The sequence below is a fragment of the Thermobia domestica genome, chromosome 4, assembly GCF_964235325.1.
Source record: "Thermobia domestica chromosome 4, izTheDome1.hap1.1, whole genome shotgun sequence".
NCBI lineage: Eukaryota > Metazoa > Arthropoda > Insecta > Zygentoma > Lepismatidae > Thermobia > Thermobia domestica.
The window spans coordinates 170,887,109-171,031,287 of NC_137457.1; positions in this window are offsets into that span (position 1 = coordinate 170,887,109).

The following is a 144,179-nucleotide window of genomic DNA, read 5'->3' on the forward strand; positions in this document are numbered from 1 at the left end:
GGCTGGTATTGTGCTGAGCGGGAGCGTGATCACCGACCTCTTTTCCATTTCTACTATCGTTGTTTGGCTGATGCTAAAAGTGCTGTTCTACATAACCTTTCTGCGTTACCTCTCATGAAGCAGTATCAAGCTAAATTGTTGTGTCTGACCCGCCGTCACATGGAAGGAAATCCGCAGCAAATCTACAGTCATCGACCCTCAAGAAGAACCGTCGCTCTACAATGTCTTGGCAGAATATAAACGAGGTACACGCAAATATATTGAGAACATCAAGGATGACGAAGGCAGCATCCACCATACTTTTGCAGGTATTAATCGGACTTTTTACACCTATTACTCCATTTTATATGGCACATAGGACACCGTTGACATACCATCTTTCTTCTTAGATCGCCTCCCATGTGTGCTCGATCAACGTGAAGCGCAATCACTGGAAACTCCATTCACCAAATAGGAGGTGCAAACCGCGATTATGAGTGCTTCGTCTGGAAAATCTCCTGGAATTGATGCCCTTCCAGCTGAGTGGTACAAACGTTTCTTTCCACTTATTGCCGATACCTTAACTGCTATAGTGAACGAACATTTTGCTCCTGGGACCCCGTATAAAGCGGCTGTCGTGACTATCATTTTACCGAAGGAATCACATCCTACTACCGTTTCCCATTACAGGCCAGTCACCTTGTTGAACTTTGACTACAAGATTCTCGCTCGCTGCTTGAACAACCGCTTACGCTCCTATTAAGCCAAGTTAGTTGGTCCTCACCAATATGCGTGTGTTGAAAACAAGATGTTCTACCATCTTTTACAGTGCATTCGAGACGTTATTGCTACTCTTGAAGACTCTTCTGCCTGTCATGCTCCCTGTCACTTGATTTCCACCAAGCCTTTGACCGCGTCCGTCATGATTACTTGTGGCGTATACTCTCTACCTTAAGTCTCGGAGAGCAGTTCATTCGCTGGGTTCGTATATTGTACGTCAATGCTCAAAGTAAACTTAAAACCAATGGATTTCTCACTGAGCCCGTGCGTATCAAACGAAGTGTGTGTCAAGGGTGCCCATTGAGTATGAGCTTGTTTGCCATTTCTCTTTGCCCTCTTGTTTATAGTATTCATGCTCGTCTCTCCGGCCTTTCCCTTCATGGTCATACCTTACGAGTCTGCAGTTATGCTGATGATGTGACAGTTTTCATCCACGATTGCAGTGATATTCGCACCCTTGATACCTGTTTGGTGGAATACACCACCTTATCTGGCGCTCATATCATTCAGTCGAAAACTAAGCTTTTGGTTCTTGGCACACAAGCTTCTTCTGAGTATCCACCTATCACTAACGTAGTGCCTCAGTTAAATATTTTGGGCATCACATTTTCCTCTACCATTTCTGAAACAGTCCATGTGAACTATAAGATACTCGTAAACAGCATCCGGCATATTCTCCAGTCTCATCGTTCACGCCAGCTGTGCTTAATGTCTCGGAAAAACTTTCTGAATACTTATGCTATATCCAAATTGTGGTAGTATGTCAGCTGCTTCCTATGCCAAGTGATATTGCTCAACGCATTACGAGTGTTGTTAATTGGTTCCTTTGGCATGATCACGTATTTAGAGTTAAGTATCCTTCCACATGCCTCTCACCAAAAGCTGGAGGTCTCAACCTTATCCTCGTCGGTCTAAAAGGTCGGGCTTTTTTCTGCTCCGAGGTTTCCAGAGCCTTACAAACAGCCTTACGGGAATCAGCCATGCCCTTTCTTTCTTACTCTCATGGTACTGTCTCATATACATTTCCATTAATGTCTGCCATATTCCTAATGTTTATTGTTATTATAGTGATGTTATTTATTCCTATGCTTATATAACTGCCGGTCTGACGGCTGCGTTGCCTAGTTCAGTGAAAGGCTTGTATCAGTATTTACTTCGTCAACTTTCTCTCTCTCCTCATCGCCTCTACGAAAAGCACCCCGCACGACAATGGACGAGAGTATGGAGTAATATCTTTGCCTCTCACCTTTCTGCACCGACAATCTCGAGCTGGTACGCTGTAGTGAACGACCTTGTGGGCACTCGTGCTAAACGACATCGCTTACATTTCAGTGACAGTGCCCTTTGTACCAAGTGTGGTCGTGTCGATGATTTGGAACATCGATTAACAATTTGTTGTAATGCAGTTCATATTTGGGCAAAGTTTCAACAGATGATCAGTACTATTTGCCGTGGAGTGCCAGCTTCTGTTACCAGTGCTCTCAACTTATTTCCTGATTTCCGTCTCTTTCCCAGCGCTCAACACAACTCAGTGCTGTGGTTAATATGGAGTACTGTTCATTATGTCCCTAGTCCTGAGTTACGCCGAATCCAGGATTACTTGTATACCAGATATAGACATTTTCCACCGACCAGAAGAAAAAGACAATTTGCACATTTCCTCGATGTAGCTCTAGTTCAAGTTTATAACTAACGCCCTCACCTTAGACGTTCTACCACTATGTAATCGTGCATTTTGATCTGTCACTCTACCAATAGAAAAAATGAACTGTTCTCTGATACCCATTTAACATCTGATTGTACTTTATGATTTATTTGTAACGCTACTGTAATAAAGAAAATGAACAAAGTGGCGAGCACGAGCGACTTTGGTGCATGGTGTCCCGGGTTCGATTCCCGGGGGGAGAGCATTTATGATTTTTAACTGTCCTCGATGTTTCTGTGTTCGTGTTCCTGTCGTTATAAGTTATTAGAAAAAGCAAGTTAAACGAGTGAAGCAAGGAAAATTAGCAATAAGTAAGTTACCGAAACACGTTCGGTGAGGCAGTTAAAAAAATAAAGTGGACAAAGCACTAGTTTTTCGCGCAATGCATGTGAGTTCGAATCTATCTCGGCTTGATTTTATATCAATTTGAGACAAAGTATTGTTTCTTTCTTTTTTTACGGGTAGTCACTCTTTTCTTATTTTTCGCCGTCCTTCACAGTTCAAGTAACTGGCTATTCTTATTCTTTCTACGAATGATAAATCTTCTCTTTGGTTTCATGTCAAACATGCACACATAATGAAAACACGATGTTGATAATAATAATAATAATAATAATAATAATAATAATAAATAATCCTAGCTAACTCGTGTGTGTATTTCGACATTATAATTTTATATTATTATGTGCAAATATATAAGGCTGGCTGGCTCCCCCTCTCTAATTTTTTTCGATGCGCCTTATGGGTCCACGGTGTCCAACGTTGGTCCCATCCCACTATAACCTCCTGTTCTCTTGATATAAGTTATCGACATTTTGCCTAAAGAGGGCTCTACCGTGGCCGCATGACTCCTCACGACAATGGCTCTTCATTCATTTTACATTGAAATCGATGATGTTTCTGAGTACTATGAGTGCATACTGTCCAATGTTACTCCAATCACTCTACATTTCCCGTTCTCTCGATATAAATTGCTATTATTTTGTTTGTAAGGGAGATATGGCGTTACAAGCATTACGTTTGAAGAAGGATTGAGGAAGATATTGCCTTGCCACAAACAACACCTATTATTATTATTATTATTATTATTATTATTATTATTATTATTACTATTATTATTATTATTATTGTGGTTTTACTTACCACTAATATTGCCTACCTTTATTTGCAATGTGTTACTAAAATCAAATGAAATAACACTTCTCCCCATTTACGCTCCCGGACTCGAAATACATGATTTACAGTTCTCTGTTTAGGGGGAACCACATTTGTTATATTATTCTTTCAAATAACACGTTTCATTAGTTACTTCACTTTCAATGTGTGATTTTATACCATCACTAATAATCATCTTGTTCCGATAGGAAAATAACCCCCACCTGCAATAAAAATTCCTGACGTGAACGTTCTTTAGGCGATTAATCGGGTCCAATATTTCAATAAAAGAGAATGACTCCCTGCACAGAAATATTTCAGTAAAAGAGGAAAAGTTATTCAAACTTTCTGAATACGTATTTATGGGCGAAATTTGGTTCCTTTGGAACTTTTTTAAGAGTTTGTTGAAGGGCCCTCAGTTTGAACATTTTCATCTGATTATTCTGGTTAACGAGCTCATCAAGATATTTCAAGAATTAATGTTTGTGCGAAGTTTCGTCTCAATCCGCTGAAAATGAGTGTGGCTACGCCATTCTCAAATAGATAAATATATATATACAGATAGATAAATAGATACACAGAGGAAGGGAGAAATAGCGTTTTGCTCCCTTCTCCCGTTAGAGGTAAACCGGGCCTCTTTGCAAAACGTATTGACCAGCCTAACCTAAAAACAAGCCTGTAATTTGTTAACGTTGAAACATGGTCGAGAGGTGTAAGGAATGTAGAGATTGTAATTTTAATAACCAAGAGAATGGGTTCGAACCCCTCCACTTCCATGTTTTTTTTTACTTTTCGCAGCAACGTCGGAACGTTCAATTTTTATTTTTTACTAATTGCAAATGGCGTTTACGTTCAAAATAAGAGGAATTTTGTGCCATTTGTTCCGATATTCTGTGACGATGTGCAGTCTCTTTCTGTTTACTCAGCTCGTTTTATTCCACCATAATGCTGATATCTGCTCACGCTAATTCTGTAGCGGATGTCAGAAAGACAATATAATCAAAGTACACCATAATTTTCATGGAAAAAGTGGTTTAATCGAGGGGAATGATAACCAATTTCAACATATTAGTGCGGTGTCACGTTGCCAAAATCATGATTATGTATCCTGTAGGATGACTATGAGTAATCTTCGACAAGTAAACTTCCTACAAAATTGCGCAGCAATAGCAACATCAGTCACCTTCAGAAAATTTTACGTATTTCCTTTCTCTCTTACTAGCCTGCAGCAAGGCAAGATAGAAAAATGTCTTTTAAAATGTATATTAATTCAAAATGATCTTTTTCAATTCCTCCAATAAAGAGCAATATAACCATATTTTTGAACTCAGCATCACATTCCCACTGCTTCATAATTTTCGACCTCGAAAATCATCAAGAAGCTGGAACACAGATATCCTTAGGTTCCGAGTGACCCTCGTAAAAAATTGTTTGAAAATGTTTTTGCAAAGTGAATAAAGCGTAGGTCATTTATACTTATGAGTCTGTTGTCAGCATAGTCGCATTTCATCTTTTCTTATCAATAATACCGAGAACGTTTATAACAAAATGGCGTCTGTGTTCCTTCACATAACACAGCTAAATGGAGATACAGGTGATTATGAATGAGTAACTTCAGCTAACAAGAATATTTTATATATCATATAACTAATGTACTATAACAAAGTTAAAGATGAACAACGTTTCAATGTGCTAAAATTTGCAAGAAGTCACTCGAATGAAATACTACACTAAGGTTGAAAAGTCAATGACATACTGAACATGCTACATTAAGATAAGAAGTCAATTTTCTCAATTGTCACAAATGCTAAGATTGCAAGAATGTAACATTAGAACAACCTACATGTTCATTAACAATTAACAGTCCTCAGTTCTAAGGATTCATTACTAAAGGAGTCTTGCATAAAAACCTTAAAGACAAGCATCCACATTTTATTTGGATTGCAATATATGCAAAAGGACAGAGAGTGAATTAGACTACTGGACAATCACAGGAAAACCGTTCGGTTTATCATTCTAACGGTGATTTGTTATGTTCAGCAAACTATCTTAGATTCAATTCAGTTTCTTTAGTGCAGTATATTCACTAATGGCAAATTCTGAACTTTAATAATACGATTACGTACGTTAAATACTACAATCTAGTGAGATGTGTACCATCTCATATTCAACGAAATATGGTCCCATTAGAAATTTAACACTACACAAATAAGAAGTAGTATTGCTATAATTAGCAACAATGTAATATACTCAGGAGCACAATAGTTTGCATTATTTCATTACATTATACACATATTTTAATTTCAATATTGTGCTTATGAAGTGATTGAATGAAATAAAAGAACATCAATCATTGATTAAGAGATTGGTACATTTGTGGCATCTAATTGAATAATATTAGCAAATTGAAGAGCAAAATTCTAAAATGAATGGAAAAGAAGATATGGCAATACATAAATTGTGGTAATTACATAGCAAGAGAGCTTTGTTTCGATGTTTACAAGAATAAACGTTGATTACAATTTTAGTCACCCCAAGTAATTAGTAACGTCAACTATTGATGGGGTTTAAATAGAGATCTCTACAGTTACATAGCTCGTAGAGATTTGATTATATAAGGATTCGAGATATCAACAAGGGTTGAATTACTATGTTTGACTACCATTGATTTGTTAATTTATTATAATGAATTTCCAATATTTAAGTTCATGTAGATTCAAGGGGAAACTATAGTCAAACTGTTGATACTATGATCTTAAATTTTAATTTATCTCTTTACTATAGGTTATGTTATTTTAAGCTTGACAAAACAAAACAAACGAATAATAGTTCAACATTGAGTTCACTCGTAGCCGTTGCCTTAAGTCTACATGTCATGAATTTAAAATTTATTGGAACCCTTTTCCGTTTTAAGTAATCCTCCAAAGTAATGAATAATCCTCTCACCTTTCTATATTATGTACTTTGAGTAGCCAACGGAGCGAAGAAAGAGGATTTCAGATTGTCGGTCTGTAATGAAGGGGGATCGAACCGATGATTACTTGCATTCGAGAAGTAAACCGTATCGTTTATACTGAGTTAAATCAACGTATCCAGGGGGCTATTCCACTATGGCCATGATGATTGAACAGGCACATGCAAAAACATATATTGTTTTTGAAAAAGAAAACATGCAATTTTAATGGTGATTTTCAGGCATAGTCGGTTAATAGCAGAGATAAAATTATTTTAACAAATATTCTGCAAGGAAATCGCGTCTAGAATAGACCACAGTCCTGATATGAACTTCCTGTTTACGCATTGAACTTATATTACAGGAACTTATGTGAATGCAGCGAAGAAAGTTAAAACTGTTATTTTGTTTTATTTTAACCTTGATCTAGTAATTCAGTCACATTCAGTCACTGAACAACAAGGGATCCTTTTCCTTCCTCGCTCCTTTTGAACACACCTGTAAACTTTTAAAACTCACAAAAGAGGAGAAAGGAAAGGCAGGAACTCACCCTTTATATTGGGTATAAAAAGAGAGCATTCATAACGAAACAGGGTCTCATGCCATGTAGACTCAAGGCGTACCTAGGGGCCAACTCCATTTTAAGTCTCTTTTTGTCTTGTCTATTTTGTTACTTTTTCAAAATTGTAATGTAAATACCTTACAAAATCTACTGCCCATAGTCCCCCTTCATTCTACATGTTAAGCCAATAATAATAACTCTCTCACGTCCCTCTTGAATAACTCAAGTCTGTAAATTTTTTATTACAATCTACTTATGAAAGTTGACTTCTAAATTGTTATATTCCTAGTTATTCACCTTCAATTGGAGTGACTATATTGTCAATATTCACTCATCTTTGTAAGCAAGTAAATAAGATTGATTGCCATGAAAGGCAAAACAAAAATGTTATTTATATATTACAAATTGTTAATGTCATTTAAATTACTATTGTAATCTATCTCTTAGCCATCAATCTCTAATGAATTGTTAATTCTTTTTAAACCACTTCATAAGCATGATGTTGATACTAACATCTATGAAAACAATGGAATAGTATTAGAATAACATTAACTAGTTGTGTTCCTGAGTAGACAATATTCGATAGTAATTATAACAATATTAATTCTTCTTTATTGGTGTGTCGTTCAATCCTAATGGGACCCTATTTCGTTTAATTTGAACTGACACACATCTTATTAAGTTATACACATTTAACGTACATAAAACCGTATATCAGTATTTATTTATTTATTTATTTGCTAAGCTTTCAGACGCAACAGTCCTAACAGAACTGAGTTCCAATCTAAGATAGCGTTAGAACTTTATCGTTAGGACGATAGCTCTAACAGTTCTTTGTTACTACTAATTAGTATAAGTTATTAATTGTCATTACTTTTGCTGTATGCCCTCTCCCTGCACAGAACAATTCAAATAAAAATGTGGATGTTTATCGATTCATTGTTTTATGCTCAAATCGGTTGTAATGAATTTAGAAAGACATGAAACCTGTTAACTATACTGAACTTCCAGGGCATTAATATATTGTTCTAATATTAACTTTTGCTAGTTACGCATGATTCAAAATGTTATTGACTTTCAATATATGTAGTAATTCAGTTACGTAATTTCTTGCATGGTTGCATATTCGACCTTTTATTAACCTTTCAACTTCAATGTGGTAATTAATTCAGTAACTTATGCGAATGTAGCAAGCAAGTTAAAACTGTTATTTTGTTTTATTTTAACCTTAATGTAGTAATTCAGTCACATTCAGGCACTGTAGCATGTTCAAATTATTATCAGCTCTTTGTTATTTATGTAGTATTTTGTTCAGAAAATTAATTGCAGTTGTAGCAATTCAGAATGTTTCAACACAATGTCCCAAAAGTTGTTAACCTTTATCTTTAATATCGTACTTCCTTAACTTAATACAACAGCAATAGGCTATATTAATATGCTAATTCAATATACTATGTGTTATACCAACTTCGCTTCTTATTCACTTGCTGTTTCTCATACTGAAGTGTCCTTCTATTTTATAATGTTAATGATGAGACGGAAAATATCATTTTGTATTGCAAATGTTCTTTCTTTTATTGTATAGAAAAGGTGAATTATGACTATGCAGACAACAAACTCATATTATGTGCATGACATACAATTTATTTCTCTAATTTACAATTTACTTCTCTACTTATGCAAAATCTTCATTCAATGCGAGGGCCATTCGGAAAGTAAGGTTACCCTGTTCCGGCTTCAGCGCTTGCTTCTTGATGATTTTTGAGGACGAAAATTATGAAGCAGTGGGAATGTCACTATGGATTCAAATTATGGGTACATTGCTCTTTATTGAAGAAATTGAAAAAGGCTATTTAGGATTAATGTGCATTTACAGGACAGTTTTCTCTTTTAGCTTGTCACAAGCTAGTAACCGAAGCAGGAAATACGCAAAACCTCGAAGGTGACTGTGGTTGTTTTACTGCGCAAAATTCGTAGGATGTTTACTTGTTGAAGGTTATGCTTGGTTACTAACAGGATAACCCATCACGATTTTGTCAACGTGACCCCGCATCTGCGGAATTTTTGGTTAATACTTAAGAATCTATGGACAAGTCATAGATAGCTGTGTATAAGTCTAGAAATCCTGTTATTGACATCTTCCGGCGGTAACAGTCACGCCATCCGCGTGTGTGCTGAATCACGCCATATAAGTTGGGTGCGGTTCCTTGCTAATAGCCAATCAGAATGCAAAGAGCAACAAGTTTCCATATTTGTGAATCTGACGAATAGGATATGATGACTGATGTGAGGCCTGGGTGTGGCCCTTGTAAAATAATGAAAAGGGATCTCAAGGTCTAAATAATTAATTCCAACGACCAACGAAGTAGTGATTAGGAGTATCGTAACTCAGACATTCAGGACGCCAAGATGCAAGGTGTTAGAAAACTTCTATACAAGGTATGTACATGCACAAATGCAATATTAATTTCAAGTAATGATATGTCATACAGCACTACAAAACGTTTCATCAGCCTATAGTAAAACTCTCAAGACTCAGAACTAAAAAAGTCGCATAATCGCAATTCATCTTCCGTCTTTAATAATTTAAATGTTTAAATGTCCAATCAGTTAAACAATATATACTACTGTACTTAATTATCAATGAAGACGCAGACATCAAATCATTTTTGTAGAATAATTCAACTAAATGTCTTGTACATTAAAATTAATGTAATAAACTAAATATCTTAAATTTATGTTATTTCCCCTAGGTTAATCACTTTTCCCATGAAAATCATGGTATAATTTATTTATAATACTTATGTGACACCCGCTAACTTATAGCGCGAACAGTTCTCAATAAAATGGTGAAATAAAATTAGCTAAATAATTAAAAAGAGTCTGCACATCGTCACAATTCTTCTCTTTCGAAATCAAGACAAGAATAAAAGCAATACGCAAAGACAAAAAGTATTATCAGTACTAAACATTACCAATAATAATTGCTACGAAAGACTAAATACGACCTCTTTTACCATCTCACATGAGCTGTATGTATTATTAACAAAAAATTTTAAAAATGTCCTTGCCGGGGATTCGAACTGGCGTCCAATGCATTTGTAAGCCAGCACCTTAACCACTACACCAAAATCATGGCGTGGTAAAGGTTAAATTGTCGGCGTATTTGTTGTATTTCTGCTTTATGTTCCCACTTCGACAACTTTTACTCTTTTTTCGTTTTGCAGCTGTTTCTGGCTTTCTCTTTGGGTGTCGTCCTTTATTTACACTATGCACTATTCGTATTGACAGGTTGTGCCCCTCTGCAGCATCTTATTCAGATTAGACTTTTCTTCTTGACCCTCAGTATTGATTTAATTCTCATACTCTCAACGGATGGAGCTCAGAAATGCCAGACTCGAAAAATAGGTGTACATTTACTTTTCTGACAGATAATACATGATTGCCAGAGTAGAAGTAGTAATAGATTTCTTTCTAATAAATTGTGTGTTTGCTGTTCAAAGTTAAATGGAAGAAATAATACCGGTTGAATTGAAGTATGTATTGGTAACAGGTGTCCGCACTAAAGGGAAGTGATTTCCTCAAGGAATAGTTTTCTAGAACTTGACACTACATAGCAAAGCTGTGATCGGGGGTCTGGGGACGGAGCCCAAGCGAGCTTTAGCGAGTATATATATATTGTCTGACATCTACACATCCCAGCTTTAGCGAGTTACACCTCTAAACTCGGAATAGTAATCATGTTATATATGCGTTTTTAGTATCATTAAGGAAATGATGTTTTGTTATTTGATTGTAATAAGAAATGAAAAGACACCATTCTAATACACCGTTCTACTACAATGCAGAAAGTTGTGTTGTTTAAGATGCTATCAAGGAATTTTTGAAAAAGCCTCCTTAATACTCATATTCTAAATTACCTAGTAAATAGACGTCTTCACTGAAAATGTAAGAGTAAAGGTACAGGAAGACTGTATGTAATTGCCAAGTATAATATAAACATTTCAAGAAATCTTGCTGCCCAATAAGTACATTTGTACCAAAGGACACCATTATAATACAGTGTACTACTTTACTGTGAAAAGACAAGTGTTCAATCAAATGTTATGAACTAATGTTTAAAAAGCCTTAACAAAATTCATATTTGTAAATTACCTACTAATTGTAGTCTTCCTTAAAAATACAAGAATCAATATACAGTGAGACTGCAAGATTTTGTGCAGTATATATGAAACTTTTCAAGAAGTCTTGTTGCAGGTAATATGTACAACTATGCCCAACGTTTCTATTATAATCCACTGTACTACATTATAGTACAAAAGTAGTGTTCACTCAAATGCTCTGAAAAAAATTTAAACAATCTCCAACAATATTCACATTTGTAAATTACCTAGTAAATTGTATGTAGTCTTCATTGTAAATACAAGAATAAATGTGCAGGAAGCCTAAAATATTTTCCCACTCATATATCACAGATTTGAACTACTTTCCCTGCAGCTAATATGTACAATTAACCACAACGACACTATTATAATACATTGTTTTAAATTATACTGCAAGACATTATATAAAAAACATTACAAATACATATTTAAACGTCTGCAAAAATTCACATTTGTAAACAGTGAGTGTTTTCAGAAAATGCAAGGTTTAATAGGTAGGATATGCAACAGAGAGCCCGCTGTTTATGTTTCAGAAAATAAATACTATTATTGTCTCTAGCATATATAGATATGCGTAAAGTGTACATAATAAGCCATGTACATGATTGACAGAGTAGAGGTAGTAATATAGTTCTTTCTAATAAATTGTGTGTATGCTGTTCAAAGTTAAATGGAAGAAATAATACCGTTTGAAATGAAGTATGTGTTGGTAACAGGTGTCTGCACTAAAGGGAAGTGAATTCCTCAAGGACTACTTTTCTAGAACTTGACACTTCATGGCAAAGCTGTGACCGGGTGTCTGGGGGGCGAGCTTTAGCGAGTTACACCTCCAAAATCGGAACTGTAATCACGTTATAAATGCGTTTTTTAATATCATTAAGGAAATGATGTCTTGTCATTTGATTGTAATAAGAAATGACAAAGACACCATTCTAATACAATGTTCTACTACAATGCAGAAAGTTGTGATGTTTAAGATGCTATAATTTTTTTGAAAAGCCTCCTTAATATTCATATTCTAAATTACCTAGTGAATAATCGTCTTCATTGAAAATGTATGAGTAAAGATACAGGAAGACTGTATGTAATTGCCAAGTATATATAAACATTTCAAGAAGTCTTGCTGCCCAATAAGTACATTTGTACCAAAGGACACCATTATAATACAGTGTACTACGTTACTGTGCCAAGACTACAGTGCCCGAGAGTTATCCTGGCAGTGATGTAGACTTCGCTCTTGCTCAAATGCCATCCCACTGGTTATAGCAGACGCCTCGTTCAATTCAACGTCCAATCCCAGGAAAGAGAAAATGCGCGAACACAAATACCAACTTAAAAGCAGGCTCCGTTTTCTACAACAGGAAAGCGAAAGGAAATGAACCAAATTGGGAGACTCGTTTTTGATAAATATACTTGTCCTCTTTGTATAACGATAACTGGAGTTCGAGGAGGCAAAAATGCTGTATTTTTTGCTTTTATATTTATATAACTTTCATGAAGAATATGGTTTATTTTATATTTGAATTTTATATTATAAGTATGTGGAAAATAATTTTAAATGATAGCCATTTATGTTTATTCTGTTCTAACAACAGTCAGATTTCAACATGCTACAAACTTTCGTTCTATTGAAGATAGACACAAATATGCAGTGGACGAAATGAGAAGGGAAGTCCAAAGTTTATTTTAAAGAAACCCCCATGTCTTTACCTATCACGGCTCTTGAGTTAGAGGATGATAAGTGAATGTGTTTTCTGGTCGCGGAAACAGAGCGTGGGGGTTAGTGAATGTAGCTTCGAAAAATATAACATTTACCAATAGGACATAAGAATAGCACTCCCAGGAAAAACAAACAAGTTAAAACACAAAAGCGAAATGAAACGAATTGAAAAGTGCGTGTTTTCTTTCTGTAGGGCTGTACAGTCTATGCTGACTGGTGAAAGTTGTCAATCCTTTGTTTTATTCTCGTTCTCGAAATTTTGTGTATAAGAATGGGTGATAGTACCTTAAAGAATGGCAAGCCGTTGCATTGTGATGCAGGAGACATTGTTTTTAATGTTTACAACTTTTCTTGCAGCAAACAGTTATAAATCTGACAGTGTTCATGAAACCTCTCTAGGAACATTTGTCAGTGAGAGATCCGTGTGGCAAATTTTGAAAGAGAAGGGATAAAGTCTGGACAACCCGTCGTAACACTCTCTAAAGCAAGTCCAAATATACAAAAAAAAACAAACAAATTTAGATTCTTTCGATGAAGTAGTAGTTCGTAGAATAATTCACAATCTCTATGCTAAAGGCATTGTCGCCACCTTATTGTGTGAACTTAAAAAAAGCATTGACTTCAAAGGTTCTGAGTGTGCATTATAACATATACTGCACAAGTTTGGATTTAGTTTTAAAAAAATCTGTTGGAAATAAAAAACTGCTTTTTGAAAGGAAATATGTTGTCTTTTGACGACATAAATATAGGGTCCAATCTTATTTTTTCTTTCTTTGTCGTAACAATGCACATATATATGCTAGTATTATTCAAATAAATTATCTAAATTATCTCTAGTTCGCTACCAGCATTATTTTAAACTGTAGTTACGAACGTTACATGCAAAGCGTTCAGTGTGCCATCTAAGCACTGTTTGTAAATAGCGTAAGTTGGTAGCCTTGCAACTCAGAGCGTTGACGTCAGAGCCAACATAGTTCTCGTCGACTGTAGTGTTCAATCAAATGTTATGAACTAATGTTTAAAAAGCCTTAACAAAATTCATATTTGTAAATTACCTACTAATTGTAGTCTTCGTTGAAAATAGAAGACGAGAGATGCAGTTAGACTGCAAGAAATTGCCCAGTAAATTTGAAATATTTCAAAAATTCTTGCTGCAGGTAATATGTACTACTATGCCGAAGGATTCCATTATAAGGGACTTTTCTACATTACAGTGCAAAAGTTGTGTTCTCTCAAATGTTACGAACAAATGTTTAAAAAGCCTCCAACAATATTCATATTTGTAAATCACCTACAAATTTTAGTCTTCATTGAAAATACAAGAATCAATATACAGTGAGACTGCAAGATTTTGTGCAGTATATATGAAACTTTTCAAGAAGTCTTGTTGCAGGTAATATGTACAACTAAGCCCAACGTTTCTATTATAATCCACTGTACTACATTATAGTACAAAAGTAGTGTTCAATCAAATGCTATGAAAAAAATTTAAACAATCTCCAACAACATTCACATTTGTAAATTACCTAGTAAATTGTAGTCTTCATTGTAAATACAAGAATAAATGTGCAGGAAGCCTGAAATATTTTCCCATTCATATATCACAGATTTGAACTACTTTCCCTGCAGGTAATATGTACAATTAACCACAACGACACTATTATAATACATTGTTTTAAAATATACTGCAAAGCATCATATAAAAAACATTACAAATACATATTTAAACGGCTGCAAAAAATCACATTTGTAAACAGTGAGTGTTTTCAGAAAATGCAAGGTTTAATAGCTAGGATATTGCAACAAAGTGTCCGCTGTTTATGTTTCAGAAAATAAATTCTGTTATTGTCTCTAACATATATATATATATATATATTTAGAACTCTATCAATTTGACGTCCGTACATTGCGTTTCTGCATAACATTTGACGTCCGCGATCTTTTGACGTCCGTATACCGGACGTCAAATTGTAAGCCATTGGAAATCGACTTTGTGTTTTTATTTTTCTATGTTTGATGCATGAGTCTGTTAGATTCATTCATATATAGGGTAACTGGAGCTAAAGATTTATTATTAGTATTAATTTAAAACTTTTAGAACGAAGTGAAGAAATGGAAGAGGACGTTAAAATGATAGAAAGTTGTAAAATAATATACTTTTGGTAGTTCCAACTTTTCCCGCTAGGCGTACCATAGTCGGTTTTGTATATACATTTAGGAGTATATTCTATACATCTTGCCGATCATTTGACGTCCTCAAGCTGGCAACGTCGCAGTTGATCTTAAATGAGTATATTCAAAGTTCTTCTGTACATACTGACAATTTGGCGTCCTTAAATTGGAAGCGCGGAAATTTCTGCTGTTATTACTTTATGTAAAATGCATTTTCTGTCCATTGATTTCTGTTTGAAGAAATATTTCTCTGAAACGATAGAAGTGGGAAACATAAAATTCTGTAGCCAAATACCCTTTAACTCAGAACACAACGTGAGTGCTTCTTCATCAAAAAAACACTCAACGCTGGACCAAAAGCTTAATGTTTTAAAGCAGCTAAACGAAACACAGCTACCCTCGAAAGGGAAAGAATTTGCAGCAGAATTTTTCGGACAGATACTCTTTAGTTCTAACAATACATTTGCATTAAGGTTTCGTAATCAGCTGTTCTCAACAGAAATCCCCTCACCACTCATACCGATGAGAAATGAAATTGGGGTAATCTTAAAGAGATTATCACTATGCATCTCAGACGATCAATTATCCATTGATCAAAAGCTAATATCGGTCGTTTTATAATATTACATGACTCATGTATAGAATAATGTTAGTTATGACTAAATTCCGAAAATTCTTAAGTGATTCAAGAAAGTAACTACCTAACTAAAATTAGCAACGTCGATTTATAAATAATCATTTAAAATTTCTAAATAAGCAGAAAACTCGTATGTAGACCACTGTTATTATTATTATTATTATTATTATTATTATTATTATTATTATTATTATTATTATTATTAGGTGCTATCATGTGTATCACTGGCAAAAACAGCATCCCATAAGTCCTCTACCAACAGTGACACAATCTAGGCTGCTTTCTGTTGTTTTCCTTCACTTTCTTTTTCTAAAACGGCAAATAACTTCGGGGACCAAATATTTCCTAAAAAGATTTTCAAAACAATGTATGTGGTCTTTTACTAGAATGAGACTAGGAATTACATTTCTGAATCCAAGATGACTCCGAGTCCAAGACGACCCCTATTCTTTAACAAAGGTTTACAAGAAATCAATTACGTCATTTTAAGTTTTGCCAGGTAGAGCAAGATTGTAAAATGACATGAGTCTCACATGCTTCATTAGGATATTAGTATACCTGGTATACAATGTATACTAAAGCATGTGTTATTCAAATTCAATGGGAAGTAATTGTCCCATACCCTCTCCAAATGACATTCTTGCAGAAAAGATACATTCACAGTATATACTGCTTATGTTTTCTGAACTTTAAAACTATACTAATAATCATATCAGATACAGGCTTCCCTTACTCTTCCTTACTGGAATGGTCCACGCGATATCCTAACGTTCAATGTGGTAGGCGAGGAGGTGGGTAAAGTTGTAGCTTAATTGAAGGTCGTGGTCCTGTTGAGAGAAATTTTGTTGTTTCAACGAAACCAAGACGACCATACATTTCTGAGCACGAAATTTCGGCAAAAAGCTCGTCTTGAATGCACAAGTATACAGTAATTGTTCAAACTACCATTTTCAATAGTTTCAAAGTTGATGATTCTGATTCAGAATCATATTTTGATAATATCTTGCACACTGTATTAAAACCAAAAGAACACGTTTTATTAAATAGTGGAAAACAGTTCTCAATTATAAATAAAATGAATCTGACGTGTACGTACCGTAAAATGAAAATTCCAATGTTACTAAAGATTGATTTAGAATAAGTATTCGTACTTTGCTAGATTTCGGAAAATTTCAGAATATACGATTGATAAGCAGAAAATCACTTGCTTAGTTTACTTATACAGTTGCAGGTTATCACAAGCATACGTCAAGAATTAACAACTTATTTACCGAGATACTGTCAGATGTAATTCCCGCTGATCCAATGGCCAATGCGCACGCTTTCCGTACACTAGATCTCGAGTCTCATTCCCGGTAAGAAGACATTTGTGCAGTACGGTAGTTTGGTTTCCGCTTTAAACTGTAGGTCTGTATCTCCATATGAATACATCAGTATATAGCAATATTTTAGAACATCCATTATTAATTGGTTGATTATAGCCTCTTTGTCAGCAGGAAGGTCTTCACTGAATTGAGCTTCCCTATTTAATAACGTTAAAACTTTTCGGCCATTTTTAAAGTTAGGAATGAACAAAGAGTTACAAAAAATCTCATAGAGTTCAGTCCATAACCAAGGTCTGAACACATGGATTTAGAATTTTACAAGCATTAATTAAGTTCTCTATTTGTCCCATTTTCTAATGTGAAGATTACCAATAGCGCATTTATTACGCTTCGTTCTCTCTCTCTCTCTCTTAGTAGGCTGCGCTGAGTAACCTGTGCGAGCTTTGAGCTCCGTCCACACTTGTGGGATGGTCATTTTCAACAATGCCATATGACATTTTTGTGAAGTGGCTTTCGAACCCAAGGATGCGTTAGTTTCCCTGCTGAAAGCAGCAAGAAAGCGAGAACAACTTCAGTTTTCTTTTATATCAGTTTATCCCGTCATGTATGTACATTTGTTAGAAATTAGACACAAATTGTCTTTTCCTAATAAAGATATTTTTTCTGTGGGTGAAAGCGAAAGCACTTTATTATTCTAACTTCCTTCTTTCCCCAAATATTATTACATACAAATTTCTAATTCCAGAGAACAGTTCCCTCCCTCGTAACTATTATTGGTAAACGTATATATCTTTGGCACGGTAGACATGTTTTCGTTTCCGTTCGGGCCCACTCGTGTGTCGAATCACACGTTAAACAATAAGTCCAAACCTCGAAAGGGTGGGTTTATTGCCTTCTTGGTGAAAGGGATGCAAAGACCTAATCCAACAGCAACAGTAATCCAAGAAATAGCCTGAGAAGACATTATAACTTAGTCATTCTGTATACTATATGATTAATAAACTTCTAAAACAATAAAAGCAATATGATTTCTGTGAATACGACTTATCGTTTCGGGAAAGTTATTTATATATTTCTCAATTTAGAACAAACTAGAATTGATTACCCTCTTAGCTGGGTTAAAATAAAAATTCTCCTTATCTTATGTATTTGATACCAGTGAAATATGCTGCTTATGTTTTTAGTGTCATGAATTTAAACAGTATCTAAAGTATCACTGTTCATCTGCGCGATCTAGAAAGCTATAGATTCAACATTAATATCGGACATTTTTATCATTTATATGCATCTCCTCCTCACCAACCCCAATTTTCATGGCTGTTTGGATGTAAACAGGATCGGGAATTTCACTGTTCAACTCAGCGAACCAGCAACTACGGATTTGACACTAATAATGGTCATTTTTATATATCCCCTCCTCCCTCTTCGTTCAGTTACAGGGCTGAATTTGGATTATGATGATGATTTTGAGTTTAACGTCCTTTTCCAGCAGCGAGGCTATATCAGATGGGACCTACTGATTAACGGGAAATACGAAACACATGAGCTCCCGCCAGGAATCGAACCTGGGTCTTCCACGCCAAAGGCGCGCACGCTAACCGCTTAGCCACGGAGGAGCTCAGGGCTTGATTTGGATTGAACAAGGTATCATTGTTCTTCACAGCCACCAAGAAGACTATAGTTTCGACATTAATATGAATCATCTTCAATCTTTTCAATATCTCGCGTTGTCCCCTTCCCCTAAGTTGCATCGTCAAAGTGATATGATAAAATTCATCCCTGGTCCGAACCTCATCTATGTTAAAAACTAGATGCAGATCGGGGTGGTGGTTCAAGATTTATTAAAGCATAAAAACAGTCACTTTCATTTTCACTTTTATTATGTCTCCTCTCTGCCTTCCCTACGATCCACAATCAAAGTGAAATTATGAGAACAATCCCAGGTCCGCTGCTCATCTATGTTGAAAGTTTGATCGAGATCGGTAGAATGGTCAAAGAGTAATTAATGTTTATTTATTTTTATATACCTCCCTCTTTCCTTCCCTTCTCTATTGTAACAAATGAAATAATAATAAGCTTCCCGGAACCTCATTTATATTGGAAAAATAATTCAAATTGTTTGGATTGTTCGAAAGTTATTAAGTTTTATTTATATCTCCTTCTCCCCTTCCCTAAGTTTTACCGTCAAAGTAAACAAATAAAAACACTCCCAGACCAGAATCTAACCTACGTTCAAAATTAGATCGAAATCGGTTTGGTAGTTCAAGATGTTAAGTGCAACAAATATCGTGTCTTTCAATTTCATAATATAGACTAGCTTTTGGCTAGATGGAGGCTTCATCCCCAGACCCTGGTATTTGCTGGGCCTACGGTCTTGCATCTTTTATGTATCAGCTTTTTCCATGAAAAATGAATTTCGTGCATTTGTCCTTAATATTTCCGAAATTTGGCCTGTAGTCAGATTTACCTCCAAACCCCCACGTTTGCTCGACCTACGGCCCAGCACTTCTTAAACCCACAATTCTACCGAATTTCAAGTTTCTTTGCCTATTTCAACTACCTAAAAGATAGGATTTTGTATCCCAGAAAAACGTTCTTAAAAGTAAGATGGGAACTTCTACATCCACTCTTTAGACAACTTGGAAACTGAAAATATTCACTTTAGGCAATTTTCCTGTAGGTGAGTCCCGGAAGGCTACAATTATGCTCAATTTCATCATAAAATCCTGACGGAAGTGCCTCAATATGTTCGGGTGAAATATGTCCCATGCAAACATAACACAGAAACCATTTTTCAGTTTCTCGTAAGACCACTCTAAATTTGGAAAATTTCATATTTGGTGATATAGTTCGGTAACGCTGAAAAAACATACATACATACTGAATTTCAAGTTTTTATTCCAATTCCAAGTACCTAAAGTAAAGATTATAGCTCAAAAACATTCCACTTAAATAACATGGAGAATTTCTTCATCCCCCTTTTAGGCCACGTAAGAATGAAAAATATTTACTTTTGGCAATTTTTCTGTAAATTAGTCTCGATAAGCTACAATCATGTCAAATTTAATCATTGTAGCCCTCAGGACGTGCCAATAATTCTGAGGTGTAAAATATGTCCCATGTAAATAACATAGGGAAGATTTTTAATTACCCATAAATTCCCATTAAAGTTAGAATTTTTTATTTAGTTATTTTGATAAATAATCCTATAGAAAACATAAGCACATCGAATTTCAAGTTTTTATTGCAATTCCAAGTAACTAAAATATGAGATTATAAGTCCAAATAAAAAGGCTATTGAAAAAACATGGAGAATTTCTTCTTTCGTTTAGATCCCTAAAAATTAAAAATATCAACTTTTGGCAATTTTCCTGTGGTTTAGTTTCAAAAAGCTACAATCATGTCAAATTTCAACTTTCCCTATTAACCGGGAAGTACCCGTTATTTTATGTCAGTGAGTCAGTTCTAATTTTACATATTTATTATACGGTTTGGATTATTAATATTTTACCACTTTAGTAACGAATGTTGTTGAAAATAGAACAAAAAATTACCAGTCAAGTTTAGTTCAAGATCAAGGATTTATTTCTTTAAGCTGTTTAGGTAAGACTTCTCCTTATACAAAGTGTAAATTTTCATTATGCCTTCAACATTAGTCTCGATTCCAACAACTGAGAAAATAGCTACGGTTCCTTCAAACTCAAAGAGACAAGAGGATTTTCAGAACACTGAAACTCTTTATGCCGTGGAACAAATCGCACATTCCCTTCAGTTCACCGCACTCTGGCTGTTGTTTCTTCCAATTTCTAAACTCGATCTTCACTTACAGGAAAGATGTAAACAGCAATTACATTTTCATCAATTTTATTTGATGTTAGATGAATTCTTAATAACTAACTAACTAACTCTATGGCCTATGGAACCCGGAGGTTCAGTGCCGCGTTCACAAAAGCTCTCCACTGACTTCTATCCTTAGCTAATTGGATCCAGTTTCTACTTTGTATTCCTATCTCTGCGAGATCCATCTTAATATTACCCTCCCATCTGCGCCTAGGTCTTCCTAATGGTCGTTTTCCTATGGGTCTACCAGTCAAGACTTTGACAGCGTTTCTACTTTCTTCCATTCTAGCTACATGACCTGCCCACCTAAGCCTCCTAGACTTGACGACCCTAACAATGTTGGGTAAACCGTATAAACTATGTAGTTCCTCGTTATGAAGCTTCCGCCATTCCCCATTCTCGTTCCTCTTGGGTCCGAATATTCTTCTCAGGATCCTGTTCTCAAATACTTTCAGTCTATGTTCTTCTCTCAGAGTAAGCGACCATGTTTCGCAACCATACAGAACAACAGGCATGATTATCGTTTTATATATTTTAAGCTTCAAATTCCTCGACAGAATTCGCGACGACAAGAGATTTTGAACCGAATAGTAACACGAATTCCCTGCTTTTAGTCGACATTTAATTTCTTCGTGAATATGATTTTCGTCTGTTAATATTGATCCTAAATATTTGAAAGTATCCACTTTATCAAAAGTATTATTTAATATTTCAACGCCTCCACAATTTGCCGTATTACGGTCCCGACGCACTTCCATGTATTTAGTTTTCTCTGCATTTACTTCTAAACCCATGTCCCTGCAAGCGTTTAATAATATCTCTGCATTTATTTCTACTGTTCTCCTATCATCCCCTATTAAATTTACATCATCAGCATATGCCATAACCTGGTGAATGCCGTTCAACTCTAGGCCCTGGTTGCTATCTTTGATTTTCCTTATGGCGTATTCCAGCACAAAGTTAAATAATAATGGCGACAACGCATCTCCTTGTTTCAGGCCATTTTCGACGTGGAAGCTCGTGGACAAAAATTTTCCTACCCGGACTTTACTTTGGGATTCACTTAAACATATCTTAATTAATCTAATTAGCTTTCTCGGTATTCCAAGCTCTGTAAGAACGTTGTATAATGTTTCTCTCCTAACCGAGTCGTAAGCCTTTCTAAAATCAATAAATAGTTGATGTACCGGGGTATTGTATTCCCACTTCTTTTCGAGTATTTGGCGAATGGTAAATATTTGGTCGATAGTTGATCGATTTCGTCTAAATCCGCACTGATAATCTCCAATAATTTCATCTGCGTATGGGGTCAATCTTGCTAACAGAATATTTGAAAGGATTTTATAGGATGTTGACAGAAGAGAAATGCCTCGATAATTATTACAGTCAGTTTTGTCGCCTTTCTTGTGAATTGGAACAATGATTGACTCTTTCCACTCTTGTGGCAATTCTTCCTTGTTCCAGATAAGGAGAATGAGTTTGTGTATCTTGTTCCACAATTTTTCGCCTCCAGATGAATTCTTAATATATAGTCGAAATACTTTGTCTTCCATTCAAGAGTGGGGTCACCGTGGCTCAGTGGTAGAGTGCTTAACTCTGGTGCATTGGTTTCTTGGTTCGACACCTGGCCAAGTGAGTTGGGGTGAACAACATCGTGTCCACAGATTTTCTTTGGGTACTCCCGTTTCCTCCAACTTTGTCATTCCACTTATCCTCCCATCATCATTCACTTCCCTTAATCATCGTTTCCCTTAAACTAAAGGGCATAATCGTGGGGCGTGAATAAAGGTGGGGCGTGAATGTATCAGTTCATTTTAATTTTCCATTCAAGAAATCTCGCAGAGTTAGACAACTTAAGAAATACATGAAAGCTAGAAAAGAGTTACAAACTAGTCGGTATTTTAAATATATATATAAAAAACGAAATGATATATGCAGTCTAAAAATTATAAACTATGGGTGGCGGACTCGCAGTGTTAAGGATACGTACGGGAAAAAACGAGTTAGAGGAAATGTCCTGTCTTCGTATAAGACAAAAATTGTTCTAGGTAAATTACGTAATACATATATTTTTTGAAAATTTGCAACATTTTGATCAGTCACGTTACATGAATTTATGTGAGAAGGGTCCAAAGCTTTTGGAGGAATCAAATTCATTATGAGGAAAAATTTCTTAAATTTGTAAACTCACCCGTAAAGAAAACAAAATTTATAGAAAAATTAGAATTTTGGAATGATATGAATATCAGGACTCCATTCACTGCTTACGTCCCAGATTTTGATCACTATTTAACGTCCCCACAACTTGTTAGGAAAGAACTGACCTACAAACACTATAACGACGACGAATTTGACGAACGATTCAACATTTTTCTGCCGTTTTGACTGTTCGAATTTGAGATCATCATCTTTTTCTTTCTTTTATTTTATTGTAAAATTTTGTTTCTTGATTACTTTTCTTTTTAGACTATATTTGTACTGGTTTGAATTGGAACTGTTTTTGAATCTTCCTTTACTCACTCATGGAGTCTACTCAAGAGTTTTTTTAAGATTCGTAAATAGTGGTGATAATTCGGTTAACTTTTAGTATGTTTTAATTTATTTTATTTTCTTATGAAATATGTGTGTTTACAGAATTTAGACATTTGGTCTTTCAATATATAGCACAATATAACAGAAATTTAGCTTCTGTGGTGTTCGGTTTAACAAAATTCCGTTATAAATATACATTTTCCGTCCGTCCGGGAAATAAAAGTCTCAAGAACGAATTGATCAATCATCACCAAATTTAGTCAAACTTTAGAAGGTAAAAGATAGGAAAGGAGTTCGTTTTTCGACCCGATAATCAAGTCTGTAGCGGTACAAATTATTCATCTCCGTTTTTGATTGATCATTATAGGGTGAAAAGGGGTAACAGATAGAGAGAAGCAGTTTCCTGCAATCGATTAAAAGTCTCAGAAATTCATACCATGTCTAGTGTAATATCACTATTAAAACCTAAAGTAAAAAAATACTTTCGGTTTAATCTTTGATAGTTATATAGTGAAAATAGTAACACATACCGGGAAGACGTTTTCTGTAATTCATTAAGCGGTGCAGGTATATATTCCACCTCCGCTGTATTTTCTCTATTAAAGGAAGTTAGAGAAAATCACCCACCTTTAATTTTAACGGTGATAGCTATAGAGTAGAAAACGGTCATAGATAGAGGAAACCAGTTTTCTGTAATCAAATAAGCATTCAAAAGTATATTTCACTTCCATTTTTAAGTAACCACAAAAATCAAAACTAGTAGAATCGCACAACGATTTTCGGTTTTAATATTCATCTCCATAGAGAAACGTTCTAAGAATAGGTTCTGTCTTCTCTCTGAAACTACTATTGAAACCGTAAGTTGTAAATGTCAACCTCTTTAGGTATAAAGTTAATCGTTATAGAGTTTAAACGGTAACGGATAGAAATAAGTGTTTTTCTGCAATCGATTAAGCGTTCCAAGAATATATTCTATCTACACTCTACTAAAACTGGAAGTGATACAAATCTACTACCTCTTTCAGTCTCTAATTGGGGAAAATGTTGGTCAGTCCATTCTGTAGTTATTCTCACGCTCCAGTCTCGTCAAGGTTGGTGGTTCTGAGTTTACTTGTCCTGACGTCCATGAACAACACGTCTGGCCCATTACACTACGGAAAGCATGCACATCTCCTGTCAGAATGTTACGATATCATTCAATGGTATCGGATACTTCTTCAAAGTTGCAGCGATATTCATCTATTTTTCATGATACCCAAACATAGCATAACATAAGATTGACCATACCTTATGAATGCTATAAAGGTATTTTGTGAATGCTATGGTATTCCTTGTTCTTGCAACTCCAAATGATAACCGTAGCTGTAATCACTGGATACACAGAAATGTAACTCACTTAAGAACATGACATTGGGCCAGTTCCCATCGTCCCAGTTATTGGTTCGGTAGACATTGTGAGAAAAGGACGAACACTATTGGACATCTTTGCAGTTGGATCTGTTACCGGTGTTGTAGCAAGATCATAAGATGATACATGTGTTTTTTCGTAGTACAGCGTGTCCCAGTGGCGCATTTTGTGGGCTACCGGTGGTAGCCCTTGAATATTACGAAATAAAGGTATTATAATAAAAAGGAATATATATTGATAATTTTATATTTTGGTATCTTCTTTCAATAATGCAACTTTCTGAGAACAATATGAATTTAAAAACATCCGGTAGTTTCTTAGCACGGAGTGTGTTTCGCTACTTAAATGATCTTCGACTCGGCAACACAGCAGGAACCCACCTTTTCTTTCAGCAATAATCGTGTAGTTATGAGCAAATTCTTTGCTCCACCTCCAACCGCGCCTTACGAACGGGCTGCCATGTAGCACAAGCTGCCTACAGAGAAATCGGTTTCTTGGGCGTGCGTGAAGGGTAAAGGGAAGTTATACGAGTAACGACAACGCATTTTGGGAATTTCAGTCGCTTGAAATTGTCTCGGGCATCGTCAATTTCATTATGTAGCGGTTTGCGTTAACGCAAAACAAATTTTGTTTTACAGTATTTTGCAATAGTGGGCATACCTGTTATAATTACCTTTGCTTATTTGCGCTACGTTGAGAGGCTTTTACAAACTGAGGCTCCTTCTTCGTTGGCTAATCAGCTATTTCAGCGTTCTTTTGCAAACTTTCATTTACTCTAAGGGGTAGAGTTACCACTTATCCAAAGCAAAATATACGGGCATTTCACGCAGCACATGAAGCTAGAAATGTACGATCCTTTTTCTGTAAAAACTAGTAAATAAAGAAGTCTTTCTAATAAGCAAATCGTATTTATCTACTTGATAACATATAAGTATGCTCTAAGGCTTACTGTTGTTTTTAAGACTGTATAATAACGTGGAAATATTATTATTATTATTATTATTATTATTATTATTATTATTATTAATAATAATAATAATAATAATAATAATAATAATAATAATAATAATAATGTACGAGTGTTACAAAGTAGTGGTAGCCCAAGCCATCAAACCGATAGACGCCGACCTGGTTTTTATGGACGACAATCACAGAGCTGCTCAAATTGGAAACATCCAAACTGTGGGAGAACCTACCAAATAGACTGGTCACCATATTACCTAACCTGAAATACATTGAGAATGTTCGGGATGCTCTTGGACAATGGGTTGCACAGCGGAATTCTCCATCTTTGACACTCGAGGACCTGAAAACTACCTTCAGCGGAGAATGGAACAACTTACTCCTGAAATTCACGAACTCTATAGTGGATATCATAGCAGCTATATGGAACATCCCTTACTGCTCTGCTCAGAACCAGTCGGTATTAATGACAACTAACATTTCATGTTATTAGTCCATTTTAAAAGGTTATGTCTTTCCACAATGACGAATTCTTACCATATTTGATCGATCAATAAGACTAACATAATATCGGCACTGATATTTAGGCCACTTACTGTGCTGTGACTGTGTTATGGAAATAGTTAAAAATGAATTTGATGCCCAAAAATTACCAACCAGTGTGTATCCCTAATCATACTTTGAAAAACAGCCATAATAATAAGGAAGTTACATTTGTATGTATCTTTTTAGTAAAAGTATAAGTGCATATGTCCTTTTGTGTAGAAGAATGCATGATATTACAGTTCAATTTCTCCTAGATATTGGGCGATCTGTGACCAGCACTTCAGCTCCCCTTACCAGTTCCCAATTGTCTCACAATGCTTGATCAATAACGAAAAATCTAGCACATGAAATAGAATCCGACAGTACGTACAGCCAATAGCAACACATTTGTGCAACAAGATGATTTTATTTTAAATTTCCCATATATATAAAGAATACTTTTTAACAATTAAAAATTGCCAAAGTGAAAATTGAATTCTATTATTAGAATATAATATCTGCACCGGTATACTGGGAAGTAAAACATCATTTAAACTGGTCAGCACTATCTCTTGAATGACCAAGATGGCATCGGTAGTGGCGTTTAAACAAAATCGTAAAGGAAATAAGATAAACCTTTAAAGAAATCAAGCATTTAGGGATGGGAACTAGCGAGTTTTCTCTGAAATTGGACTTGACTCGAAAGAGACATCTTTGAGCTCGACTCGAGAACTCGACTCGAAACTCGACACGAATTTATGTCGAGTTTCGAGTCAAGTCGAGCCAAAACGAGCAAAATCGAGCTGAATCCTGTTTGTAGTTTTAAGTACTCTCTTGAAGCATCCTACATAGACAATATAATTACCAATGATACTACTACCACTACTACTACTACAGATTATTATTATTATTATTATTATTATTATTATTATTATTATTATTATTATTATTATTATTATTATTATTATTATTATTATTATTATTATTACAACACGGTGTTTAACCATGAAAGATAGGCGGTTTGTTTCTGAATACTAAAAGTTAGTTGACTGCCGACCTCGGTTGTGGAAAAGTCTAAATCTTCAAGAGGCAAGGACATCGTTCACGAGGTTCTGGTTTTGAGTTTCGGAGGAGGAAGTATTTGGGCTCAAGTCAAAAATTGCTAAAAGTTATAGAGAGCTGTCCAAACATGTTCAAAACTGCTCGGCCCGGGTTCATGGTTCTTAACGTCTCGGCACTCAGCTCATTCACTATCGATCGGAACCGAAAAGTGAGCCGAACCAACAGTTCACGTAGCCGAGTCGGCTCGAGCCGATTGCTCACTCGAGCCAGCGGCTCAGTTGAGCAGAGTCGAACCGAGCCGATGGACTCGTTTAAACGAAGCTGGCTCGAGCCGATGGCTCATCTGAGTCGAGTTTGTGGCTCATCCCAACTGAGCCAGCTAGAGACTGTGGCTCATTTGAACCGAGTCGATGGCTCGTCTCAAGCGTGCCGGCTTAAGCATCGCCTCAATTGAGGCGAGCCGATGGCTTATCTCAACCGAGCCGAATGACATCACTACCCGGATGGGCTTTTGCTTGGGTTCAAAACTTCGATCGTACAAGTCTAAGTCTTGATGGTAAGAAATACAGTATATTCTTATATTGGTGCTCACGACATTTGAGGCTGTCTTGTTATAAAAATATATTGTCCCGTTATTGAAACGAGACGAGACGCGAATAGTGTCCCTGTCGTGAGCAACTCTAGAAATATTCCACATTACTGCTTACATTTATCATTGCTTTCGCTTTCGAGACTAATCAGGCCATGATTTCAAAACGAGTTAAAACAAGCTGAACGAGCAAGCCATTTATCAAACTCGACTCCACTCGAAACTCGACCTCGGAAACAGTAACTCGGCTCGGAACTTGACTCGATAAAATTACCTTTGACTCAACTGTAAACTCAGGTCGAGTTTTAGCTCGACTCGTACCCATCCCAGCAAGCATTACTAGCGAAGGAGAGCTGATGTGGTGACCACGTACTTCCCCTATTCGAATGTCAAAGCATAATGATAGGGCCTGGCCTTATTTACTCCTGTGCCACAGATTTCACATTATTATTATTATTATTATTATTATTATTATTATTATTATTATTATTATTATTATTATTATTATTATTATTATTATTATTATTATTATTATTATTAATAATAATAATAATAATAATAATAATAATAATAATAATAATAATAATAATAATATTTCACACAGGAAATTTATCTAATTTATCTGTTACGTGTGCTTTATCTGTTACGTGTCACTCAGAATTTCAATATTGTCAAAATGTAATTTATAATTGTATAACCCATCACCAAATAAGACCTTGAAGTAGTTGAGATGCAAAGGGCCCTTTCTAGGTTTGAAACCGAGCACAAACCTTTTCTAAGGTGGTAGTGAGTTAGGTGGGAACTGAATGAATACACTAAACAGTGAGGTAGCAGCAGAAACAGCATATGCACCAACTTCTTGCCAGTGTCACAATTATCCTTCATTCATTTGTTCTTTTTGAAGAAGACGAGAACAATGTCTATTGTACAGCTGTGATGTAGACAGGGCTTAAAACCTGTTTTAAGTGACTCGCACCAATTCCTCGCACACCGCTGAAAAGGATATAAATAGAGACTGCGGTGTTGCAAATCCTCACGTGAAAAAAAGGAGGAAATTTGACAACTAAAATGAAGGCTTGTAGTAAAATTACAAATGCATGTGTCCAGTACTTTACTATGAACATAACTCCCTGAAAAATTTTGTGAAGATCTGTTCATTACTTAAGTGAAAAACAGTTGAAAATAATTCCAATGTTATTAGATAGGGAAAAACCCGACTCAGAGTAGCAGGAGGAAAGAGGTAACAACTGCGGTAAAGTATAATCTGATCTCCCACTGGGGCTTGAATCTTGAACCTTGTATATCAAAGGAATACGTGCTAGTCATTATATAACAGAGTACTACTTTCACTATTTATTTTGCCCCACCATATAATATAATATTTATAAAATACTAGTAGTAGCTCAGTCTTCAAGGAAGTCAGCCAAAAACAAAAGTGGTCAATGTGTAAAGGGCAATGTGGCAAGGACAAGAGACATTTCTTGAAGTTATGAGCCAACACATAAAGACATCTGTGAATTAAACTTCTTCCAAATTCACAATGGTGGAGATATCACGTTAAATCTATATCTGAATTTATATTTTAAATCTATATCTAAAAAAAATACAGCGGAACCTATTCTTAGAACGCTGAATGGATTGCAAAAAAAAAAAAAAAATCTTAAAATTTATTACCATGCGGACAGACTTCGTGGATTTTATGTACTGTATTGGTTGGTTTTGTCGGGAATTTTCCATTTTCTTCCACTTTACTCATTCCACCATTTTATTCGTTACCATCATCTTTTCGTTTAGCCTCGGTGTATGATCGTGGCAAATTAAACTAAAAGAAACATTTTCATTTTATCGAAATAGTCAAATTGTGACGGAGGCGTAGGCAGATTTCTTTTTTAAAATAGGAGGGAGATACAGTCTCCCAGGTGAAGTAGTTTCCTATAGTTCTTGCAGGAGAGGGATTTTAAATTTGGAGCGTTTGCGTCCCAGCACTTGGGCAAATGGTACTGCTGAAGTAGAATACGAAAATTATCATAAGTAAATGTATTATGACAAGTAATAAGACACTTGTAAAGCGTATAGCATATATGAATTATTGTGCGTGTTTTCCTTCTTCAATTAAAAATAAATAACTCACTTCTCGCTCTATCTGAAAGCACTAAGCTTAGTATCAAAACCAAAGTTATATTTAAGCAAGCACTGGACTTGCTTGAGTGAGGCATCTCCTTACAGATTTCGCATGAAGGCAGCGAAGTTAAATCACGTGAACATGATTGGAAATATTTTCTCTTTCTACTGTAGGTTTCACGACCGATTCCTTTATTTCGTGACTTGTACCATCCAGGCATTTTCCTGATGTGAATGAGGAAAAATCTGAAAAAGCTTTTACGCTTTCGGTACTAAATATGTCCATCGGAAATCGAATCTTATACCAAAGCGAGAGCGTTAGCGACTACGCTACGTGGGACCATTTTCTTGATGAAGTGACTAGTTTTCTTTCTTCTATCTAATTTAAATACCAAACAAAATGGGTAGTTCTGTGCTAAACCAGACATAATTCATTCTTCTTCGTCTTTTTTTTTAACAAAATTGATCGTTGAATTTTTCTTTAGCTGAGGAGAGTAAAGTCACTCCTCTTTTTTCTTACTTTGGGAATTTTAACCACAATCAATGAGGACTACTGCGAATCTGAAAGGAAATGTGACATTAACATCAAAGCCAAAAGGCTGGCTGTTTTAAGGAATGATAGAGGCCTATTTGAATTTTTTAACGAAATAAATTCACTTCCTCTCTCCTAACTGATTTCAACCCTGAAGAATAGGACCAAGCCTTAAGTTAAAAAAAAACGCTATATTCTACAAGATCAAAAAACTTTTAGGAAATCTATATTTTTTCTAAAAAAAAGAAAAAGAAAAAAATTATTAGAATTTTCTGAATATGGAAATATAATTTCAGTTTTCACGTGATATAATGTATATTATATTTTGTTCACCTTTTCCAATTCTCCCCTCTACTTGTGTTTCTATTTAGTTAAAAACAATGGGCAAATTTGTTCCACCCACAAGCTGATTTTACCGTATCTAAAAGAAAGTACATTTAATTATAATCGTCCTAATATTATCAGGCTTTTACAAATTATACTCTATGCTTTCTACTGCACTTCCTAATGGAACGTATTACTCAGGACTGAGGTTAGTCTAGAGTAAGGAAATGAGTTGAGTTGAGTTGATTTTAGTTTAGCATCCCTTTCAGCAACTAAAATTGGCATTGCAGTTACCCCGCGTAGCGTAGTCGCTAACGTTCTCACCTTCGTTGTGAGCGGTCTCGGATTTGATTCCCAGTGGGGGCACTAGGTCGAAAAATTGTTAAAAAGCTTTTTGAGACCATCCATCCTGAATGAGGTTTTCCTGGGTTTTCTTTATTCACACCAAGCAAATGCCAGGTAATACCTAACATATAAATCCCAGGCCGCTTCCTTCTTTTCTGAACCCTTTCTTCCTCCTCTTTCCCCGGATAGTGTGCTCGCCGAGGAAGGTCATCCCTCAAACGTGACGGGCTAACATGGCCAGAAATTCCGTAAGCCCAGAAATGTAAATCCTAAATTGACAGTTCAAAGTAAAGGATACAGAGTGAAATCCTATTCAGAAGAATATTGAGAACTAATCGTATGTATTGATCGCGATTTTTGGTACCATTGCTATTGAAGTGGAGTTCTCTCTACTATAATTCGTATGAAAAGAGGGATAAGTAATAAGGGCGCTTATGACATTCATATTTCATCACTTTTGTCCCAGAAACTGGCATACAGCTTTTGTTTCCTTCTACTATCATTTTTCTTCTTTGTACTGAGCCCAGTTGTTCTCCACCCACAGGAGCCCCAACTCATGTATTTCTACCTCAATTCTTAAGTGCTATCGAAAAAAAAAAAGTGTACGTCTTCGGAGAAACAATTCTTAACGCAGCATGCAGGATATTAGTGTTGAATTGAGACCTTCTTGTAAAGGTGTGTCAAGAAAATTTACGGGTTTCGGCGTTAACAAAGTTCACTCTTACAAAAATTATGATGATCAAAATTGTCATTTTTCCAGAAAGGAAAAATCACACAAAGTCAACAAGAGTATCAAATTTATTAAAAGAGCATGAAAGAAATCTCTTATTCGTTATTAAATCGTTCTTACATGAAGAACCAACAAATGCTTAATTTAGACAACTTTCACTGTTAGAATTGTGTATGTTGCACTTTCAGTTTTGGCTTTAGAATTGCTTTTGCTAATCACTTTTACGTAAATTAAAAATATATATGTAAAAATATATGTAAAAATTTATCTGGTCAAGAAACAAAGAACCTACGGCAATAAGACGACATAGGCTACCCTCGCTCCACCCAAACAAAAACCGTTCTTAGCGGGCGTAGCCCTTCGAAGTTGAAGTTCAACTGAAGTAGGGATGTAAGCAGGGGGAGGGTGATGAGGGTCCGGACTCCCCGAACTTCCGACTTTTCTGCAAATTTAGTCTACTTTTAAGGACAATTTTATAAATTTTAATATAATTCATCCTGATACTGAATTTGGACTCCCCAAATGCAATGGACCCGTCCAGAAATAAATGTCTGCATACTTCAGGTACTTAAAAACTATCGAATTAATGGACATTTATTTTTTGACAAAGTAACACCTCTTTTCTTCAGTTGGTAGATTACAACATTCAATATTTGTTAGTGTCCGTTTTGGTGCCATATAACTTCCATATAACATTTTTCTATGGGTAAAGCAGTTTCAGAATGAAGACAGCCTACACAAGAAAGTTTATGATGGTTCATTTGTCGAGAACGATACTTTTCATCTACAACCTAAAACATTTGAATATACTTCAACGTCTTTAGCAGTATCTACTTACATCACTACACTTCAAAGATATTATTTGTAAGTTTAGAGGTCGTGAAGAAATCAAACATTATTTTGCCCCCTCTTGAAAGTGTTTGAATTCAAGACTGTAGCAGATAAGAGTATGAAGCCAGAATTACAAATATCGGAAATTATTGCAATCGTAAGATAAAAGAGAGACGGGTAGCGTATGGTTGAAAATTTAGAGGTGATTCTCAGTTTAAACAGAAAATTAGAATGTGTGTTCAACTTCAACCATGTAGTCAGGTATTTCTTTTAGCCTATACTGTCTTTGTTGTTGTTAAGTACAGCTGCTCTGATGTTAATTATAAATTTACCATATGAAATGCAAAACCTAAAAATCAGACTTTCTTTTTTTTAAAATTTTGCTATTTGGCTGCACAACATTCCTGTGCATAGACTGCTTCTCCGTGGCTAAGCGGTTAGCGTACGCACCTTTGGCGTAGGAGACTCGGGTCGATTCCCGGCGGGAGCTCATGTGGTTTGGATTCCACGTTAATCAGTAGCTTCCGTCTCATACAGCTAGCTGTTGAAAAAGACGTTAAACTCAAAATCACCACATTCCTATGCATAGAATGGGACTTCCTATAATCATATTATTATTTGTGGGTTCGGGTACTACCAAATCCAGTATACATTTTAAATGTTAGATGATGCATTATTATTATTATTATTATTATTATTATTATTATTATTATTATTATTATTATTATTATTATTATTATTATTATTATTATTATTATTATTGGTTTCGATAACCTTCAGCACTATTGAAAACTGTAGTGAAGTTAACTTCATATAACATGTTACTGGTTTCAGCATGATACATGGACAAAGTAAGCAGTTATGTACAGGGTGACTGCAAAACAAACAGAAAAATTTTGAGAGGTGATTCAACTTACAAAAATAAGATTAAAACATTCTTCAACATTTTCTCCTCTCAGGTTTGATTTTCAAATAATAGATCTTTGAAAAACTTTCCACGAGGTTTTTAACAAACTGTACCTTTTGAAACCAGAAGAGATACAAGCACATGTAAACACAATACTGAAGACTCAATGGTTTAGAAAATAACAACAATACTAGAAATCATTCAACTTGAATCAGTGGTAGAACGCTCACCTCTGACGTATGAGATCCGTGGTTCGATTCCAGCTCCCAATAAGGGACTTTGTCATGAACAGCCACCATGAACATGTTTTTTCAGACTTTACCGTTTCCATTCACTTTCATCTTTCCATCATTATCATCCATCTCCTTTATCCTTCGTGAGTTCTCTAAATGTTATGTGGATAGCGTACGTACCTTTCGAGCGGGATATCTGTGTTAAATTCCCGCCGAGAGTTCACATGGACTAGATCCTACGTTAAGCTGTAGGTCCACATTTCACATAGCCTAGTTGCTGAAAGCACTGGCGGATCCAGTGGGGGCGATCGGGGCAATTGCCCTCCCTCAGAAGAGGAAACTTTTTTATTTTATATATATAAATAAAACCCTCCCAGAGTTAAAAATAGTTTTCAGTAACAGTATGACAACCCACCGCTCCCCTAGAAGTCGGTCCTGGATCCGCCCCTGGCTGAAAGGGACGATAAACTCAACAGAATCAATCAAAATCTTAGCCCTCATGCATAATCAGTTCTGTTGACCACTTCTGACACTATAGGCAATAACTACAATACTGATTTACTATGACTTCGACATTTCCTTGGTTTTCTCACTAGGTAGTCTAGGTAGCAAGGGCGCCGATTTCTCTGTAAATTTGGGGGGCCCATTCATATGCAGACGGCATATATTTGAGGATTTTAAGACAAATTGTATCCAAATTATGCCAAATATTAAATATTCACAAACAGAATGAAAGGGCCCATATGAGCTTTGGGAGGAAGGACGCGGTTCCCCTCCCCAAGGATCGGCGCCCTCGCTAGGTATTTTTTCTTTATCATTTTCAACAGTAAGAATAACTTGCGGCTGACCTAATATTGCTAATACAATGCTAGAAGATGCTTCCTTTGTAATTTCAGTCGATTTAATGTTCGTTTTACAATAAAAATATACAGCAAATTTGCCAGTCGTATCTTATCTAAAGTGCTTGAAAATTACACTTTTCTTCATAGTAAAATACAACCGCACTGTGCACTCTTGAACAGTGACGAAGCTAAAGAAGAAAGGGTCGAACGCCATCAGTGGTTTCGTTCGCCCCCGACTGCTCCCCCCACGTATTATAATGTATTGTAGGTCAAGTAGTATAAACTTAATATCTTCGGCATACACACACACACACACACACAAAAAAAAAATAGGTACTTCCTCTAAATGTCTACCCCTCCGCTCTCCCAAGAAATTAAAGCTGGCGTCATTGCTGCTCACCAACGGTAACAAACGATTTATGAAGATGTTTATTTGTACTACATTAATTAGGTTTACATATAGTTTGTACAGTGGGTCCGCCGTTTTTTTTTTTTTCCTCAAGTTACTGTCAACAGAGTCCAATGAATTTCACTGTGTGCTATGATCTTTTGTTAGCTAAAAGCCGACGTCAAATCAAACATTTATTTTTGCAACAAATCGGAATAATAAGGAATTTTTTGAAGGCAGATGTTTTTCCTGCCCTTCCAATTCTTTTGTGGAAACACTCCGCTTTCTACCTAGGTAGACCCCCAACAGCGAACGCAAGGCAAGTGACCTTGTCAATATCCTAACTGTGTATTTTTTTCTTTCTCTCTCTTTCGTTCATGTCAAACAACTTCACATTGCCACGTTTTCTTATAGGATTACAAATTAGTTACCTATTTATCAGCAGCACATATTAATTTGTGATGCATTAAAAATATTATGTAAAAGAGTGTAGAATATGAATCTATCTATCAATCTGACTCTGTTTCGCCACGCATACACACAAAAAAATAATAAATAAAATAAAATAAAATAAAATAAAATAAAATAAAATAAAATAAAATAAAAAGAAAAAATGTAAATCAACCTACTGAAGAGAAAAGTGTCTGATAGTCAACTAAAAGTAATTTTGAATCCTCTTAGTACCAACATTAATTTTAAAATGTAAGACTTCTATTGAATTCCATTACTATGAATACTTAATATAGGCTACCGATGTAGTTTGTGGCTGGATCTGAAAAATGAATACTCGAATCCAGAACCTAGAATCGGATATTCGGTTCCAGAACCTAGAATCGAGAACACGGTTCTAACACTTTGGATCGCGTATCAAGTTCCAGAACCGTAAATCGGAAATGAAAAATGAAATCTTTGAGTTTTACGTCCCACGGTTATGCCGGGTAGGCTAAAGGAGACGGTGATTATGAGAAATGAATGAAATGGTGGAATGAAGAAAGTGGGAGGAAACGGGAGAACCCCGAGAAAACCCACGCACACGGTGTTTGTCCACCACAAAGTTCACTTGGAACCGTAAATCGGGTACCCGGATCTGGAACAGGCCCGTAGCCAGCCCAAAAAGGTAGGTGGGCGGTAGAAGTTAGGGGAGCCAGACGCAACCATATTATAGTTCATTTGATAACCTAGTGTGAAAATTTTAAGGGAACAAGTAAAAATTTGGAAGGGCCCGTTCCCCTAGACCCCCGTGAATACGAGCTTGATCTGGAATCGAGAATCGTGTACCCGGTTCCAGAACCGAGAATCAGATACACAGATTTGGAACCAAGAATAAAGTACCCGATTACAATACCTAAAATCGGGAACCCAAATATCGAGTACCCTGATCCATTATTACCCGCGATGCAAATAAATCAGGAACCGGTTCTTTATACCCACATTGTATATTAATCTTGTATGCGTTCTCAACTACAAGTTTTGAATGGAGAGGAACATTATTTTACTTGGAAGACTTCTCGATATAACACCTAATAAAATTTGTATTTACATAGCAACAAATGAGTTCCATTTCACAGTGTGAAACTACGGTAGACTTCCAAAATGTATGAATTAAAGGATAAGGGGAAAATGGAACCTTTTCTTGGGACATTGTATCGACTTATAAAAAAAAAAATCCTTCCCGATATCTCTCATGATTTTGCTATTTGGAAATCAGATTTAAAACTTGAAATACTAGAAAATTTCAAATACATTTTGTTAACGTATTATAAGCTACTATTATATACTGCATATACCTTTGAGAGAGTGTATCCATTGCAGAAAACATTTGCCACTGTTTATTACCATTTCTGTTCTATAGCTGTAAATGCTGAGAAACCAAAAGGTTGATTTGAACGATTTCCGGCTTGTATGGATGATTAACGGAAGATGTAGAACCTATTTATGGCACTCTGCGTTGTTTGCAAAAAATCGCATGTCGATCTCTCATTGTTTTGCTCTATGGAAATCAGAATTGAAGCCGGAACTGGAAGTAAATTTGAACCACTTTCGGTTGCAGTAGAGTGTTGTAGATAACGATACGTTATCTTGAGACACTGAATCGTTCGCAAAAAAAAAAAAAAAAAATCTATCTGTTACTGTTCTCGTTCTATTGTGATAAACGCTGAAACTGGAAATTACTAATTAGAATCACTTTCGGTTTGAATAGAGAGTTTACGGAGGAAATGGCACCTACCCTTGCGATGCTGAATTGATTGTAAAATATCGCATCTCGATAGCTCTTACCATTTTTGCTTTGACACCTGTAGATAGACGGAAGGACAAAGCCGTTCTATGACTTCCGACACTTATGCATAACATAGTTTGGAAGTCGAATAGTAACCAGTTCATGCTTCTGCTGCAAATAGCATGCTGTTAAAAATATTTACTAGTGTGCTAGTGTGCTCAAATTTCGTTAAACAAATCTAATAAAGTGTACAATCTTATTGCAAATTCATATAAATCTCTTATTTTGATGTTAAGCGCTTAAGAACATCAATAAGATTTCAATAACACACTTGAAGATTTACTTTGAAAATTAAACTGACAGTTTCAAGTACTTTCAGGTTCGAATAGTATACATTAAAATTTTATATAATATACTCAAATTATTCACGGGTAACCTGTATCTCCACTGAAAGTTTCGGTCAAAATTAAAAATGTAGTTTACTAAACATTTTATTTCTTAGAATAAATGAAATGAACCCAAATTTATTTTATAAACCTATGTATTCACTGCAATCGTATCGACTTTTGAAAATAGGTCGTGTGGCTCACTAGTAGAGCGTTCACCTCTAGTGATTGAGGTCTCTGGTTAGATCCCAGTCCGCTAACTGAATTTTGTGGTGAACAAACACCGATTGCCAGGGTTGTTTGCTGTCAATTACCTCATTCAACCGTTATCATCTACCTCATCATCATCGTCTCATTCAAGATCGGAGCAAAATCACGGGACATTGGAGTAAAAATAATAATAATAATAATAATTTTATTTTGTTTTCTAATTTTGTTTTTCATCAGAATGATAATAGAATACTTAATGCAGTAAGCAAAGGATTTACCCGTTTTATTTTATAATACTGTATAAAGCTTGCTAAGCCCCCCATTTGTATCTAATAAAAATAAAAGACTTAGCAAAATCTGAACAGTGGTAAATTGCTAGTATTTACATGAAGTGCTTTTGCTAACTGAGTATATTTTCTTTCTTTTGTTTTTTATTACTATTTTTAAGTTTGTTCCATGTTGAAACAGAAAAATTCGTTACCTTAATATAAGCAAGAACAAGGAAACAATGATGACTTAACGTCAATGCTAGAACTTAGAAATCTAGGCCGCAAAAGATTAAATGGAAGCAAGTAAATCAGCGCCTAAAAGTCTTGAAGGATAGGCTCCTTAATAATCATCTTGATTTGAACCGTTATACTGATACTTTCAGCATGAATTAGTCCTAGAAGCGACAGTCCTATTGGCAATAGGAACTGTTATCTATCCTATGAGCGACCGATTCATTTACATTGAGATAATAGATGATGATATCATTCCTTCTCCTAAAGTATGTTGGCCTCTGGCGTTATTAGCGTCCGAACAACCTTGCTATGAAAAATGTAATTGCCAGTGATACTATTCGTCATATATGTTTTCCATCTACTGTGAGTGCAAATAAAAATTATCTTAATTTTGAGTTAGATTTGACATAAAACATAAAATAACGAGTAAACATGAATATTTTAATGAAAGTGTATTCCTATGTAATTAATTATTGAAAATCCAACTGTTATATTCCCTTTCTTCAAAAGCTCTACTTTCTGTACTTAATTTAATTACTCACTAAGCAAAGCAATATATTTTATTTTGGAAACCTTAAACGCGTAACAGTTTCGCCAATTATCTACTTTTTTTTAGACTTCCTAAGACTCTATGAATAAAATGAGAAAAACATTTTAATATTAAAAAAGATTCCTTACATCTAATTGGACATTCCCAACCAATCCCACCATTTACAATGCAGTGCACTCTACACAACCCAAAAGGTAAACTCTTTAAATTGCCTTCCCCCTGTTATAAGCTACCGAAACATAATAATTCGTCTTCTCCCTTTGTTTTGACTTATACGTAAAAGCTTGTCGCATAGCAATCTGATATAATCCCTTGTACCTAGATGAACTCTTAAGTTCTGCGAGAGATTTGTAGCTTGAGTAATAATTTCTTCAGCTTTATCCCTGTAGTGTATACTCTTTTACCCAACAGGAGGAAAGAAACTTACAGCAAACTGTTTGAGCATCTGGGTAATTCTCTATCTTTGTGGAAACAGAAATACGTGATAATAGACTTCGAAGCAGGAGCTGTTTCAAGCTTGAGGACAGTATTTCCTGCAGTGCATGTTAATAGTTGCAATTATCATTTTAGTCAATGCATTTGGGGGAAAGTGCAGGATATCGGTTTGGTAAGGGAGTACAAGAAGAACGCAGAAGTAAGACTTCATATAAGAAAGTGTGCTGCTTTGGCATATTTATCACCTAATAATTGCTCTGAAGAATGAAACTCAGCCAAACAATCTTTTGTATGACAGCAAGGTTCTGAATTTGGAGGGAAAAAGAAGGAAAATGATATGTAATGTTAGACCACAGGATATCTTTCACCTTGATGAACACGAAGGTACACTTAATGTGAAGAAATGTTTGTGATCACTTGCGTATGTGCAAAAGCTCCAGTAATATTTTGTCCTTGTATATGTGAAAATTTTGACAGAACTGTCAGTATATGTTAAAGAGTGTAACTGGAAAAACTGTATTCTATAACTTTGACAAAGACTGCTTACCGTAGGTTTCGAAGCGTGATAAGGAGCGTAGTTGACTGTACCTTCTGTACAGTGTACAGTATGTGCTAGATGCAGTTTCAGAAAAAAACTGCATACTATAAGTTGATAATTTTGACAAGGAAAGGAGGTGGCATATATGTATGTAGAAGTGATGAAATGAAATGAAATCTTTAAGTTTTACGTTCCACAGTCATGCCGGCTAAGTTAAAGGAGACGGTGATGATGAGAAATGAATGAAATGGTGAAATGAAGAAAGCGGGAGGAAACGGGAGAAGCCCGAGGAAACCCACCCACACGGTGTTTATCCACAACTTGGCCGGAGCAGGGTTTGAAGCCAGGACTCATGCACCAGACGTGAACGCTCTACCACTGATGTAGAAGTGATTTTGACAGAAGATTGCTTTGTATAAGTTTTTAAGTATGATAAAGTCAGTTGCTCATGTGTGTGTATATTAGAGATTATTTATTCTGAAATCCTACTTTCCGCAACTTTTAAATACGCCAACGCTATGACCAATACGTTGTCAGTCCCAAGCATGGATAAAGTATGAAGGGTAGTTAAGGAAAAATATACATTGTATTATTTAATAGTTTATTATTACTACCTGCATGCAATGCTTATTAACAGGCGCTTTATACTTATGAATGTAAGGGTAAGGTTACATCTGAAATTTATGATTAAGCAAGAATATTAGGAAAAAATTTACGATCCTTGTAATTGTAAAACAGCTAGAAGAAATGAGATCTCTAGGAACGTAAATTTTTCATAGTGCATTTTGTTAGGTTCTAAATCACACTAGCGTGAAACAAGTTAACGAAGGCGGAGCCTTATCTTCTAACATTATCTTAGCATGAACGAATAGATGACTCATAGGCCAGTTAAAAGTTCGAATCGGCCACTCATAGGCCAGTTAACAGTTCCTATCTCACATAAGACTATCGCAAGTAGGATGACACTTTCAGCATATAGTTAGAGGATTGGTTAATGTAAACGTTGACCATTTAACCATTCTGAACTTAGTTTGCATATGCATTTTTTTAGTGTTCAATTTTATTTGTTAAAATCAGTTTTACAGATAAATGCGTATAATATCCTCATAGTTATAAAAGTTGTTTCTTAAGTTTAGACAGCACGATCTTTTAACCACTGTAATAGAAAAGGCTCCTTTTTGCAAGCTGCATATAATAATTTTAAGTTTGATTAAACTGCTAATTGAAGAATCACATTACTTATCTATAATGTACTCATACTTGTAGATTGTCTTTCTGAAGTTCACGTAAGATAGTCTTTTGATTACCGCAGAAAAAGCTTTCTTTCTGGAAGCCACACTTAGTGATTTGCCTGGCGTGACTGTTTGTTTACTGGCATTACGCTTTTCAAATGATTTGGTGTGTAAATACGAGACGTTCCTATTTTGAGAATCGGAATTGAACAAAGTGGTGTAAGCGATTATCCACAATATCGTATATGAGAACGGAGTGAAAGTCCCATGACCGGGAGTCCTGACACACTATTCTGCGCAGTCGGTAGCTTACCTCAACATGCCACTCAACGATCAGCATAGCGTTTCATGAAAATTAGCTCCGTAGTGGTCAATTTGCCTCTACATTTTATGTTAATCTTTTGCTCATTGTATACGTTTGAAATATCGTAAACAGCTATTTTACTTTTGTCATTTTATTATGTATACATGCAGTATTTTATATCTTGAATTCAATTTGCTTGCTGAAGTAAGTGCTCACATTTGTGGATTTTTTTTTAATTTACATAAACGGCCTTTTGACTACCATAACAAATAGGTTCTATTTTCTTTTCTTTTTTTCCAACACTATGTAATCCGTTGCATTTTGCATAGGCTTTGAGGATTATTACCGTAATCACAAGGGGCGGTATTCAGAGAGAATTCGTTAATGAAGGTTTAGTCACAGACTAGTTAGTGAAATACTAACTTTTTACTAAGGAAAATGTACTTTTTGGTATTCAGAGTCTACTTTGAATAGAACTAAAAAGTTGATTTGGGTATGATTAACTAATATAATCCCAATGCATCGGGTGAGAAAAATAAATGTGGCAACTACGGAATGTAGATGTGCGCATGTGTAGTCTGTAAAAATGAGAATACATGAAATCCGAATCCGAAATGTGTCGCACAAGCTAAACCGTGGCTAAAATGGTATCCTCTTCTCTAGATTAATTGGTCACATGTGATTAATTTCGTTAACTACTACGTCCTAATCAGAGACTCTGAATACACTTTTGATAACCATTCGTTAGTCAAACTACTAGTAAGGGTTAATTAGGTGTCAAAACGACTCTGGATAAGGCCCCAGGAGTCTACTTCACGTTTATTAGCTTAGTCTGCATATATGAACATTTTTTATGTATTCAGTTTGATTATACTTATTAAATTAAGTTACTATTAGTGATGAACGTATATAATAAGTCACCTGACGTGACTGTTTGTGATTGTCTAAAGACCGATTTCCACCAATTATGTATTCTTTTTAGATTGGTTAGTCTATCAAGTAGAAGTTGGAGTTTCATTCAACAATATTATATAGAATTTGGGGCCGCGGTGGCTCAGCGATAGAGCGCTTAGTTCTGGTGCATGGGGTCTTGGGTTCAAACCATGCTCACGCCAAGTGAACTTTGTGGTGGACAAACACCGTATGCGTGGGTTTTCTCGGGGTTCTCCCGTTTCCTCCCACTTTCTTCATTCCACTATCTCATTCATTATTCATTATCACCGTCTCCTTTAGCCTAGCAGGCAGAACCATGGAACGCAAAATTCAAAAAAATTCATTTCATTTCATTTTTATATAGGATGTGGACTTGCAGCTTGACGTAGGATCTGAACTAAATAAGCTTTCACCACAAATCTAACCAGATTTCCGTTGTCAAAGATGCCTACACTAACCATATAACAACGAGAATGTGGATGGAATTGACAAAAAAAAAAAAAAAAAAAAAAAAGATTGATTTGAGAAGTTTTAAAGTGAGAAGATTAAAATGAAATGAAATCTTTGAGTTTTACGTCCCACAGTTATGCCGGTTAGGCTAAAGGAGACGGTGATTATGAGAAATGAATGAAATGAAGAAAGTGGGAGGAAACGTGAGAAGCCCGAGAAAACCCACGCACACGGTGTTTGTCCACCAGAAAGTTCACTTGGCGGGAACAGGGTTTGAACCCGGGACCCCATGCACCAGAGGTGAACGCTCTACCACTGAGCCACCGCGTTCCCACATTCTTGAAGATTAACCATATGTAGTGTGGTAGAGTGGACTATTCGAAACCTTGAACACTCGAAACCCATGGCGGGTGGTGTTGTCCACAAGACAAAGTTTCGGGATGCTTATTCTTGGAATAGTGTCGCGAAAGTGCTGTTTCGTCACTAAAATTATGTCTCGTCTCATCTTGTCTCGTCTCGTAAGCAACAATAGTAACCGTCAATCATAAGAATTTTTCACCACATAATGCCTTTATCTTATCAAGGCAATACCGGAATTATATCATATAATAAGGTCATTATGGCTTTCTCTTCATCTCTGGCCGTCTTTAAGAGAAAAAATTAATTACTCTAATTAGTTGTCGATGAAAATTTTTCAAGACTAAGACGCTGAAAACAGGAACTTCAATAAAATATTTCGCTCTCATCTACAGTGGTACCATACTAATTTTATTATTATTATTTATTGAGGTTTTTTCTTTATTCTAGGTAAGTGCAAAACTAAATCCAAATTCCTTGTATTGATAATGGAAAAGGCAGCTACATGTCCCCTACTTAAGATTTCAATACATCTTCCCTTATGTATCGTCTCTAAAGAAACGTTATTCTTTATTGTGAAACTTAGGTTGCCAACCTCAGAGACGTAAGAATATTAACAACTTTAGTTAATTTCAGAGAAAAAATAATTGACCTACTTTCTCTCCATAATCTTAGAAAACAAGGAAAGGAAGTTGTTTCTTGCTAGAAATGGTGATTACTCGTTCCACTTCCAAGTTAGCAGATAAGACATAGGGCAAATTTTATTCCGTTAGAGCAGGGGTTCTTAACCTATAGTAAGCGTACCACTGGTGGTACGCGAGTCGATGTTGAGGGTACGTACGACATATGGTAGTATTGAGTAATGATGTGCTTTGGTGGTACGCCGATGGAAAAGGTTGAGAAGCTCTGCGTTAGAAGATTTAGCAACAAGCTTTATGATTTGAAGAACCTACGGCTTCAAAGAAGCAGAAACAAAAGACCACCTCTGTTTTCTATTCAGTACTATGTCTTTGTTATCTTTCATTCGATATAAATATGGTAAATGTGTAATGGACACCTTTAAATCGACAGATATAAGATAAATATTTTACTAAATAGTACTATGGTACTTTTCTCAAACATGATACTAGATAAAAAATACTCCATACACTATTCCATAAATTGAAATTTTACTTACGATTAGTATGGTGAACAAGGGCGTCCCTAGAGATCCTTTGTAGCTATATGGTTAGCTTACGCATCATTGCCACTATTACTAAGCTAACCAAACTATGATTATTACTATATTACAGTATGGCAATATTTTTAAGCAAAATCGTATGTGAACAGATCATTTCATATTTTTTGATCAGATTACCATGAGGCATACAGGGACAATTAATTCGGAAACGATAACTGATAGGTATATGGCATATATGTAAAAAAAAAAAAAAAAAGTTTACGTTAAGAAGACGTTCTTAGAAACTGCTCTAATCAAAGATATAAGATTTTAAGTACTGCAGGATATTTTTTTTAAATACTACACGCAATGACTTATTAGCAATGTGTGATTACCAAGTTTCGAAAAAAAAAAGTTGTAAATAGAAATGTACGAAGATTAAGAAGAGTGCCAGACCTGGTTCTGTATTAGATATCACAACCTTTTAAGGAAAAGGAATTTAGACACTAGGACTTGTTTTGTAAATTGTATGTTTCTAATGGGATGTATTGTTCTGTGAACACAATATCCTTATGTTCTTTTAAATTTCGATTAATTTCAAACTTTTATTGGGTTTTAGGAACTGACAGCCAATTTAAACATTTCAATGACAATATCCCATTCCATGCAATGAGTGGGGGGGCGCGCTGGCTCAGTGGTAGAGCGTTCACCTCTGGTGCTTGGGGTCCCGGGTTCGATCCCAGCCTCCGCCAAGTGAACTTTGTGGTGGACAAACAACGTGCTCGTGGGTTTTCTCGGGGTTCTCCCGTTTCCTCCCACTTTCTTCATTCCACAATTTCCCTCATCTCTTATTATCACCGTCTCCTTTAGCGTAACCGGCATAACCGTGGGACGTAACACTTAAAAAAGATTTTCTATGCAATGAGTGTTCCTCTTATCTCAAAATTAAGAAGCGAGGGAGGAGATATGCCACGAAGCACCTTAGGCTAAGAAAGAAGATTTCTTCTGTAAGATAATGGTGAACAGTATCGCAAATCGTGTTAAGCTAAGAATCACTTCTTGCTAGGAACCAAGTATCAAATACTATGAGTTACAAAGAACATCATTAACTAGACAACCGACTAAGCAAGTGTTTAGTATATGTCCCCCAGTTGTTTGACATCATGTTTTATTTATATTGAACATATTTTTTTCCTTAAAATATATAATAATACAGTAGTAGCAAGCTCACCTGAAATCTTAATCTGAAGTGTGTTTCAAACTTCTGTCATATCATCTTAATCTTTGTCCACCTCTATTTGCTAAGAACGTTCGTATCATTAAATAAATATATTTTCTATTAATTTTCAGTTCTCGAAAGTTCAGTTTTCGAAATTAGAACGATATTAGAACAGAACTGCCGTTATTGTAACTATATACAGAGGTGACCATCAAACATGCCAGCAGAATATTTTCCAGGGAATTGTGAAAAACCTATGGTGAATGCATAGGCCAAACGTACGACAAAAAGTCACTATTTACTACAATTTTAGGTTTGAAAATATGGAAGAGCCTATAAAGATTATCCCATTTTAGATTTCCATGTGGGACAATGTTCTCTCTGCGGCAGGTCATGGCATGCTAAGGTTAATTCTACATCAAGCTAAAATTCAGATAGCTAGTTACCACTGTCAAGTTAATACTTAAAATATCGGCCTGAAATCAACCTTGACATATGAACTTTTAAATCAAACTAATATTAAGTTGAAAATAGCATTATTGTATCAAGCGAGTGTAGTCAAGCGTAAAATAATACTAAGTAACAAGATATATATAAAAAAATAAGGTTGACATATCAGGCAACTTAAAATCAAACATATTCAGACATAAACAAGTATACTATTTGTGACATATTGAACAACTGTTTATTCAATCCATGTTAAAAGTTTTGTCATTAAGGTCGTTTATATCGTTTTCGATCATAATCATTTCTGCGTAAAATATAACATTATTAAATTCGGCGCAAAGTAATACTAAAACTATTTATCGTATTCAGTGCAAAATTTCTCCAGACGCTAGACTCAATACTGCACGTTCATTTTTTTTTTTCAAGTTTTAAACTAGTGTTCATAATACATAGTATTGTTTTAGATAAAGAAATATGACCTCGTTGAAGATAATATACGCAGCATTTGGTGAATGAATGACGTGTCCTTTCTTGACCGCGGGGGGTGTAGCAGGTACAAAGTTTTAACTGATCCTCACAGAGTAGTTTGTGGAAAAAAATCAAAAGCGGAGCAACAACCACATCCGCTCCATCGAGCAGGCGGTGGCAAGAACACAGAATGCATACTTTCAAAATGACAATAGCTTAGTTCCCAGCCATGAGAAGACTGTGAGGCAAGGTTTCGAAGAGAAAAGGTTGGGGAAGACAAGACTATTGCTATCAGAAATAACAAGAAGGGTCATTTTTCAATGATTTTGAACCTCTTTTACGGTAATGTAATTAAACGTTTGTTAAACTGTGGTTTGCAGATCTCAAATAGTTCTCGAGGTCCGCTTAGTTGAATATTAGCACCAAAAAAGTAAGAGAAAATAAAATGCAAATCAGTTGTGTATCACCATAATTGGGGATCTCAAACAGGTATAGATTATGCATTAAACTAATAATAACACACGGCAAAAGGGAATGAATACTTGTTCATAAATAGGAGATACTCGTTAAAGGGAGGTTACAGAAATTTAAACTACAGCTCGTGCGGATATTTGTAAAAAACGAAATAAAATCTTTAGTTTTACGTCTCATGTTTATGCCGGTTAGGCTAAAGGAGACGGTGATGATGAGAAATGAATGAAATGGTGGAATGAAGAAAGTGGGAGGAAACGGGAGAACCCCGAGAAAACCCACGAGCACAGTGTTTGTCCACCACAAAGTTCACACGGCGCGAGCTGTGATCGAACCCGGGACCCCAAGTACCGGAGGTGAACGCTCTACCACTGAGCCACCGCGCCCCCGTGCAGAAATTTTATAGCAGGGGTGTAGCCAGCAGGTTTGTGTAGGGGAGCCCGTCGTTTTAATGGGGGGGCAGCTACAATGTACAAAGCCAAAAAAATGTGTTGCTGCTAATGTTTTTGAGGCCTGAAAGAAGGGAAAATGTTGGTTTCCTTCTGGAAGACTAAGAACACTATTTTAGCTTATTATTATTATTATTATTATTATTATTATTATTATTATTATTATTATTATTATTATTATTATTATTATTATTATTATTATTATTATTATTATTATTATCCATAAATTATATTCAATATAGTTTTTATTATGCTTATTCAAAAACTACTGCCCAGGACCAAACGCTATACCAGCGTTTCCCAACCTTTTTCAACTTGCGGCACTCTATAGGTGTAACTTGAATTCTCGCGGCACACCTATATTATATATATTACCAGTGGCGTATTTAGGGGGATGGCTTCCGGGCTTAAGCCCCCCCCCGAAATCTTACTTAGTATAGTAAAGTAAATGAAATATCTTACAGAATTTTCACATTTCCAGGCAAAGCCCCCCCCGAAAGTTAGCAAAGCCCCTCCCGAAACAAAATCGTAAATACGCCACTGTATATTACTATTATTATTTATATATACCGTGGTCTGATCTCCTTACAGAGAAGAAAGCTTGATCACTGATTTTCCCCAGTGGTAAATCATTATGCTTATTTTTCATTCTAATTTTAAAATAGAAAAGAATTGCAATGATATATAGGACTCGGGTTTTTAAAAATCCACTTTCTCTTTCGAAAACTGTATCTAACCTTTAACTAAAAGGGAAGATCACTAAATAACGAATAAATAAACAAATCTCTATACTTTTAAAACACAAATGTATGCATATTTCCTTTGTTGAATTTATTGAATGATATGTTAAAATTTCAAGTTACGAAATAGTCTGCAACAATAAAGAAGCAATAATGGTCATGACAATGATAAATACGTTATCCAACATTAAAAATGTACAGAAAAGTATCACAGTATGAAACTTAAAATTGTAGATATATAGTAGAGGTTCATAGTAATGTGAAATACAAATATACATTTTCCCCTATATCTTGCAATTTGATACCTATATAATTAATAATTTGTTTCGATTTCCTCGCGGCCCATTCGCGGCACACCAGTGTGCCGCGGCACACCGGTTGAGAAACGCTGCGCTATACTTTTGTGCATAACTATAAAGGTAACCAAGAAAGTTCTGTCCCTTTTCGTGGAGGTCTGTGTTCAATTGGACCTCACACTGAGAGTTGAATGCCAGTGGAGATAAGACGAACGTCAGTTGTTGGTGTGAGTATATCCAACATACCAGCTGGTTGTGGCAACTCAGACACAGCGTGAACTTGCGTAAAGACAGAGGGAACATGGGGCATCCACAGAGCGTCATAAAAGCATGTATGCTGAACGAGTTCAAATGGAGGTCAAACGCCGCTGTAGCGGGACAGAAGATATGCCAGGCCTTTGGTGAGGGTGTCGTGACGACGCGGACATTGCAGCGATGGTTTAACAAGTTTAAAAACGATGACGAAACACCCGAAAACACCACGTCCCAGAAGACCAAGACATGTACAAAGAGGAACTGGGACTACAATTCAGTATGTGGTGAAACCATTCGGCAGCACATCCATCAACTTATGAAGCACTACAAGTTGGGTCGATGAGTCTCTCATATTTTGACTATGGGCCAGAAGGCAACGCGGCAGTCGTCTGTGTTTATTTACTGTTTCGGAGCCATTTCTGAATGACATGTGATAAAAAATGTGTCCTATACGAAGCTCCAAGGCGCCGTCATCATTGGTTAGCATCCCATGAACCGATTTCAAAACAGCAGAAACCAGCACTGTACCAGAAAAAGGTCCTTCTGTGTGTTTGGTGCATCGTGCATCGGGAACTGCTACCAGCTGGTCAGAGTATCAATTCAACTGTGTAGTGTCAGAAGTTGAGCTGTGCTGAAAAAAAAACTTAAAACTCTGGAGCCATCACTTCTGAATTGCAAATGGGTCCTCGTTTACGAGACAACGCTAAGTCCCACGTGGCTAGGATGACTCAGGACACCATTTTCCGCCTTGGATGGGAAACAATATTACAACCACTATATTCTCCGAGTATTGCACCGTCCGATTATCACCTGTTCCATTATATGGAGAATCACCTTAGAGGACGCCATTCAAATCCCTAGTAAAAGTCCAAAATGCACCTCATACTTTCTTCGTTTCACGGCCCACCAAGTTCTACCGCGATGGATTGCATGGCCTTCCAGAAAGTTTTCAGAAGGTCGTCGATGCTGATGGGGACTATTTTTGACTTCCATAGGTGACATAGGTGACATATCGATGTTCGAAGGTGGTGGGTGAAAAAGCAACAAAACTTTTCTTGGTTACCTTTATATTTAAATTTAAGACCTTGTATACAGAACACATCTACACAAGATTGATTTTCTTTAAAATTTCACTTAATTTCTTTATGGTTTCCCGACAAAAATATTTATTTATTATTCGTGACTAAAACAAAACATAATTGTTTTATTACACTGAGTAGAAATAAAAGAGAGTGAATGAGATCCAAATTGAATAAAATCATTGTTTCTCACCAAATTTTCCATCCTCTATGTCTTTTAAAACACGTTAAAGCATATAAAATATATATATATATGAAATGAAATCCTTGAGTTTTACGTTCCACGGTTATGCCGGTTAGGCTAAAGGAGACGGTGATGATGAGAGATGAGTGAAAATGGTGGAATGAAGAAAGTGGGAGGAAACGGGAGAACCCACGCACACGGTGTTTGTCCACCACAAAGTTCACTTGGCGGGAGCAGGGTTTGAACCCGGAAACCCAAGCACCAGGGGTGAACGCTCTACCACTGAGCCACCGCGGCCCCTATATAAAATATACTGTACTTACAAATCAGTTTAGTACCTTTGTTTTATGGCTGTATTTGTAGTACCTTGTTAAAACGTTTGTCTTAAAACTGTCAAATATAAATCGCAGTAAGTTGTGTAATCTGCTGTCACAAGAAAGTATCCTATTTTTCGATCGGTATAAGGAAGAGATACTATACTATTTTTCGATCGGTATAGAAAAACAATATTTCTCCATACTATTGTACCATAAATTATTATTTGTTAATAAACTTTGTTACTTTTAAATGAATGAAGCTAGATAATTTTACTATGATGTTTTAAAAGTTGGTCATTTGGGGGGCCAGGAAACCATTTGGGGGGGGGGGGCGGGCCCCGATGGCCCCCCTTGGCTACACTCCTGTTTTATAGTACATAGTAAATGTGTTGTTGTAAATACAACCTAATATGAAATGCTGTAATCTATAAAGAAACAAAAGTACCACCTTAATTTATTAGGCTTACTGAAATAAATACAGTTAGTGCGTTTCAAACATCAGTGTAATAAGGTAACACCGATGGGTATCAAAAGTCTTTATTGAATTGCAACATTATAGTGGGGTGCGCTATGTCTGAAATTGCACATCCGTGTGCGTTTCTTGTTAAAATTGAACTTGATTTTTGTTTTTTAGGTGATGCTTTAAAATTCTGACACGTTTGCCACTTTTTTGTTCATCCTAATCCAATATGGCGGCTATCAAAGGTGGGCACCTTTGCGAATGCACAGCGCAGTCTTTAAAAGCCTATATCTCCCTAACTAATTGATTAATCTTCATGCAACAAACACCAAAAGACGTAGAGAGTAATACATTTTTAAAACGTGACAAGAATTATTACTTATCAATGCAAATAATAACGTGAGAAATTATTTTATTTCAAATTTTAAACATTTTATGATGTATTTTCTTTATATTGTTTTAAATAACAAGTAAGGAACTATAATATGCAATTTGAACCTATGCTGCGCTACATTCGGGCCACAAGGGAGGTTAACTGGTCCCTTCATCTTTCTGCTCAAGAAAACTTTTTTTTTAAATGATCAACTAAGCTACGCCAGAATGACCACTCTGTATTGTGCAGAAAAGCAAGCCTGACGTACTATTTGAAAACTTAAAAGAATGAAACTTTTGCTTCAGCAAGTTCAGTCATCCTTTTACATCGATTGGCTCAGATCACGGGACAGAACATCAGATTCGATCACTGAAAGTAACAGGAGGCATCACTGGATTGACACAAAATGAGTCAGCTCTAGATCGCTATCTTTGGTCGGCACCCGTTGTAACTCAAGTCCTCCAAGAATTTGAAATGTTATATGGATCAAAGGAATACGTGCAGTCTCATAACCATCATCGTCTCGTTTGAACTTCAAAAACTCGAATGCTGCAAAATGCAGACGAGTTAAGAACGATTTTAATTCACTATGGTAATCCTTTTGCTGGAACAGGAGAGCTTCTAAACATCGCAACCAAAGCAGTTGTTCCCGAGAAAATAAAAACAGATATTCTTCTCTGTGATGACAAGGGGCAGAACAAGCAGACCAGTTCGTGAAATCTCGACTTCACGATTCCGCGCAGACAGTATTTTATAAAATGAGGATGCTTAATTTGGGGTCCTTCAAACATCTGGCGAAGAAGCTAACAAAAACTGTAGCCGGTAAAATCATCAAATTGAAGGAAGAGAGAATTTGTTACCGCGTTTTATAATCATCTGTCGTACACGCAATGACATAAAAAAAGTGATTGGAGAGTTATCTACAATCCCTCAAGCTCTCTTTGCTGCAGATGGTTCGCTTCTAGTGGGCACAGTTAAAGCCACTATTATTCGCACTTTGGAGGGAATGCTACATTCACGCAACAGTACCGAGCCAGAAATTGATGAAAACTCGAGCAGGAGTGTTCAAAGTAAAAACATCATGATAATGGATGGAATGTCAGTTGTACAAAGCATGAAGAAGACCCCGACGATGAAAACCTGCGCTGATTTTGCAACGAAATTTGTGAAAAAATAGAGTGGTTCTCACGATCATCAGACGAAATTCGCATTATATTCGATAAGTGCATAGAAAATTCCTTGAAAGATAAAATGCGAGCTAAGCGAAGTGGAGGTACATCACTCGAGTTCCGTGTAGTTGCTTCCACAAACATCAGTAAGGTATCTATGATCTATTTTCTTCCACATTCCAGCACAAAACGACATTTAACAGCATTCTTAGTGAAAGAGACCATCGATTACTTCCGAAACATGTCTTGACAGAAGCAGGTCACCATTGTGTGGGAGGATAGCGCAGAAGCAGCATCAGGCTGGAAGACGAGCTGAAAAATCCGTCATGAAGAGGCGGATACACTCATTATTCTTTATTCAATCCATTCTCGAAGAAAATACCCTGACGCTCAATTGACAATATATTCACCAGATACAGACGTAGCACTGCTTCTGTTACATTACTTTGAAGACATTGTCCCGCAAGTCAACTTTTTCGGTGATCTCCAGGGAAGACACGTAATTGACTTGTGGGATCTCTATTCAGCTCTCGGAACTGATTTGTGTAGAGGACTATTAAGCATCCATGCATTCACTGGCACAGGTGTTTCTGGAAAAATTGCTTAAAAAAAAGAGCATTTAAAATCTATCAAAACAGCGACAAAAAGTATTAGAGTCAGCCACAATCTGCTTCAAACTATACATATGACTGCCTTCTCAGCGAAAATGCTTATATTGCATAGGAAAAGATATTTACAAGTGAAAAACAGGTTTTGGTGTTACCAGCGGTCAAACTGACGGCACGTTCTTATTGTCATTGTTTTCAAGATAATGCGAAGCACTATGAGGAGGTCTTGCAGCTGGGGAAAGGAACCAAGAAATCTGCCTGTTGTGCTCGATAAGGAACATCAATCATGCTGTTGCCAAATAGGGCCAAGTTTAAAACAGCTATCAAACAGGAGGAAAATAATTTTTAACTATCATACTCTAATATTACCCTAGTGGGAAAAAGTAAAAGTAAATAAAATATTTAATAAACACCTGGATGAATTTCGAAATGTAAGAAATAAATAATTTTCGTAATACTTTCGAAAGACGTCTGCCATGTTATTATATATGGAAGTTCTATCGTATTCTAGGTGCTGGACAAAGCTTGAAATAACCTTCATCAGACCAAAGTAATAATTTAAATCAGTGTAATGGTTTCAGCAGTTATCTCTGTTTTTGTAAGACATTTTTAGTTTTCTCGGAATTTAATTTACATTTTAATAAACGTCTCTGTTTTACGCGATGACGAAACACAATTCTTTTTTTTATTTTTACTTTAATTTATTTAAGCTGACAAAAATCTAAGGGATGGTGAAGGTGATGATTGGTCCCTTATTCTAAGGAAACATCCCAGCATTCCGCTGGTAGAATTGCGGTAAACATGAAAACCTGTCAGGATGGTATGATTGGGATTTGAACTACGGCCAACCTCCTGAATATAAACTAACGTTTTATCATCTGAAGACAAAAATAGAGAAGCAGATCACAGGTTTAAAAACAGATTACTCAATAATAGTAGAAGTTTATATCTGGCATTTGAGCGTTGATGTGAGTGGTTTCGTGGTAGGTGCTCAGGTAGGCTTGAAACGGTGTCTTCCAACTTTGCCTAATTCTCATTTTGCCTAACACTTTATCTGCTGTCGATAACAGAAAAAAATACCATCCACCATTTTAGGTGAAATGCCAATTCCCATTATGCCTAGCGATCTTACCAGAAGAGAAATACCCCCATATAGAAGATTTGACAGTGTTCCCATACTTATATATAAATAAGTGACAAACTTATATCAACACTAACAGCACAAGATGTGCTAGGCATGTGCCATTTAAGTACCCCAGCTACTTTTTAGGTATCCGACACTTAATACATATGGTATTGATGTGCTAAGTATGTACTTCAGCTACCTAAAGTTTTAGGTGCTTGTTACACCTAATTGATATTTGCGACTATGTACCACAAATGTAGCACTTATATACCTGGCTCATTTTCGCACTGTGATAGTCATTTGTTTTTATGTCGTCACTTGGGACACATATCTTTCATGTTCGGGATACTTCCTTTAGGAGCATACTTTTTCAGATACTTATGGCACATAATTGATATCTGAAGCGACACATGAATGACAGTCAGCTGTTTGCATTTGCTCATGCGCAGTAACATGCCACGGTTTCTCGTGCTTTCTGCGCCAATTTCTCTTCTAGTACACAATCGCTTAGAAAAAAGAAGCAACAAATGCATCAAATTTGGAAGATCAATTTAGAAGAAAGAAATGACACAACTGATGAATAAAAATTAAGATGAATCTTTCATACATGTGTGAACAGTTAATTATTTACGTAGTTAGGGATAAAGCATTGTATTTTTTAGATGCCAACTATCGCCGATCATTTGAAAGTGAATATGGAAGAACCATGAAATAAAGTAAAGAGACGTGCTTCATTTTGTTACAAAATTACATGGCGAGCGAATTTAATTTGATCCTAAACGGCTATCATCAAATATACAGGGTTACGAGAGCACTCTGATTAGCCAAATTAAAAAGACTCCAAGAATTTATTCATCTACAAGCGATATTTTCCTCATCGCCTCCGTGGCCAAGTCGGAAGAGCACGCACCCAATAATCAAAGGGTTGGTGGTTCGCGCACAACGCCGGCTACTTTTTTAAATTGTTTTAGGTGTTGTTTAGACACACCTTAAAGTAAACAAATTACGCATAAAGGCGATTTAACATATTTTAGAGGAGTAATTTTTGCTTACGGTATGGGGAAAAACATATCTAGACCATACTAGGTAAGTTCCCTAGGTACATGTCAGGCATGTGCCTAGGGGTGGACATAGACTGTGACTATCACTTGCCACCTATGTGATTTCTCTCTCATAGGTACATAAGACACATACTGGGAGTATTCCCATGTACCTGAGGGAACATGATAGGCATACGCCTGCTATGTAATTGTGCTGTTAGGGAAAAGCACTTGTTAAAAAAAGCAGTGATTATCTATTTCATATGTACTCATCTATTTCATACAAAAATAACATACATCAAATAAATTACTACGATCACTAGAAGTAATTACTATGGAATTACTAGGTCAACTTGCTGACTACGCTTTTTTTTGTTTTGGCTTATATATTTTAACTGTATTACGACATACTGGTACAATTTATAATGAAATAATTATACTAAATAAGTTGAATATCCTTTGAATTTTATGTTTTATCCCGTGGGCTTTTATCAGAGATTTTATTTCGATTTTGTTTTTTGCAGCATTACAGAACTTCATTCACATCTACACTTGTTGATGGTTTGTGTAATTAATTGAACAAGCATATCAAATGCTAAAATGAGTACTTTAAGGATAAACATCTACGGCCTTGTGATATGTAGGCTTTTTGCCATATATTTTATATTCTAAACCCAATTTGTTATCTGTTTGGATTGCAGCCGATAAACAAACACTGAAACCAACACCAGTTAACAAAGAATGAAAAAGAACTAAATAAAAGAATAACAGCGCCGTAACTTAGACTTTTTTCTGGAGGGGAGGGGGGCAAGCATTAATACGCGTATTTGGGCCAACTTGAAAAAGTTTGTTTTCTGATTTTTGGGCTCCCTCTTTCCATCTTTTTTACTATTTATGGGCCCCCGGAGCCTGTTGGGCCATTAGTTACACCTCTGGTTTCGTTTCTATATATGACAAATTAATTAAGGAAACAGTATTGACAAATCACAAAGCCATGCGAATAAATATTATTTCTAAGACCCCTAATACTAGACATTTTTTACTGAAATGAACCCACGACTCATTTCTGTTTTATTTACCTTTTGTGCGCTGTTTCGTTTATGTAATGTAGTGGACCTGTTTGATGCTTCATTTAGAATTTCATGTTCGTATCGTATACGGAATAAGAAAATTTTGTCTTAAATTACGCCCCCTTGAACGGCGGGAGCTTCCTTGGGGAGCAGTTGCCTCCAACCCCCCAAGTTACGGCTCTGAAGAATGACTAGAAAAATTTCACCTTTCTAGTTTCAATGGTTTCGCTAAAATAGTGAAAAAACTTAATTTGGAACGCTACCACAAATATGAGTAAAATGTACGGTATAAATATTTTGCTTTCTTACTTTATCACTGTTCACTCATTGAAGCAGGGGTGTACTGTATATTGTTGAGTATTTTTTTTCCTTTTTGCCACTTTTTCTCATCTTTTAACATGTACCTGCAAGTGTAGGCACTGCCGACAATTGTGAAGTCTCTTGTTGCAATTAACGTTAAATTTTGCAGTCCTTCCTTCCATAGCTAGTCTTGAGGTGAAAAAAAGAAAAGAAAAAGAAAAGAAAAGAAAAGAAAAATGTCTAATGTTGAACCCGAAAAATAAATTACAGAAAAAAATTACAGTTATTCTTATCAAATACCAAGGTTCAACAAATATCTTGTTTCCCACACTCTTCGTCTCCACCTTGGAGAGCTGTTTCACAGCTTTTCAGAATACGTTAAATTTGGCGCCAACTCTACAATTTAAAATGTTGCTCATGAAACACCTAGGTTACAATTAATATCTCAAGTTTTCCTTTGTGTTGGTGCATTCTCCTACATTCCTATACTATCTACTTCAGTCACTAAACATAGTGCAAGAGCAGATGAATTTCTTTTATGAAATAAAAAGAAATCTCTACACGTACTCTCATGCATCGTGTTTAGGTACACCATGTGTAAATTTTCGTTGTTCTAGGTTCAATGGTTTCGTTAAAATGGTGAAAAAAAAAAACATAATTTAGCATAACCGCGACCAGAAATATGAGAAAAACGTACAAGTATTGTAATTTGCTTTCTTAGTCTATCATTCTTCACTCATTGAAATAAGAATATATATTGTTGAGTAAACCTTGTATTATTTTCCTTTTACTACTTGAACTCATCTAACTTGTGTGTGTCTGCAACTTTGGACACTGACGACAATTAAGAAATCTCCTGTTATAGTCTGAACTATATTTTGCAGCCGTTCCTTTAATAGTTTTGGAGTGGAAAAGAAAGAGAAAAATGTGCAATCTTGATGTCTCAGAATGCAAGATAAGTAAAAATTGGTGCCAACTGAAAAAAAAAAGTTATTCTCATCAAATACTAAATCTATGTTACAAATGATATCTCACGTTGCTCATTGTGTTAATGCAATCTCCCATATTCCCATTCTACCAATTCCATCTCCTTTTACTTAACACAATGCAGCAATGCTCGCATCTAATACGAAGAGTCTCAGAATTAATCTCCTCTAATATGTTCCCAGGTTGGGAATCGTGAGGTGGTGCAAAAAGGAAATTGGGAAAGGTTGAATGAGGGGATCAATGGGTTGAAAGACAAATTACAAAACGAGAAAATTTCTTTATTTTCTTATATAGACGTTATAGGAATTAGATTTCTGGGCTATCGGCATCTAAGGCCATTTAGTCCGTCACGTATATGAGGGATAAGGTCCCTCGGCGATCACACAATCCGATGAAAGCGAAGATAGGAATGAGGAAAGAAGAAAGCGGCCTGGACCATTATGGTTGGTACGATCCCGGCATTCGCCTGATGTGAATGAGGGAAACTCAGAAAAAACTCTCTTAGAATTGCTGGCCTGAAAAACCTGTTTTTACGCTTTTACGATCGAGTGTCCCTACCTGGAATCGAACCCTTGACCGCTCGCATCAAATACGACAGCGTTAGCGACTACGTCATGCAGGGCCACTTATATAGATGTCATACCCTATTATGTGTATATGTGTGATTCAGAAGCATTCACCGTGTAGAAGTGAATGTAATATATCGCAAATTTGTCATGTTATGTTTTTGACAAAGGCTAACTACTGTTATGTCTGCTGTTATACGACTGTGTGTGTGTATTTACACCGTATGGTTACCAAAGATGGAGTGGGTCAGTGGGTTGGTGGGTCAAGTTTTCTGAGTGGGTCAGTGGGCCGTGGGTCAAGAGCATGCGACCCACCACCCACCGTGACCTACTGCCTCCCACCACCCACCATGACCCACTGCGACCTACCGACTCAGTATGATCTACCGACCCACTCTGCTCACTGCATTGTAGACAGTATCTTCTGAAGACTGGTAAACTTGTCTTCGTTTTACTTTCAAGAACTTCATTTCCCTTCCTTTTCCATTTGTTTCTATCTACTTACCTGAGGTGAGTATATCTAACCAAGTGAAAAAAAGAACTTCAGGACTTTTGGATATTGATATTTTTAAATGTAATAATAGCAATAGGACTTACACTACTACTTGGCTTTCGAGACCTGAGAGTTTTTAGAGCTAACTACTGGAAAAAATACATTTTTGAATCACTGTAATATATAAATTATTATATAAAAAAATTGAATGTAACTATGTGTGCCTGATGATCACGGTAAAATTGCAAAGTCAAATGAAATTACTTTTGGTATATAGTTAGGCCTTAATCCAAGTTGGGATGTTATATTGCTTTCATTATAATGCATAATATCCTAAGGAGGTAGTGAAGATCCGAATTTTTGCGAAAAAAATGAGTATCGCGCAAGCCGTTAAACTTACGGAATTGAAATTCAGTGTATTAACTCTTTATTGAAAATAAACAGAATGTGTCTTAACATTTTATTAAAATTCTCCTTTATGGAGGGTGGCACTTTCTATATATGGAAAATTGGTAGTGAGTTGGTTTGTAAAAATGATCGAAAACGATCGATGTTATTAAAAAAAACAGAAATAAAAAAACAGAGCTTGGCTTCATATATCCATTGCTTTTTACTATAATAATTGCTGAAGCTTATGTTTATTATATGGAGCGCTTACAGCACAGGACAATCAACTCATAAAGCTGTGAGAAAAATTGGAATAAAATTTGTACTGCAAGCTTAATTACATGGAAATTTTAAGTTTGGATTGTATGCATAATTTTATGGAAAATTTTACACTTTTTCCTCTTTACGTTGGTCTACTTACCTTGATTTGGAACTTTCAAATTTCATCCTTTTTTCCACTTCAAATTCCGTCCTTCTTAATTCAACAAGGACATAATTATACTATGATAATTTAACTGAAATTCCTCGTAATTTGGCACATGGCAAACAGCACTGTGGAAATTGAATGGGAAGAAGGAGGAAAATTCCGATTCACCTCTGAACACTTTCCAGGAACCTCGTTCCCTTTCGCTTTCTAGACGGGGGAGGGAACTTGGTAATGGCATCAAACCTTCATGTGTAATTACAAAAATTAAATTTATGAACAATTAAGAAATCATCAGTTTATCAGGCTTTAATTGATCATTTATTCACAAGATTCCCTATCGAAGGTGTGGTAGATGAAGTTTCTGTTCTCCATGAGTCGACATTGCCAACTGACATGATCGATATGGAAAAGATGCTGTATGGTGATAGAGAGATGATCTTCTTGCTGAGTATTTCAAAACTGACCAAGAAAAATCGTTATCAGACTTAAGTCTAACAAGCAGATTGTCGATGAGGAGTTGCAGAAATCGGGTAGAAGTATTATCAAGTTCCACAACAGAGTGCGAACGGGAATTTCCCCTTATGAATTTACAGATGACTGGTATTAGAAATAGATTAAGTGCTCAAACATTGTCTAACTTGTTGTTCATCAATGTTAATGGCCCACCGCTAGATTAGCTGAAAGTAGACGAGCAAGTTACTTTTTGGTTGAAGGATGGACATCATTCCGCTGCGGATGATTTACGACGAAAACATTCTGGAGGCCAACAGGAAATAAACCCGATTTCAGTTTTTTAAGGTGGAAAATTACGAGTTACGGAAATTGTATACTTGAATTACTAATGGCTTATTTGTGTTATTCAACTTTGTACCTAACTTTTAGTAAGTCTCTTCTTTGCTTTAGGTAAACTACTTTGAATAAATATTTATAATAATTGCAATTATGCATATTTGTAACTTAAATTTAACGTGGTGTTTTTGTTATTACACAAATTACAATTATGAGCATACTTTATGAAGATGCTCTCACATAGGGTACCCGAGCACCTTTATACAGTATGAAAAACTGATTTTTCAAGTCTTTTGTGAGAAAAGTATTGTGAACTGAGAAACTATAACCTTTTCCATATTGTACAGGGATATTTTCCTGCGAATTGAAGTTTCTTGTGGAATGCGTTCAGAAATTAACACTTGCAAGAATACTCTTAGTACAAGTATATTTTAGGCACACACTAATTTCCCCCCACCTCGAACTGTTTCAATTTCCTCAATGACAAACACTTTACCATATTATATCGTAAAGATCAGATCCAACGTTATTGTAACAGAGTAATGCTTGAGCGATTGACTAGAAATTCAAACTCCTATTAGTGACAATTTCACAGTCTTGTGTTATTACAAGTGTAAACTCTTTAGTCAGTACAGAGGAGGTCGTGGATCGTGTTCAGAGTTTTTGACGATGAATTTTGTTGAGTCAGAGTAGGTCACAGTGGATGAGAGTGGTTCATGGTGGGTGGTGGGTCACGGTGGGTCAGAATGGGTCATGGGGGTCATGGTAGGTGGTGGGTCAGAGTGGGTCACGATGTGTGGTAGGTCAGTGGGTCGTGGGTCAAGTTTTCTTTGATAACTTAACTGTTAATGTGACTGTAGTAATTTCATTGATGTAGTCTAATTTATTTTTTGTATATTTGAAATATTTTAAGATATAGTCATTTGAAATATATGTGGCATTTTTATGTAAGTTTCAGTCACTCATTTATGTAGAATATGGAAACACTGCCAGATCTTTTCTATATACGGGGTGTTTCCTTCTTGAGATCATCGTTAGGCGTAATAGAATTAGGTCAAATGGGATTGGCATTTCACCTAAAATCGCGGTTGTGATTTTTTTCTGTGTTTGACAGCGGATACAATGTTAGGCAAAATGGAAATTAGGGCAAATGGCGAGTAAATCGCTTGGAACATCAGGTTGGATTCGTGCTCAATGTTAACTACGTTATTTCTTTCTTTCGATCTCCTTTTAGGACTTCTACCAGTACATTGATGTTCAATTTCTTAAGAAACGAAAATAAATTAGTACTTAAAATTGGGAACAATATTGACTGAACTTTGTTTCTCAAAAGTAAGGGGAATTGAATTTAGTAAAGGAAAGTTGAGAATAAGAGTACACTTGGTATACATAGAAATGCTACTGTCAATTTTGAGAAATGTAATTTCATTCATACTCGCGGACTACTCTTACCCACTTCACATTTGTTTCATTTCTCTCTCTCTGCTTTTTTATTTTTTAGAAAACGTAGGTTTTAAATACAGTATTTGAGAAAAAATATATTATAAGAAAGTAATATTTTTCTTTCTCATAATAAAATACTTTCTTATAATAATAATAATAATAATAATAATAATAATAATAATAATAATAATAATAATAATAATAATAATAATAATAATAATAATAAGGTACACCTTGAAATTTTAGAGCAGAATTTGGGATGATGACAAGTTTGCGTCTAAAATTATTTTTTTCACAATACAACTTTTCTTTGGAAAGAAACGAAAGAAAGAAATTAGGAGCTTATAAAATGTGTGATTTTATAGGTTACTACATTTATTATCACTGATTTAAACTAATATATTGCAAAATAAAATCAACGTAATGCCTCTTTTTATAAATATACTTAATTGTATAAACAAGTACATTCATAAAAGCGTGTAGTTTAATATTAAGTAAATGACTAAAACTCAATCGCCTGATGCTCAGGAGGTCCTGGGATCGATCCGTGCGGCTAATCACCCTGATTGGGGAGTCGGAGAAGATCATTAATATCTACGCCCTGGCTACCACATTTATTATCCCGACCTAATCCGTAGACAACTAGAGATCTAAAATAAAGCAAAGAAGAAAAAAGGAATAGAAAAGAAAGAAACTAAAATGAACGCATCGACATTAATCACCGACAAAATTTTCCATATTGATCTTTTCCACATGTTCGATTTTTCACTGGAACGTTTGAATGGTTCTTTCAATTAGGGCAAAACCTATTTACCCTAATCCTTTTTTTCTTGTTTTTAATTTATGCTGTAGAATGAGAAATTCTAAATATTGAAAATAATAGGCACCAGGCAGGTTGCTTGCAGTCTGAGGTAAAACTAAGCACAACCCTGTTCCCTTCTGTATACAGACCTGCTTCTTAAACATAATATTTTAAAACTGGCATTCTCAACCCATCCAAGATTGGAATACCACCCACAAGTAATACCAAGTACGCTAGTATAATGAAATCGAACAACATTAATTAATAAAGACATATACTTTCAAACTATAAGATTAATCAGATTTTTATTTTGAATGTTACTTTAAATTTCAGTGATATTATACAGATGAAAGGCGCTTGTATCAACGATCAAATAGCCCTTAGTGAATTATTGATGTCAATTAGTTAATCGTGATCATGCTTTGTTCTTAAAGTATTTCATAACTGAAAATGCTTATTAGGATAGTTTGCGCCGGATATAGCCTATATGATTTAAAAGGAACACTCCACAGTACAGTATTTGGAAACCTTTTGTGCTTTCTGCTGCCCCAAATACTTTGTACTAGCAGAATACCCGTTCTTTGCACGGGTGCCCCAAATACTTTGTAGTAGCAGAATACCCGATCTTTGCACGGTTGCCCCAAATACTTTGCACTAGCAGAATACTCGTTCTTTGCACGGGAAGTATAGCTTCATTTTGGACATAAAGGAGACCATAACTGTCACCAAACAACTTAAGGACCCAAAAACTATCAATTCAACCGGCCATTTTCAATTTTTTTACATGTCGCCATCGTCCCCTTAGGGATACTATTGGAGGTTGAATTTGGGTTTAAACAGTATCAGAAGTGTCACTGTTCATCTCTGCAGCCTCATAAACTACGAATTTGATATTAATATCGGTCATTTTATGTCTTCCCCCCTCCCCTAAATTTCACCGTCAGATTGAAATGATAAACATTCCAGGCCCGACACAATGAAAAATTGATGTTGATCAGTCGGGTGCTTCAGCAGGTATTATTTCACATAGTCACTTTCATTTATAAATACTTTGTAATTCGTATTTTCCAACAATTGTTTCAGCGTGAACGAGGACTAAATATTTATCTTTTCCCGTACCATGCCAGCAGCCATATTAATAAAATCTTCAATTAACTTGATTTTCTAGTTTAGTTCAGATTGGATAGAAAAGGATGTTAAGTAATTTCATTTTCTTTTAAAACACGGAAACGTCCTTCAAATTCGAAGATTTTGAATTTCCAGCTGAGCACTTTTAAGACAGTCAAACTTGACTCAACTAAGACTCCTGAAATGTGTGCAATTTGTGGGAAATGATGCAGTACATTTCTACTTGCTGTTGAAAGAAATCTTTCTAACTGTAATCGAAAAGAAAATTTAATTTGTTTCATGCCACAAGTTGTGTTTTATTCTGACTGGAATTGTTTATTAAGTTCTTTTAGATACTGAAAGAGGACTACTGTGAAAACAATATTAATATTGGGATCGTCATAAAATAATTCAGAGAAGCTTTCTGAAGATATATATGCCTTGATTGCTTCGAATACTTTCCAGACCGTTGTAAAAGCCAAGACTTAACCAACGAATATCCACAAAACGATGAGTTCTAAATAGGATGCTGATAAATCATGGAAGAGAACTTTTAGCAACCGTTCGTTAAGAGGTCTTACAATAAGAAAGGTTTTTAATTTAGCAATGACATTAAAATGTTCTGAAATTTCATGAACATATTTTATTTGACTGGCTAGGTTTTCAATATAAATTAAGCAATGACAGTGAATGAAAGGAGGAAAGCGTTTATAATGTTTTAAAGGACTGACAAATCCTCTGTATTTACTCACCATATGTACCAATACACACGCGTCGGTGTATTAATGTCGTTTTTTAATAAGTTCGTAACTCCTCTTTATATTCTTTCACCTGTAACTGGATCTAAGTCCATTAACTCTGCTAGATATAAATTATCCATAGTTTCTTGGTCATTGACAGATTGTAGAAGTCCCTCTATTCGATCACCAATACCAACTATATTGACTTATGTTTTCCTTATTTATCTTCACTTTCATCAGGCTAATGCCAGAATAGTAACAACACTACAGTTGCAGGTTACTACATACATCCCGATTCCTTTCCCTATATATTCGCGAAAGAACGTAACCTCTTCGACGTGCAAGTGGTTTTGTCAGACCAAAGTTACCGCATTTCTCCGAGCTTTAATTATACGTCAATTAGTGAATGAAGTTTTTGTGCGTATAGAAAATATTACCCCGTCCAATGACGTGTTCTACGTACATCCTATAGTAACAGTAAACGATCTACTATTTTGGATAAGACACGGTGATCAGTAATACAGAGCTAAACTTTGGAGTATGAATTCCTAGTTCGATCTCCGTTTAAGTAAGTTTGTAGTGGATATCATGGCCGTTAGTTTCACAAGGATCCTCCTGTTTCTTCCCATATTCTCATTTCCCCAATTCTTAAACTATTATGAACTTTCCTTAATTAGCCGTCTCCATTAGCCTAAAAGGTATAATTATGGGACGTTAAAAAGTATTTCATTTTAAATTTTCATTTTTTTCTATTCTGAATCTATAAATAAAACATATAATTATAGACATAGAATTCATTTCAATTTAAGGCAAACTAGCATCTATGGTGCATGCTGTGAAGAAGCTATGGTGAAAACTAGCGCTCATGGCCATTTTAGTATACGAATTATCCTGCCATTCTTCTGTCGGTACTGAAGATAACCGAAGTCAAAATGAAAGGATCAGGATTTCAAAATGGACATACAGAATGGGATGTAACGTTTTACCAATTCAGTTGTGCCCGCTTGGTTGAAGCCTAGAATGTTTTAATAAGTCCTGAAGGATAAATGCTGAAATGTAGTATCTCCTACGAAGGAAACCGAGCGGTCGTTGCTCAGGTGGTAGATTCCTGGCTTCACGCTTGGGAGTACCTGGTTCAAATCTGGTCCGGACATTATGACGGGGTATTCCAGGGTTTTCCTTAGTCTCTCCAGTTGAATGCCGGTACCTGCTGTAAAGTGGCCCTGATCTTACCTCCCTCAACCCTTTTCCACGGCGTAAACTATAGATGACAGTGTTTAAAATAAAGAATAAATTCAATTCGAACAAATGAGCTTTGAATTTTAAAAAAATATAATCTCTGGAGTGCTCATTAGCACTTTTTAGTATATACCAAGGTCAAATGGTTGTGAATATATGGGTTAGAATAATGAGTTGCAGTATTGTGGCAAAACATGTTATCTTGCCTTCACCCACTAAATTTTTTTAATGACAGCACTATTTACCAGAGCCTGATGAACCACTTCCTCCATCGAAGGAGTCTACAGGAAAAGCGAGCTTGGAAACAGCCAAATCTACCTTCAATTCTTAGCCGTGATCGGGCAATAGAGGGACGGCGATCATACAGAATCAATTTCGTCTTGAGACCTCATAATGATTAATAACATGACTTACCAGTTCCACGCTCCACCCAATTTCTTTGGTAATTAAATTCGTCCCTTGTTTTGGTCTTGATAATTGCAGTGCCATCAATGTGAAGATCATTCTGAATGTTGCAATTTGAGCATAGTATGCAATGAAATACAGACGGACACAATTAGTCTCTCTGTGCTCTGTTTCCTCCAAATTAAAATAACCTAATGCATACGTAGAAAGGCTGATTACATATATGTTATGAGGACGTGCTGCCAGGGTATACAATGGAGAAAGAAATACAGTTTACACAAGTTGAAACCTACTTCCCCTGACGACAGAAAATGAAAATGATTTGCAGAAATTATAATGAATCTTGTGTAAATGTGAATAATTATAGGCTAATTCAATACCATTTACTGATTTGAGGATTTGGACTATCTCTAATTTTAATATGTAAGTGTTCTAATGAAAAGAAAATGCTCAAACCATTCCTTTTTGTAATCGCATTGATTTTATACGTTTTGTTCGCTGTAAATGTTGATTCTGTATTTGTATATGTTAAGGACCTAGTCAAGACCTTAAATCAAGTCTTTCCTTTATAAAGCGACAGACTATACAGAAACAAATCAGTGTAAAATAGTCTTATAATAGTACTAGCTGAAATGCCCGTTCTTCTCATGGGAAGAAAAGGTTTATGGAAAACGTCTTAATCACTTCCCTCTTAGAATACCGTATCTATTTCAATGAAAGTGTAATCATAAATATAAAAAGTATTTGTGTGGCATACATTATGAAACACCCTACTCTACAGATTATACCTTTAATTTATATGATTAAAAATACACCTTCAAGTTGGTACTAACTATTTTCCAAAATACTATAAACAGGTCAACATTTATCCGACACCGAAAACTATAATTTGACAATCTGTTATTTTCTCATTTTACTATCCGACTCTTCTACCACCTTGTGCCAATGAAGATGATATTAGACTTAAATAGCATTGTGAGCGCCACTGTTTATTTCAGCGTGCCCGAAAACTATCGATTTCACTTTAATATAAATCAGTTTGCATTAATTTAACATGGCAATCTTTCGAACTTCCACCCCTTGAGTGTCCTATGCCACATTATTTTGTCTATTGTCATTGAAAGTAATTTGTCTACAAATTGTGGTTAAAATTGCTCCAGAAGTTTCACAGTCATGCTAGAATATACATTTATACTGCACATACAACATTTCCGAACATAAATAGATGTGCGAGCAACACGTTTGGCGCTTCCCTTGTAAATTTCCAATGCAGTTTGAATGCTCATTCATGCTTAAACTTGGGATTAAATGTCATTACGATTGCAACCTACTACCTTGATGAATCCAACCTATAGATTCGACTCAAATCTCTCATTTGAGACATTTTACGTTTCACACATTTTCACCTTGAACTTAAACGCTTCCAGGTAATTATCAATTTCAGCAAAATCGAGAATAATGCATTCGACACTATGGTAGCCCGTTTTCAATTATGTTCACATATCAACCTCTTCCTACCATCCCAGGCGTACTAACGGGAGTTAAACATAGATTTTAATGGTATAGAGATTGTCGACAATCTTTAAGGGGCTTCGAAAACTATGAATTTGATACTAATAGGAGTCATTTATTGTTATTTCAACTCATATGCAACCGTGGAGTAGTAATCTAGTTGAACTTAGACTTAAACGGCATCGGAGTGTTGTTATTCATCTATATTACATTCCCGAAGCTTGGACTGTAAAATAATATCCGTCGTTATCGACCATTATGTGTGTTACTCTCTTCGATTCTCCGTAGGTGGGACAGGGGTCTTACCCCTACTGGTGGCTGAACTCAAAGGTCATCAGAATTGCTACCTGTCAATTTAGAAAGCTAGGGAATAGACATTAACATCAGTCATTTTCGATTATTTTTCTATTCGCAAATTCACCCATTCTCCAGGGTGCTAATAATGGCTAAAAATGAACTTAATCCTGCAATACGCGCTCGGGCTACTATTGTAGACCAGCATTTTTGTTTTTCTTGCCGCAAAGTAGTTTGAGATGCTAACACAAAGGTTGTCTGTGCACCTTTCTATCAACTTCCATTCTGCGTCTTTAATGTATGGTCAAACGTACAATCGAAACGAGCTCATTGCTACTCTACTTGACAGTTTGATGGGCTAGATCTGTAGCCCGCGCGACTTTTGCTGTCACAAGTGTTCCAAAACACGAAAAGTATTATTTTCATCATAGTTTGAATGTTGATCGGATGGTCAATGGGTTTGCTCTTATTAGAAATGTCTTCTAGATTGCGATAGTAATGGGAAGAATATTTTGAGTCGGAAGAACTGCCTTTTTCGGACACAGAAATTGTGAAAATGCAGAAGATGTTACTAAGAATTCCAGGTGGCAGGAATCACTGATACCTCTTGATGATAGTGGTAGTAAGGACAGTTGTAAAGTAAATTATTATGCAGCAAATGACAATTTCAGATGAAAAAACTCCTACTTGTAATATTTGCACTCGTGCTCATAATATTTTGCTTCGTTTTCCTGGACCTAAAGGAGAGGCCAGGTCTGTGTTGTTGTAACTTGAATGTCTAGAATTGCTTTTAGATGCAAACATTTTCAGACTTATAGTTAATTGTAGCAATATTTACATTGACAGTGCAAGAAAGAGATTTGTATGTGACGAGACTTACAGACTTACATACAGACGAGACTGAAATACGTGCCTTTCTTGGCATTTTGATGCATTTGATGAGTGGTAAAGAGTAAATTTTTGCAAAATAATGCGTATTTTAAAAAGAATTCCGACATATATAACGATGAAGAAAAGTTCGAAATGCGCCAGATGGTTGCATTTTTGCTAAATACAAATAACTGTTACAGTCCTATTCGTGTATTACTCTTGAAAAATGAATGGCGTTGATCTTCTTTGTATACGCATAGCTTTCGAAATAAACATACAGGGTGAGCCAAAAGTCCTTGAACACCTGCAGAAGTTTGAAAATCGACGGCAAAAGTAAAAGGTGGTGATGGGAACAGAGATTTGATGAGAAGCCGCAACTTTTGGAGTGTATGTCGTTCATGGTCACCATATAAAATCCGCCATTTTGGATACAAGTCATTTTTTTTAAATCGGAAGGGGAGTGTGTGACACATCAAATAACGCTTGAGCTCAGGAATTTAGCGGTGAAATTTGTTTTTTTTCTATCTTGTACAGTTTAGAAGTTATTAATGTTCAAACGTGGGAAATTACCTTGATACTGAATGCTACAACACATATTCTACGTGTTGTCCATCCTGTGCAATGCACAACTGTAGTCGCCGCAACCACTCTGACTTCACACGGAGAAGAATGTCTCCTGAAATTCGGTCACAGGCTTGTTAGATGCGTTCCTCCTGGTGTCTCAAATCACGGATTGTCTCAGCATACACCATCTGCTTAAGATGTCTCCATAGATAATGATTCGAATCTAATATCGGTCAATTTTGATCATTTTTATGTGTCTCCTAGGAGTGATAGAGTATGCCCTCTTCTAACATCAGAACTTTCACTTAGAGTGCACCAAAACTTTCACAATTCAACTTATGGATGCAGAAAATAATGGATTCGACACCAATATATTTTATTTTGAAGTATATTTACCTGTCACAGCCCTCCATTAAGGAATACTAATCAAAAATGAATTTGAATTTGGAGGGCATCGTAAGTGTTCATCTCAACGACTCGGAAAATTATGCATTCGACACCACTATCAACAGTTTTCGTTTGTTTTTATGTCACTCATCCTACTGAAATTGCACTTCCATTTAAATAGGATGCACAATTGGAAAACGACCATTAAGAAGACCAAGGCGCAGATGGGAGGAGAATATTAAAAGGATCTCCTAGAAATAGAAATACAAAGTAGAAACTGAAACCAATTCGCTTAGGATAGAAGTCAATGGAAAGCTTTTGTGAACTCGGTATTGAATCTTCGAAATACCATAGAGTACATAGTTAGTTTACTTCTGCTACTCCCCTATGTGTGCTAGGGGGTATTATTTTCACTGGAAGACGTAGTTGGACATTAGGTTCATGGGAACTGATACCAATGGACTCCAGAAACAATGTATTCACCACTAATATCATTTGTTTCCGATCATTCATATTTATCTCCCTTCCCACTCCTCCTAGGTGTGTACGGGGGTCTAACCGCGGGAGTACTTTCCCCCATAATGTAAGTAATATATGTATCAAGCTGGGTTGGAACTGCTCTAGACTTTCCAAACTTATGCTGGAGTTACACAAACATCACCACACACCCCACGCACATACGTACATTTATACATACATTTATATATATACATATATAACGATAAATCGTGAAAAAGCAAGGAAAATCGTTTTTTTTGTGCAGCATGATTGCCATCAATGTGACTGTGCACTACAACACATTGAAATCGACTTACTTCTCTGGAAAACTGAGTGCCAAATTTGGCAACGTTGCAGGACGTCAAAATGGTGGTTTTCGTATCAAGTATATTAACACTGGACGCCGAATGACGGTGTATATGCACCGGAAGCCAAATTGTAGAAGTTTTAAAAGGAAGTCAAAATGATAGAATTCTGTACTGATAAAAAAATTATTTTGTTTTGGAGTATACTTATGAGTTTCGTGATGTACATAGTTGATTAACTGTATATACTCCAAACGGTATAGCGCTAAACATGATATAGCAAGTACAGTACTGTATTAAAAAGGGACGTCAAATGACGTTGTTTTGAAAGGACGTCAAAATGATAGAATTCTGTATATATATATATATATATATATATATATATATATATATATATATATATATATATATATATATATATATATGCGCAAAGTGTACATAATAAGCCATGTACATGATTGACAGAGTAGAAGTAGTAATAGAGTTCTTTCTAATAAATTGTGTGTTTGCTGTTCAAAGTTAAGTGGAAGAAGTAATACCGTTTGAATTGAAGTATGTGTTGGTAACAGGTGTCTGCTCTAAAGGGAAGTGAATTCCTCAAGGACTACTTTTCTAGAACTTGACACTTCATGGCAAAGCTGCGACCGGGTGTCTGGGGGCGAGCTTTAGCGAGTTACACCTCCAAAATCGGAACTGTAATCACGTTATAAATGCGTTTTTTAATATCATTAAGGAAATGATGTCCTGTCATTTGATTGTAATAAGAAATGACAAAGACACCATTCTAATACAATGTTCTACTACAATGCAGAAAGTTGTGATGTTTAAGATGCTTTAATTCTTTTTGAAAAGCCTCCTTAATATTCATATTCTAAATTACCTAGTGAATAATCGTTTTCATTGAAAATGTATGAGTAAAGATACAGGAAGACTGTATGTAATTGCCAAGTATATATAAACATTTCAAGAAGTCTTGCTGCCCAATAAGTACATTTGTACCAAAGGACACCATTATAATACAGTGTACTACGTTACTGTGCCAAGACTACAGTGCCCAAGAGTTATCCTGGCAGTGACGTAGACTTCGCTCTTGCTCAAATGCCATCCCACTGGTTATAGCAGACGCCTCGTTCAATTCAACGTCCAATCCCAGGAAAGAGAAAATGTGCGAACACAAATACCAACTTAAAAGCAGGCTCCGTTCTCTACAACAGGAAATCGAAAGGAAATAAACCGAAATGGGAGATTCGTTTTTGATAAATATACTTGTTCTCTTTGTATAACGATAACTGGAGTTCGAGGAGGCAAAAATGCTGTATTTTTTTGCTTTTATATTTATATAACTTTCATGAAGAATATGGTTTATTTTATATTTGAGTTTTATATTATAAGTATGTGGAAAATAATTTTAAATGATAGCCATTTATGTTTATTCTGTTCTAACAACAGTCAGATTTCAACATGCTACAAACTTTCGTTCTATTGAAGATAGACACAAATATGCAGTGGACGAAATGAGAAGGGAAGTCCAAAGTTTATTTTAAAGAAACCCCCATGTCTTTACCTATCACGGCCCTTGAGTTAGAGGATGATAAGTGAATGTGTTTTCTGGGCGCGGAAACAGAGCGTGGGGGTTAGTGAATGTAGCTTCGAAAAATATAACATTTACCAATAGGACATAAGAATAGCACTCCCAGGAAAAACAAACAAGTTAAAACACAAAAGCGAAATGAAACGAACTGAAAAGTGCGTGTTTTCTTTCTGTAGGGCTGTACAGTCTATGCTGACTGGTGAAAGTTGTCAATCCTTTGTTTTATTCTCGTTCTCGAAATTTTGTGTATAAGAATGGGTGATAGTACCTTAAAGAATGGCAAGCCGTTGCATTGTGATGCAGGAGACATTGTTTTTAATGTTTACAACTTTTCTTGCAGCAAACAGTTATAAATCTGACAGTGTTCATGAAACCTCCCTAGGAACATTTGTCAGTGAGAGATCCTTGTGGCAAATTTTGAAAGAGAAGGGATAAAGTCTGGACAACCCGTCGTAACACCCTCTAAAGCAAGTCCAAATATACAGAAAAAACAAACAAATTTAGATTCTTTCGATGAAGTAGTAGTTCGTAGAATAATTCACAATCTCTATGCTGAAGGCATTGTCGCCACCTTATTGTGTGAACTTAAAAAAAGCATTGACTTCAATGGTTCTGAGTGTGCATTATAACATATACTACACAAGTTTGGATTTAGTTTAAAAAAAAATCTGTTGGAAATAAAAAACTGCTTTTTGAAAGGAAATATGTTGTCTTTTGACGACATAAATATAGCGTCCATTCTTATTTTTTCTTTCTTTGTCGTAACAATGCACATATATATGCTAGTATTATTCAAATAAATTATCTAAATTATCTCTAGTTCGCTACCAGCATTATTTTAAACTGTAGTTACGAACGTTACATGCAAAGCGTTCAGTGTGCCATCTAAGCACTGTTTGTAAATAGCGTAAGTTGGTAGCCTTGCAACTCAGAGCGTTGACGTCAGAGCCAACATAGTTCTCGTCGACTGTAGTGTTCAATCAAATGTTATGAACTAATGTTTAAAAAGCCTTAACAAAATTCATATTTGTAAATTACCTACTAATTGTAGTCTTCGTTGAAAATAGAAGACGAGAGATGCAGTTAGACTGCAAGAAATTGCCCAGTAAATTTGAAATATTTCAAAAATTCTTGCTGCAGGTAATATGTACTACTATGCCGAAGGATTCCATTATAAGGGACTTTTCTACATTACAGTGCAAAAGTTGTGTTCTCTCAAATGTTACGAACAAATGTTTAAAAAGCCTCCAACAATATTCATATTTGTAAATCACCTACAAATTTTAGTCTTCATTGAAAATACAAGAATCAATATACAGTGAGACTGCAAGATTTTGTGCAGTATATATGAAACTTTTCAAGAAGTCTTGTTGCAGGTAATATGTACAACTAAGCCCAACGTTTCTATTATAATCCACTGTACTACATTATAGTACAAAAGTAGTGTTCAATCAAATGCTATGAAAAAAATTTAAACAATCTCCAACAACATTCACATTTGTAAATTACCTAGTAAATTGTAGTCTTCATTGTAAATACAAGAATAAATGTGCAGGAAGCCTGAAATATTTTCCCATTCATATATCACAGATTTGAACTACTTTCCCTGCAGGTAATATGTACAATTAACCACAACGACACTATTATAATACATTGTTTTAAAATATACTGCAAAGCATCATATAAAAAACATTACAAATTCATATTTAAACGGCTGCAAAAAATCACATTTGTAAACAGTGAGTGTTTTCAGAAAATGCAAGGTTTAATAGCTAGGATATTGCAACAAAGTGTCCGCTGTTTATGTTTCAGAAAATAAATTCTGTTATTGTCTCTAACATATATATATATATATATATATATATATATATATATATATATATATATATATATATATATATATATATATATATATATGCGCAAAGTGTACATAATAAGCCATGTACATGATTGCCAGAGTATAAGTAGCAATAGAGTTCTTTCTAATAAATTGTGTGTTTGCTGTTCAAAGTTAAATGGAAGAAAGAAGAAAGAATAGAATTGAAGTATGTGTTGGTAACAGGTGTCTGCTCTAAAGGGAAGTGAATTCCTGAAGGACTAGTTTTCTAGAACTTGACACTTCATGGCAAAGCCGCGACCGAGGGTCTGGGGAGGAGCCCCCGCGAGCTTTAGCGAGTATATATATATATATTATCTGACATCTACACATCCTAGGGAACCATTCTCAACGAGTTTAAATAGTGTACTCACTCTTGTTCTCGTAGCTCTCTAAGGTTTATTTACTTAATAATTCTTCCCGAGTTCCGAGCTAGTTCATAAGCATATCTTAATTTTTCTGCTCATATTGAAATCTTCCACTTTACTTTATTATACACAGCCTTTCCAAAGAAAACATACTTCAGTATTGTGAAAAACACTAAAATTATCAGTTAAATCGGACATACATTTAGAAATAAAGTAGGTATCATACGAGAAATTGATTATTGGTGGTCCCGATTTCTGGCGTCAAGGTCAAATCGAAAACCAAATACTTAAAAGCTCTGAATTCAAATTTCGAGCTTGAGTTCCTACTCCTCGCTAAAGCTGCGATATTCACGCTTTTTTCTCCAAATATCGATTTCGTTACAGATCTCAGGAAATCAACACATACAATCACTTTACTGTTAGGTTCCAAATGAGTTGATTCAGTGTGTGCTACGATATTCAAATAAAGTGAAACGTCACATCACATTGAAGTTTATCAGACACTATTGGCGTGGAAGGCAAACTTTACAGCGAAAGGAAAGATGGAAAAATTAAATGTTAACTTTAAAAAGCCTTCTCCAGGTGAAGTGTTTATACATACACGGACAATAGTGACACGAAGGACCAGTCCCAATGGCGTATTTAGGATTTTGTTTCGGAGTAGGCAATACACAAAACATGAATAACCACTTATATTTTTCTTTTCTGTAGAGACAAATTTTAATGAAGTTGTGTAAATAACAAATTTATTTCGGGGTGGCTTGAGCCCGATAGTCAGCCTCTAAATACGCCGTTGACCAGTCGTATTAATAAATACTGAAACAAATCTTCAATTATGCGCTTATTCAGCTTCACTAACATGTCTGCTTACTATGGCCACATCCCAGCATGTAAGTTAACATATAGTTACGAGAGAATATCTAGACCCTAATTTATTTTGATTATAGTTTCTAAAGTTCACTTCCCTAAACTATAAAACGCAGTGATTAGTATGTTAATTACCATAAATTAAGTGCAACTTTCGAGAACCATGTGCTAACAAAGAATACACTGGAAAATAAAATATAACAAAAATTAAAATAAGATGATAATCGATAGAAATATTGAGGATGAATATGATATGTCTGACCTTCGCTAAGTATGGTGGATGAAACTATTTGTTTGCTTCTTCTTGGCCAACCAATAAAGCATTTATAAATCCATATGTGACTTTGTTATGCGCAATTAGCATTCAAATGCACAAACGATGACGAACTGAAGGGTACGAAGGTACTGTTGCAAGTAACAACCGTTGTCATAATAATATAGTTCAACTAAACAACGGCGAAAATAGTGGGTAATTCGGTGATAAGTAGAAATGACTAAAACTGAATAGTTTTCATCGTTTATTTCCGAATACAGCTAGAAGATAAAACTTACAAGAAATGACAGAAATCAGTGAAATTTGGCTTTATACTAAGCGTAATTTGGGGGGAAAGCGAGCATCCCCGATGGGGCCACTTCTGTTGACTTCTTCGAGGGTAGAAACAAAATGTGATTGAGGGGGAAAATCACCCTCATCACCCTCGTAATTCTGACCCTGATATTTACGCAACATTATACAAACATTATAAATATTTACAGGTTAACGTTTTTGCACCACTAGAGAGTTTTGTTGAGAAAATGTAATTCTTTCACTAATCTTTTTGTTATTAACCCAGAAATTCCTACCTTATTTGGCCCCCGCCGAATCTGGATATATCCAAAAACCCTTCACTCTAATAAAGTTAAAAAGCATCTCCAACTAAAAGACAAACAATCAAAATTTAATAAGAAATAATAACTATAATATAATAATAGTACAGTATTACCTGTATTCGCCACATCCATTATTAGATCCTAAAACTAATGTACTTATCTGCTGAAGTAATTATAACTGATTTCTATTCCTTATTCATAAATATTAATAGTACTTGGTCCTGTCCACTAAAGTACTATTTCAAGTTAAGGGATAGAAACCGATCTCGCTCACGCCGATCTGAATTCAGATCATGTAAGATATTAAAGGTCGAACAGATGTATATACTCAAATTCTGCACCTAGATAATACCTTTATCCAACATCGAGATCACATTCTCTTTTGTCGATATGAACTCTCAAAAAATATAAAGATCTAAAGGGTCTTATCGTCCTCTTAAAACATTAAAGCGTTTTCACTCAAAAGTAAAATTTCACATCATCACAAATAAAGACAGTCTTCCCCTCGTTCAACCTTTCATACAAGCCCACAAGAACTAATGATTATGTTGCCTTCACACGGTCAAGATACCGCGGCCGTTTAAACTTTCACTGGGCTTTTAAACCTATACTATAACAAAAGGACATGTTTTCGATAAACAAGCAGATGAAAATTTTGCCGAATTCCTTTATTCATTCCCTCTAGTATACTAATAACACCATTGTAAATTATCTCAGACAATATGAGATAAAAGTACATTAACAAATTAAATGTAGTAAAATATAATAACACAACTCAAATAAGTTATAACAAAATTACAAATGATAGCTTCTTCTAAGCCCACAACTTTTATTTAAAATAAGACCACATTATAAATAATGAAATGTAAAGAGCAAATGCCGTTACCATTACTTACGACCAAACTACAACAAAATTAAATTCATAACAAGCTAGCTGAAGCTTAATTAAAGTCAATTCTTGTACAGCCAGATATAATGGTACCCGAAATGCGTTTCACCACTAAAAATAAAATTACTAAATAATATACTACCCATAGTACCATATTATCTTAACTCTTTCTATTTCGGGAAATAATTATATAATTATATTATTTAGTGTCCCCTGACACCAAATGGTACAATATATCATGCCTTCTTCCCCAAAGAGAATTTTCACTTATTTTAACATTCCCTTATTGTAATAATTGACTATAATACTAACAAATTACTTCTACACTCTGTAAAGAAAAAATAGCGACACCTCAATTCTCAAACTAACTTACACAGAAAACCATAGTTGCAGCCCGTTAGAAGAGGAATAGAAGGAAATGAAGAGTGGGATAGTTCATTTGCGTTTTTTGTGACACCTGTGGTGTAGGAAACCGCTTGTCAATTGTTTGTGTATCAGTAGTATTTTCGATAGATGGCACTGAGTGCGTCTCGTAAATTATTGTAGTAAGAATTCTGCATTGCATTTGTGATGTGTAGGCTGAGGTAAATAGCATTTTATGATTGTTCTTTGCTTCCTCATTGTTTGGACAGTGTGTCAAGTGGCAAAATTTTTGTTGTGCAGTGTTGTTTGTGTGTGATATTGTTGCTACATGTGGACTGTAAACAAATAAGATGGGTAAGAAATGTGAGTTGTGGCAAATCTCTAAAGGAATAGATGGAATTCTGAAAATCCATCATTCTACGGCAGGAAGAGTAATTCACAAGTGCAAACAGCATAACAAATCGTCCCTTCGTCAACAGTGTGAAAGAAAAAAGAAAGCATCACCCAGAGCAGATTGCTAAATGAAATCAATAGCACCGCAGATTTAATGAGTGATTTCCCCAAAAATCGCTTTTGTAGTTTGACATGATCTTGGAACAGCAGTTACTTGTACAACTGTATTGTCTTGACTGTATGAAGAGGATATTACAAAGAAAAAACCGCGTAGAAAGTCGAAACTGACAAAACACAGAGGACTTCAACATGTAGTTTTGTGAGTCGATATGCAACTTGGACTTATGACAACTGAAAGCATGTCGTTTTCTTCATTGATAAGAAGTTTAGAATAGTGGGAAACGATAGTGGTGTGAAGTTGTGGATACGAACAAGCAAGGAACTTGACAATGATTTTGTTTAAGAGATTCAAATATTCAGTTACTGAGTGATGATATGGGCATGGTTCACCGTTAAAGACGTCAGAACGACGGATATATGTGAAGGATCGTTTGATGCACGAAAATATCTTCAAATTCTGGCACGTAAAGTTCTTACAACAGCTAAAGATGACTTTTCTGAAGAAGATATGGACTACTTCCTTTCCCAGGACGATAATGCTTCATGTCACCGAGCCAAAATTGTTAATACGTGGTTCAAGAATATGACTATTTAGAGACTCGTGTGGCCTACAAACCCACCCGACATGAATCCAGTTGAAAATTTGTGGATCAATATGAGTAGAAATTTCAATAGACAAATATCTCAAATAGAATGGAATTCAAGGAACAGATAATCCGGGTGTTATTCCGTGATATCGAGGTTGCATTTTGCAATAGCTTTGTTACCAGTGCGGGAAGCCCATGGTGCACATACAAAATACTAGTTTGGTGTATCGTACTTCTCGATGTTTGCACACAATATGTCTTACCCTAAAGAAATTCCATTTCTTGTTTTCTGCTATTGTTGTTGATCTTTTTCAGTTTTATGAATTACTCTTCCTACAAACGATTTTGCTCAAAACACACATAGCTACTTATATATGCATATAAATTCACTAAATTCATGTCAAAAGCCTGAAACTCTGGCGCAAGTATTAAGAATGAACTGCTCATTAGGAATATGCCTTGTAATATTATCAGGAATTCATGTAAAAATTCATATTGATTAAAGTATGTTGAGAAAACCATATTAGAGCAAGTGTCGCTATTTTTTCTTTACAGAGTGTATACCCTATAGAATAATAGAAATTAGAGTTGATTCACGTAATACTAATATTTATAATAACAATAATAGGTATATTTTTGAATTAAAATAATCTCAATTGCACAGAAACCTCTTCGAGGTAAACGAATAGCTCAGTTAACAAGCACTATTTTGCAATCGAACTAGTCACACCTTCCGGTACGCTCACTATGTTACGACCTATTACACCAAAACAAATTAGAGCGAAGGGCGATGTTTACAGTGAGCCACAAAAATTCTTGATAAACAAAGTATGTTAACTAAGCAACCAAAGTGACGCTTGTTCCAAGTTTAATTTCGCCTGGTTGAGTAGCTACAACAGCAGCACGAATTTGCCACACCTGTTAAAAGAACATATCGTAAATATTGTTTTTGTGCAGGAGTGAGGAGAAACGCTGGCTGACAGAAGGGAGTTTTTGGATACTTGTACTCACAGTAAACAACATATCATCAATATATATATATATATATACGGACACCGGACATCAATTAATACGCAGTAATTGATTCGCCTTTAGTTTGTTTACGAGTATAATATACGCGCAGTATTTCATTCAAAATAAAAGAGTTTTGTATTATGTTTTTTTTTGAAATTTTAATAATTTAGTGAACACAATGATATAGTAACCTCCGAGTTCTCCATTACATATTCCTGGGTTTTGAATTTGACTATTAACAAGCTAGTGTTTTGAGCTAAAAGAAAATGTTCTTTATTTACCGTGAGCAAATAAGTAACGCCTTAGGTGAGTGGTTAGCATTGTCGTTTTTTTAAACCAGTTATCCGAGTTCGAGTCTCCCCTCGCCGTATTCAATTCTCAAAATGTTTCATTTACAGGGCTGAGCTCCACTTGGATGCTGATAATTGAAAGATAATCTCCAGTGAACAAATTCAGTGATGATGTAGTCCTGAAAATAAAGAAAGTAAAATGAATTTAGAAAATGAGTTACAAAGTTAATTCTGTTAATGTTTCTATGTTTGAAATTAAACGTTAATTTCGTACATTCTTAAATTGTTGTTTGTTGACACTATATTCTGTTCTTTTCCTTATGTCTCAACATGTAAATTTTCACAAATATTATTCAAATCAAGAACCTTCAGTTTTAATTACATCATAAGGAGAAATACGCTTAGTACGAATAGGTTCTTCAACTCGTTTAAGTGTTATCGAATTTTGCATTTTTAATATTTACAAATAAATTACTGCATACGAAAATTGAACAGTTTTAAAAGCCATATAAAGAATAATGATAATATTTATAATATCGGACAAATTCTTCTTTCGAATTAATTTTAGGTATCAATCAGTGGCGCAGGAACCTAAGAGGTCAGGCTCTGTTAGACAACCAAAATTTTCATTAGAGGCTGGGTTCTTCCCCTGAATGATCCATTTATACTTTAATTGATTTGCAGGTAGGACTACTGTTAATAATTTCAGAACTCAGGGTAAGCCTTCTGTTTCCTTAAAAGAATATTATAATACGTATACCACATAATCTATCTGTACATTATTTGACACGCATATATGTATAGTCATTTGAAGTAAATTAACTAGTTTATATAATCCCTCACTTGGGTTAATTGTAATATATGCTGTTCACTATGAGTAAATCCAAAGCCTCATTTTTATCATTTCGTCAGCCAACGTTTCGCTCCTCATCTGCCTAAAAATACTCTTTAAGATTTGTGCTTTTAACAGGTGGTGGTAATTTCACAACGCTGTGGTAGCTACTGATTGGCGTAATTAATCTCGGAACATGCGTTAGTTGAGTCGCCTATCTCCCGGACTTTGTACATCAAGAATTTATGTGGCCCACTGTACATATTTTAGAGCCTACTTATGCTACTAATATAACTAACATTACATTCAAATCCACCTTCATTTAAATAATTTCACATCAAAATCCCTATTAAACTTAAAATTGTAATTCATCTTCTCTTACTTACAAGGTACACCTTGACCTGAAGTCTTTCCTAATAAAGACACTGAAGGTATCTTAACTTCTCTCCTTGTGCCATCAACTACGCCGGTATACAAACTGTAATGCAGCAGTAAGTAAAATACACCGTGGATGGTCGATCATGGCATTCCTCTAAATAGTCTAAAATACCGTCAAATCGTTTGAGTTTCAAGAACATAACTACTTTTACCCAGGTATTGAATTTCACATTAAAAATAAGAGGGTATCTAACAAATAGTTTTATAGCCTCAAACAATAGAACTCGATTATTCCAAATAATAATTTCACGTAAGAATAAAAAACAAAGGCCTTTAATTCAAACGTATAACTACCACTTAACCGTCAATATTAACCTTCCCTCGGACACCCTCGTCTCAACGCGACATCTTACACGAATTTCGCCGGGTCTTGCGAAACCTTAACTCTTTCAAACACTAACTAATAAGAAGAAACAAGTACTGCGATCAACTATACCTCACTGCACCTTCAATTCTAACAACAATTATCTTCCTTCCAAAAAATTACAGGAACAATCACATAAATAAGAAAGAAAAGCCAGTATAATACTTTATCATTAAAACATAATACTAATCTAAAAAGCTATTAATTACGTCTTTACATTAAAAATAAGAATTAGTATTAAATTAACCCTTTTTCCACAATTGTTTAGGATGCAATTTTATTTTTCCCCCTCAAACAAAATTGTATCCAGATAAGTATATTTATTTTCCATCCACACATTTGCGGTAATGGAAATTTAATGGAAATGTTAAGCCATTTATTATACCTTTAGCTGGTATCTCAGGCTAATAATAAGGATTTAACAGATTTTCTTCTCTTGATTATTATTGAGACATTCCTAAATTTAATGATTATAACATAATTTTGATCTTTTTAAATCACATAATTAATAAGATGCCTGATTAAAGGTTATCGAGATAGCATAAATCAAGTATTATAATATACTCTTATTATATCTAAAAGAATCAAACTTTCACCTCGACATGAGATACCAAAGTGCGCCGTACATCAAAATATAAAAAGAAGAGCTAAGATAAATTAGTGGGCTCATACCCTACATATGAAGATTCACTCTTCTTTTTCTAGTGCTCACTAATACTAACCCTCTACTATTCTTCACGACAATTATGCTTGGGATCCTATTTTCCATAATATCACCATCATGATTCGGCACTTGGATTGGTCTTGAAATTAATCTTCCCAATGATTAAAGACCAACAGTCAACGTCATACCGAATATTCTCTAAAATAATTTTTAATCCAAGTCATTGCAACATCCTTGGTCTAAATAGTCTAAATCATTTAAATCATCTAAATCATCTAAATCATTTAAATCATTTAAATCATTTAAATCATCTAATCATCTAAATCATTTTACTTTATATAGGACTGCATAGTACATACTACGTAATCTGCATATCTCTGCTATTTGAAATAGGAGCTGCCCCCTTCACTTCTGAATACCAGAAGAGAAAGAAGCTATACTCTGGGTAGACTGTATTATTTTAATGACCTGACAAAAATTAGCGCCCCTTGGTTTACTCTCCTACACTTTAATTCCAACAAACTTAATTCAGCTTAACTTAGTTCTAATCTTAATTGTAAGTTTATTGGAGGCCTAAATCAAACATCCCTACGTAAAATCATAGCAATCTCATTGATTAATTACACTTGGTGAATACTTGAAGCTCTATTATTAGTGATATAATGTGATGACTTTCCTTCCTATTCTACTCACTGCTTTCATCAATAGCAGTTACCCTTTTCACAATAAACAAAATATTTCATATTAATCAAACCTTTTCGAACAAAATTACCATGACAACAAAAATAGCTATTTTTGCTAGTCTTTTGTCTTTAGGCGGTTTACCTCAATTTCTGGCGTTTTACCTAAATGAATCAGTATCACAAAAACTAACGAACAAATACCATTTATTATTCTCATACTAATGGTAATAACAGCACTAACTACTCTCTTTTACTACATAGGGATTGCTTATACTGCTTTTATTATTAACCATTAAGACCAAACATGATTATTCTTGCTCAAAAAGATCAAAATACATAAATTAGGTCAACATTGGTTATTATTTCACTGAACGGTATAATTATTCTGCCTTTGACAGTCGACATCCTGTAAATAAAAGACTTTAAGTTCAAAAAAACTAGTGACCTTCAAAGTCGTGAATAAAAGGCAACCTTTTGGATGTTAGTATATTAACTACTACTCCGCAATTCAGTGCGACATCATAAAATGAAATCTTTGAGTTTTACGTCTCACGGTTATGCCGGTTAGGATAAAGGAGACGGTGATTATGAGAAATTAATGAAATGGTGGAATGAAGAAAGTGGGAGGAAACGGGAGAACCCCGAGAAAACCCACGCACACGGTGTTTGTCCACCACAAAGTTCACTTGGCGGGGGCTGGCATCGAACCCGGGACCTCCCGACATCATAATATTGACTTTATGACGTAACAGGAGATACAGTACACCACAAATAGGTTTACAATCTATCAAGTATCATTTCGGGCATCCTATTTAATTGCAACAGTGATTATTTTCTACAAATCATAAAGACATTGATTGAATATACCTAATTTAATGTGCCTGAGCAGGAGTAGTAGGCACATCACTAAGCCTTCTTATTCAAGCAGAACTCGGTCGTGCCGGTAGATTGATTGGAGACAAACAAATTTATAACGTAATTGTAATTGCCCATTTAATTTTCTTCATAGTTATTCCAATTATAATCGGTTTATTTGGTAACTGATTAGTTTCCTTAATATTAGGAACACCTAGCATAGCATTTCCTCGCTGAAATAATATTAAGATTTTGACTGAAAGAATTATAGAAAGTGGAGGCAGGAACTGGATGAACGGTATATCCTCCACTCTTCAGACAAATTCCTCACGCTGGTGAATGTGTTCACCTTTCAATTTCACCCTTCATCATTTCTCTCTACATTACTAGCAACCTGTCAATTACGCCAACCCCTATCCCTTTTTTTTCTACACAACACTTTGGATTTGAAGACGTCGCCTGGTATTGACACTATGTAGATGTAGTATGATTATTCCTTTACATTTCTGTCTATTGATGAGGAGGTTAATGTATTTAATATGTAAAATACATTTGACTTTCAATCAAAATAACCATTTTAATTAAATTGACAATTAACACATTTCTCTCTATTGATGAGGAGGTTAATGTATTTAATATGTAAAATACATTTGACTTTCAATCAAAATAACCATTTTAATTAAATTGACAATTAACACAATTCTTACGACCGTCCTACTAACCATTATTATTTATCTAATTGTTATAAGCATCTCCATCCTTCTCTCTAAAAAGGACATCAATGATCGGGGTAAAAGCTTCCTCTTTGAATGTGGATTTGACCCTAAATAATCAGCTCGAATCCCTTTCCTCCAACGGTTTCTCTTTATTGGAGTAATCGTCCTCATTTTTGATGTTGAAATTGCCCTTCTTTTACCAATAACAATTAACATTAACAGCACTAATATATTATAAGGATCCCTCGTTAGATTCATATTCTTAATAATTATCCTCATAGGACTTTACCGCGAATGAAACCAAGGGTCTTTTACATGACCTGAGTAAATAATAGGGACAATAGTTAAATATAATATTTGGGTTGCATCCAAAAGAGGTAGAATCACCTTATCTCAAATAGGAAGAAAAAAAAGGAACTGAGATTCGACTTGAATTTCTGGTTACTTTGTCCTTATATCTTTACTTGAAACCAGGAGGAGACATTTCACTGTTAATGATATGACTGCAACTTTATTATCCCCAACTAAGAAGATGAAAATACACTGAAGAGGCTGCTAACTTCTATCTTTAGCGGATTCGACTGTTAACATCTCCTAACAGTAAATTGATATAGCCTTGTTAGTATACAACATTACATTACTTTTCGGGGTAAAAAAAGAGGGTGCTCTTCTAAGGGAGTGATATTAAAGGGGTGTACTTCTCTTGTTAGTGTCTTCCATACTATTCTTTCAATGTAGGCTACCTTAATATACAAACATAAATAAACAAAGTAAGATAGTAAGGACTAAAAAATCAATACATATATTTTAAATAATTTGTCTTGTGACTGTTGAATTACGATTGATCTACTCTTAAAACTATCATATATACCTTGAGCCACAAGATTTTAGCCCTGATCAATATATTATAATAGATTTCTCGTACATGTAAAGGTAGTTTAATAATATAATTTGTTGAAAGGTAAGGTAAAAATCATATACTTCATGTTATTGTAGAATTAAAATAAAACTTTACACATATCAAAGATTCACCTATAGAATAACTAGCTAATAAAATGCCAACTCACAGGCCTACCACACTAACAAGTAAAGCACCTATTTTAAAATATTAAGTCAATACAACGCAATTAACACAAATATAATTAATCAACTTAATGTTGCACCTTCTACAATTGACATTACTACCAGCTCTAATATTTCCTTACATATAATTCAACCTTAATTATCTCTAATAGAATGTATAATGGCTCTGCCAAAGCCCCTAGCCGTCAAATAAAATCTTAAACGTACATAATAACGTACAGTTCACCCTGTACAAAAATAGTGAGAAAATCAAATTACATTAATTAAAGACAAAGAAGAAACTTCTAAGATTAAATCCTTAGAATAAAATCCTGCTAAGAATGGTATTCCACTAATGCTAAAATAGCTACATTCAAGCAAGATAAAGTTAGAGGCATTTGGCCTTCAAGTGCCCCTATTCTATATCTTGAGTGTTCCCTACACCATGGACGATCGCCCCTACACATAAAAAAGTATTGCCTTTAATAAAGGATATGTGAGTAAGTGGAAAAAAGGTAATACAGGGAATCCTATAGACAAAATCATTATTATAAAGCCGAGAGAACTAAAAGTAGACAATGTAATAATCTTTTTTAAATGATGTTCATAACTAGCACCAATCCCAACTATAAATATTGTTAAGCCCGACAATAGAAGTAATACATCACCTATAAACACATTGGATCAAACGTCTCGAAAACGAATTAATAAATAAACCCCGGCGGTTACTAGTGTAGAAGAATGAACCTACGCAGATACTGGTGTTGGTGCAGCTATCGCCTCCGGCAATCATGCACAAAAAGGAATTTGTGCTCTTTTTGTTATTGCTGCTAAAATAACTAAACTAGAAATAATTACTATTTCGTTATTATTGAAAACTCTATGCAAGAAAAAACATAACTTTAGCTTCCATATTTCAACATTCAAGCATTGGCCAGTAAAATTGCCACATCCCCGATGCTGTTAGAGAGGGCTGTTAATATACCATAATTATAAGATTGAACATTCTCATAATAAATAAGATAAACAATATGATACTAATCCTAATCCATCCCAACCAAGGAGCATTATAATTAAATTAGGGGAAATAATTAACAACTGTTGGAAGGACAAATATTAGTATTTAAATAATAAACCGATTAAGATAGCGTTCAGAGCCCATGTATTATTCACTATAGGAAATCAGTATTCTAGAAATATAAAGTACAAAATTCTATAAATGTAACTGATATTCCATCAAATAAAGGAGTCATAAAAATTTTATTTCTATTAAAAGGTTGTTAACTAAAAAATTCAAGATCATAACGAATAAGAAAATACTGATACCATTCCAAAAAAACAAATCTAGTTACAAAAACTGAAAAAAGGTTAAACCAGTCCTGAGGGCACGAAAACCTCGTTAGCTCCACAAGCTAAAATTTTCTCCTAAACTACTCAAGCAATTACAATCATAAAAATGTAGGCCCTGCAAAAAAATAACATTTTTAAGGGTAATCAATGTAGTATTAATAATAAATACTCCAGCACACTCCCCCCTCAATAGGAATATAAATTAGAATAAGACATTCCATGCTGAGTATATGAGTATAGATATAATCTACGGGCTGAACTAAAAAAAATAAAACTAGACCAAATATACTTAATAATGATCAGCCAACAATTCTATTCAACAAGCTAAGTTCTTCTAATAATGTTAACGTAGCTTGTGCTGCTATATTAGCAATTCTTAGTAAAAATCATCATTGTCCAATGCTTGGTATAGAAGATAATATGCCACGATAAATTCATAATCCGCGACTCCTAAACGCCCGTAAGGAATATTGCAAGGCAAAATAACCCCGAAGAACACAAGCGGTGTGCAATTATTAATGTAAGAGCACCACTAAATCCTCATAGCCCTATAGATATAAGACCTATTTACACTAAACCTGTATGAGCAACAGAAGAGTAATCAATCTAAGATTTGACATCAATCTGTCGTAAACATACTAACGTAACTGATCAAATACCTACAACACGGATACCAAATCAAATTAAATTTATATTTACAGCTACATTTTCAATAAAATTTTTGAGACGCAATAACCCATAGCCCTCCAGTTTCAATAAAACTCCTGTCAGAATTATTGGGCCACTTACGGGTGCCTGAAAGTGTGCCCTCGGCAATTACAGGTGAACTTAAAACAGACATTTTAATTAAAAAAGTAATAACTAAAGCAAAATACAACATATAGTGTGTAATTCCTAAACCTATTACACTTCTTATATTAAACATCAAAAAACTGCCCTTAACATACTCTAAATAAAAAAATAGCAACCAAAATGCTAATGAAGCAAATAAAGTGTAAAATAATAAATACTTGTCCGACCTGTACACGATCAGCCTGATAGCCTCAACCTATTATTAAAAATAGCGTAGGAATTAATGAAGCATCAAAAAAAAATTAAATGTAAGCAATTTGTAAGAAGAAAATCTTAAATAAAGTAATACAAGTAATAATAAAACTAGACTAATAAACTCGAATTATAAAATGAACTATTCAACACATCTTTTTTAGCCATTATTATAACTATAACAACTGAAATACTAAATAAAATTAATGAATATCTCAAATTGTATCTTTATAAATAATAACCTATCTCCGAAGGAAGTAGTCCTATATTATTTCCTATTATAAAAAAAACAACAAATTCTGATAACACAAAACTGATCAATTCACCATAATTTAAACTTAAAGCCAAAAGGAATATAAAACAACATTAATATTAAATATTTTAACATTGTACTTCAACCAAAGAATTAAAAAAAATCCTCTCCATGAGTTAGAACAGTAGATACTAAAATATATAAACCCAAGCTACCTTCATAAACTCTAAAAGTGCAAAATAACTAACATAAAAATGCTCAATGTATAAACTACTAAAATAATAAGATAACAATAAGAAACTTATCAACAGACTAAACTCAAGTCTCAATGAAACAAACAGTATATGCCTACGCTGAATATAAAAAATATGAGAAGAAGCTATTCCTAAAATAAATAGGAAATAAGAAAGCAAAACAACTGTTTCTTTCATAAGCTTTTATTGTTTAACTAAAACGTTGGTCTTGTAAACCATTAATAAAACAAATTCTAATAGCATCAAGAGAAAGTATGTATTTTTATTTTAGTCCCCGAAACTAGTATTTTAATAAACTACCTCTTGAAATTAAAGCAACCTGAATACTACTTACAATTTAGTAGTCTCAAGATTTATCTTAATTCAAATATACTACCCTTTATCAATCGGGTTAATGCTCATTATCAAAACTATTACTATCTTCTTAATTATTTCAACTATAAGAGAGTCACCTTGATTCTCTTATATTCTTTTTCTAGTCTTCCTTGGGGTATATTAGTCCTATTCATTTAGTTACAAGATTAGCATCAAACGAAATGTTCACTTTAAAACTTAACTTTTACTTATTAGCTTTCCTCATTCTTTCTCTGATAATCTTCATCTCTCTGCTATTTAAACTAGGTTCTGCCCCCTTCACTTCTGAATACCGGAAGTGATAGTAGCTATACACTGAGTAGACTGTATTATTTTAATTACCTGACAAAAATTAGCGCCCCTCGGTTTACTCTCCTACAGTTTAATTCCCAAAAACTTAATTCAGATTACCTTAATTTTATCCTTAATTGTAGGTTCAATTGGAGGTCTAAATCAAACATTCCTACAGAAAATCATAGCATTCTCATCGATTAATCACACTGGCTGGGTATGTACACCTCTATTATTAAGTGATTTAACATGATCATTTTACTTCCTATTTTACGCACTACAAACAACAAAAGCAATTATCCTTTTCGCAAAAAGGGGGCGCGGTGGCGCATTGGTAGAGCGTCCGGTGCTTGGGGTCCCTGGTTCGAACTCAGCTCGTGCCATATTGACTTTCTGGTGGACAAATACCGTGCTCGTGGGTTTTGTCGGGGTTCTCCCGTTTTCTCCCGCTTTCTTCATTCCACCATTTCACTCATCTCTCATCATCACCGTCTCCTTTAGCCTAACCGGCATAATCATGGGACGTAAAACTTAAAGATTTTTTCTTTTCGATAAAAAGGAAGTATTTCATATCAATCAAACCTTTTCTAACAAAATTATCATGAGAACAAAATTAGATATTTTCACTAGCCTTTTTGTCCCTGGGCGGTTTACTTCCATTCCTAGGCATTTTACTTAAATGAATCAGTATCATAAAAACTGCCGAACAAATATCATTTATTATTCTCACACTAATAGTAATAATAGCTATAATTACCCTTTTTTGCTACTTACGAATTGCTTATGCTAATTTTATTAACCACTACGATCAAACATGAACATTCTTGCTGAAAAAATTAAGTAACATCAATTAGATCAACATTCATTATTATTTCACTAAGAGGACTGCATCTGACACTCAACATCCTTTAAATAAAAGGGTTTAAGTTAAGAAAACTGATGGCCTTCAAAGCCGTAAACAAAATTCAATCTTTTAGGTCTTAGTATATTAACTACTATTCAGGAAATGCAGTCCGATATCATAATATTAACTATAAGAACTAACAAGAGCTTTACTATATCATAAATAGATCTATAGTCTACCACCTGATATTTCGGCCATCGAAGTTAATTGCAATGATGATTATTTTCCACAAATCATAGACATTGATCCAATATACCTAATTTTTGGAACCTGAGCGGGAATAGTATACACATCGCTAAGCCTTCTTATTCGAGCAGAACTCGGTCGTACTGGTAGATTAATTGGAGACGATCAAATCTAGAACGTAATTGTAACTGCCCATGTATTCATTATAATTTTCTTCATAGTTACGCCAATTATAATCGGTTGATTTTGTAATTGATTAGATCCCTTAATACTAGGAGCACCTAACATAACATTCCCTCGCTCATATAAGATTTTGACTACTACCTCCTTCCTTAACTCTTCTCTTAACTGAAAAAACTCTAGAAAATGGTGAAGGAAGTAGATGAAATGTTTATCCTCCACTCTCCCGAGCCAGCCTCACGCTGGTGCCTCTGTTGAGCTTTCTATTTTATCCCTTCATCTAGCAGGTGTTTCCTTCATTCTCGGAGCAGTAAATTTCACATAACTTTAATTAGCATACGAATACACGGAATAACTGTGGAACAAATGCAATGTTTGTTTGCTCCGTAGTAATTACTGCCGTACTACTTCTACTATCTCTTCCTGTATTAGCAGGAGCCATTACAATGCTTTTAAATGATCGAATTCTTAATATTTCCTTCTTCGACCCCTCTGCAGGAGAAGATCCTATTTTATATCAACAGCTTTTTGATTTTTGGCCACCCTGAAATATATATTTTAATTCTCCCAGGATTTGGTATAATCTCACAAGAAGTATAAGTTGGTTACTACCCCACTTTGCCTCTCCCAGTACTTTGGCAAATATTACTTAACACAGAAGGTTAATACAAATATGATTCTAAAGCGGGATTGGGCAGGGTGCTTTTCTCACAGGCTTTTATGACATTCCATTCCTTGTTTTTCTATCCTAGTGGTATTTTTCTTCGTATCTGTTCATTTAACACAATACACAATACATACACAATACATTGTGTAACACTTAACACAATACATACTGTTTATTGTATAGAAAATCGTTTAAGTTCTCTTTCTATGTACATAATAACAGTCAGTAATTATCCTTCTTCAAATGCTGAATTTTTATGTGCTTATATCACGATTTTTATCGTCTAAAGAAAAAGTTTCAACTAGAGTATCGATCAAAACTGTATGTAGATAGTATTTATCCAAACTTAATTCCAGATGCAATATTTGCCCAGTATAGAAAAATTTACAACCATTCGATAGATTAAATACTCTAAAGATTGGGTCTTTGACATTGTTAGTTTTCAATCGACATAATAAATTTTAAAAAAATTATAGTTTCATTAATTTAATGTATAGTTTCTTTCTTTATAATGAATGTATTTGCTTTTTTGTTGATTTTTGGAAATCTTCTTTAGTAACAAATTTATCTATATCATTCTTTCCAACAACATTCTCTAACTGCGATGACATTTCTGTTTTGTATTTATTGAATTCTGATATAGGAACCTTTGCACTAAACAAAAAAACTACATTATTATTAGTCTTTTTGATTTCTTCCATATATTCTTTCCTCAAAGCATTAACATCATCTGTCTTAATGTACGTGTCTTGTAATGATTTTAATACATCTTCAAATTTGTTTCTATCACTTTCTAATTGACTATTTATTGACTTAAGCTAATGAAAAGTTACTACCTGTTGACCAATAGCATTAGCTACATTCACAAGTCTTTTGTTTAAATCAACCCATGTTGTATTATTTGATGCAAAAACTTTATCTATATCAATAAGGTTTCTGAGTAGTGATGGGTAATTTCCCGGGAAGATATTTTTCGGGAATTTTCCCAGGGAAGATTCCCAAAATGGGAATTTATCCGGGAATTTATGTACAATCAGAAAGAAAATTGAATTCTATTACTATATTATGATTTCAAAGTTGAATTAATTTTTATATCACAGCATATTATTACTGTTGTCCACAGAGGATTCCTTAAAATCTATATATTCTGAACGGTACTATGTTACTTTATTAACAATTTATTATATTGACAGTGTAGGCATAAATGTATATTTATTTACAATATGTTCTATCAATTAAATATGTGTGAAAAAATATATAGTAACAGTTTAAATTTATATGTAAGTGGATTTGCTCAACTTGACTGTATTAGTTATAAACAAATTAAATTTATAAATGTTATAAACCAATTAGATTGAGTAAATGCTAGATGATACATGTCTCACCAATTTATCAACATTTGCGCATACATATTTATGTTCACAAAATTTGCAAGACACTTACTTATCTTTATATTTTAGCACGTAACATTGCCATACACGACCTTTCATTCTACCTATTTCTCGAAATTCCATACGCTAATTCACATGTAAAAGAAGTCCGAGTACCTTTTCAGAAATTCGAGTTAGAGAGAGGAGACAGACCGACGTCTATTACTAATGGTGGTTCACGGTTTATTAATAGTACATCATCTTTATTTCTACATAATTCTAAATTTCTTTACAAAATGGTTCCTTTTTATCGTTTGTAATTTAGTACTTTGCTACTTTAGGCTGCACTTTAGCATAGGGGGCCAGCTTTTGCAGCTACTTTTTTGCAATATTCTATTCCGAAGTGGTTGTTTTATTGTTTCATACGTTAAATTACCTTACCAACATTAAATTCAGACAGCATTGAGGAGCGAGCGTTCGCGAATGAAGACGGGTTAGAGCACAGCAGTGCACGTTTTTCTTTTATCTTCGTTACCAACATTTCACTTTCTTATTTAGACTTTGTTTTAAATCACTTCCACTTACCTTTCCGTTTTGTATAAATCCCCTACAGCCTTAAAAAATATGTTCGATACTTTCTTCACTACTTGGGGCCGCGGTGGCTCAGTGGTAGAGCGTTCACCTCTGGTGCTAGGCTTCTCGGGTTCAAATCCTGCTCCCGCCAAGTGAAATTTGTGGTTAACAAACACCGTGTGCGCGGGTTTTCTCGGATTTCTCCCGTTTCCTCCCCCTTTCTTCATTTCACCATTTCATTCATTTCTCATTATCACCGTCTCCTTTAGCCTAACCGGCATACTCGTGGGACGTAAAACTCAAAAATTTCATTTCATTTTTTTCTTCACTACTTGAACATCAGTATCAACTCATTTCTTTCGTAAATGATCTTACTTTTTGCTAGTGTTGGCCTCCAATACCAAACAATTACCCTACCTTTTAGTGCAAATGGAAATGGAACTTAAAAAATCATATTATAAGTTATATAAAGTACCGTCAAATAGTTTTAAAATTTTTAACCTCTAAATTCTTTAAAACCTAGAAGTAAATTCATAATATATTAAAATAAGCTAATTAGTCATATTGTTCTTATAATTTGGAAGATAAAGTAAAGAAATGGAAATAAATTCCTTCCGGGAATTTATAGGCCAGGGAAAATCTCGGGAATATTCCCATTTTTTTAAATTCCTTCCCACCGGGAATATTCCCACTGCACATCACTATTTTTGAGCTCTTCTCTAGTACTTATATTCTTTAAAAATTTTAATTGTTCTTCACTAATGATGTCGTTCTTCCTATCTTTAACATTACCAAAGATATCAATATTTATTATGTACAAAATTTTAACTATTTAACAGCGAGAAGAACAGTTATACGAGCTCCACCAAAATCAATCAAATCACCATTCTCATCTCGAATTGAAACTTTAAAATTATTAAATTTGATGTGATGTATTGGGGAAAATTTCTTTTCTCTAGGCTCATATATAGTCGGTTCTCTAAATCCTGCATTTGTTCTAAACGTTGCAAATAAATCATTTTTCTATGTGTTGTATCATTATGTTTTAAAATCATATCTTCTGTTAAATCACATTGAATATTTATAGTATGGAATTGGGGAACCTTTGGCACCTTATCTCCAACATGTGCTATGTTTTCGGCCACGTTTTTCTTACTAAAATGTTATTAATGTTACTAATACATTATTTATGCTATCTAAAATTATTCTACAATCTTCGCTAAATATTTTACTCTATTTTCCACTCTGTGCTCAGTAAATTTAAGATTTTTGAAAGTATTCCTGCGGTATGGAAAATTTGATTTAATATATTCTTCTATTTCTTTTAAATTAGATTGACCATGTTGAATTATGACTTGTTCCAAAAGCGCAGATGACATTGCAAAATGTTAATTTATTATTCTTCTGTAATATTTGGTGTTAAATATGTTGTATAAAAGCTGCAAGAACTATTTCTAAGTTGCTTTCAAATGGATTGTGCAAAGACATGTTTCATACAGATGAATTACAATTTAAATTAATGAGTTGATTTTGAGTTTAACGTCCCGTTTAGCAGCGAGGCTATATGAGACGTGGACCTACTGATTAACGTGGAATCCGAACCACATGAGTTCCCGCCGGGAATCGAACCCGGGTCTCCCACGCCAAAGGCGCGTACGCTAACCGCTTAGCTACAATTTAAATTAAATACTTTCATTTATTATATAATAAAAATTGAAATGAATAAATGGGATATTCAAGTAAGGTTATCAGACCAAACTGTAATAAAGAATAAGAAAGGTAAGTTGTTAACTGATGATATAAGATGCCTAATAGTAGGGTCTAGTGTTTGTGGTAAAACAACGTTAATGATTGATAATTTCTTATTAGCACCTGAATGGTTAAAACATATAAATGTTTATATCTATTCCAAACGTCTACATCAACCTAAATGCCAATAGTTAATACATCTCTTCCAAGACATAGAACGAGATATTAGTAACACAATTACATTAATAAGAGGAAATAACGAAGGGAATATTCCAATAGATTAATGTAAGAATGATTCTGTGATAGTATTTGATGATTTCATTTTAGGACAACAAAACCACGTTAGATAATATTTTACTCGAGGTCATCATAAGGGTTTAAACTGTTTCTATCTTGAACAAACATATTCTGAAGTACCAAAATAGCTAATTATAGATAACTTAAACTTTCTTTGTATCTTTAGACATTTAAATCTAAAGCTCATATATAATGAATTTATTGGATCTGATATGTTAGAAAAATAACAAACACTCTGCAATAAGTGTTTTTAACAATAAATATGACAAGCAAAACAAATAGTGGTAAACATAGAAATAAAATTAAGCTTTTTAAAAGTATAGTGAATCAGAGGGGGTGAGACGCCCCCTTCTCAAACATACATCCTCACATAGTTTTTATTAACGAACCTCGAACGTACTATCTCATTATAGGATCAAATCAAAAAGCAGTGAACCTTAAACGTAAACAAAGTCAAACGAACGTACTTGAAACGTGACTGAACATACTTGAACGTGATTGAACGCACTTTAACGAGATTGAACGTGGTTTATAAGTACTTGAAACGGGATTGAACGTACTTGGACGTAATTGAACGTATATGAACATAAATGAACGTATATGTTGTGTTACGTTAGGTAACGTTACGATGTGTTATGTTACGTTTTTGTTTTTCTTTATATAATAAATGAGTCAGTTAGATGCTGCTGACGCTAAGAAATATATAAAGTTAAAAGAACAACTTGTTAAAAGATTTAAGGAATTAAACAGGCTAATCGAGATAAATATGAGAAATATAAAGAACAAGAACTGTCTCTTATAGATGCAATTGAAGGCTAAGGACAAAAGATAACAAAAGTAGCAGAATAAAATAAAAAAAAATTGAGAGCTAGTTCCAGTTGTAAATAGAAGTGCAAGACTAGATTCTCATTTATTTGAAACACCTCCAAGAACACGTTATAATAGGTGATGATGATTCGCCTGACTAAAGAAATTAAACACATAAGAAAACAAATTAAAGATAAAGTAGAAGGTATAGAACCAATTGAAAAAGGAACACAATTTGGTAAAGTTGCTACAAGATATTATACAACAAGAGACGATAAGGTTTTTCGGAATACAAACATATAATATGGATGACAGAATAATAAATAAGATGGGGAACACAGAATTTAAAATAAATGGTGATGATTTAAAAATAAACAATCGACATTATAAATTAACACAAAGCTTATGGGAACTGTTAACAAGAGACAGTCCAACAAACTACGATGAAGATGATTTACAAAAATATACAGCGATAGTTATAGATTCTAATATTGCATTTCAAGTTAGCAATCCAAGTAGAAGAAAACAAAGGTCTAACAGAGGTAAAAATATATTGAATTCATTAAACACACTTCCGACGAATATAGAACCAACACTACAACCAACTCTATCACCAACACCGCCAAGAAAGAAAACACCAAAGTCTGGAGAAAGAATAAAAATATACAACGAATTACCTAAAGAATGTATATGGATGGGTGATGTGAGAAAATTAATAGATAGACTATATAGATGAAGAAAAAAAGGCTGGAAATGATAACTTTATAATGATAAAGTAGGCATAATGGTATGACTAATTCTAAACTCTGACAATTTGTTCCTAATGATCCAAAGAGTATAGGTTATTTGATAAAGATATTGAATATGTCATCACCAAAATTTTGGATGGGTGAGAAGTAGAGATGCAAGGGCTCGGAAAAAACCCGGCTTTTTTGGAAAAAAACTCGGTTTTTTCTGCTTTGCTTTTTTGCTTGGGAAATTTTGGGCTTTTTTGAAAATTTTGCTTTAAACTGATAAAGCAGACTTTGTTTCGCTTCTCTACAACAAAAAAAGCCATTTAAATAGTGGTTGATGCAGATAATAACATGAAACCACGAAAATAAACCATGAATTTCAAAAAGATTTTTTTAAAAATTCTTAACATTTACATTATGAATTCCAAAGGATTAACCCATATAGGTAATAATATTTTAACCTCATATACAATAAGTACTTTAAAAATGATAAACAAATAACTAGCAGGGGGCCGCGGTGGCTCAGTGGTAGAGCGTTCACCTCTGGTGCTTGGGGTCTCGGGTTCAAACCCTGCTCCCGCCAAGTGAATTTTGTGGTGGACAAACACCGTGTGCGTGGGTTTTCTCGGGGTTCTCCCGTTTCCTCCCACTTTTTTCATTCCACCATTTCATTCATCTCTCATCATCACCGTCTCCTTTAGCCTAACCGGCATAACCGTGAGACGTAAAACTCAAAAATTTTATTTCATTTCATTTCACAAATAACTAGCAAAATTGTATGTAGTATTTTTACTTCAAAATATCACACACGCTCTTTTTGAAGCAAAATAAAGAAAAACATGAGAGAAATCTGCACATCTAAAGCTTCGTTTCGGGTGGTTCTGTACATTCTTGAAATTTTTTAGGTAAATTTTAGCTTTTATATACATTGTATGAATATTTCGAACATTTTTTTCACTGATTGATCACATACGTAATAATGTTACCACCTATCAGGTGCTTCGGATGTGCCAAATCGGTAATGCTCCAAATTGTGTAATGCACTGACTGTTCCTTAAGCTTGTTCAGAATCGGGAAAGTATCGAATTTTCTGTCCATGGATCATATACGTAATAGATGGTTCATCTGAGCGTATGGTTTCCTAGGCTGTAGAATATATAACCACCATCACGGTTTACCCAATGCTGAAGGTTTCTGAATTTTTAACAAGAAAATTCAACATATAGTAACGAAACTTTTTTTATATAAAATAAAAACTATGGAATACATTTAAAAAGAGTGGAAGAATCAATCACTCTTCCAATTCACAAGAAAGACGACAAATTTGATTGTAATAATTATCGAGGTATTTCTCTTAACGTTCTATTAATAAGATTGACCCCATACGCAGATGAAATTATTGGAGATTATCAGTGTGAATTTAGTCGAAATCGACCAGATATTTACCATTCGACAAATACTCGAAAAGAAATGGGCATATATTACCCAGTACATCAACTGTTTATTGATTTTAGAAAGGCTTACAACTCGGCAAGGAGGGAAACGTTGTATAACATTCTTGCAGAATTTGGAATACCGAAAAAGCTAGATTTATTAAGTGTTTAAATGAATTCCAGAGTAAAGTCCGAGTAGAAAAATGCGAGCTTCCATGTCGAGATTGGCCTGAAACAAGGATATGCGTTATCGCCGTTATTATTCAGCTTTGTTGCGGTGTACGCTATAAGAAAAAACAAAGATAGGAACCAGGGCCTAGAGTTGAATGGTATTCACCAGGTTATGGTGTATGCTGATGATGTAAATCTGATAGAACGATCGAAAGAAATGCAGAGGCCTTAGTTAACGCTTGCAGGGACATGAGTAAATGCAGAGAAATCTAAATACAAGGAAGTTCACAAGGAAGTTACGGCAAATAATGAATGCGTTAAAATATCAATTAATACTTCCGACACAGTGGATACTTTCAAATAAAGCAGAAGGACAATAATAAAGCAGAAGGATGGATAAGCAGTAATAGGAATACAGAGTAGAAACTGGATTGAATTGGATAAGGACAGAACCAATGGAGAGCTTTTGTGTCCACAGAGAAAGAGAGAGAAAGAGAATACATTTAAGTTAAGCACAACTACACAACAAACATGAGCATTCGCGCTTCTATCGTGAAGTCCGGGATTCAACCCCGCATTCGACCATTTTGACAAAAGTTTTTCTTAATTCTATCTGTGAATGTAGAGATAGTGCGTGTACTGTGTGTCCTGGCCGACTTACTTTCTACTCGTTTTTAAATCTTTGTTATTAGTAATTACCAGCAGTGATGGGTTTGCGAAGAGGGTTAGGGTGGGGATGTCTTTCGGATTAAAGACTTTACCCCGAAATTAGGGAATTTCTAAAACAAACTAAATATTAGTTTTGCCTTTACTCATAAACTTCAATCTGTCTTCAAATTTAAAAAAATATGAATTTTTAGAAAAACTAAGCATTAATAAGAAAAGCCCCTCCCAATATGCTTTTCTAAATCCGCCACTGATTATCAGTATAAAATGGTCTTCAAGGTTGTATCTGGTGGAATATAGCCCAATATACAAACGAAACGAAATATTTGTTATGCCTGTACTCATAAACTTAAGCTCCTCTTAAATAAAAGTTAGGAATTTTTAGAAAAAAACAAACATTATTCAGAAAAAACCCTCCCAAATATTTTTCTAAATCCGATACTGAATATTTCTATCAAATGGTATTCAAGCTTGTGTCAGGAAGATTATTGTTAAATCATTGCACAGCTACAGTATAACGGAAATGTGGAAGTACGCTCTGACAGACATATAGAAAAACGTACGCTCTGATGGATATATTGAAAAACATAAGTTTAATTATGTACTAGAAGCTAGAGTACTAAGCTCTAAGAAGTGAAACGCGGATGACTAAAAAGAAATGATCTAGAGAAGAAAAAATGTCGATAATTCAGAAGTTAAAATAAGGTTAAATAGCTTCTAAAATTGCCCTCAAATACTACGTACTTTATGTTTACTTTAATTCATAAACCATGTGCTCCATCCATCATTATGGTGAATTCCAGAGCGAAATATGGCATTCAGGTCATGAAATCTTATTTAACTTTAGAGTATACTATAAGAAAGCTATTTAAACAGAAAAATCATGAAAATGAAAAAAGCCAAAATTTCCAAAATTCTCGTTTTTTCCCCAAAAAAGCCGGCTTTTTATGTGCAAAAAACCATCGATTCAAAAAAGCCGGCTTTTTTGCATCTCTAGTGAGAAGTATGACAAAGGATTTATGAATAGGATTTCAAAACATGAAGGGAATACCAGAGTTACATATTCCAGGCTATGAATTTTGTGGACCTTTTACGAAGATACAAGAAATGTTAGAAAGAGGTGATAAAGTTATTAAGCCACTAGATGAAGTTTGTAGGAAACATGAAAGTTACCACAGAGATAATAAAGATACAGCTTCTAGACATATTGCAGAAAAGGAATTAGGAAATGAAGCATGGGAAAGAGCTTTTGCTAACAGAACGGTTACCCGCTTTCGGAACTGATTTGAATATGAATGCAAAAATAATGATTGGTTAAATTTTATAAGTATTGTGTTCAATTTTTATGGATTTTCCATAAAAGTGTTATAATAAATATAAATATGAAGTTAAGTAGTTTTACGTTTATAGTACCTAACGAAGTATCTAAGAAGTTAAATATTGATCACATTTTAACAAGGAAAGAGTTAAATGATAAAGATAAGAAGATTAAAGAAGGCATAGAAATGCAGGTATCTCTTTCTATACCACAAGCGAAGAAAATAAACAAAGAAATGAAAACTAAAGACAATACTCATTTTGGCAGGTTTATATTTACCCTTCCAACAATTTTAGCTACAGTAGGTGCTCTAGGTTCTGCTGTTACCGGAGCTGCTGCTATAGTCAAAACGGTAAATGATGCAAAAAGAATAAAGAGAAATTAGAAGAACAAAAATACATAACTTAGCAATAGAAGAGAAGCAAGGTTCTCAAAACGTAAAGCTCAAAAAAGTAAAGAAATTAAACCTTTAAGTAACTTGGATCTAATTTATCTTGTTAAACAGCTTAAGATAAGAATTTTAGAGGTATATTTATGAGTGATGAATTACCTAAAGAGCCAGGAAAGAATGAGTGTTCCATTATCAATTTTAATACCTGTAAAATATAGAGACTCATTGGATAAGTTATTGGAAAGAAGGAAATAGAAAGTGTGTATTTGATTCATTCGTAGGTAATCCACAAAAAAAAAAAAAAAAACACTTGTAAAATATCTTGGTTATAATATAGAGTAGAGTAGCAATCGTTTACAACATTTTAACGAGGTAATCTGTGGACATTTATGTATTGTAGCATTAAAATGTTTACAGATAGATATTTTTTTCAGAAATCATTAGTCAGGTGAATAAGAATAAAGATATTTGGAGTAGATATATTTAAGTTTCTTTTATGGGTTTAATCTATAAACCGGTAAACATATTTTTTCTTTATCATAAATATGGAAAAATAGTCATATGAATTACAAACCTTTAAACCTAATCAAAAGACAATCAAAAATTTAAATAAACTAAACAAATCCTATGAGTTTGATATAGATGTTCGGGATGGGTTTTTTCATCCTTGTTATGCTGATATTTATGTAAGTTTTGAAAATAGATGTGGAGATGCTATTGGAGAATACACTTCTGGTCAAAATATTAGACTTATTAATAACTTCTTCCCACATTAGTTTTCTCAAAGACAAGTTAGTAAGCATGGACAGATATTGGATATTATAGATTGTCCTGGTTTAACTTCAACAGCTGTAAACACGTGTACGATTTCAAAGCCAGAAGCAAATCATTATGATGAATGTGGTTGGGAAGGAATTACATGGCGAAGAACAGAGCAAGAAATAGTATTTTTACTAAGACTTTTACCAGGATCTTGTTCTAATTATAAAGATATTATATGAAAAGGTGGATATATATATACATTTAAAAGAAGTGGTTCTGATGATAATGCATTTGATATTTGGAAAACAAAAAGGGAGGAAGGGACATATGAGAATGATCAACCGCATCCAGGTAAAGTTAAGATTACAAGTATGGAGTTGAGAATGCGTAATGTTAATTATCAACCTAACTATGATGCCTTGCTAAAAACTAACATGTTAAGAGAGGGTAAAATTCCTAATTCCTTCAACACGTATCAATGTTTACAGAAATCAGTTACAGACACATATTTGGAATACGATCCACACAATTTAACTCAAGTGAATTTGATATGCCTAATTTCGTGAGTGCATTTTTCCAAATGATAAGAATGATAATCAAGAAGGCGATTCAAGCAAATTTGATCATTGTAAAGTTCAGAATATCCATTTTGATAATTCTAGAAATGAGTTTTTTCTTTAGAATTTTTTAACTTAGATTTGGAAAGCATACATATATCAAAGCTTACGAAATGTATACGATATATAAGAGAGTTACAATTGGAAACACAGATGTTTTATTCCCCTAAAGAGTTTTTTAGAAAACAGACCAATGTTTGTAACTAACATAAGCAAGCATAAATCAGTAATTATAAAAATTACAATTAATTGGAAATTGACTGTTAATTTTCAAGGTGATGTAGCAGATAAAACGATTTGTTATGTTGTAATGGTTGGTAAGAAAAACTTTGAGTATGATGTACAAAAAATACGATGATCGAGAAGATATAAAACAGTTATATGTTTATTAGATTTGTTTAGTTTGTAAGTGTTTTATGGTAATATCATAAAAACTTATTTAATAAGATGAATATTCCACAAAACATTCCACGAGAGAATCTAATTGCGGTAATTGAGGATACAGCATTAACACTCCAGGATTTACTAGTGAAAAATAAGAGGAAATTTAGAAGATTAAAATGTATTTATGTTACTCTTATTGCATTTTCGATGCTGCCTTCTGCTTCAATAGGGTTTATAAATATATTTATTCCTGTTACAGTCTATTCGATTATTACAACAGCATTTGCATCTACTTCTAGCGTAATCACTGGTCTATCAACACAATTTAATATAGCTTCGAAGAAAGAGTATTATAAAATCATCGGTACTCAAATTGCCATGTTTAAGGTTGAGCTTTATGTTATTAAAGTAATGAATGAAGAATTAACAGGCGAACATATAAAAAACATTGTTGATAGAACTAGGTGTATATATATGACGAGATAAGGTCATTAAAAATCAACAATTTTTTAAAGGTTTTCTATACAATATATAGAAAATGGCATTACAATTAAACAAGAAAATCAATTTAACCATTTTAAAATTTGTTAAATTGCAAGATCTGGAGAAAGGAAAATTTTACGAAATAAATTTATGAAAATTGACAACAACAAAATACACTGGTGAAAGAGTATTAGTACATTTAAATGAAAAATACAAAACCATATTACGCCAGAGATATAACGTGAAGACTCAACAAGATTTAAAACGATGATAACTAAGAAACAGTGTGTGAAATATGATGGAATGAAAGATCTTTCTAATGGCTACAAAACGCAACAACTCTTCTTCAAAAATGAATCAAAAACTAACAAAAATGATTATTGTTTTAAAAGTAATAAGTTATGTAGTTAGTATGGAGCCACAAAAGAAATTCATTCTTACTAATAATTTCAATGTAATTGTGAAATGTGAAAAAAGAAACGCAAATAGTTTTTGAAATCAATGGTTGTTTATTCAGCTTGAACTATGACCAATGTACTGAGTTTAAGAAACTGTCTCATTGAGTCTCATTGTTTCCCATAGAGAACGGAGTTAGCAGAAGATTCCATTACCAGTATCTAAACTTGTACATTTAAATATATTTTAAGTGTTTTTATGGTTATAAACTCACAAAACTAAGATTTAGATATTGGCAATCCATAAGGAAAAGAAGTACTTTCAAATGTCATTGGAATTTTAAAGATCAATGTATAAATAAAAGAGTTATTTGAATTTTTGTAATATTACCAATAGAGTCACGCAACCTACGAGACATTCAAAATATTTTATTTTGTATTGTTAAAATCGATGAATATTTGGCGGGGTTATAACAAATTCAAGATTATGCTGCTATTTTTTATTTTTCAAATATCTCAATTTTATGATTTTACAGTGTTGCAAACTTAGGATCAAATTTGTTACTGGTCTTAGTGATTTTTAATATTATGGGTTCGCAACACTTATGGGTCAGCCAAAGACTAATTGCCAAAAATTAAATATTAACTCTCCATCTCTCATAGGAACAAGATATCCACAATTTTCATATTTTTTTGTTTTGAACTTGCCGGCTAGGTTCCCAAACATACCTAGAATATTTAGGCAAAATTTATATTTTCAATATTATTACACATACCACCTCACATGCTCTACATGTCTATCAAGAAAAAATCCAGATTTGCGAATTCTTTCCCAATTTCAATGGACTGATTTATATTTGTTAACCTAAAATGCGAACTAAAAGAAAGCAATTTGCATAATTGTTTTTCTGAAGCAGAAAAAACGTTTTTTCGGTTCTGGTCCGCAACGTCACAAGAATTTGTTGCCACATCGAGGTATACATTCTTACTTTTGGTGATAAGAGTACCAGTTAGGAGGATTTTAACATCGTATGTTATATTCGGGGAAGCAGCGATAGGAATAATAATAAAGATTAGAATGAAATTGTTCCTATAGTATTTTTGGAATCGAAAGCAAAAGTAATAATTTGATTTTATTATCTTTTCAGAACTTTTGATATGTAATTAATAGAAGAAAGGACAAGAAGGGAAATTTCTGCAAGCCGCTTTAAATTTAAGAAACCGGGACGTATGGTTGCATACTTATTTGCATGCGGAGTGTCAGTACGGAACCACTACTTAGCAGAGTTGAAACAAAACCTTGTAAATAGGTTTCCAACTCAGGAACACAAATTTACAGGCCAACCTCAAAATTTTAAGTAGAAATGAGAAACTGACGATAATATCGATCGTTGTTGTATTTACCAGCAAATAACACTTCTTTAGAATTATCGAAACAGGTGAATAATACTGGATGTTAATCTTTACGTAACATTTGTTGATTGATAAAATAAAATTTACTTTATAAACTTACACTTCAAACAAAGGAAATTGCTTTAAAAAGCCATTTGGTTATCTCAATAAATGTATAAAATTCTTTTACAATAAAATCTAGAAGTGATAAAATTTCTTATGTTAAATAATTAAAAAACACCTATAGATTAAAAGATATCAATAATGTATAATACAACCAGGCACGTAGCCAAGGGGTGGGTCCGGGGGGTCCGGACCCCCCCCCCTTCGGAACCAGAAATGTAAAAAATTAAGGAAGGATGAAGCAATAAGAAACAAGAAAAAGAAGAATCAGCGTTAAAAATATAAAGCTACAGCAAGCGTTTGGTTACTCTTTTTTATGAGAAGCTTTCTGTGGAAGAAACAGGGGGGAGTAAAGTTAAAAATTGATATTATTGTAACGAAGCATTCCGAATTCCATTTAGCTCCATGCTAATCCTATGTACTACAAATGACGATCGAGAAATCGTTTCGATCAGATAGACTCTCAGAAGAACTTAAGAAACTCTGAAGATTATATCTTTTTCAATACTTTTTTATATTCTTTTACTCGAGATTCTTAATATTTCGTTATTAAAATACTTACTCCTCATTTTATTGTCCTTAAAACGTATCCTTATTCTATTGTCCTAAGAAACCAATAGGGGTATGTTGCCAGTAAAATAGTTTAGATTGATCGAGTCCCTGGTGTGTAACCAGAGTATTTCATGTCATGTCCCCTATTACGAAATCTTGGCTAAACGAACTAATATATGTTTATAGTAAAATAGTTTAGAATGAGCGAATCCCTGGTGTGATAACCGCAGTATTTCGTCACGGACCCCCCCTATTACGAAATCCTAGCTACGTGCCTGATACAACGGAAATTTGTGTTTGCAAAGCCACTGTTGAAAACTTTCGATTTTCAATGTTATATTCTGGATTGCAGATTCCATAACACCGGTCAGAAGGGGCTAATAAGAACTTTGTACCGGTCACCGGCCTTAATCAAACCCACAGCAATTTTCCCAAACAGGCCGGTGAAAAACGGCCAGTTAGCCACCCTATTCGTAAATCAGAATGCTGAATGCAACAAAATACTTCACCATGCATTCTATAGTTTCTGCAAAATGAGTTTAATGAAGATGTTCAAATAAAACAAGATACTATGTTATAATTTACCCTTTAACAGTCTACTTTGTCAATTGGTTATATCTTCCACTTATCAATTTCCTGTACGAGATGAATATAACGGTTTCTGCGCAAGTTAGAAAGAAAAAAGTGCATTTTTCTCATAAGGATTCAGCTCACGTAAGATATAATAAATAAGTTTAACAATAATAGACGAGGAGTGATAAACTAACTCAGTAATAATGATTGTAAGTATAAATATAAACATAAAAACAAAAAAACATTGGTTCCATCATCGTTAGAATAAGATCAATGTAGTGAATCACACGATAGTTTGAACATACCAATCGACACAATAGTGTGTACAAAGTCTTGTTAGAAAAATACTTCATAGTATGTGGCAACATTTTTTAACGTTTCTACCATTTAGACAGTCCCCACAATGTTTTCGTTCTGGCGGTGCCTCTAATTATGTACAGACAAAAATTTCGCCTCCACATTTCTGTACAAACGATGTAAAAACGATTGCGACAATTTGTGATTGAATTGGATATGGTGGGGGCTACCATTTAGACAGCCCCACATTTTTTCGTTCTGGCGGCGCCCCAAATTGTGTACAAACAAAATTTTCGCCTGCATATTTCTGTACAAACGATGTGCAAACGATTGCGACAGTTTGTGCTGGAATTGGACATGGTGGGAGCTACCATTTAGACAGCCTCAAAAGTTTGTTTTCTTTCTGGCGGCGCCCATAATTGTGTACAAACAAAAATTTCACCTGCACATTTCTGTACAAACGATGTACAAATGATTGCGACAATTTGTGCCTGAATCCGACATGGTGCAAGCTACAACTTAGGCAGCCCCCAATTTTTTTCGCTGTGGCGGCGCCCCTACTTAAGTACAAACGAAAATTTGGTCTGCACAATTCTGTACAAACGATTGCGACAATTTGTGATTGAATTGGACATGGTGGGAAGCTACCACTTAGACACACCACACTTGGTTTTCGTTATATAAACTCTGTTTTTCGTTGCATCTCGAATTTGCTTTTACATCACATCTGCACTACGAGGAAATAACCTGTGTCCTACATGTAAGTCATCTTAGTACTGCGTGTAAATCACAGCTGTCCTAAATGTAAATCACCTGTGCACTACATGTAAATCGAATACGTGCTACTTGTAAATCACCTGCGCAGTAGGTGTAAGTCACTTGTGCAGGGCGTGTAAGTGTGCTTTGCACATGTCCTGTTCACGTGAAGATGTAGAATAGGACTTGTGACGTGTATGTGCATCCGTCAGGCACTTCGCCTGCACTCAGATATTATAGTAACTCAGCTCTAGGCCCAAGAGCCACCTCTATAATCATCACTGACTGCCATTCCAATAATGTGTTTTATGGTCTTGTCCGTGTTCCCATTCTACCCCCCTCCCCCAACTGGATACTTGATACTTTTTCTACTCCAAATTTTTGTGCTACTTTTCTGCCGAAACCTTGAGTTTTGTACTCTCATCGGTTTCGAGTTAGTTAATAATTTAAGTTTAGTGTTCCCTTTCTGCATCGTGGTTATGTGAGACGCAGACTCAAAGATTATGATGAAATCCAAACACAGCAATCGTCCAAGTTTTGTAAGCTGTATAGTTATCAACGTTAAAGTCGGAAATCGCCCATTCGTACCACTTACAGTTGGCGAATCACCTCCATTAAGGAACTCCCTCAAGAGGAATCACTCTACTTATTTATCGCAAAAAGCAGAATTAAAAAAATCACCTTCGTCCAAAGTTATCGTGTGAAGTATCGCCGCTCGTATGTAGGGACTAATATCGATAAGTTCCACTACGCGATCAAAATTAATACTTCATATAACCCTGCCACACACAAACACTAGCATATGTACACACGAAAGTATACCTGATAGTATCCACACGCTTACGCCAAAAACATAGAAACACACATAAACAGAGGGAGAGAGAGAGAGAGAGAGAGAGAGAGAGAGAGAGAGAAAATCCTGTTCTACCTTTATACTGAATGCACTATTACTCACGAAATCAATTAAAAGAGAAAAAGAAAAAAGTTGTAAATGAAATTTTCAAAGATTGGTAACACTGCGGCGCCAAACACATGAAATTGTTCCATAATGATTGATTTGTAATATGATGTATATGGGTTTCTTAATGGTAGCATAACAAAATGACTTCAAATTGACCACAAAATAAAGAGTGAAATTTATTTCTCAAAGTTTGTAAAATCGAAGTCGGTGGGCATTATGGGAATTGTCTACAATAACAATATATGCAAATACATATTAATATACTTCACCTTCTCCAGTGGGTGGAAGAAAGATTCGAATACCGTTTGGTGTCATAATCATTAGCAGATATATATTCATATGTCATTCAAATTGCTGTTCAATGTAGCATGTATATTTCCGATTGTTTATATTTCAAATATTTCATTAGTGGCTAATATTTTTTTCTAAATGTAATAAATTGTATAGAACAATGTATTTAGATGGTTTCCTGTAAATATTTTATCCTTGTTTATATGCTGTCCCGTGTGTATGTGTGGGTGACTGACTGATACTTTTTAGCTTTAAGTCCTAACATTAACGTTGATTTACTGTAATGGTTTTATAATGCATGACGAAGACTATAAAGGATAACGTCTACAACAAATTATAATCGGTTCTGTGAGAAAAGCCAAAACAACAGGTTACACCTGAATAAATATCGAAATATCGAAATATAATCGTTCAGAAATATCGAAATTTTCATTGGTGACAAAAGTATGCATTACTTGAAATATTTTCTGAATCTTGGAATTCCCAGACCGGATACTAGGTAACTTTCGCTCTAAATTAACGGACAAAATATTGAACTAAACCTTCTCGTCACCCGTTCTGGGTTGGAGATCTTCCGCTGGTGTAGTTGTCTGGATCCAGGTCCGGGTTTTATTAGTAAACCTGTGTCTCTTCCGGGTCCCTACAATATCAGCCCTTGAGCAATAACATTCTAAACACAGACTACCTTTCAGAAATTATTCAAGGTTCTTCATCATTTTCCCATAATTATCCAGTAATTCGTTCTTCTTCTCCTTTCCTCTTTTTTCCTACCTTCTTCGTTCTCTTTCTCACTCTTTCTTTCTCTATTTCTACTAAAACCTGAAAAGAGGGGTCGTGACTGGGAGTTGTCGCTACTCACACAGTCATTAAAATAGTTTTGATATTTATTCGGAAGTCTGATATGAATTAGTCAACCCAACGAGAAGGATTTGAAGTTAGAATTATAAAATCCATTTATTTTATTCATATTTAATTAGGTTACATTCAATTTAAAAATTTCCGACAGTTTTGCATTGATGAAGAGGGCCATGACATTCCCGGGACTGTTCTTTGAATCTCCCATTCACGGTTAGTGTTGGGCCCCCATCTTCTTTCATACAGAAATCAACTATGTATTTCGTTTTAATTAATAATAAGATTATGAGACATGGTGATTACAATATGAAAATAATAAAACTTTCCTTTTATAAATGGTACGAAGGGTTTTTGAAATTAAACGAATTCCAACGAATAATAAAACTTTCCTTTTATAAATTAAACGAAGGGTTTTTGAATTTCTGGTGGTAATTATGCCCGAATTCAGCGAAGGTCAACTTCCCGGAAAATGAAATTATTATATCCACTCTGTATGTTCGAAATAATTATTCAAGTATTCCGGGTAGTAAGAGGAAACTCAACATCAGACTTTGCGTATATATTGTAATGATGCCCGTCTTCTAATGTTCGTTACTTCTACGAACAGATGTCATAACTGTAAACACGTGATATTGTTTACCAACACAATTACCAGCAGAGGATAGCAGGAGGAAACTGGAAGATACGGGCCTGCTCTGGAGGAAACTGAAGATGGACGGACTTTCTACGAGACACCTATAAAAGTGGACTACAAAATTATCAAGGTATCAGTTCCTGACTGATCAACTAAGCTCCATCTCCTGAGGTCACTTTGGACGAGGAGGTTCTTAATGGGACCTTATTTCTGGACGCCGCTGTGCGCAAAGGAGATATCTTAACTACAACCTATTATCCGAGGTCGCCACGGGCAAAGGAGGTTCCTCATAAACAGTATACCGAGGTCGCTACGGATAAGGAAAACTCCTATATCAAACAAACCACCTTGGCTGCCCTGAGCGAAGAAATTCACCTACTAACCTAACTGCAAATTAAATATCCGAAGTCACTGACATGTGTTAAGGATATAACTGAACTTGGAAAGGCTTTTATTAATATTACAGAGGAACTTTGTAAATTGTTTATCGAAACTTATTTTTATAATAAACTGGTGGAGGGCTTATCCCGTACTATTTATTGATCCAACCAAAACATTTCAATATAGAGAGATAAAGAAAGAGAGAGCTAATCTGTGAAAACCAACGCTCATGGTTGTATGCATACGTTATCAGTATTCATCTTTTCAATTATTATACAAAGACAATACTGTTCGAAAGTAAGTAAGTTAGTAAAGAGTTTCAAGATTCAGAGTGGTTTTTGAGTGTTTTAGAGTTCCGCTAGAACAATGCAAATCCATATGTTGCTAAGGTCATCCGGAAAATATTACCCAATTTGACTGGTAATTGCTATTGTGTACTCCATATTGTCCGGACCGGACTATCTGATAACTATTTGTTCCATTCATTATACAACCATGTGCGTAAGTAACAGTTGCAAACCCTCTTTGAGGTAATCTTCTACCGAACGAATTTTGTTGTGCACGTTTCGTTGAATGGGATTCGTCATTTATCTCAATTTTTGAAGTGCACTATTTCTGTTTAGGGATTACTTCTAATTTTGCAAGTTTATTTTACTTCACTTTATCGTCTTTGTATATGTGGGGTCAATACCCGACTTTTTCTCTATCTAATAATACATAAGAATGTACGTGTAGTACTTTTTCTCGTACCTAATTGAGCCCTTGACTAAATCCGGGATCCTGGCGCATATATATGAAACCGAAAAAGGAAGTAACTTCCGAAAGTGTCCTAAGATGGCACAAGTGTTCAAAGCAGGACACCTTTTGCGAACTTGGCGCGAATGTATATGGAGTTAATAGTGAGAGAACCATGGTATGATAAACATGGCTGAAAGCGTGAAAGCTCCAGCCGAGTAGAAAATAAATACACCAATAAAATTTGTTCACGTTGGGAAACTGTCAGCACCAGAGAACCGCTAGCAGTTACTTGAAGTATATAGACCAGATCAGTGGCGTATTTAGGGGTTGGCTATCGGGCTCAAGCCAAAACTTCATTAAATTTGTCGGCACCCAAAAGGAAAAATATGTGTTTATTCACGTGTTGTGCATAGCCCCCAATGAAACAAAATCCTAAATACACGACTGCACCAAATGTCACGAGTAAGGGTATAGACGTTTCTTGACCTTAAATTATGCCATGAAAAGTTGAGGTCGCCGATCTTACCACTCCATAGATATACGCTAGTTTACGATTATGAACATGACCTATGGGTGATCGTTCTAACAGCAAACTATCAGGTGCTCATTCGTCTCTATTTACAGTTTCAGGCGATAAAAATTTAATACACTAATCGTAAAAAAACATCAGATTGGAACTTCACACAGAAGTTTTTTTTTTTACAATAAATTATGCCATCATGTGTTGATGTCGGCAATCCAGATAACATAAGGTAACTTCGGGGTTTGGATTCGAAATAAATCTCAAACTGCAATATATAAACACCAGTCGAGAAGGTACTCATTCGTTTCTATGACTGAAACAATAATCGAAGAGAAACATGAGTTTGAAACGTGCACAGATGATTGTCCTGACCTTAAATTACACCAGAAGTATTGAGGACTTCGAATCTACCAGCCCATAGATATCTGCCGGGCTAGCATTCGGAGTAACAGCAAACGTCATCTTACAGACAGCTAACTCCATTTACTTATTCGTCTCTATGCACAGTTTAAATATTTGATACAATAATCGTTGAAAAACACCAGATTCGAACTGCACAGAGAAGGCTCTTGACCTTACATTAGGAAAGCAAAGGTTGAGTAGGGCAATCCCACTACTCCTTGGATATCTTCTGGGTTATTATTAGGAATAACACCGACACCTCATCGTATGAACACCATTCTACCAGGTAGTATTTCGTCTCTATTCACAGTTTACGGAGATCAAAATTTTATCCTACCACCGTATAAAACTATTATGTTGAAACGTTGAAACGTCTTGAAATTAAATTACGAAAACAAAAGTAACAGACGATAATCCTGCCACTCGTTTGATACCTGCTCCGATAGGATACGGGATAACACCCAAGCCTCATCGTGTAATCAGCAATCTACATCTTACTCGTTCGTCTCTATTCACTGTTAAGCGATATAATTTTATTCCTATAATCGTGGAAAACCATTAGTATGGAACGAGCACAGACAAGTGTCTTAACTTTAATTTGAGCCAGTACAAGTTGAGGACGGCATTCCCAACACTTCTTTGAAACCTGATGGGTTAGGATTCGGAATAACACCATGCGTCATAGCACAAATACAAATTCACCAGGTGCTCATTCGTCTCTATCCACAGTTTAAAACATTAAAAATCTGATAAAATAATGGTGGAATAACATCAAGTTGGAACGAGTACAGAGAGGTGTCTAGACCCTAAATTACGCAAGCAAAAGTAGAGGATAGCAATCCTACAACTCCTTAGATATCTTCCGTTTTAGGTTACAGAATAACACTATCTGTCATCCTATAAATAGAAATCTACCAGGTACCCGTTCGTCTCTATGCAGAGTTTAAGACAATAAAAATTCGATCCAATAATCGTGGAAAACCATCAAGTTGAAACGTTGATATAGAAGTGTCTTTATCTTAAATTATGCCCTCAAAAGTTGGTTACTGCAATAATATCGCTCCTTAAATGTCTTCTGTGCTTAGATTCGCAATAACACCAAAGATTTATCCTACAAACACCAATCTACCAGGTACTCATTCGTTCCTATGCGATATTTAAAGTGACAAAATAGATACAATAATCGTCGAAATGCATGAGGTTGCAACGTGCACAGAGACATGTCTTTTTCTTATATTGCGCAAGGAAAGTTCAAGGATGCCGATCGCACGAATTTTTAGATACGGAATAACACCTAATCGTCATCGTATAAAAGGAAATCCACCAGAAACTCATTCGTCTCTACGGAGTTTTGAGGCGTTCAAAATTTGATCCAAATATCGTGGAAAACATCAGGTTGGAATGATAAAAGTAATGTGTCTTGACCATACATTACGGGAATTGTACCACTCTTTTGATATCTTCAGGGTTCTGTTCCGGAATAACACCCAAGCGTCATTGTGTAAACAGCAATCTACCAGGTACTCGTTTATCTCTATTCTCAGTTTAAGTAAAAAGTCATAATTTAAAGTAAAAATTTGACCCGATAACTTAGGGAAACCATCAAGTTGAAATATGCACAGAGAAGTGTCTTTACTTTAAATTATGACTGAAAAAGTTGACTACCGCAATTATAACACTTCTTAAATATCTTCAAGGCTAGGACTCGGAAAAGCATCCAAGCTTTATCGTACAAACATCAATCTATCAGCTAGTAATTCCTCTATATTCCACAATTTAAGGCTAAAATGATACAATAATCGTGAAAAAATCATATTTAATCGTGCGCAGACAAGTATTTTGAACTTTAACGACGCCAACATAAGTTGAGGGCGGCATATATAAAACCTTTAGATGTCTTCTGCTTAGGATTAGGAACAACTAGCAAGAGTTATCGTACAAAGAGCAAACTACCAGATACTCATTGGTCTTTATAAACATTTTTAGGCGATAAAAATTTGACCCAATATTTGTGGAAATCAATCGGGTTGAAACTTGAAAAAAAGATGTGTCTTGACCTTAAATTACGAGGGCAAAAGTTTAAGACTGCAATACGACCACTGGTTTGATATCTGCTGGGTTAGAATTAGAAATAACACCAAAGTTACATAGTACAAACAAGAATCTACCAGGTACTCATTCGTCTCGATGTCCAGTTTAAGGCGATAGTAATTTGATCCAATAATAGTGGAAAACCATCAGGTTGAAATGTATAGAGAGAAGAATCTTGTATGTTGATTTCCTCAGGAAAGTTGAGAATCACGATCCTACCACTCAATACATATCTGCTTAGTTAGGATATGGAATAACACCAAACGTCATTGAACACCCAGTAATCAACAAGGTACTAATTCGTCTCTGTGCAATGTTTAATGAGTTAAAAAATTCTCAAACAATATTTGAAAACCATCAGATTCAAACGTAAAGAGAGGAGCGTCTATCTTAAATTACGAAAAGAAAACTTGACGACGGTATAGCTAACACTCCTTACTTATCTCCTGGGATACGATTGGGGATAACATGCAAGATTTGTCGAACAAACACCAGTATACCAGGTACTCATTCGTCTGAAATATTGATACAATTATGATGTAAAACCATGAGTTTCAAACGTGCACAGAGAAGCGTTTTGGCCTTACATTACACCAGAAAAGTTAAGGACGACGATTCTACCATTTCCTCGTTATCTGCTGTGTTAAGGTTCCGAATAGCACCCAAGCATTATCGTACCAACAGCAATCTACCAGGTATTCATTCGTCTCAGTAATCAGTTTAAGACAATAAAAATTTGACGAAATATCCGTATAAAGCCATCAGGTTGAAACGTACACAAAGAAGTATCCTCACTTTAAAATAATCCAGCAAAAGCTGAGGACGACATTCCTACCACTCTTCAGATATCTTCTGAGTTTGGATCAACATAACACTCAAGCTATATAGTACAAACAGCAAACTACCAGTTACTCAATCGTCTCTATGCCCGGTTTAAGGCAATCAAAATTTAACAAAATCCACCGTGGAAACCATCAGATTCAAATGTTCAAAGCGAAGTGTCTTGAGCTTAAATCACGATAGAAATAGTGGAGAACGGCAATCCTGCCACTTGTTTGATATCTGTTTGGTTAGGACTCAGAGGAATACTAAAGCTTCGTCGTTCATATGGCAATCCATCAGCTTCTTCTTTGTCTCTATGCAGAGCTATAGTCGATAAAAAATTGATCCAATAGTCGTGAAAACTATTAAGTTGAAACGTGCACAGAGAAGTGTCTTGACCTCTAATTACGCCTGCAAAAGTTTATGATTGCATTAATACTTTTCTTTAGATATCTTCTGATTTACCTATCGGAGTAATACCCAAGCTTTATCGAAAAATAGCAATCTAACTGGAAGTAATCCGTATCTATGCACTGTTTAAGAAAATAAAATTTATTGCAATAATAGAGGTAAATGATCAGGTTAAAACGTGAACAGATAACTGTCTTCATCTTAAATTACGAGAGCAAGAGTTGAGGTCGTCAGTGTTACCTGCCCTTAGATATCTGCTGTATTAGGAAGCGGAATAACACCAAGCCGTCAACGCACAAAGGACAATCCACTATTTACTAATCCGTCTCTAAGCACAGTTTAAGGTGATAAAATTTGGTCAGATAATTGTGGAAAACTATCGGTTGGTACGTGCACAGAGGATAGCGGTATTAATTTGCAAGAGCGAAAGTTGAGGACGGCAATCCTACCGTTCCTTGGATATTTGCTGGGTTAAGAAACGGAATAACACCAAGTCGTCAACGTACAAAAATCAATCTGCCAGATACTAATTCGTCTCTATGCACAATTTAAGGTGATAAAAATGTGATCCAATAACCGTGGAAAACCATGAAGTTGATAAATACACAGACAAGTGTCTTGACTCTAAATTACGTTTGCAGAAGTTCGTGTTCGAAATAATACAATTTCTTAGATATTTACTGGTTTAAGATTCGGAATAATTGCCAAGCGTTATCGAGCAAAAAGCGATCTGGCAGGTATTCGTTCACTCTATGCACTGTTTCAAGACGATAAAATTTTATTACAATAATTGTAGAAAACCATTAGTTTGGAACGTGCACAGACAAGTGTCTTGAATTTAATTTGCGCCAGTAAAAGTTGAGGACGGCATTCCTAACACTCCTTTGAAACCTGCTGGGATAGGATTCGGAAAAACGGCAAAGCGTAATTCACGAGGTGCTCATTCGTATCTATGCCCAGTTAAAGGTGATAAAAAATTATAAAATAATCGTGGCAAAACGTAAAGTTGCACCGAGCAGAGAGGTTTCTTGACCTTAAATTACGCAAGCAAAAGTTGAGGACAGTAATCCTACCTCTTCATATATATCTTCTGTGTTAAGTTACAGAATAAAAGCAAGTGCAATCGTATAAACAGCAATCTAGCAGGTACTCGTTCGTCTCTATGCAGAGATTAGGTTGGTAAAAAATCGATCCCATAGTCCTGGGAAACTATCAAGTTGAAACGTAAGAATACTGTCATATATTAAATTATGCCTGCAAAATTTGGTAATGGCAACAATAACACTCCTTAGATATCTTGTTTGTTAAGATTTGGAGTAACAGCAAGGCGTTAAGGTGCAAAAAGCAAACCACCAGGTACTAAGTCGTATCTATGCACAGTTGAAGGTGATAAAAATAGGATCCAATAAACGTAGAAAAACATCGGTTCGTACGTGCACAGAGAAGGGTATCGCCTTTATTACGAAAATAAAAGTTGACAACAGCAACCAAACACTCCTTCGATATCTTCTGGGTTAAGATACGGAACAACACATAAGCGTCGTCGTATAAAAAACACCACACCAGTTCTTCGTCCGTCTGTATGCACTGTTTAAAACTATAAAAATTTATTCCAATAATTCTTGAAAAAATCAGGTTGAAACGTTAACAGTGAAATCTACTAAACTTAAATTACAAAAGGAAAGTTGATGACGGCAAACCTACAACCCCTTTGATATCTGCTAGTTTAGGATTCGCGAAGACACCAACAAGTGATCGTATAAAAAACAATCTTGTATTTGCTCATTTGTCCCTATGTACATTTTAAGGCATTAAAAATTGTATCCAATAATCGTGGAAAACCATCAACGTGAAATCTGCACGGAGAAGGTGCTTCATTTTAATTTAAGAAACTAAAGTTGAGAACGGCGAAAATACGACTCCATACATATCTGCTGGGTTAAAATTCGGAATGATCGTAATAACAGCAAACTATCAGATATCTTTCAGGTACTAATTCGTCCCCATGCACACTTTAAAAAATTGATCAAAGAACCCTGGATAATCTACAGGTTGAATGTACCACAGAGAAGTATGTTGATCTTTAATTACGCCACCGAAAGTTGACAACGGCAATCCTAAGTCTCATTGAATATCTTCTGGGTTTGGATTGTGAATAAGACCCAAGCGGCATCGTATAAACATCAATTTACCAAGTACTCTTTTGTCTCTATGCACAGTTAAAGCGATAAAAAATTATTGAAAAATTGTGGAAAACCATCAGGTTGAAACGCGAACAGAGAACTTTTTGGCCTTAAAGTACACCAGCAAGAGATGAGAACGACAATCCTACATCTCGTTTGATATTTTTTATTTTAGGAAAAAGAAATACACCAAATTGTCATCGTAAAAAAAGCAATCTACCATTTGCTCATTTGTGTATATGCCTTTTAAGGCTATAAATATTTGATTCAATAATCAGGGAAAACCTTGAGGTTGAGACATGCACAGACAAGGGTCTTGAACTTAAATTACACCAGCAAAATTGAGGGCCGCAATCGTATCACTCCTTATATATAATCTGGGTTGGGATAGAGAATAACACTCAAGCGTCATCGTATATACAGCAATCTAACAGGTACTAGTTCCTCTCTATGCGCAGTTTAAGGCGATAACAATTTCATACAATAATTGTGCAAAAACGTGGGATTGAAGCGTGCACAGAGAAGGGTTTTGACCTCAAATTACCCAAGCAAATGTTGAGAATTGCAATCCCACAAATCCTTAGATACATTATAGATTATGATAAAGAACAACACCCAATCGTCGTCGTATAAACAGCAATTTATCAGGTAATAATTCGTCTCTTTACACTGTTTAAGGAGATAAAAAAATTATGGAAACAATCGTGAAAAACCAGGATGAAACGTGCACAGGAAAGTTTCGTTACCTTAAATTACTACAGGAAAGGTCAAGAACGGCTATCCTACCACTTCTTAAATATGTTGTGGATTTGGATTGACACCCTAGCATCATAGTAGAAACAGTAAACTACGAGATACTCATTCGTCTCTTTATCAGTTTAAGGCGGTCATATTTGATAAAATAATCATAGAAAACTATGAGGTTGAAGGACAGAGTAGTGATTTTTGCTTAAATTACGGGGTGTCCATAAAGCCCTGCAGGAATGTAAATCTCTATAACTTGGAAACTAAGTAAGGTATTAACATATACTTTTTGGTGTACTTACAGTACGTTTGAATGTTTTGTTTCGGCTAGTTAAGGTTCATCGCCAAACCTTTAATTGTGCACCATTCACCTTCAAACACTCTTGCACCACTCTTGCATCTTCTCGGAAACCAAGGACTGCTTGTTGGCAATGCTTGCCTGGAATGTTCAAATCACATCAGTTATTTGTTTCTTGAGATCGTGCAGGTTAGCTGGCTTCTGCGAATACACCTTGGTCTTCACATGTCCTCAGAACCAGTAATAAAGAGAGACAAATCTGGTCATCTTGCAGGTCAAGGAATGGTTTCTCTTAAGCCAATCCATCTATCCATAAAATCTTCGATATGAAACTGTCGGAGTTGAAGGGCGTAGTGCGGATGTGCCCATGCTGTTGCATGTTGTGGACACCATTAAGGATGACTAACCTAGTAAGTTCTGGCAAAAGAAATGTCTATAGCAGGTTCATATAATTGTTAATATTTACCGTCTCTTCTTTAAAGAAAAAAGGGAAGATAATGTGATTCATTGAAGCAACACACCACACATTGTCTTTGGGACTACCCCGCTTGCGCTACGTGGATTTTCCGAATTCACGTTTATTTTCCACCCACCAAAGTGTACCTGTTCACTTTTCCCGACACACGAAATGTGGCTTCATCTGAAAACAGAAATCGAGACAGAAAGTCACCATCTTCTTGTAAGCGGGTAAACATTGACTCACAGAATTCAATTCTCATATCACAGTCTTCCATTATCAGCCCGTGAGCAAGTTTTAACTTATAGGGCCAGAACTTCAAGTTCTTGCGTAACAATGACTTCGTTATTCCCAGTTCCATTGGACTCCACGCTACGCTGATCTGCAACATATGAATCATATCGTCATTTGCTCCTGGCCTTCCACTGCGTCGTAAATTTGACAAACTTCCCGATTTTTTGAACTTCACGTACCACCTCTTGATATTTGTTTTTGCTGGGGATACGTTCTTTAGAATTTTCTTTGCACTGAAACGAAAGATTTTAATTTAGCAAATAACAATACACATTGTTACCGTTGTTTAATGGATCCTATCCAAGTCACGTGATTACCAGTCAAACGTTATCCAGCATTGTGGGCAGCATCGTACATTATGGCCAGAACAAAACTTTAAACTTCACTTCTACCAACCCCAAACATATATGCACTTAAATGTAACAGTTTCGAAGTCATAGAGTTTTAGTTTCTTGCAGACTCCCTTTACTGCAGCAAAAGTTGAGGACGGTACTTCTAACACTCCTTACTTATCTGCGGGGTTAGGATTCGGTTTACTACCCTAGCGTCGTCGTGCAAGCAGCAATCTACCAGTTATTAATTCGTCTTTATGCAGTGTATAAGGCGATAAAAATTGACACAGTAATCCTGGAATACCATTCGGTTGAACGGTGGCCAGAGTAGGGTCCTGACTTTAATTTACGCCAGAAAAGTATAGGATGACTATCTTACCACTCGTTAGATATATTTTCTTTTAGGATTTGGAATAATACAAAAACGTTATCGTACAAACAGCGATCTACCAGGTACTCATTCGTCTGTATGCACTGTTTAAAGTGATAAACATTTATTCGTAGTTCCAGCAGGTTCAAATGTACACAGAGATGCGTTCTAACGTTAAATAAAGCCAGAAAAAGCTGAGAACGGCAATCCTACAACATCTTCTGGGTTAAGATTCGGAAGACCTCCAAAGCGTCATAGTAGAAAGTGCAAACTAGGAGGAAATTATTCACCTCGGTGCAAATGTTAAAGCGATAAAAAATTGATCCAAGTATCGTGTAAAACAATCAGGTCGAAAGGTGCACAGAGAAGTGCATTTACCTTAAATTACGAGAGCAAGATATGAGAACGGCAATCATACCACTTTTTATATATATTCTTGATTAGAATTCGGGATATCACCCAAGCGTCAACGAACAAACAAAAATATTCCAGGTACTCACTCGTATATATGCACGTTTTAAGGCGATAAAAATTGATACCATAATTCTGGAAAACCATGAGTTCAAACGTTTAGAGAAAAGGGTTTTATTCTTATTTTTTTTTTCAGAATAGCTGAGAACGGCTATCGTACCACTCCGTAGTTATATGCTAGTTTAGGATTCGGAATAACACCAAATGTCATCATACATACAGCAATCTATCAGGTACTAATTTGTCTCTGTGCATTGTTAAAGGAGATAAATATTTCTTCCAACAATCATGCAAAACCATTAAGTTGAAATCTGCACACAGAAGGGTCTTGACCTTGAATTACGACGCAAAAGTTGAAAACGTAATGTTACCACTCGTTAGATATCTTCTGGATTTTGTTTGCGAATAACACCCAAGCGCCGCCATAAAGAATCAGCAATTACCAGGTGCTTCTGCCTTTCTATGCAGTGTAAAGTGATAAAACTTTGATCTAATAATCGTGGAAAACTGTCTGGATTAAACGTCCAAAAAAGAGTCCCTTTGGTTTAAATTACGTGATCAGAAGTTGACGACGGTAATTATAACAGTCCTTACTAAACTGCTAGATTAGGATTCTGGATTACACCCGGGCGTTGTCTTACAACCAGCAATATACCAGGTACCCATTCGTCTCTATGCACTGTTCAACGCAAGAAAAATTCATACGATAATGGTGTATACCATGAGGTTCAAATGTGCACAGAAAAGGGTCTTGGCCTTATATTACCCCAGAAAAGTTGAGGTCGTCGATACTACTACTCACCAAAATATATATGGGTTGAGATTAGTAATAACAGTCAAGAGTGATCGTAGAAACAGAAATCTACCAGGTCCTCGTTCGTCTCTGTGAACAGGTTAAAACGATAAAAATTTCATCCAATAATCGTGGAAAACATCTTTTTAAAAGGTACACAGAGAATTGCCTTGACCTTAAATTACACCATCAAAATTTGAGGACGGTAATACTTTCTCTTCCTATCTGCTGAGTTAGGATTCATAATAACACCAAAACGTCATTCTGCACACAGCAATCGACCAGGTAATCATACATTTTTAAGTACAGTTTAAGGCCATAAAATTGATCCAAGAAAGGTAGAAAACCATCAGGTTGCAACAAGCGCAAAGAAGTGCATTCACCTTAAACTACGCCACCATACGTTAGAGCCGGCAATCGAACAATTCCTTTAATAATATTCTCGGTTTGGATTCAGAACACCGAAGCTTCATACTACAAACGTCTAACTAAAAGATACTCATTCACCGTTATGCACTGTTTAAGGCGTGAAAATTTCACTCAACAACCGTAAAAAAAATCATTTTGGAAAGTGCAAAGAGAAGTTTTTGACATTAAATTACTCCAGCATAAGTTGGGGAAGGCAATCCTACAACTCCTTTAATAATCGCCTGTTTTAGAATCCATAACACCCAAGCGTTATAGTAGTAACAGCTATCTACCACCTACAAATTCGGGTATATGCACGGTTGAATTCAATAAAAAAATATTCCAATATCGAGGAAAAGCATCACCCTGAAGAGGTAACAGACAAGTTTATTGACCTTAAATTACGAGAGCAAAAGTCCATGACGGCAATCCTACAATTCCTTAAATATCAGATCAGTTATGAACAGGAATAACATCAAAGCATCAAGGTACAAAGTGGAATCTAAAAGGTACTCATTCGCCTTAATGCACAGTTTAAGGTCATAAAAAATTGATTCAATTATCGTGGAAAAACATCGGATGGAATGTGCACAGAGAAAGGTATTGACTTTAAATTGCGACAGCAAAAGTTGAGGAGGCCAATCCTAACATTCCTTAGATATCTTCTGGTTTAGGATACTCAGAAACACCCACACGTCTCCGCATGGACAGCAACCTGCCAGTTACTCATTCGTGTCCACGACCAATTTAACTCATTAAAGATTTGAGCGAAGAATCGTGGAAAAGTAGCAGGTTACAATTTGCACCAGGAGAAGTTTAATAATCGTAAATTACGCCAGCGAAAGTTCAGAACGGCAATCCTATCGGTCCACAAATTTCTTCTGTGTTTGGATTAGGAATAATACCCAAGCGAACGGTGCGATCACATACTACAATCAGTAGTACATCCCTCTTACAGTAGTACAATCCTATAGTACAAACTTCAAAGTACTCATCCGTCTTTATACACAATTTGTTTCTATAAAAAATTCAATAATCTTGGAAAAGTTCATATTGAAACACTCGCAAAGAAGTTTCCGACCCTGAATTTTGTCAGCAAATATTTTTGAAGGGAAACTAACCACTCGTTTGATACCTTCTGGAATTAGGATTCGGAACAATTGCCAAGCGTGATCCTACAAGCATCAGTACACGAGGATCTCATTCGTCTCTATGCATTGGTTGCTGCAATAATCGTGGAAAATGATGAGGTTCAGACATGCACATAGGAGGGTCTTCACCTCAAGTTACACCAGAAAGTTTCAGGACGATGATTCTAATACTACTCGGTAGATATCTGCTGGGCTTGGATTCGGAATAGCACCAAACGTCATCATACCGGCTGCAATCTACCAGTTACTCATTCGCCTCTGTTAAAATATTATGGCATAAAATTTATTACAGCAATCGTGGAAACAATCAGTTTACAAAATGCACGGATAATATTCTTGACCTGAAATTACGCCAGAAAATTTGAGAACGGCCATATTATCACTCCATAGATTTATGCTAGGTTAAAACTAGTAAAAACACCCATGCGTGGTCGTACTAACAGCAAACTACCAGGTACTCATTCGTGACTATGCAAATTTTAAGGCGATAGAAATTTGATGCAATAATCCTGAAAAACATCAGATTCTAACTCGCACAGATAAAGATCTTGATTTTAAATTACGCCAGCAAAAGCTGAGGACGGCAATCACACCAATTTTTACATATCTTCTGGGATATGATACACATAACGCCTAAGGGTTATCGTATAAACACTAATTTAGAAGGTACTAGTTCGTCTCTATGAGCATTTTACGACGATAAACATTTGATTCAATAACCGTGGGAAACCATCATATTGAAAAGTGTATAGACAAGTGTCTTGACATTCAAATATGCCTGTCATTGCGCCTGACCGAAATAATATCATTTTTGAGATATTTTCCAGGTTAGGATATGGAGTAACACCCAATCGTTATCGTAGAAAAAGCGATCTATTCTCTCTATACAAAGTTTAAGGCGATAAAAATTCATTCCAATAAACGTGGGAACAATCAGTTTTCAAGGAAAACAGACAAGTGACTTGACTAATTTACGCCAGCAAAAGTTGAGGACGATAATCCAAGCACTCCTTTTACACCTTCTGGGTTAGGATTCGCAATAACACCAAAGCGTCATCAAAAAATACCAATCCACAAAGTATTTTGCTCTTTCGTCTCTATGAATAGTTTAAAGTGAAAAATTTAATCCAATCTGTTTCAAGGAAAACCATCTGTTACAAGGAAAACAGACAATTGTCTTGACTTTATTTTACGCCAGGTAGTTCATTACGACAATCCTATAACTGTTTTTATACCAGCTGGGTCAGGATTCGGAATAACATCAAAGCGTCATCGCAAAAGTACCAATCCATCATTTGTTGAATCGTCTCTGTGCACAGTTTAAGGCGATAAAAATTGATACAATAATCGTCGAAATTCATGAAGTTGGAACGTGCACAGAGAACTGTCTTGACCTTAAATTACACCAGAAAAGTTGAGAACACCGATCGCACCATTTGTTTGATATCTGTTCCGTTACGTTCCGGAAAAGCACCCAAGTTTCATCGACTAAGCAACAATCTACTAGTTACCCATTCATATATATATGCACTTTTTAAGGCGAAACAATTGATACAATTATCATGAAAAACAATCAGGCTGAAACGTGCACAGGGAAGAGTCTTCACCTTAAATTAAGCCAATAAAAAGTTAGGACGGAAACCCTAATACTCCTTAGATATCTTCAGGGTTAGGAGTCGGAAAAAACACATAAGCTTCATCACATAAAAAGCAATCTACCATTTGCATATTTCTTTCTATGGACATTTTAAGACAATGAATAGTTCATCCAGTGATCTTGTGATATCATCACCTTGAAACGTGCACAGAGAAGGATATTTACCTCAAATTAAGATAAAAGTTGAGGACTGCAACCCTAGTACTCCTTATATATTTTCTGGGTTAGGATTCGGAACAACTCCCAAAAAATTGATACCATAATGGAGGAAAACCATGAGGTTGAAGCGTGTACAGAGGAGTGTCTTGACGGCATATTACGCCAGAAGTGTCGAGGAGTTCGATTCTACCACTCTATAGATATCTGCTGGGCTAGGATTCGGGATAACACCAAACGTCATCGTACACTCAACAATCTGTCAGTTACTCATTCATCTCTGTGCACTGTTTAAGGCGATAAAAATTTATTACAACAATCGTAGATACCATCAGGTTCAAAGTACACAGAGAATTTCGTTGACCTCAAATTACGCCAGAATACGAGAGCAGGGCGATCCTACCACTCCATAGATGTCTGCTAGGTTGAGATTAGAAAAAAAAACATTGAATGATCGTATCAATAGCTAATTACCAGGTATTCGTCTGTATGTATAATTTATGGAGATAAAAATTTGTTACAATAATCGCGGAAAAATATCAAAAGGAATTGACGGAAAAGACGGCAATCAAACCACTCACTCCTTAGATAACTTCTGGGAGAGGATACGGAATAGCACCCAAGCTCCATCGTATAAAGAGCAATATACCCGGTACTAGTTCGTCTGTACACACAGTTTAAGGCGATTAAAATTGATACAACAATCGTTGAAAACATTATATTGGAACCTGTAGAGAGAAGGGTCTTGACCTTAAATTAGGGCACCAAAAGTTGAGTAGGGCACTCATACTACTCATTAGATACCTGCTAGCTTATTATTTGGAATACCACCCAAGTCTCGTCGTATAAACAGCAATCTACCAGGTACCAATTCACAGTTTACGGAGATCAAAATTTGATCCAATCACAATTTGAAACCATCAAATTGAAACGTTGAAAGTGAAGTTTCTTGAAGTTAAATTACCATAGCAAAAGTTGAGCTCGACAATACTGCCACTCGTTCGATGTCTGCTCCGGTAATTTACGGAATAACCCCGTAGAATATTCGTGGAAAAATATCAGACCGGAAATTGCAAGAAAAGGTTTTTACATTAAGTTACGCCAGAAAAGTTGAGAACAGGTCCTTAGATGACTTCTGGGAGAGAATACGGAATAACACGCAACCGCTATTGTATAACAGCATTCTATGTGGTACTCGTTGGTCTCAATGTACAGCTTAAGACAAGAAGAATTTGATTCAATAACCGTGGAAAACCATTATATTAAAATGTTCACAGACAAATGTCTTGACTTAAAATTACATCTGCGAAAGTTCATGATTGAAATAACACCATTTCTTAGATATTATCTGAGTAAGGATTCGGAGTGACACCCAACTGTTATCGTACAAACATCAATCTACCAGATCGTCATTATTTTCTATGCACAATTTAAAGCAATAAAATTTTGATCCGATACTCGTGCAAAAAATCATATTTAGTCATACAAAGAGAAGTGTCTTGAATTTAAACGACGATACATACCAATAAATAGATATATTATCTTTAGTTTTCTGATTAACTCCCAAGGATCATTGTAAAAACAGCAATCTACGAGGTACTAATTCGTCTCTATGGAAAGTTCAATCGAGAAAAGTTGATCACAAAATCCTGGAAATCCATCAGATTGAAACGTGCAAAGAGAAGTCCCTTTATCTTAAATTACGAGATAAAAATTTGAACACGACAACCATACCAGCCCGTACGTATATGATAGGTCAGGATTGAAAATAATAGCCAAGATTCATTATACAAACAGCAATCTATCACGTACTCATTCGTCTCTATACACAGTTTAAGGCGATAAAACCTAATCCAATAATCGTGGAAAATCATTGAGGTTGGAAGTTCAGACAGAGATATTTTGATCTTAAATTACGCCAGCAAAAATGAGGACGGCGACGATATCACTCCATAGATATCTGTTCATTTAGGATTTCGAATAACACCCAAACGTGATTCTGAAAACAGCAATGTACTAAGTACTCATTCGTCTCTATGCACAGTTTAGGGTGGTTTGAGACACTTGGGAAAATTTGATCCAATATTCGTGTAAACCATCAGGTTGAAACGTACACTGAGATCCGTCTGTATCTTAAGATACGTCAGGATAGGTTGTGAAGTGCAATCGTAAAAATCCTTGGATATCTTATTTGTTATGATTCGGATAACACACAATCGCCACCGTACAAACAGCAAGCTAATTGGTTCTCATTTGAGACTCCGGACAGTTTCAGGGTTTAAAAATTTGATAGAGTATTCGTGGAAAACCATTAGGTTGAAACATGCACTGGGAATTGTTTTTACCTCACATTACGAGAACAAAAGTTGAGAACGGCAAACATATCACTCTTTTGATATATTCTGGGTTCGGATTCGGGATACCACCAAAGCGCGCCGTAGAGAATCAGCAATATACCAGGTTCTCATTCCCCTCTAAGCATTCTTTATAGTGATAAAAATTTGATCTAATAATCGTGGAAAACTTTCTGGACGAAACGTGCACAGAGAATTTCTCTCGCTTAAATTACGAGAGCAGAACTTAAGGACTTTAATTCTCACAATATTTATTTATCATATGGGTTAGGATTCGGAATTACACCCAAGGGTTGCCGTACAAACAGCAATATACCAGGTACCCATTCGTTTCTATCCACTGTTTAATTTGGTAAAAATGCATACAATAATGTTGTAAAAAGAGGTTAATATGTGAACAGAGAAGAGTCTTGTCCTTAAATTACTCCAGAAAAGTTGAGGACGTAGATCCTACTACACTCTAAATATCTGCTTGGTAAGGATTCGTAATAACACTCAAGCGTGATCGTACAAAAAGCAATCTACCAGGTACCCAATCGCCTCTATGAACAGTTTAAGACGATAAAAAAATGAGCTAATATTAGTGGAAAACCATCAGGTTTAAAAGTACACAGAGAATTTTCCTGCCCTTAAAATACGCCAGCAAAAGCCGACTACCGCAGTCCTACCACTCCTTAGATATCTTCTTGGTTAAGACTAGGAACAACACGCAAGCGTCATAGAACAACCAGGAAACTACCTGGTCCTAGTTTTTTCTTTGTATAGCCTAAAGCGATACAAAAAATATCAAATAACCGTGGAAAACCATCAGTTGAAACGTGCCCAAAGAGGGGTCTTTACCTAAAATTACGCCAGCAAAAGTTGAGAACGGATATCCTACTACTTCCTTAATATCGGGTTCGTATTAACACCCATGCGTGATTGTACGAAGAGGTACTCTTTCGTCCCTATGAATAGTTTAAAAAATAACAGTATAAAAATTTGAGCTAATATTCGTGGAAAACTATCAGGTTGAAAAGTACGCAGGGAAGTATCTTGACCTTAAATTACTGCAGCAAAATTTGACGGTAATACTGCTTCTTCTTACTTATCTACTGAGTTAGGGTTCATAATGACATCAAAGTGTCATCGAACACTCAGCAATCTACCTGGTACTCGTTGGTGTCTATGTTCAGTATAAGGCGATAAAGAAATCATCCAACAAACTTGGAAACCCATCAGGTCGAAACTTGCGCAGAGAAGGTTTTTCACTTTAAATTAAGCCAACAAAAGTTGAGAACGGCAACCCTACTACTTTCTTAATATCTTCTGGGTTTGAATTTAGAATAACACCAAAGCTTCTTAATACAAACGTCAAACTACCAGATAAAAATTCGTCGACATACACCGTTCAAGGCAATCAAATGTACTTCCAACCACCGTGGAAAACCATCATGTTCATAGATCAAAGTGAAGTGGCTTGACTTTAAATTACGATAGCAAGAGCTGAGGACGGCAACTCTATCACTCGTTTAATATCTGCATTTTACGTTTCGGAATAACACGAAAGCGCCATCGTATACGTAGCAATTCACCACCTTCACATCCTTCTCTACGCACAATTTAAGGCGACAAAATTTGATCCAAAAAGCATGGAAGCACAATAGGTTGTAACGTGCAAAGAGAAGTCTCTCGACCTTCAATTACGAAAGCAAAAGTTAAGGACAGTGATCATACAACTCCTTTAGTGATCTTCTGGGTTAGGGTAGGGAATAACACCTAAGCGTCTTCGTATTAACAACAATGCACCAGGTATCGTTTGTCTCTACGCACAGTTTATGTAAACCGAAATTTGGTCGAATAGTCGTGGAAAAACATTGGTTGGAACGAGCACAGAAAAGGGTCTTGACTATAAGTTACGACAACAGAGAGGAAGACAGAAATCTTGCCTTTCCTTAGAAATCTTCTGGTATACCTTTCGGATTAACACACAAGAGTTATCATAGAAACAGATATGTACCAAGTACTAATTCGAATCTATGCACACTTTAATTCGATAAAAATTTATTCCAATATTCGAGGAAAAGCATCAAGTCGGAGTGTAAACAGAGATATTATTACCTTAATTACGAGAGCAAAAGTTGATGACAAAAATGCTAATATTTATCAAATATCTGTTGGCTTACGAACAGGAATATTACCAAGGCACCAACGTAGAAACAACAATGCCCCAGGTACTCATCCACACTTTAGGGTGATAAAAGATTGATCCAAGAATCGTCGATAACATTGGTTGGAACGTGCACAGAGAACGGTCTTGACATTAAATTACGACAACAAAAGTTGATTACAGCAATCCTACCATTCCTCAGATATCTTCTGGGTAAGGGTACGGAACAACACCCAAGTGAACTCGTATTAACAGAAATCTACAAGGAACAGGTTCGTCTCTACGCACAGTTTATTTCGATAAAAATTTGATCCAATAGCCTTATAAAACATCGGTTGCAATGTATACAGAGAAGGGTCTAGATGTAAAGTACAACAACAAAAGTTGGCTACAGCATTCCTACCATTCCAGCATATATTTTTTTGGTTTACCTTTCGGAATAACACCCAAGCGTAATCGTATAAACAGAAATCTACCTGGCACTAATTCGAATCTATGCACTGTTTAACTGCATAAACAAGTATTAAAATAATGAAGGAAGAGCATCAGGTTGGAACGTGAGCAGAGATGTGTCTTGAACTTAAATTGCAATAGCAAAAGTTGAGAACGGATCCTACTACTCCTTAGAAATCTGCTGGGTTAGATATCGGAATAACACCAAGGCTTCAACGTACAAACATCAATCCACCAGGTACTCAGTAGTCTCTACGCACACTTTAAGGCCATAAAAATTTGACACAATAATTATAGTAACAAATTGTAACGTGCACAGTAAAGGTCTTGACTTTAAATTCTGACAGCAAAATTTGAGGATAGTAATCCTACTACAACTTTGATATCTTCTGGGTTAGGATACGGAGAAATACCCAGGGGTTATTGTATAAACAGAAAAATAGAAGTTACTCATTAGCGTCCATGACTACTTTAATTCATTAAAAATATGGCTGAAGAATCGTGGGAAAGCACCAGGTAGAAAATGGCGCAGAGATATATTGATGTTAAATTACTACAGCGATAGTTGAAAACGGCAATCATATCACCACAGAAATGTCCTCTTGGATTGGATTCTGAATATCGCAAGCTCCATGGTACACTGCGCATCAAAAAATTGCGACACCTAACGCCCTGCAGTTAGGCCACCCAACATACACGTTCTTTTCCTATAATTATGTCCGGTGAAGAAAACCCTATCTTTCCTCTTTTCTTCTCACCTATTCTAAAATTAGCTAACAAAATGAGCGCAATTCATATTTCAAACTACACATGTATTAGTTTCGATAAAATGGAATAACAAAACCGAGACGAAACATGATTCATAGGTTGATATAGGGAGAATCTGAAACACACACAATGAAAAATTGAAACCAATGGATCTCTATTACACAGAGATTCATAAATGAGGCAGAGAGAGAGAGAGAGTGCACGAGAGAAAAAGAAATGGGAGGACAGATAAAACCGTGGAATTAAAACTTCGTAAGATAAGGGCCTAAGATTATAAAGTTACGTTTCCAGTAAAACGACAGTAAAATAGAAATAACGTTTGTTCTTACATATTTGTTGAGAACTTTTCAAATACATAGAGGATGCTTTAAACATTCATTATATCACTTTCATAATGGAGGGCATACTCAATTTCAAGTAGAACAGTATATCTCCGAGGCACATCTGGGATAATGTCAAAAGATTAACCCACATACTTTGTTACACACTTACTTTCGATTGAAAATTCGGTAGTGTTCATTGGACGTACTTTTCTAAAATTCATTCTAATATGACCTGTATATAGCATTAATCATATTATCCGTTTCAGACTACTAATGCAAACTGAACAAAACTGAAAAAAAGAAAAGAAATAAAAGAGAAAGAAAGGGAAAAGAGAAGACAGTTCTATTTTACTGTTAAATTTCTATCAGAAATACCCTATATTAAAAGTCCAAACTATATTGTAATAAAAAGTTACAAATGTTGGAAAGGAAAAGTTTATATTACTCATAGAAGTAGCGTGTTTCAAATTTCAATATGCAAGAATACATTGAATTATTGGATGGGAACAAATTTTTATGTCGAATTTGTATAAATAGAATGTTTTTTCAAATAACCAGAGTACCATTTTCTAGTCTTCTCCGAAGACTTATCTGTTCCCAACATCCAGCACTGATTTAATCTCTTCCGGATATAACGTAATTAGCACAGGTAAAATGAACACGCTAAAGCACAAACGGATGATCGTGTCAGACGGATGATGTACGTTAGGTTATCGAACACTAACTGAGTCGAGGATTCTAATCCGTAGTGACCAGGTAATTCGACTGAGACTCGGTAATGCAAGGGATAGAAAATAGATTTTACTTACTCCCTTTCGTTCAAGCAGCATTTCTGTCAGAGATGATCAGGACTTTAGATGTTATCCCCAGAGCACGAAAAACACGACGCCGAAATTAACAGTTAATTAGAACAGGAACTGGGTGTGTGTGAGAGAGAGAGAGGGAGGAGAAGTGAAAGATGCAGAGAAATTATAGGGAAACGTGAAGACAGAGAAAGATTGGGATCTATATAAATATGAAACATACTTATCATTACAGTGTATGATATAGAATTCACACACTGTTTATTTGAATTATCGCCACTGAAGCCCTATAAGTTCTCAATCAGAAAATAAATCTTTACAGCGATTATTCTATGCGAAAAAATCATACTATCTGCTGGAGAATGGAACCTAGATTTTTCATTTTAGAGATACGGCACGTTACCACTGCACCACCAATTGCTTTAGCCAAACTTTGTTTAACGAATAGTGTAGTGTTTCTGAGAACGATAACATGAAAAGTGTACTGCTGATAAATCGTGTCTTTGGAATATCCTGGTAATTCACTTGCCCTTTCGCTACCAGCATTCGTAAATCATTTCTATCATGATACAGGTATATGTTACCACATTCTTATTCTTCCACATTCTTCTTGACCAGTATAAGAATACGATTCTTCACAATCACTTTGTAAAAATTTTAACTTTGTCGTGTACAGGATTTGAACCTACGTTCAATACCTATATTATTTATAAGGCTATTACGTTATGCTACACTATCAGTTTTATTATTTCCTTGCAGAAAACTACAAACTGGAACTCAACCACGTGAAACAAACATAAACAACTTATAATTAAGTACAAAAGCAAGCTGAAACGTGCTTACTATATTACATATTAACAGTAAGAACAAGAACAAAAAAGGATGAGAAAAGGACGTGCGTTATTACAAAACCACTTCTAAAAACCGGCTAAAAGTAGTCGGTCCCTCACCGGGGTATATATCTTTCGACGTGTGCGTTTCAAAAATTCAAAATACGTGCGTGCATCAAACAAGGGTGTTTAGCGCCGAAAATGTACGAGAATGCTTGCAACAAGAAACAGCACCGCTCGATGTTTAGTGGTTGATAAAAGTGAAAATCAGCGAAAATATATGTTGCACTGTGAAGTGTAAAAGCTGGCGGCGGGTGATACGTCCCAACCCCTCCTGCATGGCGTGCCAAATTGGTTGTGAGCGGACATAGTATGTATAACGGTCAGCTAATGTGTCCTCTTGCTGACAGTGCTCGCACAAGGCATCTGGGGCTCGTTGCATCTCAGAGAGACGCGTCTGTGTCGGGAGAAGTTGTTGTACTACCTGGAACCACATAACCTGTATGTACTCAGGTATAACTGGGTTCTATATATTAGACCACAATTTCGGCCAATCTACTTGTGGATACAGATGTATTACTTGCAAAATAGTGGAGGAGGAAGAGTTCTCGGTGAGGGTCCTATATAACGAGCGCGCATTGAGTTATTGAGGATGGAGGAACTTCCCGGATTAATTCCAATATCGGATAAACGTCTTGATATATTCCGGACACAGATTGACGAAGTGAATAAAAGGAGGGTTTTGCGGTTGACCATAATCCTTCCAAAAACAACTTACCGAATGATTAGTGATAGAGCTGGGAGATGAGTGCGTCGCATAGGTGCCAGCCACGCACAACGCTTGGCATTTGATAAGAATATTGACTGACCCTAACCCGCAAGCGGAACGAGGCAAATACAGGAGTGTACGGGGAATACGCAAATAAGAACCACGTCAAATATACCACAGCAATAAGGATTCAAATAATTTGGCATTAATTTCTGAGAAAGGAAAAACACGCGCTCTGTACCACAATTTAGACACAACAGAAATATTGATAAAATGAATACTGTGAAATAAATGGAGCCTACAGAAACGCTGGGAGTAGAACAATTTACGAAATTGCGTTTAAAAAGGAGCCCATACTTCATCATAGTTGGGAGTTGGGTTAAACGTAAAGGGGATGCCTAAAATAGTTAGTGAAGGGACATGTGGTAAGGCCGGGGAAACCAAAGGGTCCGCAAGGAGCTGGAAACCTTTAAAAGACAATACCTGAGTTGTCTTGTCGTTATACTGCAAACCCGAGCATCGGGAAAAACGGGTCAGTACAGGAAACACACTCTGTAGGTAGACAGGATCCACTCCGGTTTTGGTCAAATCGTCGGCCAAAATGTTTCGACCCTAAAATGTTTCGACTTCGAAACAGGGAGGGTCCACTCGAGGACAACATGGCCAAACGATAGAGAAACGGGTCTAAAACTAAATTAAAAACAAGGGTGCTAAGGCAACACCCCTGGCGCAGTCCGCGTCGTAAAGAAATATTTGGGGATAGATGTCCATTTATTTGCAAACGGAACTGAGCCTTATCATATAGATTATGAATTACCAGGCGAAAAACAGTGGGAAAACCCCAAGAATCAAGCGTCAGAAGAAGAAACTGATGGTCTACAGAATCATAACCTTTGGCTAAATCCACGGCGAGTGCGCCAGAGGAGATGATAATACGCAAATAGATCTCGCAGGGAGCGAATGCGTGTACTGGATGTTATACGAGTTATGTATCGCAGCTTGATACGGGCTAATGTATTTCTGAACAATAGGACGGAGTCTGGCAGCAAGAACTTTCGTTAATAATTTAAGGTACATTGGCAATAAGGACAACGGCCTATAATCAGTCACAACTCTCGCAGTGGAGGACTTGGGAATGAGGACCGCAATGGCTGTATTTTGAGAAAAGGGGTCCTTAGATAACCATGCGTTAAACAGAGAGACTAATGTGCCTCAAAGAAACGACTAATAACGTTTATAAAAAGTAAAGCTCAGCCCGTCAACCCCAGGGGAGCTACGGCCTTTGGTTCGTAGAAGAGCAGAAAAAAATGTCATCCGCACTGATGGGGTGTATTAAGTCTTGAGAGTCAGTCTGTGTCAACTTGTGGGGTCGAGCAGACAAGAATTCCAGGGCGAGAGAGAGATCTGTCGAGAGAGTCTGCGCACACGTAAAGGCTGTATAATGACTTCTGAATTCTTGTAGTATTTGTAACGAGTCAGAAAGACCATGCCATGTGGAATTTGCAACTTGCGGATTCTAGCGTCTATTAGATAAAAAGTGTTTTTGCCAGTTTGAATTTTTTTTTTCATTTCTCCGTTACATCACAGAATCGTCACTACTTGGAGTACAGAGGTAAGTAATATAGCATTAGTCAGATGTGAACTTTTTTATGGATATTCAAACAGTAAAACGTAAATGCCAAACAATCACTGAGTAATTACGACCTTGTTTCACAATATGGACTTGGGGTTATTCGGCGTATAGCATTGTTTTTTTTTCTTTTTTGGGCAAGTGCGCCAAACAGCCTCGTGTGAAATTTAATTTAATTTTACTTTTATTGTTACATTGTTTCTTTTATTGTTATGTAGTTTACAGTTGTACCAATAATTTACTTCAATGTTCTAGAATAGCAAGCATGTATTGGATTACTGTCAAAATTAAGAAATGGAGATAAGACTATGCCGGACTGTGAATAGGCCTAATTCTCAGGATCAGGAATATTTTGTGTGTGCTCTTTTGTTACAAAAATAGAGGCCTAGCTCTTGCTTTTTTCTTTTTTTGTGGAAAGTAGGAAATAAACTGCATTTCTCGATAATTCAGCTAAAACTTACCTTAGTTTCTCTTAGCTATTTTGTGAACAGCGGGAAAAAAAACTACCTTTCTTGATAGTTCAGTTATTTCAATTATATTTTGAAATATTAGGTAGAACTAACCTACACCAAATCATATTAAAACTGATGTGGTTTGATAATCTTGTAGCTATCAATGTCATGACAACCAAGCTAGAATGAAAGAAAGAAGTTTTCATATTTCATAATGCTGATTCTTTTAAATGTTGTAAATGAAAGTCATTTCAAACTTCAAATAGTCTTTTTCATTGCTATATATATAATAGAAGTTAGAAAAGTAACATTCATTTCTAATAAACCTAATTTTGTGTGTGTGTTTTACTATAGTTAAAAGTATGCCAACTAGCCCCACAATATCAGCCAACCAGCCAATTAGCAGGGGTCGGTTGGCATACTTCGTTAAGCAACAAAACAAAAACAAAAATTGAATTTATTAGACGAAACATTGGTCTGTCCGTACACATCCATTATTTTGCAATACAGCGCACAATCTGCTCAAAAAATATATATATGGAGTGAAAAGTTCGCCAACCAGGCCCGGTCTTCCCTATATGTTTAAAAAGTTGGTTATTTTGTAAAGACCGGAGCGACATATGATGTAAAATTTCAATAAATCGTACATGCTCTAACGCAATGAGAGATAATTTGCTTGTAATTATGTGTTAATTTTGATGAATTTATAACTGTTACAAATCAATTCTTGATATTCGCTGAAGTGATTGTCCCCTTTCTCTACTGAGGTTATATTTTGGTGACGCCCGACCTCTTGGACATTACCATATATGCATGTTACAGTTGGCAATACTTCTTAAAATGACGTAGTTACGAGAAATTTTTAAAGCGATCGCAGCTAGGTTTCGTACCTTTGACATTTGACCAACAGTTTTTGGTAGTTGCCATTGCCACATAATCTCATAATTTCACGACTTTTAGTATTGCCAACTTTAACATTCATTATCATATCTCCAAAACGGTGTGAATTATCTAATTGCTGTAAACGGCATTATGATCATTACATCGTTTGAAAATAATCTACGTAATTAGATGTGATACTTATTTCAGTTCTTTTTCGAAATAAAGCCCTTTGCAAAAAGTCAAGTTCTGATTTCCTTGTAGTATTTTTCTTCTGTTTGATAGAAATGCATCATAGACTGACCATAGTATTCGACACTAAAGTGCTTTCAACGTGCGATGCACCATCCGTCTCACATGCGTCATTACTGTTATAGATACCTCCAAAATTGGGATGTTTCTGGACTTTTGTGATATTATAGCATAATTAGTTTGCAACACTGAACAATAAAAGTGGTATTGTTTGTTTTCGATTTGTTTCTAGACTTAAAATTTGTACTAACTTAACGCAGTACTATTCAAAAAATACAACTTTGTGTTTGAGTTGGCAACACTTTTCATCCGGTGATATTAACCAATACGTGGCTAGGTGTCTCCCTTCCTACAGTTGCTTCATGCAAGGTTTCAGTTCCTCCCTCTTTTTTTCTGTTATCACGGTTGGACTTTAAAAATGACACACCCTATGTATGTATATATATCTGCGAAATTTTGATTAGTAGTAAACCAGAAGGAGACCCCCTACGCTGAAAATTACAGAGTGGCCTTTTGAGAAAGCGTTTTTGATTCGTTAGTTACCCCCTGTAGCGAACGCGGCAAAGGTGGCTATTCAATAATTTTACTTTTGCCAGAGGTGTAAATCATACTGTGAGCCAGTTAGGGTTTACGGGTCTTTTGCCAGGTCCGGGTCCACACTAGCAGAGTTTCAAATCTCTGCACAAACCATCTTCCAAGCAGCTGTTTCTTGCTACAATCCCTTGCCTGGCAACACGTCTTTTCTTTTTGTCCTCCCTTTTGAAATCTTTTAAACAGCAGGCGGTCTATTGCTCCGAAACGCAGCAAATACGCTCGAGCTGACGTTTTCTCCGCGTTTTTATTGCTTTCGCGTTTGAGATTAGCCACCTGCATTTAAATGCATGACCAGCGTATTCCAAGGGTACTCATGAGCAATAAATGCGCTTTGCGATTGCCTCAAATAGCCGGGTACTTCGTCGACGACGTATGAAATCGGACTTATGTCCTACCCGTACCTTCTAGTGGTGCAGACTAGTAACTTCCTGTCCACGGTGGAAATTACAGGTTTCCCTACTGATAGGAAATCGAACAGGGAGGGCTATCACCAACATGACTGGCCGGCATGGTGATTTTTGCCGAATATCTCAATGTTGTTTAAACAACCATGATTGAACAAATATGCCAAGAACCTCATTCTCCTTAATCCGAACTGTGTGGGCAAGGCAACGTTCAGAATCACATGCAGGCAGAGGGAGCTAAGAATCCCCGGAGTTATTGACTAGCTTGCCATTTAAAACTGACCATGGCTACATACAATGCAAGATCCCTGGCTTCAGAAGCAAGATTCCAGGAGCTCGAAGAAGAGCTACAGAAAGTCAATTGGGATATCGTCGGATTGAGCGAAGTAAGAAGAAAAAGAAAAGAATTAATCGAATTGAAGAACAATCACTTATTCTACTACAGATGATCAGAATGTGGCAAGACCGTCGGAGTGGGATTTCTTATCAACGAAAAATTGCAAAATAGGGCCTTTAGGTAGATAATATATCTAGTCGAGTTCTAAGGCTTGTAGTCAAACTCTCCCGGAAATATACACTACAAGTGATTCAGGTGTGTGCACCTACAACGAGCCATTCAGACGAGGAAGTAGAAGTGGAAATGGAAGATAGATGGTTGTGGAAAAGAGTTGGAAAGACCCTCAGCCAGCGGCGTATTGACAATGGTTGACTATGATTATATATATATATATCCAGTGAAACTTGTAGAAACCTGAACTTGAATAAAACGGAAATCTGTCTATAACGGAAATTTTTCAGAGTCCTTATCGCTGTTATTCCTTCGAGTAAAATTCGGACCTATCGCCTTCCGTTTTATACAAGTTTCATTATATCTATCTATCTATCTATCTATCTATCTATCTATCTATCTATCTATCTATCTATATATATATATATATATATATATATATATATATATATATATATATATATATTAGGGCTTTCCTTATTTATATGAGCAAAAATTAAATTTAGAAATTTGCTTGGACTCACCCCCTAAAATGGTTCCATATGGGACAAAATTAAGCCAGGAGAAAAATTAGATGCATTGAATAATTTTAAATGGTGCCCCAAATGACCTAAAATTTTGAATGCGTTTACAATACATAGTATATGGGGAAAAGCTGGAATAAACTCTTGTAATTTACAAACGGCTTAAGAGAATGGAAAGATATCTTGAATAATGGAACTAGAGGAAACGAACAATGTAATTTTGTATAGCATTATAATAGCGGCCATCTTGAAGTCCACCATCTTGAATTCAGGTCAAAAATTTCAAATAGAAAGAGGGTCATGTTACATATCATTTTGAGGTGTCGTTTTCCCAGAAGCACAAATCTTGCATTATTTTCAAGCTAGCAATAATATTGTAAGAGTCATTACGTGTGAGAAACGAAATGCTTCGATAAATATTATTTTATTGTAGTTAAGGACCAAGGATTTGTAAGAATTTTGGAAGTATTTTACATAAATTGAAAACAAACTGCAAGAGAAAGTTAAATCTTTGTTTCCCCATAAGTTTTTCCATCAAAATGATTCATAGACCATTATGAGCAAAAAAAAAAAAAAAAGAAATATAATATGGAAGAAATTGAAATATCCCTTATTTATGTAGTACTGTAGCTTTGGGGTAAGTTTTCAATAGGTTTTCAATCTTATATACTACACAGTTCACTTTTGTCACATCTATGAAAATATTATCTATGAGATTTCACTATGTGGAAAATAAACTTTTTCTGATAGTAATTTTTAGTAAAAACGATGTTGTAATGTTCTGTTAGCTTCACTCCCCTATCTCCTGCATCGTTTATTACGGAGATGAATTTAACTATTGTCTTTCCTTGAAGATAGTCATTGTTATCTGACCATGAAATCGGATCACACTCAAGAAACCCTTTGGGTATTTTAAATCTCATGGGAAATTTTTTTTGTTATATCAAAATCACTGATTTCTCTTTACGCAAGAATTTTTATGATATTATCCTTGCGTCAAGCCTCTTTGTTGTTTGGCGGTCTCTCCATGCATTTTTAATTATTTCAACCAATTTTTGTTTTTCCACTATGTTCACTTCATCATCAAGAAACTCCAATGCTACGTGTTCCTCCTTCAAGTACCAGAGAAGCCGAGAAAATTTTGAAAGATCCAATTCAGATAATTCATTATCTATTTGCCTATAACTGTACAAAGCTTTCAAAAATTGCAGGTCTTCTAATGGTGAATGGGATACTTGATCACATTTAAATCAAGCTTGGACATATAGTCCTATCAGAAAATTTCATGCATTCCGAAGTCCCGTTTCTATTTGCTTCGTTAAACGAAAATGTTGGCGAAAGAGAAATATTTTTAAACAGTATATTGCTTTTCCCATCTACCTTGCATGGTAAATTGCTCCAGGAAAACAAAGGAAAACTCTTCGAGGAGGTATGCCATCCAAAAGTGTCAGTTTTAAAACTTTACTGTAATCTTCTCTGCGGTGTCCTGCTTCTACAAGTTTGATAGCAAAATTCAATACTTCATTTCTTACATCTGAAATGTTGTTCCCTACGTCATTATCATCATCAATTCTGGAATAAAGTTAGTACAATCTATTTTAGACCAATCGTTCTGAAAATGCTTAAATAGGGGAACGTCCGGTCCAGATGCAAACGAAACACAACACTTGTCGAATACACATTTTAAAACCAAATCATAAATGTAGTGTCTACAAGGAAGGTATAGAAGATCATTTTGGAGCATCTGCTCTAGCAGAATGAAAGCACAGTGCACATGACACATATTGCAGGGAACAGTATGACAGCAAACTGCCTGCACGAACTTTACCAAGTTCCATTCTTCAAGCTAATGAACTGTAGTAGAAATAATATGTTCGTTCCCCTCTTCATGATGACAAACTGAGAACACCAATTAGCCTCTCATGAGCATCTCCTGTAATAAATATTGATAACCCGTTGATAGTCTCTCTACCAGTCCAATTCGGCAGTAGTTTTTCGTCTCACTGCACAACTAACGCACTTGATGCAGTCCGAAATTGTTTTTGTAGTCTTATGCAATTTCGCTACAGATTTTCTCTCAGCATCGATGCATATTTATTACTAGTTCCTTTATATTATGGCCTAATGTTTTTGCCGTCGCTGTCAGAATATGTCTTCTCGTTCTATCAGTGGACTTGTATCGATCAAGAGCAGCAACCTCTCTTGGAGTTTTAAAATTAGTTTTCCCCTTTTACATCTCTTGCAGGGTCTGGGCGCACACAGGCACATATTTACATTTTATCTCACATAATCAACTGGTTTTTTGCTCTTCATTTCTTTAAATGCTTACCTCCGTTTATTTTGGTGTAAAATTCTCACATATAATTTTCAGAATTGCATTTTTCTTTTGCGTTCCTCTTTCTAAAGAAGCCGCGCATATCCCTCTTGTTTTTTTTCGAGCCAAACTCATGTCTTTACATTTAGTTGTGCAAGAGTTATTACTTGTGAAGAAGAGAAATTTTTAAAGGTAATAATTCTTAGACGAATAAAGCTAACTTTAAAATAGTGCCGGATTTGTGTTTTTATTGAAACGCCTCCTCAAAATGATATGTCACATAACCCTCTTCCTATTTGAAAATTTTGATCTGAATACAAGATGGCGGACTTCAAGATGACCGCTGTGACAATACTATATAATATTAGGTGTGCTTCTTCCAGTAGTTCCATTATCCAGAGTATTTTTACGTTCCCTTATGCCGTTTCTAAATTACAAGATTTTATTCCAGATTTTCCCATATATTGTATACTGGGGCACCATTTAATATTATTCACTGAAGTTAATTTTTCTCCTTCCTTAAGATAGTAACATATGGAACCATTTTAGGGGCGAGTCCAAAGAAATTAGGAAATCAAAAATTAAGGACTACCCTAATATATATATATATATATATATATATATATATATATATATATATATATACTAAAATGCTAGTTCTTCGCACAGTATGATGAAGTTTGTGAAAAATATTTGAATACCCCAGCTCCCCATATAATGTTTATTTCAACGATTGATTACCCCGTTTATCTCGACTGAATCTATTCTTTGTTCATGTCATACTCACTGTGGCTTTCTATTTTTAACTTCCCCTCACTTCCCATATCAGTGGGGGCTATATTTTACGGTAATGCCATTGGGAGTCACCATTCATCTCCGTTACCCCGAAAACTATGAATTCGACACTAACACCAGTCGTTTTCGATTATTTGTATATGTCATCCCCTGTGATCCTCTTGGGAATAATAGATGTATCTCACCAATACAACATTTTTCCTGGTTGTAAGTAATATGTGTACCAAGTTTTGTTAAAATAGCTCCGGGTGTTCCAAAGTTATGCTAGACAATATATAGATACATACATACACACCTATGTATCTATACATACACATTATTTTTTTTACATATCATCCCCCTGTGACTCTCCTAGGGACGAAAGGGGTATATTTCGCACATAGTGTTTGTTTTCTCACTGTAAGTAATACGTGTGCCAAGTTTGGTTGAAATTGCTCAAACCATTGCACAATTATGCTAGAACATATACACCCATACACATGGGGTCTACACACGTTCATACATACGTCTTTTTTTTAATATACAGTACATCCAGGTCTGTCTAGACTATCTGGAACCAAAGGCAATCTGGAAAATCGAAAATCAAAATAATCCCAATAATATGGATTATAACCAAAACAAATCCTCAGTTAATTCACATCAACATCTTGTTGGTAAAGCTTTCTAAAACTCGATAAGAAGCATTTTATGTACAGTATTACCATAATTTATTGTGAAATATATATACACTAACTGTACATTTAATCAGAAAAAAGAAAACATTTGTCGTACTTATGGTTACGTTCTTGTTATCATAGTTAAAAATTATTATCAATTGGAACATTAAATTTTGAAAAGTTTCTAAAAATCCGGTTTGGATTATTCAGAGATCCGGGTGAACGAGGGCCGTTTAACGAGGTTGTACTGTACGTAGATTAAAAACATCAAACTTGTTAAGGTATTATCTATATATATAAATAGGATGTATGTATATATGTATGTGTGAGTGTGTGTATTTTCGAGCATAACTGGAGAATGCCTGGAGAAATTTAAACCAAACTTGGTACACGTATTAATTATAGTGAGGATACAAACAGTATGGGCGAAAGATACCTCCTTCATCCCTAGAAGGATCGTGGGAGGATGGTATGTAAAAATAATGTATGTAGGTGTGTCTGTATGTATCTATATATTGTCTAGCATAACACTGGAACGCTCGGAGCTATTTTAACGAAACTTGTTACACACATTACTTATAACCAGGTAAAAATGTTGTAGGGGTGAGATACATCTATAATCCCCAAGAGGGTCACAGGGGAATGACATATACAAATAATCGAAAATGACTGGTATTAGTGTCGAAGTCTTAGTTTTCGGGGTCACTGAGATAAATGGTGACAATCCAGATAGCGTTTCAGTCTCAATGGAAGTCAGATCCCCTACTATCCGTAGGGGGATTATATTGGGAATAACGTACAAATAATCGACAATGAGCGATATTTGTTTGGAGTGCTTGGTTTTCGGGGTTGTAGAGAGGAATTTAGCCATTCCAGTTGCCAATTCTATCCAAATGTTGCTGCGAGACCCTTATGAACCCTTCGGCGTCACAAAGGGGATGACATGTATAGCCAGAATGAACCGTGTAATCAATTATTGAAAGGTATATTGTCTATGAAGTTGGGAGTTGAAATATTTTTATAAACTTGATCTCCCCGTTCAGAGGACGGGCATTTCAGCTAGTTTAACCAATAAAATACAAACCAGGGACATACACAGGCGATAGGTTCTGGCGGTCCGGACTCAGCTCCCTCCAAAAAGATGTTTTTTTTTTTTGTAAATTTAGTCTAATTTTATGGACGATTTTACAAACATTAAAATTCTTTATCCTCAAATTGAAATTGAACCTCCCCCTCTAGCAATAAATTGCTGCGTACGCGCCTGATACAAACAGTAGAGTGGAGGGTTGGATTAATTGTAGCTACCGTTTTAAGTGTGATTCGTGTAATTAAATAGTGATATTCATTGGTTAAGCTCACTTTAGGTGACAATCATTTTCTACTCTGCATCGATCAGCATCCGAGTGGATAGATTTCGAAATAAATTCCAGCGAAAAACTTTATGGGTGCTGAACGCCTATCACAAATCCTCTATAAATGTTTGATCTTAGAAGCACTCATCTAATTAGTTAATTATTAGCGTTTAGAATTTCTTTCCAGCACAGAGGCTATATATAACTTGAACCTACAGTTTGAGATGGGATCCGAACCACCGGAATGAGCTTACACTTAAAACCTCTCCCACTGGGAATCGAACCCGAGACCTCCTGTGGGGCAGACATCTCCTAGGCACTAGACCTGTGTCAAATCTAGTCTCATGTGTAATTATAATATGCACTTATCCTAGACACTTTTCTCTGATTATCAAATGAAAACCACCGGTTAAATTGAAAATTTAAGTATATTCCTACAGTTACTGTAAGCAGTAATGACAGTGGTGTTTAATTTTGTATAGGTGAAATTTTTTTGCACCTCCTTAAGGTGCACAACGATATATTCAAGGAATATTTCTAACGTTAAATAAACCACCTGTAGACCTTGTAACATATTTTATATTTAACTCAATAGTTGTAACAAGGTTCAACACTTTTTAGTAAAAACACTGTATAAGATGTGAAGTTTCAATACTATAACGGTATCTTCATCAGACTTAAACACACTTTTCTAGTGTTGATAAATGTGTTTAGGTCTGATGAAGATAGAGTTATAGTATTGAGGTCTAGTATTGTTACATCCTATACAGTATTTTTACTAGAATGTGTTGTATCTTATCGCGACTATTGAGTTAAAGATTTCTAACGTTAGCAGACACCGCATTTTTTATGAGGACCCTGCTATGTTCCAAGCTTCCAGCAAGTGCACCTTGTGGACAAACATCGTGTAGTTTTCTCTAATTATTTCCGGCTCCTTCCAGTTTTTCATTTCACCATTATCGTTTTTTTCTTAAATTTGTTACATAATCACTGGGAAAAAATCAAAATGTTGTTTCTACATCTCGCGGTGTAGTCCAATGTTGTTGTTGCAATGAGGTACCTAAAAGAAGAACAAAAGTGATTCTACTAATGTAATGCCGTATAATGCATTACCCTTCTTCCTAACATGCCTCTATTGACATGTACTGGTTCTAATAACTTTATCACGAACGTGGAATGTATAAGCTTTAATGTATGACATTTTAACGGACTTTCGTAAGACATTATAATATTTATACATGCCATTAAATTGTGTCATTGTAGCTCTATATTATGTTTTGCAATTCTTAAAAAAG